This window comes from Triturus cristatus, chromosome 1_1 (genome assembly GCF_964204655.1).
Source record: "Triturus cristatus chromosome 1_1, aTriCri1.1, whole genome shotgun sequence".
NCBI classification, from domain to species: domain Eukaryota; kingdom Metazoa; phylum Chordata; class Amphibia; order Caudata; family Salamandridae; genus Triturus; species Triturus cristatus.
Window position 1 is genome coordinate 424470692 of NC_140579.1, and position 144179 is coordinate 424614870.

Here is a 144179-nt window from a genome sequence, read left to right on the forward strand (position 1 = left end):
TTGTCCAGTTTCGCACCAGGACTGGGGCTGGAGTGCCCCAGCACCGGTTTGAGCTGGACTATGCATGGGACACCTTGTGTGCCCCAGGCATGTCTCATTCCTTTCAGCCCTCCCTGCCCCAATACACTAAAGTCTGTCTGGGGAGGTGCTAGCACCTCCCCAAGCAGGAAACCTATTGTCCAAGCCTCCCTTGCCGGGATCACTCCCAGCAGCAGGAGGTCAGACTTGTGTCTGTGGCAGCAGCATCCATTTTGTGATGCTGAGGCTTTGGTTAGAGTTAAACAGCAAAGTAGAATTTTAACATGTCTCTCCCTCTAGAAGGGGGGAATAATATCCTCATCACCAGAAATGGTATGGGGGTATTATTCCAAAGTGTTAGACACCTTACACGACATGTTTTGATAAAGCCAAACCATAGTTACCATAACCGTTTAAGATTATAAGGCACTTTAAGAGTATATGGTAGGCTATACCATAGAACAGCTATAAGGACATGGTTCCGAAAGCTGCAGACAGGCTCAGCTCATGCTAGAGCACCATCTCACATGTTACCAAGCACTCTGCCTCCAGGATTGTTAAGGCCTGCCATAGGAGTGGCTGATAGGTACACATGTGTCTATTTTAAGGGTAGATATAGGTATACTATATCTAAGCAAGGGGTGATTACACGACCTTGCCCCAGCTGAGTGATCAGCCAGTTGTGTTTGATTGGAAGGCCAGACCAGGGGTGGCATAATACATGATGCAGCCCCTGGGAGGCCTAGGGTACACCTATGCCCTGGGTACCTAGGGTACACTGTACAGGGTCCTATAAGGTGATCCTTACCAATTGGGAATGTACCTAGGGTACATGGAGTCCATTTGAAAGAGAGAGCAGACAGCCTGAGACCCTGAATGGCAGGATCTCAGGCCAACTAAGTGAAAAACCAGCTAGACACTAGGCAAAAAGTTGGGGGTAACCATAGTCAGATATCCACCTTCCTACACAACCCCCCCCCCCCAAACGAAAGGAGATAAGGCTGGCCTTGACAAGGTAAGCCTCTATTGCCTAAGTGGTCATATAAGGAAGAACCAGCACTGGCATGGTTACCCCCTGTCTCATGGTCCACTAAGCAATCCCTCACCCTAAAGGTATCATAGGGTCTCCACCATAGGGAATCTCTACCTTTGGTGTGTCTTTGCAAAGTAAAAGGCTGGTGTTGAGATGGAGTACTGAAGTGAGTGTCCTCAAAGTGAGGCCTCAGCTTCCTCCAATCATCCTCCATCATGGATGCCTTTCTTTCTTTCACTGAGTTGCACTGTGCTCTCAGGGTCAGCCTCTGGCTACCTAAAGCTGGAGGCTGGGTCCCTTTTGTGGGCTTACTGGAGGGACAGGTCAGGTTTGGGGCCCTAAGGTCCCATGTTTGCCTGTGCCCAACAGAATCCCTCTGGGGGAGGTCCCTAACTACCTGTAAAGGAGATCCCTCAGGAATGTTTTTAACCATCACCTGGCTAGGGCTACTAGCCAGGCAATCCTCATTCTTTTGATGGGGGGGTTCTTGTGGACAGGGGCCCTCTTGGGGTCCACTGGCCTCCCTGACCTCTGCAGCCCTGGGCTGACTGAGGCAGGGTAGAGAGAGGCAGGCTACCTGCACCAGACTGGGTCCCACCTTGGAAGGGGCCACTGACATCAGAGGCTCTGCCAGGCCAGGCCTGGCTACCTCTGGGGCAGTTCCTTCACAAGGGGTGAGGTCAGATCCCTGAGGAGGCTGACCTTTTCCTAATGTCTGGGGAGAGGGAGACTTTTCTTCCTCCCCACTACTCTCTGTTTGTGTGGAGTGATCCATAGTTTCAGGCTTCACTACACCTATGTCAGTCTGAGTATGGGCTGAGACCATTACAGCCTTGCCAACCTTTTCAGGGAGGCACTCAGTTTGGGTTTGAGCTATGACTGTCACAGCTCTGCCAATCTCTACAGGGAAGTCTGTATTTGCCTGGGCTGTGGCTACCACTGCCCTTCCAACCTTGTCAGGGAGGAAATCTACTTGGACAGGGGTTGTGGCTGGCACAACCCCACTACCCTTTTGTGAAAGGCCTACCATTTTAGAATGGGTGTCTTGTTCAACTCCAGCCCAAGCTGAGAGTTCTAAGTCATTCCCCAGTAAGCAGTCCACAGGCAAGGTTGGAGACACTGCCACCCTTTTAGGGCCAGTGACACCTCCCCAGCTGAGACATACCTCTGCCATGGGATGACTGTTCTGTTTGCCATCAATGTTAGTTACCTGGTATGAGAAACCAGGCAAAAGCTGCTCAGAGGGAACTAGCCTATGGGCCACCATAGTGATGCTAGCTCCAGTGTCTCTGTAGGCCTCAGCTTTTCTACCATTGATGTAGGGCTCCTGTCTGTACCTACCCAAAGTGTTGGGACAGGCAGTGAAGTTGGCAAACCCCATGCCACCATCACAGACAAGAGTAGCTGCTGTAGGGGAATTGGCTAAGCCAGGATCCCCCTGTGTTCCCCAAGAAAACCCAACCAAATTTTTGGGGGCACTCCCACCACCTGGGGGATTACTGCTGATAGTAATAGGTGGTGTGACAGGAGTAGTTGGAGGAACAGTTTTGTTTTTAGCCTTTGGGCAACTGCTGTCAGTTTTCCAATGCCCAGGAGATTTACACTCATGGCAGTAAGGCTTTTTAACTGTGGTAGAGGAGGGAGCTTGGGACCCACCACCCTGTGTGGAGTTTTGGGGCCCTGAGGAAGATTTCTCTTTTGTTTTATCCCCACCCTTCTCTTGAGGCTTGGTGGTATCTTTCTTTTGGTCACCACCCTGATTTTTAGGCCTAATCCTGGTCCTGACCCATTTATCTGCCCTCTTTCCCAATTCTTGGGGAGAGGTCAAATCTGAGTCTACCTGGTGTTGATGGAGAAGCTGGTTCTGACAATTACTAAGGATCTGCTCCCTCATAATCAAGTTGTACAATCCTGTATAGTCCTGCACCTTGCTGCCAGTTAACCAACCTTCCAAAGCCTTAGTGGCACAATCCACAAAATCAGACCAGTCCTCTGTCTGTGTCTTCTGGGTGTCTCTGAACAACAACCTATATTGCTCAGTGGTTAAGCCAAACCCATCTATCAGAGCGCTCTTCAGGACTTTGTAATTGTTAGCATCCTCATCACTGACTGTGAGGAGCTTGTCTCTACCTTTGTCAGAAAAGGAGAGCCACAAGATAGCTGCCCACTGACTCTGGGGTACCTGCTGTACTTTGCAGGCCCTCTCCAAAGCAGTCATCCACTTGTGGATGTCATCCCCATTCTGATATGGGGGGACTATCTTGCTTAGGTTTCTATGGTCATAAGACCTATCCCTATCTCTAGGAATGTTGCTGCCACCAGTGGGTTCTGACCCACTTAACTTTTGCTCTCTAGCCAGAGCAAGCTTCTCTTTGGCAAGGGCAAGTTCTTCCCTCTGAATAACATGCATTTCAATTACTTGGCGTATGATTTTCTTACTCAGGGTTGAATCCTGGAATCTGAAAGAAACACGTTAGTTAGATTCCTCACCTTAGAATATCCCCAGGCTGGATCTGGAAAGATTTTTCGTCAGCAATACCCCTTGCACGTCGCTAGACGTCGTCTGCGGCTCCGCGTTCGGCGTCGTGCGCCGGAATGACATCGTCGGAGTACTTAGATGCCACCCTCGCGCGCTGAAGTCACTTCTTCTTTTTTCCGCACCAGACAGCGCCGATCCGGGAAGAGCTTACCCCTTTAGTCACTTTTTGACTAAAACTTTTTGGACTCTTTTGTCTACTCGATTCGAACTGGTGCCGGTAGGATGCCCGGATTTAAAGCCTGTGACTCCTGTCATCGACTGATGTCAGTGACGGCCCACCACCGCCGGTGCCTTTACTGCCTGGGGGCCGACCACGATGCGGAGTCATGCCTCGACTGCCAGGCCTTGACCTCGAAGGCTAGGCGGGAGCGGTCCAGTAAACTTCTCAAGCTCCGACACTCGGCTCCGCGCCGTTCACGGTCCCGGTCCAGGGGGAGGTCGAAGGACCGGTCGCGGAGCCGCAGTCACCACCACCACTCGTCGGGGTCGAAGTCTTCGGGTAAGTTGAAGCATGCTAAGAAGTCCAAGAGGCGACATCGCTCTTCGGACTCCCCTCGCCGGTCGCGTGACTCGGTCGAGGGTCCGGGTGGTACCACCCGCGTGGGTCCGTCGGAGCCGCATCCATCCCCATACCCACCGGTCTCTGAGACTGACGCAACTCCGGCGGAGATCAGTGCCTTCCTCTCGGCCATGAGGGGCCTGGCTCCGCCGTCGATGCCTGCCGGCGCGCCTTCGGGCCCCGCGGGCTCGACTGGGCGACCTAGCGAGCCGACGGCCCCGGTGCCATCGTCGACTTCGGTCCCGATGCCGCAGGTCCCCGTGGGATCCAGGCCTAGATCTTAGTCGGTGCCGGTCGACCTCACGACGCCGCCTCCGCCGACACCGGTTCCACCCCTGACGCCGTCTCCGGACGCCGCTGTTGCCCGGTTCAGCCCCGGTCTGGGGCTGGTGCGGCGCCATCCGGCGCTGCAGCCGACGCCAATGGGTGACAATATCATCTACCGCCCGGCTCCGATTATTCCCCCTGTTTATCAGGAATTGGATGAAGAGGGCGACTGGGAGGGGTCTGAGGACCCTCTGGCCATGCAGGCCAACTTATCTCAGGACTGGGCAGATGAGCTGGGGGATGCCAGTGGTCTGGACACCTCCCCGGACACTGGTTTCATCTCTCCTCCGACTGTGGCTTCGGAGGAAGGTGCTGCATTTTCAGTGGTGCTGCGTAAGGCGGCCAAAGCCCTTGGGCTGGAGCTGCCTGCTGTGGCCGTGAGGACTAACCTCCTCACTGAAGTGCTTCAACCGTCAGCATGCTCCTCGGAACCTCTGCTGCAGTTCACTGAGGCACTAGTGGACCTTCTGAAGGGCACCTGGTCCAAGCCCTCCACAGTACCTCCTGTGGATCGGAACGTGGCCCGGCGCCACCACCCTGCTCCGGGCAACCCCAGTTTTCTGTCCCAACACCCCACGCCCGAGAACCTGGTTATCCAGGCCTCTACTTCCCAATCCTCCTTCTCATCCGCTCCTCCGGATCGGGAATCCAAGAGGCTGGAACAGTTCGGTAAGAAGCTGTTCTCTTCCCTTAGTTTGGGACTGCGGTCCTTGAACACCGCTTGCCTCTAGGACCGTTATTCCCACTCTCTGTGGGATACGGTGGAGGAAGTGCTGCCCCAGTGTCCGGAGGAGGCCCGGACGCGGCTCGCCCAGGCTCTTGCCGACGGGCGGGATGCAACACGACATGCTATTCGATGTGGACTATACACTACGGACACGCTGAGTAGGACGATGTCAACCACGGTGGTGCTCCGCCGCCATGCCTGGCTGCGGTCCACGTCATTCTCTGGGGATGTCCAGAGCACCCTCATGGATATGCCCTTTGATGGCACTCGCCTTTTTGGCGAGAAGGCGGATAGTGCACTGGTGCGCCTCAAGGACTCCCGGGCTACGGCCAAGTCCTTGGGCCTCTCGGGGCCGCGACCGCAAACTTCCGCCTTTCGTAGCCAAGGAAGGGGCGCCCCCTCACGTCCGCCTAGCCACTGGCCGTAGATCCAACCTGCACGCGGTCACGGACGTGGATTCGGCCGAGGCGGTACCGGGGGTCCACGTGCCGGTCAGTCCACATCCACCCCGGCAGCATCCGCCTCAAAGCCCTCCTAGTCTGTGCTTTCAGGCCCATACCACGCCAGTGGGAGGCAGAGTTCGCCATCACCTGCTCAACAGGCGTTCCATCACGTTGGACAGGTGGGTGCTGCAAATCGTCTGAAGGGGCTACTCCCTCCCCTTCGAGACGACCCCTTCAGCCATGCCACCGCAGTACCACCGCATGTCGGGGAATCACTTGAATCTTCTATGGGACGAAGTTGCAGCCCTCTTGGCCAAGGGGGCCGTTGAGCACGTTCCTGGTCCAGAAGTAGGTCGTGGTTGATATTCCCACTACTTTCTGGTTCCCAAGAAGGGCAAAGGGGGCCTACGCCCTATCTTGGACCTCAAGAGCGTCAACGCCTTCCTCCGGAAGGAGAGGTTCAAGATGCTTACCCTAGCTCAGGTTCTGGCTGCCCTGGATCCAGGAGACTGGATGGTAGCGTTGGACTTGCAGGCCGCTTATTTTCACATTCCCGTCCTGCCGGCCCACCGGCGTTACCTGCGGTTCACGGTGGGTCAGGAGCATTTCCAGTTCATGGTGCTCCCCTTCGGCCTCACCAGTGCCCCGCGGGTGTTCACGAAAGTGATGGCGGTGGTCGCAGCTCATCTGCGCAGATCAGGGGTTCCAGTCTTCCCCTATCTCGATGACTGGCTGTTGAAGGTGGGCTAGCCCCAGCAGGTTGTCCCACCTCCAGACTACGGCCGACCTCCTGCATTTGCTGGGGTTCTCCATCAACGTGCCGAAGTCGCATCTGAGTCCCTCCCAGAAGCTCCTTTTCATCGGGGCGGTTCCGGACTCGGCGCAGTTCCGGGCTTATCCTCCGGAGCAGCGGGTCTGGGATATTCAGGCTCTGATTCCCATCTTTCAGCCTCTAGCCCGGGTTTCGGTTTGGTTGGTGCTGCGGCTTCTGGGTCTGATGGCCTCCTGCATCCTGTTAGTGCATCACGCCAGGTGGGGAATGCGGGCTCTGCAGTGGGACGTGAAGTTTCAGTGGGCCCAACATCGGGGCAACCTGTCCGCCCATGTCTTGATCTCGGAGGGCACTGCAAAACAGTTGCAGTGGTGGCTCACGAACCGCGATTGGGTCAGCGGCAGATCCCTCTCCCTACCCCACCCGGAGCACGTAGTGGTGACGGATGCGTCCCTCCTGGGATGGGGGGGCCACATGGGGGAGGCGGAGATCAGAGGACTCTGGTCTCCGGCGGAGTCTCGGCTCCATATCAACCTTTTGGCGCTGAGAGCGATCCGACTTGCACGGAAGGCATTCCTTCCCGTTGTCCGGGGAAGTGTGGTGCAGGTGTTCACGGACAACACCACCGCCATGTGATATTGCAAAAAACAGGGCGGGGTGGGGTCGTGGACCCTTTGTCAGGAGGCTCTGCGCCTCTGGACATGGCTGGCACATCAGGGCATCACCCTGGTGGTTCAACATCTGGCGGGCTCTCTGAACGCCAGAGCAGACGAACTCAGCCGCCGGTACATGATGGATCACAAATGGCGTCTCAACTCGGACGTGGCGCAAGGCCTCTTTCGGCAGTGGGGATAGCCTTGGTTAGATCTATTCGCCACCGAAGAGAACGCGCAATGTCAGCAGTTCTGCGCATTGGAGTTTCCAAGGCGGCACTCGTTCGGGGACACTTTTCGTCGCGAGTGGAGTTGCGGTCTGTTGTACGCCTTTCCGCCTATACCACTTCTGCCCAGAGTGCTGAAGAAGATCAGGCGCAACCGGGCCCAAGTCATCTTGGTGGCTCCGGATTGGGCACGAAGGTACTGGTATCCCAAGCTACTCAGTCTGTCAATCGATCCCCCGATACGACTGCCTCTTCAGGAGGACCTTCTGTCGCAGCAGCAGGGGACGGTCCTCCACCCGAACCTGTCCAGTCTCCACCTTCATGCGTGGAGATTGAGCGGCGACAGTTGATGCCATTTGACTTGCCTCCTGAAGTCTGCGATGTGATTCTGGCAGCCAGGCGTCCCTCCACTAAAACGGTATACGCCTGTAGGTGGAACAAATTTGTGGCATGGTGCACAGCAAAGGCTGTGGATCCCCTTTCCGCCCCTCTTTCTGAGGTTCTCCTCTTCCTTCTTTCTTTGGCCCAGCAGGGCTCTGCTCTGGGCACTCTTAAAGGTTATCTTTCTGCTATCTCTGCCTTCCTCCGGCTTACTGATCAGCGTTCTCTCTTCAAATCCTCTGTTGTTTCTCGATTCCTTAAGGGCATTACTCACATGTTTCCTCCTGTCCCTTTCATAATGCCTCAGTGGGATTTGAATCTTGTTTTGACATATCTGATGAGCGCTCCCTTTGAGCCACTTCATAATTGTCCTGTTCGTCTCTTGACGCTTAAGACTGCTTTCCTGGTAGCCCTCACCTCTGCTAGAAGGTTGAGTGAGCTCCAGGCTCTCTCATCTAAACCTCCTTTCCTTTCTATTCATCCGGACAAGGTTGTGCTCCGCACTCGCCCTTCTTTCCTTCCTAAGGTTGTGACTGCCTTTTGTAGGAGAGTAGGGTCTGCTTTCTATGTTCACCCCCACTTTTTGCTTTTGCTTCACTGGTTTTCGACTTAGATGTGGCTGTGGGCCAGCCAATCAGACCCACAGCCCAGCTGTTCTCTCTCTAAATTGATACTATCTACTTTAGGTGCATAACCCAATTGGTTAGGATCACCTTATTGGCCCCTGTATAGTGTACCTTAGGTACCCAGGGCATAGGTGTACCCTAGGCCTACCAGGGGCTGCAGCATGTATTATGCCACCCCTGGCCTGGCCTTCCATTATGACACAACTGGCTGATCACTCAGCTGGGGCAAGGTCGTGTAATCACTCCTTGCTTAGGTGTAGTATTCCTATACCTATCTTATATATAGACACATGTGTACCTATCAGCCACTCCTATGGCAGGCCTTAATAATCCTGGAGGCAGAGTGCTTGGTAACATGTGAGATGGTGCTCTAGCATGAGCTGAGCCTGTCTGCAGCTTTCGGAACCATGTCCTTATAGCTGTTCTATGATATAGCCTACCATATACTCTTAAAGTACCTTATAATCTTAAACGGTTATGGTAACTATGGTTTGGCTTTATCAAAACATGTCGTGTAAGGTGTCTAACACTTTGGAATAATACCCCCATACCATTTCTGGCAATGAGGATATTATTCCTCCCTTCTAGAGGGAGAAGACATTTTGAAACCTACTTACCCGGTTAAAGTTAACCAGAGCCCCAGCATCACAAAATGGATGCTGCTGCCACAGACACAAGTCTAACCTCCTGCTGCTGGGAGTCCTTCCAGCGAGGGAGGCTTGGACAATAGGTTTCCTGCCTTGGGAGGTGCGAGCACCACCCCAGACAGGATTTAGTGTATTGGGGCAGGGAGGGATGAAAGAAACTAGACACTGCCTGGGGCACACAAGGTGTCCCATGCATAGTCCTGTTCAAACCGGCGCTGGGGCACTCCAGCCCCAGCTCTGGCGCGAAACTGGACAAAGGAAAGGGGGTGTAACCACTCCCCTTCCTGGTACCACCCATAGGAGGGACCTTGCAGGTAGCCCAGCCCACTAGCCCAGTATATCAGTAGGTAGCTGAGCCCTGTTAAATTAGATTAACCTGAATCTGCAACTTGAACAGAAACTCTGGACCTTCGACATTCCACCTCAGGAAGAAGACTGAAGAAATCTCCCTTGTGGCCAAGGAGTGACCACCCTGGGCAACCAGGCACCATCCAGCGACCGCTGCTTGCTTTGCGACTGATCCTACGAGGGACGACTGCAGAGACTGACCAGCGCCGAGACTTCCAGACACCTCTGACCCAGATCCACATCTGCAGCGAAGCTGAGACCCGTGGAGGCGACGAGGGACGTGGGACCGGCGACTTGGGAAAAGTGGCTAGTAGCTGACTAGCGCGACTTCTGAGGCTTCCTCGAGGCTGTGCTTGGGGAATTGAGAAGCACCCATCCCGAGCACCATCTGCAAAGAAGACCAGCTCCCCACACTTCATGTGTATTGCGCGGGCCCTTCTGCACCTGAGTTGCTCGACGTGTTGTCCGGTTGCTGGCCCGTTGGCTAGTGACCTCTGCGACGACGAACCTTTGTTTTCATCTTGCTGGTCCGGCTCCTCCAGAGTGGCACCCGCTCCTCTGTAAAAGAGAAGCACCCCAGACCTTCCTGGTCTGCACCAGAAGTAAGTCCTCCATCCTGCATGGATTCCGCTTGCCAAGGCTTGTTGGGTCCTGACTCGACTTCGACGCCGCCGACAGCAAGAGCCTTCGTGGGACAGCTCACCTCCTGGTCCTGGTCGTCCTCGATGTCTCCTGGTACCCGTGGCTGCTGCGACAAGCTTCACCTCTACACCTGCATCTTCACGAAATCGCCTGGTTCCTTCCCGGCTCCTGGCTGGTGACCTAGACTCTGTCCCTTCTGCTTGCAGGTATCCTTCCTTCTTGATTCCATCCTTGGGATCCACCGGACACTCTTCACTGACTGCCTGTCAGCAACTTTCCTTCAGGCATCCATAGGAGTCCACGACGAAACCCGACGCAAGTTCACACCTATGCACCCGCAGCCCGTGGGCTAGGTAACTTGAGTACTCCGGTGCTCACAAGGGTATTGACTATCCTAGGGTCTAGTTTCCAAGTCTCGACTTCCTAGCTATTCCAGAAGTGTCCTAAAACTGTTAAATTCTAATAACTTCCATTTCTATCGACTTTTACGCATTACGCGTGAGTGTTTCCACTCTGCACCTGAATCCCGTGGGCCTCCCACTTCCTAACCTTTGGTAGTATAGTGTAGCCCCAGCAATTCCCTAGGCCTAGGCCTATCCTGTGTTCGTGACAGTGGTTCTTATACCACTTACTTAGTATATGGTTTGCGTGGCCCCTAGGGCCTAACTGTATTACTTACCTGTGTGACTTAATGTATGCTTAAATAAGACTGTGTTGTACTTACCTCGAATCTCATAAAGAGTGCTGAGGGGTTGACTAGAATAAATACATTCTATTTATATATATATCTGTTGTGGTGTCCTTTCATTTGGTATTCAAGGGATTACATATGGTATAACAGCTGGCTTCACATGCCATACAGAGTTTAGCCTAAGACTGCTCTTGTCCATGTTACCACTAGGATAGCTGGTCTATAAGGTTGACTTTACAACCAATCACCATAAGGGTTGTTTGGACTGATACAAGGTGTACACTAGAACTAGTGACATCATATAACAGGCCAACTTCTCACACCTTTCACATCGGGCAGTCTGTTACGCTGCCCACCTCCTTTCCGCCTCCGCATCCCTCGAAAGAGGAAGAGCGGCTACACGTCTGGACCCAAAACGTGCGCTCTCCTGCTATCTGGACCGCACAAAATAGTTCCGGGTGGACGACCAACTCTTTGTTGGCTACGTGGGCGCTAAGAAGGGGTGGGTGGTGCACAAGCGAACCATCTCTCGGTGGGTCGTTTTGTGCATCAAAGCTTGTTACTCCTTAGCTAAAAAGGAACCTCCTGTTGGGTTGAGGGCCCATTCCACTCGGGCCACGGCGGCGACGACTGCCCTGGGTCGGGGAGTCCCCTTGCAGGACATCTGTAAGGCAGCAACGTGGGCCTCGCTGCACACGTTTGCCAAGCATTATTGCCTGGACAGCTAAGTCCGGAGAGATGGCTTCTTTGGCCGTTCTGTTCTCCAGGACTTTCTGGTGTGATCTTGGTTCGCAGACCCACCACCGGGTTTGGTATTGCTGGGGTATCTATTCTAAGGTGAGGAATCTAACTAACGTGTTTCTTTCAGATGAACAAGTTACTTACCTTCGGTAACGATGTATCTGTAAGAAACATTAGTTAGTTAGATTCCTCACCGACCCACCCATCCTCCCCGTTCTGCGAACCGACATCTAGGGTTAAGGTTATCCTTTTCAGGGCCCTAGACTTTTTTGGCACCAGTGTCGGTCTCTTGCATGGCTCTGCATTCCTGGCGCGGAAAGCTATGTACAAGAACTGACGTCAGCGCGCAAGGGCGGCATCTAAGTACTCTGACGTCATTCTGGCGCACGACGCCGACGACGGACGCGGAGCCGCAGACGACGCCTAGCGACGCGCAATGGGTATTGCTGACGAAAAATCTTTCCGGATCCAGCCTGCCTCCTGGGGATATTCTAAGGTGAGGAATCTAACTAACTAATGTTTCTTACAGATACATCGTTAACGAAGGTAAGTAACTTGTTCTTCAGCCCTGGTGCATTTCTCTTAAACAGTTGAAAGAAATCGTTTTTGTTACACAAGCGATTTTTAAGGAATATTTGTATGTTTAAAAAATCGACAGAAGAATTTCTGGCAAAAACCAGGCAATGTTATCCTATGGAGAAAAATCAAGTTATCGGTAAGTACAGTTGTAATTGCTTTTCAGGGTCAGTGCTGGGCACCAAGATCCAGCACTGGGATCTCTCCTGATAATAGGTGAGTAATTTTGTTTTTGTTGATCAGGCGATCAACAAATATTTTAAAGTTTCAAAACTCGACACTTAAAAGAATTTCCAAGTGGAACCAGTCAATGTTACCTTATGGAGAAAATTTAGGTTATCGACTCTCAGGTAAGTACTCGACTGGTAGAGATAAGGTTCTGGGCATAGACTCAGGGGTCTCCCAGGGTCAGGTAGGTACAGTTGTTACACCCTCAGCGGCACAGGGGCAGCCGGGTGCAGAGAGAGTTAGGCCCAATGTTAGCCTATGGCGGGCAGGGGGCCTTTGGTTGGTGGCTGCTAGCAGGCGGGCCACGTGGCTGTGGGAGCTGGGCTCCTGGTCACTCACACAGGGGAAGTAAGATGGGATAGATGTTGCACTTCCAGGGGCACTCGGGCTGCTGGGTGCAGGGTGCTTTTGAGCTGTCGGACGCTCAATGTATTTCAATGGAGAAGCTGCAAGATGAACAAAGGCTGCAAGCTCGGCGACGGAGATTCTTCAGGTGCAACCACCACTTCGAGAGGTAAGTTGGGAAGCTGTAGGTTAGGTAGGCACCCAGGAGCTGGGCAGAGGGGGCCGCAGGGTGCCGGGTGCAGGGGTGTCTTTTCGCGTCGGGAAATCTTATCCTCTGCTGGTCGCGGTTGGAGGGGTCCCTGGTTCTGAGTCTGTAGGCGTTGTCAGGAGCGTCGAGGAGGGCCCTTGGGTTCTGGATTCTTGGTCACAGTCGCCGGGGGGGGGCGTCCTTGTGGTCTTTGTTCACTCAGGCACAGGCCGGGCTCGGCGGGTGCAGTGTGTGCTGGATTCGCGGTTCCTGGCTGGCACCAGGGGTTGTTGCTTGTTGTTGAGCAGGACCACTGCTCGTGGGAGTCCTAGTCTTGGTAGATGAGCAAGGCAGTCAGGTCCTCCGGGGTTTTCGAGGTTGCTGACCACTGGAGACACCGGGACTTAGGAGGAGCAGGTTCGAGGGTCGACAGGCCTGTAGGGCTGTGGCCAAGTCAGTTGGTGTCGTCCTCTTGTTAGCAGCTGCATGGCAGGTCTTCTTTCTTCTTGTTCTTCTTTCTTGTTTCGGATTCGGGATCTGAGGGAGGAAGGTTCAGGGTGCCCCTAAATACTAAATTTAGGGGCGTTACAGGTAGTGAGAGGTCAGGGACCAATGGGTCCCTTCCCTGGGGTGGGTACACCCCCTAGCCTGCCACTCTCCAGTGGGAGAGGGGCAGGAGCCAAGTCCTAATTGGGTAGGGCACCCCATCCTCAAGATGGCGAGAGCCCGGAGTTGTGCTTCACCTACCTCCCCCACCTGAGGGGTGGGGTTGGCAGAGGCTGGCACACCCCCTTTCCTCACTTAGGTTTTCCTGCCAGAGTGGGGGTGAGAACCAGTGGGGGCCAGTTGCTGAGTACAGCAAGTGACCTGGAGAAGCTCACAAAGGCGGCATGCTTTTGAAGCTTCCCCTGCCCATCCTGGGGGAGAAGACCTAGCACCTCGCCCAGGATGTGCATTGTTTCAGACCCACAAGAGCGGATGGCTCTCTACCCAGGGGTCCAGCAACATGTCTGCTGGGTGGCAGCCTCTCAGGCAGGACTCTGGTTGTTGGTTAGGTTCAGGGGGCATCTCTAAAATGCCCTCTGTCGTGCATCTTACATTAAATCCCACAATGGCATCAGTGTGGGTTTAATGTGCTGAGAAGTTTGATACCATACTTCTCAGTCTTCAGTGTAGCCATCATGGTGCTGTGGAGTTCGTGATGACAACCTCCCAGCACCATATCTTAATGGCAGCACTGCACTTACAATGCCCAGGAATGGACCTGGGTACTGTAGGGGTACAGGGCTCATGCACCTGTACCCACACCACTGGCATAGTGCACCCAGCTAGAGGGGTGACTGAGGTATGCCAGGGCAGTGTGTTTGTGGGCATGGCACACGGCTCTCTGTTTTGTTCTGCACCAAGACACTCAGGCAGTGTGTGTATGTGTCAGGGTACAGGGCCTCTAAGGGTGGCACAATAAGTGCTGCAGCCCTTAGGGGCCTTCTCTGGTCACAGTGCCCTGGGTACCTCTGGTACCATTTACCAGGGGCTGACATGTGGTCTGAGATGCCAATTGGGTTTAAGCGTCAATGCAGTTTTAGGTGAGGAACACAGGCCCTGGGCACCTGATTGGCAGGATCCCAGGGCACACTCAGTCAAAGTACATCAGCAATTGAGCAAAAAGTGGGGGCATACCATGCAAGAAAGATGGCACTTTCTCACACACCTCAACTGGTGGCCGTCGTCGAGAGATGTTAGTCGCAACGACGCTCTAGGTACAGTTCAACGGAGCCAAAGTCGACTTCGCGTGTCGCCCCTTCTGGAGGTTGGAGCGACTCCAGCTCAAATAAGAGTCTTACGAGGCCATGCGCCGCGTATTTGAGCAGAATGACCCCGCTGGTGAGCCTTCCGGTGCCACAGAGTCGGAAGGGGCCCCATTGGGTTTGTCGCTCTGGCCATGACGCCGGTAGGGCCCCAAGGATCTGATCCTGGATCCGGTTCGACGCCGGTCGTGCCAACATGACCTTCTCCGGCGTCAAATCCAAAGTCGGTGCCCGTCAAATCCGAAGTCAGTGCCTGCGACTTCACCGATGCCCTTAGGTGGCACAAGCCCCATCCTTGATGACACTTAGCCGGAACGGCATCGATCAACGCCGATTCCGACATTGACAGAACCCAGAGGTTCTATGTTGTCGCCTGAGCACATTGAGGATGTGCTAGGCTCAGGAGAGGAATGAGGGGGGTCTGGGAACTCTCTTGAAATCCAGGAAGTCTCTGAGGAGGATTAATTTGGGAAGAAGTTGTTTTCTTCCTCCAGCCTGGTATTGCGGTCAGTGAATACCGCATGCTTATTGGCCCGTTTCTCCCATTCCATTTGGGAGACAGTTGCACAAGTGCTGCCACAAGTCCCGGAGGAGGCCCGGGCTGTGCTCTCCCAAGATGTCAAGGATAGTAGAGACGCAGCAAAATTCCCCATATAGTGTGGCCTAGATATGACCGATTCGCTGGGCAGATCGATTTTAACGATGGTGGCCTTGAGGCTGGCTTCGTACAACTGGCTTCAGGGGCGATATTCAAGCTAATTTGATTAACATGCCCTATGATGGAACCCGCCTTTTTGGAGATGTCAGAGTGCCCTGGTCAGGTTCAAGGACTCTCGAGCTACGGCCAGAACCTTGGGCCTCTCCTTCACCCCCTTGGCCAGTCTTCCTTTTGCCCCTTTCATGGCAACGGAAGGAGTTTCCATCCGCGTCAACCATATCCCAGCCACCGTCCTGCACAGACTACCCAAGCCGTGCGAAGACGAGCTGCATTCCGATCTCGGAATGGAGGACAGAAGTTGTGAACCACACTGCCCGCAGCATCCGCTGCCTCCAAGCAATCCTAGGCTGATCCTGCAAGAGCACACTACTCCAGTTGGGAGAATTCATCATCATCTCCCCCACTGGTGATCCATAATATCGGAAAAGTGGGTCGTGCAGATAGTCATGGAGGGCTGATCCCTACCTTTTCTTTCTTTTCCTCCTCCTATTCTGCCAAACGACTGACGGAGGATCATGTAAAGTTGCTCCAAGTGGAAGTTACGGCTCTCTTGGCTAAGGGAGCTATAGGAAGGGTTCCAGTTTCAGAAGTAGGCGGTGGCTGTTATTCCCACTACTTTCTGATTCCTAAGTAGGGGTGGGCGGAATTTGCGAAATGAACTTTCGCAAATTATCGCAAAAATGCTAAAAATCTCCGCAAACACGCCGGAAATATCGCGAAGACGCGGAAGTTTTTTTCCCGCCTGTTCGCGGTATTTTTTGCGTGATCGCGGGTCGCCAACTTACCCATGCGGTTGCTCAAGGGCGCGGCCATCTTGTTTTCACTTGTCCCGCCCTCTCGCGATGCTTACTTCCTGTTCCGGGTCGCGCAATGCCTGTTCGCGCCCGTTCGCGGTCGAAATTTCCTGTTCGCGACCGCTTTTACTTGATCGCGTTGCTTTTTGCTTGCTCGGGGAGAAAATATCGCGCGAACTTGCGCACGTGGTCGCAATGGGCGCGGCCATCTTGTTTTTCACTCTATTGCATGGTTCTGGGGCCTGATTTTCAATCCTCCCAAAATCCTTTCAATCCTTTGTTTATAGCCACTTTTTTTGGATCTTTATTACTTATTATTTCTCTAACTATTTTCCTGCTTCTATATTTTTTGTTTTTGTCTATTTTTTTTTTGTTTTTTAGCTATTTTTCTCTTTCTATCGCCTGCTATTTATTTCCTTTACTCCTTTATTTATTTTACCTTTTCTTTCCCGCCCCGTCCCCAGAACCATGTCCAAGGGTAGGGCTGTTCGCCGGCGCAGCCAGAGCCGCGACCGCCTTCCTTGCGAAAGGCGGCGCCCACATGGGCTGCAGGCATGGGCCTTATTTGGGGAGGAGGAGTTGGCTGCACTAATTTTCTTTGTGCAGCGACACCTCCCCTCAACCCTGGCAGCAGGTGGCAGGCCTGGGTCCGGGTACGGCCCCCGGGAGCGTCGGCAGCGGTGGGGGAAGGTGCGCCGGGCAGTGTCGCGCATCTCTGGAGTCCGGCGCACCCAGGCACAGCTGACGCACCGGTGGTCCGACATCCTGGACCGTGAGCAGGACCTGCTGGACCTGCTAGGAGTGGAGGTCCCGGGGCTTGGTGAGTACATATTTAATTACTACAACTTTGTGTCTGTTCTTCTGCTCTGTGTTATATATTGCGAATATTTTTTTTCCTTCCAACCAGCTAGAATGTTGCTGCTTACAATACATTCCAGGTTAATAACGTTTAAAAGTCTTCTGTGATTATGATGCTCTTCTGCGCTACTACTAATCTTACTTGTTTGCAGCTTTGCATTTGCGCTTGCTTAGCGTGATTCTTTACGAGTTTATTTTAGAGAAATTAAGTTACGTAATGCTACAGTGACTCTAGTCCACTCCTTACTTTGTCCCGTCACTAATAGATAGGGGCGGATTGATGTTTAGGTACACTACTTTGTATGAGCTTCTAATTTGTTAGTGGTATGCGTGATGCCCCCTCACTCAGTTACGTGACGTGCTGCTAGTACGGCAGTCTTTAGAACCTTTTCTAGTTTGTTCAATGAGTGGTGGTAGGCTTAGCAGTTACTTAGCAGTAGCAGATCAGCATCAATCAAACCAAAATTTGGTGTATACAAAAAATTTAGTCATGTTCATGTGTCCTCCATGATTTTACCATACGCATTGTTGAGGAATACAGTGGAAATGCATACTTAATGTACAATTGGCATGCCTGGAATAGGTGGGCTAGGTTGGGTGGTACGTTGTACTTAGGCTTAGTTGTAACTTAGTTTTCTGGAATCAGAATGGAAGACTGGATTACTGTTGATAAATAGTAACTTAAGTAGTCGAACTGCGAATCCCCCGATATTACATGTTGACCAGATGAGATCGGTCAATGTAGTTATTGCAATTGTTGTTTACATAAGTGTTTTTTGACCGTTGTTAAAAAATATTGTATTTGTTTGACACCATCCATCAATGTTTGTCTCTTTCTTATATCTTTCCTGTTCATCAGCACCCAGGGGCAGACCGACAGGGACTGGGCAGTCGGCGGGACAGGAACAACACCACCAGGAGGACACCGCTGAGGGCTCCTCTGCTGGCCCCAGTAAGTCTTCTTGTTTTTAATAATATTTCTTATTCCATAACTTTTACTGCCCCATATTTTTCCTGAACTATTGTTGGTTTCCAAATGCTATTTTTTTACCACCAATTATCCTTCGATCTGTACGGTTTCAAAAATCTTATCCCTGCCTCCGCTAAGATGACTCTGAGTACTACTACTACTACATACTATCAGTCTGTCTGTACTGTAGTAGCTAGTCTTGCCCAGTTGGCCAGTGCCACTCTTTGTGAAAGGTTGTAATATAAAACTCATATTCACCAGTAGCTCGAGCCATTGAGTCCAATCCGTTGGGTCGTCGTCTTGTACTACTTTTACTCTTATTGATCTTGAGGCTTTGAAAATTCACAGCAACAACAGCCCTACCAGATTTATTACTATTTTGATATGATACCCTATAGGACATACTACTGTTGTAGGGATCTTGCACATACATTTGCACCAGAAAATAGGATGTTGGTGATGGTAGGTTGGACCTTCCTTGCACACCTCAATCAGAAATTCCGCACCCACCACAATTCCACTGCTTGACTATAGTACTGTCTTGTCATAACTATTAGGTCTCGGAACCCTCCCCCCAAGATACCCAACAAGTAGACAACCCAGAACATAACACACCCAACCTCTCAGTCGTGGAAGCAATTCACATGCACACCCCTACTTTAATTTGCTCACTCGTGTAAGTTAGTCCTCCACACCAAATACCACCAAGTCTATGTAAGTTCAAAATGTTTATTTCAATTTGAGAAGGTCTGTACACTGTTTTCTTATAAATGCAGCACCAACCGGAAAATCAATAACATTAAAACAATATACATTGTTACACTTATACAGTTGGGAATTAAATCATGATAACTGAACAGTGGTGGAAGGCAGCACCACCATCACATAGCAATTTAGTTTATATAAATTTATAAAAGAAGATGTGAGTGAAGGGACCCCTCACCTTAGAAGAACCTAGTACTGGTAGTTGTTGCATCATTCAGAAGCTCTGGTTCGTAGAAGGGAATCTTGCGTCTGTAATGCGAAAAAAGAAATGGTGTGCGTTAGTATATTGCAACTTGCAAGCATTTCTCAGCCGTGCCAAAAAGTGTAGCATCTATGGATAAGCAATATGGACTAACAGTAACAGTAGTACACCAGTACTTCCTAAAAAAGGGGCTTGTTAATGTTTGTGGACCGCTTGTACGCAGCGCGTAGACTAGACAGTAGCAGTGTGAGGCAGCTCATGTGGGCTCAAAGGTGTCTTAAGAAGCTGCAAGGTAAAGGCAACGTCACATGTGCAAAAATAAAAGCCACAAAGGTAAAATGGTAGCATGGCTAGGGCTAATTAAGCAAAGGCTACAATGATCATATATAACTATTAGTGTCTACTCTACTACTACCTGAGTTGTACTAGTGATGTATGTTAGTATTAACTCATTTTTCAACCTTGCAACTGATCAATAGGGGGGAGGTGTATATGACGCCTAATAAATGTGTAATGTTTTCTAGGCGCACTACCGACCACCAGTGCCGGGGCCAGCGAACAAGGCGACGCGGAGGGAGAGGATGCGGCAGTTGCTGCCGATACCGACGATGGAGCGGTAGGGGGAGTGGCAGCACCAGTGGCAGGCAGTGGTAAGTTAGATTCATAATCCTTAACTATTGTTGAACTTGACAGCACACTCACTGCAAGGGTGTACTGTATGTATATGTATACTGTACAGTTGTGACTTAGGGCCCCATTGGGATGGTGGGCGTATTGCCCCCGCCGGGCCGGCTGGAATTCACTGCCGACACCGCAGGGGCAAACCTCCCGCCATCCCTGTAGAAAATATTCAGACCCCCCACATGTCGACCAGGCGGAAAAGGGTTCAATATGGCGGTGGTGTCTCTCTGAACACACCGCCAGCCATATAATCTGCATTTTGGAATGCCTTTGCGTGGCGGCATTGCCGTCCGCCACGGAAAGGCATGCAGACATTGCAGAGTATGCTTGGGGGCCCCCATGGAGGGTACCTACCTATGCTATGGTACCCCCCCCCCCTTTCAAAGCAAAACGTGACAGGCTCCGTGCGGGGCCCGTCATGTTGTGCTTGGAAAAGCAGCACAACATTTTAGCATTGCTTTCAGCAAAGCCAACCAGAATGTAAAAAAAAAATAGGATGCGCCCGCCACTGTGCCGGGCGCATCATCCTAATTAATTGTCCCCACGGGACCCCCACCCTTTTTAGCATGAGCCCGCTATCCGATGTCGTAAGTAAGTATGAGTTGTTGGGGACGTTTGAAGAGTGAACTAGAAGACTAGAATTCCCTTTAATTGGCATAGGACTAGGAGCCGGAGTATTGAGTAACCAATGGCCTCATCTATCTGATTTCAACTCCGCTTTGAAAGTTTTATGGAGAAGAGCACCTGGTGCACTGTTCAACTAAAAAGTGAAAGACGGGTGGAAGGAAGAAGGACGGGCGACATTTAAAATGTTATGTACTACTGTGCTTTATTTTATAGTGCTACTCTACCATGCCACTATGTGTATAAATAATTACCTTGTCCTACTGTTTTTCTAAGAGTATATTTTACAATTGTCTTGTTTTTTTCTTTTTGATACACAGCTACTCCGAAACTCAACCGGAAGGAGTTGGCCACCAAGGCACGGCGCCGGAAGCTGGAGGCAATCCAGCGGGAATACCGGCGGCTGGTGGTCCTAGCCGAGGAGGAGGAGGAGACTGCGGCAGCAATTGTTCAAGCCTCCTCCAGTGCCCCGGGCCCCAGCCACCGCCCTCCAGCGGTACGGCACCACCGTCTGGCGGCTGCCCGCCACCACCGTGCCATCTCCGGTGCCCCCCCCACTGTGGCTGCAACTGCCGCGGCCTTAGACGCCGCGTCGCTTGTTTAGAGGACGAGATGCGCCAGATGCTTGTCCTCCTTCAGTCCCACCCCACCACTTAGTCCCTGTCATCCTGTTCTGCCCCTTTTTTAATTCTTGTTTGGGTGGGTGGGTGGGAACTTGTTTGGGTGTTACGGACTTTATGGACATTGGTTGGGGTTAGGGAGGGGGTTGGCTCAGCTTTTGTGGGTTTAGTTTATTTTTGTTAGGGTAAATTAAATATATTTTTCTATGTTACATGCAATGTTGTTAATGTTTTGTAGGTGGGGTAACTGTTTTACATCACACTGTTTCCTTGCTGGTGCATGGCCGCCCATAGCCTGTTTTTGATTTCAATAATTTGCTGACTGTATAAGACACAAACAGATAGATGCGACACACCTCACTCATTGACTGGTCCTTCTAGTACTTTCAGTCTGTCCTGTAGTCTATGCATTCTTTGGAGTGGTGTGTGAAAATGAAATCATTGACAACATGTCCATTATTAATTCTGCCTCCCCCAAACTTCTCTCTTACCGGTGCTTGATGTTTATGTCCAACTGTGGCACAGCACTGGCTGCATGGTGAAGATGGTTTCCTTTTTCATACATGCCATGATTGGGGTGGTGGTGGTGGTGGTGGTGGTAGTATAGTAGTAGTAGTAGACACTGGCAGGGCGGCAGCATTTCCAAAAAAAGAAAAGGAGACAGTCAATCGCCTTTGAGAGACTGTTAGAGGAGTAGTTGAATGAAGTACAGTACAGAACTTACCGAGCAACAATAATATGCTCAAATATTTGACAAAAAAACTGAATGGTGGTTAGGAGGATAGCCTACTAGACAGAGTTACAAACTATAGTTGTGTCGAGTCACTTGACTATGCCTACAGTCTAACAGTTAGTGCTGTATGTGTATATGAGGAATGACAACAAACAAATCCAATCAATGCCGGCAATTCATGCTGAGGTATATGTTCCTTGGTTAAATAAAATAACCTCTGAAATATCCTACTCATGGGTTGCCAAGCAGAAGAAGATCATCGCTCTGCCTTGAAATTGAAGTAGTGATGCTTTCACCACATCCGCCCCAGCAAGTGTGTGATTAAGTATTGGTGTACATTTAATTTAGTTACACCTCGACAATAAGTCACACAGCCCGGGGGAAGAGGGTTAGGGTTTGTTGAATGGATGGGAAGGGGGTTTTTGGGAAAGGTTTGACATAGAAAAACAGTATGCATACATAGACAAACAAACGACAATCATTTAAGACTACCATATCCATATGTTAAGGGAGAAAAAGGCAATGCATGCATGATGATGAGAGACCCGGATTACAGACACTTCTAGTTCTTGTTCTGTTGTTCCGGCCTTAATACTTTAACACATAGCAAATAGAAATTTTAAATATTGGTAGGGAAGAAACGTAAACACAGAGCAAACCTAATGATGATAACAACTCCAAAAACACACTGTTGTAAAGATTGTATACAAGATATTAATCAAATTATTTAAAAGAAGATAAAAGTGGATACTGTTACTGTCTTATCCCGTTCAAAAATGTGGACTGGATTTGCATCTCGGCATTCCTCTTGCTCCTCTCGTCCATCAATCTTGGGTGTGTCGCCTCGCCACTGCCCGGCTGGAAAAAAAAAGGTGATGGATTGGTAAGGTAATTAATTAATATGCATTGTAATGTTTTACAAAGTTTAGGGCAAGGCCCGGCCTGTAATTGTAGATGGAAAACCAAAGGGGATATTGAGAAAGAAAGTGAAAACAAATGCACAAGTGATGGTGTAGTGCAACAAGAACACTTTCCGAGGTGGCATGTATGCATCATCTCTACTCTAGTCTGTTTCCAGCATTGACCTTCAACAGTAACAGGAGAGAGCAGGCCCACAGTGCTTAGCATTAGCACATCCTACGTTAACACTTTAGAGTCCTTTTTTTTCTCTCAAAGAGTTGGACAAACGCAAAGCACATTATCCATTCCAAACATAGCATTTTACAGTTTAAGTTAGTAAAATCAATGCACTGCAGTCATCCCACCGCTACACTCTATTCAACTTCTACACAGACATTTGGGTCTGCTGTGGTTGTTGACGTGTTTACCTTTAGGCTTTTCCGTTTTATGCCACTCCTGAAACATCCTCCTGACTTCATCATCATCGCTGATACGTTTACTGACTGACTGAAGATCGGCCTGCAGTATAAGTATAATTTTTATGACACAACAAGAGTAGAAATATAAATATTACTGACTTGAGTCATTCTTTATTGTGTACAGAAAGATAGATTACTACTAGTACACTTTGACATCACTTTGTGCACAACAAACAAACAACGCAAACACAAAGACCAATAGCTCAGAGTCAGGTGTCCAATGCATGCCATTAATTGTCATCATTCATTACCTGTTCCTTCTCATCTTAAGTTAACGGACCATCTCTTTCGCCATCATCATGATGGACGGTGCTGTTGTGTCACAGTCATTTGCATTGCGCAGATTGAGTGAGTCCCCCTCCTGTATTGAATTAAAAGCAATGTATCACCAAGGTGCAGGAGAAGTACACATTTCTTATTTGCAAGAAGGAGAAAATTAGTGTGTTCTGTAGAAAGTTGATTAGTGGCAGTGCACAATCACATAAATTCATGCGCAACAAACACAACAAAATCTACATCATTCAGTCTGCGACTCTGCGGCCAATGCATGGCATCAATCATTACCTGTTCCATCTCATCTTGTTAACGGGCCGTCTATTTCGCCATCATCATCATGGACGGTGCTGTTGTGTCACAGTCATACGCATTGCGCAGATTGAGTGAGTCCCCTTCCTGTATTGAATTAAAAGCAATGTATCACCAAGATGCAGGAGAAGTACACATTTCTTATTTGCAAGAAGGGGAAAATTAGTGTGTTCTGTAGAAAGTTGATTAGTGGCAGTGCACAATTACATAAATTCATGCGCTACAAACACAACAAAATCTAAATCATTCAGTCTGCGACTCTGCGTCCAATGCATGGCATCAATCATTACCTGTTCCATCTTATTTTCAGTTAATGGCCAGTCTCTCTCGGCTCTGAAAGGAGGATAGCTATAGTAGTCATCTGATTCATGGTCCACTTGTTTTGGAAGGACGAGGAAAGTTTGAATTTGTTGTTACCATCATCCAATCATCATTCATGAGGGAAATGGAATTGAGCAGGAGATTCAGTATGATCGAGCGGAGGAGCTGGATTCGGAGGACTGTACTGTCAAATGGCAGACACCTGAAACTTGTATATTAAATTAGAAGAGTAGAAGACGGTGATAATGGATTTGTTGCGATTCACAAGTTTATAACCGGAACGACAGACACATAAACAAAGGGGGAAAAAAGGGAGGAAGACAGTAAGTGCGAGCCTAATTGTCAGGGAAGTATAGCTCGTCCTCAAACTCTGGGGGTTCTTCCAGTAGTAGGTAATCATCTGACACAATACTTCCGTCACCTGAGCCGCTGTCCTCATCTTCCTCTGTTGATTCATGTATTGTGTAATTCGGTGGTATGAAGTGCTGATTCATTTTGATCATTGTTAACCTCTCCACATTTTTTGGAGATATACTGGTCCTTCTCAATGTTACAATGGAACCAGCAGCACTGAAAACACGTTCGGAAGAGACAGTTGCGACAGGGCAAGCCAGATAGCTTATCGCCAGCCTGCTGAGCTGTGGCCATTCAGACCTTTTCCTATACCAATACTGCAATGGGTTTTGATCAACGTACACCTCTGTTGGGTCGTCCAGATAGGCCTGGACCATCCGCTCAATGTTCAGGGTTGCTGATGGTAAGCTTTTGTGCTGTTTTTTCTGTGCATCAGCACTGTGCTTGCAATAGCCCATCTTTACATACCAATCCTGTAATGATGATGATTGTACTCGGCCTAATGATCCAGTTTTTGTTTCTGTAGTCGATAGTGATGGTGAGTGTTGTGATTGTGAGCCAACTGCACTGCCCTCAGCCGACGAAGTTGCACTTGATTCTGCATGGCCTGCTTCAGTATCAGTACTTGTTGTGGGTTGATGTGGCGGGCTTTTAATTAGCAGCCCTTCGTTTTCAAACTTAATGGCTGCTTCAGCTATACAACTTTTGTAGCGGGCAACATCATTGTCGGAAAAAGCAAGGAATGTCTTCACTAGTCCTAATTTTGCACGTGGATCCAGAATTGTGGCACAAATGTAATGTTCTTGTGACAAAATTTTATTTTGTATCCTTACATTTTCAGTTAAGCGCCTGGATAAGCTCTCCACCAATTCATGGGCTTGCCTTCTGTCCTCTACACCTTTGTAGGATTCAGACACATTATTCAGCTCATGCTCTAGCATTTGCAACAATGGGATAGCTTGGCCCATTGTACAGTCCTCCTTGCTGACTTCACGTGTGAAGACCTCAAAAGGAGACAGCATCTCAGTCAGGCATTTAATTAGGGTCCATTGCTCCCTCTGAATGGTCATGCCTTTAACACTAGCATCACTGCTTCTGTACCAGACATATTCATGGAGGGACCTGTGCTGTTCGTACAGACGATCAAGCATGTAATACGTTGAGTTCCAACGTGTTGCCACCTCCTGGATGAGTGCCTTGACTGGCATCCTAAATTCACGTTGGATGATCCTCAGCTGCTTCCGAGCTTTAAAAGAATGGCTGAAATGAGTGCATATTCTTCGGCAGATGGCCAGTAAATTGCTGACTATGGGTTCTTTTTTCAGAAAGTCTTGCACTATAATGTTTATGCAGTGTGCCAAACACGGAACCCTGAAATAGGAACCAAGTTCCATGGCCTTAAGTACATTACTGCCATTGTCTGTGACAACAAAACCAATACCAAGCCCTCTGGGCCGCAGCCATTCCAAAACCTTGGTGCGAAACTCTTCTAAAATGTTTTCAGCCGTATGAGATTTCTCCATGGCGAACATGGCTACAGTTGCATGTTTCCGAGTACCTTCAAAAATCGCAGCTGTGTCAACAACACCTCGTGCAGATAGTTTATCTCTAACCCCCACAAAAGAGATCCAGTGTGCAGTGATGCACATGTAATCTGTGGCTTGGCAACTGCTCCACATGTCTGTTGCCAGGTGGATATTGTGCACAGCACTCTTCTCCAAAGCTTGTCCAATCAATTCCAGCACATCATGATGTAGTGCCGGAACAGCAATTCTTGCGAAATAAGACCGGCTGGGAACTTTCCATTTCGGGCAGATGGCATACACAAATTCAAGGAAACCCACCCCTTCCACAAATGAAAAAAGAAGTAGGTCCAGCGCTAACATTTTAGCCAGCTTCGCATTGTACAATCGTGCCGTTGGGTGGTTGCGTTGGAACTGCCCCTCCAACCTAAACATGCTCTCAATGGTAGGCTGGCTTACTTTCCTTAGTGGTGCTGTTTTCATTAACCCACTAAGGCTCAACGACACAGATTGTCTCATTGAGGTACTCGCCGGTCGCCTTGGTGTCTCACCCACACTCTGAGTATGGCTCTTACTGCGGTGCCACTCTGATGTTACTGAGGAGGATGTGGGCGTTACCACTGCAGTGACTGCACTACTGGAGACAGGGCTAGAAATGCCTCCCTGTTCTTCACCTGCCACCACAATAATATCGCTCCCTGATTCTGAATCCTGAGCAACTTCAATGGGTTTAGTTTTTCTACTTTCTTTTAACTTAAGTAGGTGATCCTCCCACACGATAGTGTGGTGTATTCTGAGATGACTTGCTTGTCCTCCGGTACCATCGTTTGTACCAAGCTTACCACGCCGAACACCTTGCCGACAAATTGAGCATATAGCAACGTTCTCCTCCTTGGCGCTAACAGAAAAGAAGTCCCAAACTGGGGAGGAGAACTTTCTGGCACTGCTGGATGTGCCACTTTCAACACCAGATGAACTTGAGGGGGTGCTTGAAAATATGTGACCCTGTCCACCTACACTGTGACTTTTACTACCACTTCCTACTGAGATGGTTGAGGTGGATGTAGGTCCCTGCCGGGCCTTGGAAAATATGGCAGCTGGAGGTAGTGGTGGTGTAACCTGTGTTGGTGAGATCCGTGCTACATCCCGCTCAGTAGCAGCCTTTCTGGATAGGGTGAGAATGTCGGTCTCCAATCCCTTTGGGGCGGGAGGAATGTGCGTGATGACTGGCTCGTCTTCATCAACATCATCACCCCCCACTTCTACATCTACCTCCATAACTCTAAGTTTTTCTGGGACCTTCCTTTTCAGAAGCATTGTCTTGTGGCGTATATCACTCTCAGACCGAGCTGGTGGGACCCAAGTGTCATCACGATCATCAGAAGCGGGGCTTGAAGAAGAAGATGATGGACTAAGCCTCCTTTTCCTTGCTGGTGGTCTGGAAGACAATAGATCTTCTGAAACAGTGGTTTGACTTTGCTCCACTTTGTCTGCAGGAAGCTCGATTTCCTGAAATGCCCCTACGTCAGGAGCAATAACTACTATGGTGGGCTGTTGCGGCAGTTGCTGCTGTTCTTGTTGCGGCGGCTGCTTCTGTTCTTGTTGCGGCGGCTGCTTCTGTTCTTGTTGCGGCGGCTGCTTCTGTTCTTGTTGCGGTGGCTGCTGCTGTTCTTGTTGCGGCGGCTGCACACTGATCTGCTGAGTTTGCGCCTGCGTTGAACTTGATTGTGTACTACTTTGCGGTAATGACATTTCTTCAACATCGCTGCTCGTTAGTAGACTGGCTACCTCTGCGACACTAAAGCCCTTGGGCCTAGGTTGGTGGGGTTGGACTGCTGTGCTGCTCCCAGCTTGGTTCCCGGACAACGCTTTGGTGCCAAAAAAAACATTGGCCGGCACACCACCAGTCGTGGTTAATGGCACTTCCTTTTTCTGTTCCTTCTTCTCACCGGCAACTTTCTTGGTACTGGACCTGGTACCTTTCTTTGGGGCCATCTTCTTCAGATGTCAGGCAGGATGCAGATGCACAACAAGTTCTGGTCACACATGGACGTGATGCGCAGCAGGACTTCTGTCTGGCTGGCAGTACAACAGGTAGCCGGATGATGCTGATGACACCTCCTACTCTGTCTTTTGTGCACCTAAAAGCAAATAAGACAGGAGAAGAACATCAGTGAAATGTTGCATTTGTTGTTGTGGTTCAGTTACTTAGTACTGTACTAGTGCAAACAAAAGATAGTCTAGCCATTTATGACTTTTTTTTTAACTAGAGGTATGTTATACTACTGTGTACAGCCACACACTACACTCTCAGGAAGGATAGGAAAGTTAATAATAACCACCAAAATAAAAATGTAATGAAAGTGGGATGGACCATTAAATTATTTGAGCATCTCAGCATCCATGGAGCTGCTGCTGGCAAAGGGGGAGGATGGATGGAAGCAGTAAGCCAAATAGCCAATAGGAAAACCATGCAGGCCTATCGCAAAAGCAGGACACTAATAACTCACAGTCCAAACACCAAAAAAGGCCACCACACACATGGACACTCACAAATCACAAACAAGCCGGGGGCCTCGGAAACACCAGGAGCTGACAAAAGGCCTATAAAAGCCAGGTAAAGGATGCATGCTAAAGCACACTGCTCTGCCTTTTTAATGCAACAAAATGGAAATACGAACATTCACAGGCCCCAAAAAGGTCTGCAGGGTGCATGCATTGCACACCAACACACCAGACACATACAACAAAAGCATGTCTTTAAGACAACCAACATCAGAAAGGCCACCCCATGCCCTAAATGATGTCTAAATTCAACAGACCACACAGAAAACACTTGATTAATAAAGCTGTGGCTACCTGCTCTGATCCTAGTGGATGAAAAAGCAGGCCTGTTGGCAGACAAGGCCAGCCAAGCTTGCAGGGCTAGGCTTCAAAATGGCCACCAGCCACATGGCCAGGCCCAACAACATCACAAAGGCCACCCCCAAAAAGCACACTTCCCCAACTCAATCCAATGCCATCCATGCCCTAAATGATGTCTAAATTCAACAGATCACACAGAAAACACTTGATTAATAAAGCTGTGGCTACCTGCTCTGATCCTAGTGGATGAAAAAGCAGGCCTGTTGGCAGACAAGGCCAGGCAAGCTTGCAGGCCTAGGCTTCAAAATGGCCACCAGCCACATGGCCAGGCCCAACAACATCACAAAGGCCACCCCCAAAAAACACACTTCCCCAACTCAATCCAATGCTATCCATGCCCTAAATGATGTCTAAATTCAACAGACCACACAGAAAACACTTGATTAATAAAGCTGTGGCTACCTGCTCTGATCCTAGTGGATGAAAAAGCAGGCCTGTTGGCAGACAAGGCCAGGCAAGCTTGCAGGCCTAGGCTTCAAAATGGCCACCAGCCACATGGCCAGGCCCAACAACATCACAAAGGCCACCCCAAAAAACACACTTCCCCAACTCAATCCAATGCCATCCATGCCCTAAATGATATCTAAATTCAACAGACCACACAGAAAACACTTGATTAATAAAGCTGTGGCTACCTGCTCTGATCCTAGTGGATGAAAAAGCAGGCCTGTTGGCAGACAAGGCCAGGCAAGCTTGCAGGCCTAGGCTTCCAAATGGCCACCAGCCACATGGCCAGGCCCAACAACATCACAAAGGCCACCCCAAAAAACACACTTCCCCAACTCAATCCAATGCCATCCATGCCCTAAATGATGTCTAAATTCAACAGATCACACAGAAAACACTTGATTAATAAAGCTGTGGCTACCTGCTCTGATCCTAGTGGATGAAAAAGCAGGCCTGTTGGCAGACAAGGCCAGGCAAGCTTGCAGGCCTAGGCTTCAAAATGGCCACCAGCCACATGGCCAGGCCCAACAACATCACAAAGGCCACCCCAAAAAACACACTTCCCCAACTCAATCCAATGCCATCCATGCCCTAAAACACTTGATTAATAAAGCTGTGGCTACCTGCTCTGATCCTAGTGGATGAAAAAGCAGGCCTGTTGGCAGACAAGGCCAGGCAAGCTTGCAGGCCTAGGCTTCAAAATGGCCACCAGCCACATGGCCAGGCCCAACAACATCACAAAGGCCACCCCAAAAAACACACTTCCCCAACTCAATCCAATGCCATCCATGCCCTAAATGTGCTTGAAAATGAAATACATTCAAAAAACAACAAAAGGAAACAGTTGCTTCATCGTGCACACACACACCCATGAGGCCATGCCCATGGCTAGCTCGGGCCTACTACTACTACCCACAAAATTAAAAAACTAAAAAAAGGAATGATGATAGTTAATTATCAAAAATAAATTGTAGTTACAACAACTGCAATGCCCACAATCAAACAAACACAACAACAACTTACTTGTAAAATATCCTATTCCAAAAATCCTCAAATCCAATTGCAATGATGCAGCAGACAAAAAGAGTGATCTTTCCAGCTCCAAATCCAAAGGCAGAATGAGCAGGAGATGGACAAAGCACTGGGAGGAGCCTGCTGGACAGGAACAGGAAGTTGGAGATTCTGTGTCACTTCCTCCCTCTCTCCACCTTTTAAAAAAATGACTCCTTGCACAAAAAAGGAAAGCCAAATGTCAATGTAAGGAGTTGTTTTCATCCAAAATCAGCATTTGTAGAAGGTTTCATGCTGCTAGAGCCGATATTCCTCTCCAAATTGAAAATTTTACGTTGTTGAGTTCTCGAGCTTCACATTACTTCCGCCGGCGTGTCGAAAACGACATGATCGCGTTCTCTTCTTTGTCCCTGTCGCGTTGGATATGACGTGTTCGGGGTCTCTTTCTCCTGTTCGCGTTCGATTAGACGTGCCCGCGTCCTCATCCTCTGGCTCGCGATGTAGAATGACATGTTCGAGATCTCAATCTTCTCATACTCGCACGGTGCATGATCGCGAGAAGAAAGACGTGATCGCGCGACAAATGACGTGATCGCGCGACAAATGACGTTAATGCGGCTGCGAACTGTCGCGAGACAGCGCAAAATGGTTACCAAAATCCAACATCTCGTGGAGAACGCGACCGGGTCGGGAAAACTTGTCGGCGAACGCGGGGTTTCAGGTAAGGCGATCGCGCGAACGCGAGAATGTATTTTTTTACAGCGCGAGCAAGAAACAAATTATCGCTAAGCTGCGGAATGCGTAAATTTTGACATTTTCGCGCTTTCCGCGGAACGCGAAAATGCCAAAATATCGCAATTTCCGCGAACGGAACGGAATTTTGGCCCAGGCCTATTCCTAAGAAGAACAAGGGGCTACGGCCCATTTTGGATCTTTGAACCGTCAATCTCTTCATCAAAAAGGAGAAATTCAAGATGCTCACTCTGGCTCAGGTCTTGTCTGCCCTAGACCAAGAAAACTGGATGGTAGCGTTGGACCTGCAGTATGCGTATTGTTATATCCCCATCCTGCCGGACCACAAGCGTTACCTGCGGTTCAAGGTATGCCGCAAGCACTTTCAGTTTACCATGCTCCCCTTTGGCCTTACCAGTACCCCTCGGGTGTTCACCAAGGTGATGGGGGTGGTCGCAGCTCATCTGCGCAGGTTAGGGGTGTCAGTCTTCCCCATACCTCGACAAGTGGCTGTTGAAGGCGGTTTGCCCCAGGCTGTCATCTCCCACCATTAGACTACGCAAACCTTCTGCATTCGCTGGGGTTCTCTTTAAATGTGCCAAAGTCACACCTAATTTCTTCTTAGATGCTCCTTTTCATCAGAGCTATTCTGAACACAGTGTAGTTTCAGGCTTATCCTCCCGAGCAGCGAGTCCAGGATATTTAAGTTATGATTCCGATTTTTCAGCCTTTATCCTGGATTTCGGTGGGACTGACTCTGAGGTGGTTGGCTCTGAGGTGGTTGGGCCTCATGGCCTCCTGCATCCTGTTGGTAAGACACGCCAGATGGCGTTTATGGGCTCTGCAGTGGGACTTGTAGGTTTAATGGGCACAGCATCGGGGAAATCTCACAGACGTGGTTCAGATCTCGGAAGGAACTGCGAAAGATCTGCAGATGGTGGTAAACAAACCGCGATTGGGTCAACGCCAGACACCTCTCCCTTCCCCAACCAGATCTCACAGTCGTGACAGATGCGTCACTTTGGAGAGGTGGAGATCAAGGGATACTGGTCTCCGGCGGAGACGGGGCTCCACATAAATTTGTTGGAGATCAGAGCGATTCGATTGGCATTGAAGGCATTTCTTCCCTCTGTCAAGGGGAAGCTAGTGCAGGTTTTCACGGACAACACCACTGCCATCTGGTACTACAACAAGCAGGGTGGGGTGGTTTTGTGGACCCTCTGTGAAGAGGCCCTGCGTCTCTGGATGTGGCTGGAACAGCGGAGCATAACCCTGATGGTTCTACACCTGGCACGTTCTCTAAACACCAGGGCGGACAAACTCAGCCATCGATGCCTAGCGGATCACGAGTGGCATCTCCAGTCGGAGGTGGAGCAAGGACTCTTTCAGCAGTGGGGAGAACCTTGGTTAGATTTGTTATCCTCCGAAGAGGACGTGCATGGTCAACGGTACTGCACGCTGGAATTTCCAAGGCGGCTATCGCTCGGCAACGCTTTTCATCGCGAGTGGATTTCAGGCCTGCTGTATACCTTCCTGCCCGTACCACTCCTGCCCAGGGTTCCGAAGAAGATCAGGAGCGGCGGGGCCCAAGTCATTCTTGTGGCGCCTGACTGGGCAAAGAGAGTCTGGTATCCAGAGCATCTGAGAATGAGTATCTGTGAGAAAGTGCAATCTTTCTTGCATGGTATGCCCCCACTTTTTGCTGAATTGCTGATGTACTTTGACTGAGTGTGCCCTGGGCTCCTGCCAGTCAGGTACCCAGGGCCTGTGTTCCTTCCCTAAAAAGCGCATGAAGCCTAAACCCAATTGGCACCTCTGGCCACATGTCAGCCCCTGGTAAATGGTACCCTAGGTACCCAGGGCCTTCTGGCCAGAGAAGGCCCCTGAGGGCTGCAGCACTTATTGTGCCACCCTTAGAGGCCCTGTACCCTGACACACACACACTGCCTTTGCAGGCTGAGTGTCACATCCCTGTGTGCCATGCCCACAACACACACTACCCTGGCATACCTCAGTCACCCCTCTAGCTAGGTGCCCTATCCCAGTGGTGTGGGTACAGGTGCATGAGTCCTGTGCCCCTACAGTGCCCAGGTCCATTCCTGGGCACTGTAAGTTCAGTGCTGCCATTAAGAGTATATGGTGCTGGGAGGTCGTCAAAACGAACTCCACAGCACCATGATGGCAACACTGAAGACTGAGAAGTTTGGTATCAAACTTCTCAACACATTAAACCTGCACTGATGCCAGTGTGGGATTTAATGTACAATGCACGACAGAGGGCAACTTAGAGTTGCCCCCTGAACCTAACCTACAATCCACGTCTTGTCTGAGGGGCTGCCTAGGCTGCCACACAGCAGACATGTTGCTGGACCCCTGGGTAGAGACCCATCCGCTCTCCTGGGCCTGCAACAATGCACATCCTGGGCGAGGTGCTAGGTCTCCTCCCCCAGGATGGGCAGGGGAAGCCTCAAAGGCATGCCGCCTTTGTGAGCTTCTCCAGGCCACTTGCTGAACTCAGCAACTGGCCCCCACCGGTTCTGACCCCCACTCTGGCGGGAAGACTGGCGGGAAACCCCAAGGGAGGAAAGGGGTGTGCCAGCCTCTGCCAACCCCACCCCTCAGGTGGGGGAGGTGAGGTGAAGCACATCTCCGGGCTCTCGCCATTTTGAAGTTGGGGAGCCCTGCCCAATCAGGACTAGGTTACTGCCCCCCTCCCACAGGAGAGTGGCAGGATAGGGGGTGTACCCACCCCAGGGAAGGGACCCATTGGTCCCTGCTCTTTACCCACCTGTAACACCCCTAAATTTCGTATTTAGGGGCACCCTGAACCTTCCTTCCTCAGACCCCGATTCTGAAACAAGCAAGAAGATCAAGAAACAAGAAGACCTGCCGTGCAGCTGCTAACAAGAGGAAGACACAACCTGATTTGGCCCCACCCCTACAGGCCTGTCGACCCTCGAACCTGCTCCTGCTAAACCCCGGTGTCTCCAGTGGTCAGCAACCTCAAAAACCCCGGAGGACCTGACTTCCTTGTGACTCTTAAAGACTAGGATTCCCACAAGCAGTGGTTCTGCTCAAAGCAAGTAACAAGCCCCTGGTGCCAACCAGGAACTGCGACTCCTGCACACTCTGCACATGCCAAGCCTGGCCTGTGCCGGAGTGGACAAAGACCACAAGGACGTCCCCCCGGCGACTGTGACCCCGAATTCAGCACCCAAGGACCCTCCTCGACGCTCCTGACGACGCCTGCAGCATCAACACCAGAGACCCCCCCCCCCCAACCGCGACCAGCTGAGGGTAAGATTTCCCAATGCGAAAAGACACCCCTGCACCCGGCACCCTGCGGCCCCCTGTGCCCAGCTTCTGGGTGCCTACCTAACCTACAGCTTCCCAACTTACCTCTCGAAGTGGTGGTCGCACCTGAAGAATCTTCGTCCCCGAGCCTGCAGCCTTCGTTCGTCACTGAGCTTCCCCATTGAAATCCATTGAGCACCCGACGGCTCAAAAGCACCCTGCACCCCGAGTGCCCCTGGGAGTGCAACATCTATCCTAATTTACTTCCCCACTTGCCCTGAGTAAGTGACCAGGAGCCCAGCTCCCACAACCGCATGGCCTGCTTGCCAGCAGCCACCAACCAAAGGCCCCCTGCCCGCCATAGGATAACATTGGGCCTAACTCTCTCTGCACCCGGCTGCCCCAGTGCCACTGAGGGTTTAATAACTGTACCTACCTGACCCTGGGAGACCCCTGAGTCTATGCCCAGAATCTTAACACTGCCAGTCGAGTACTTGCCCAAAAGCCGATAACTCACTTTTCTTCCATATGGTAACATTGACTGGTTTCACTTGGAAATTCTTCTAAGTGTCGAGTTTTGAAACTTTAAAATATTCACTAAATATCAGCCGATCAACGAAAACGAAATTACTCACCTGCTATCAGGAGAGATCCCAGTGCTGGATCTTGGTGCCCAGCACTGACACTGAAAAGTAATTACAACCGTACCTACCTATAACTTGATGTTCGCGGCATATGAGCTGCTGATTACACACTATGCATAGATCGCCATCTGGTGTTGGGTTCGGATGTTTGCACTTGTTTTTGTCCTGAAAGTCTTTGGAAGTCACGAGGTAGGTGACTCCTCCTTAGGATCATAGTATGCATGGGCATCAGCTCTATCCTTAGATTGTTTTTTCCGCCAGCGGGTTCGGATGTGTTTCTCGCGCTCCAGTTCGGAACCGTTACCGATTCCTGTTTCGACACGCAATCCTTCACCCTTTCGATGGTATTGTCTTGATCGCGAATGCTAATCGGCGCGCATCTCTACAAGTCTTCGATTACGGTCGTCGAAGAAGGCCTTCGGGCCAACCTGAACCTTGGCATCTGGCTCATAGAAAGGACGCCTTTCAAAAAGTGTCCTCGATGTGGGTTGAAGTTTCCCCACACCGATCTGCATGAGGTGTGTTTCCTCTGCCTCTCTCCCGAGCACGAGGCCAGAGACTGTCTGGCTTGTGCCTCCTTCCGCTCGAAGAAGACCATCCGGGATCGACGATCTCGAAGGACCATGGCTCGCTCGTCGAGTTAAATCTCCGACGACATCTTCCAAGAGGGCGTCAATGTGTCAGAGGAGCAGGTCGAAGAAGGCCTCATCAGCGCCTCCGAAGCCGATGACTCCGACGTCGAAGAAGTGACTCCAGCTCAACGGGTCGTAAGTAGAGACGTCGACCCCGACCCACTCCCTACAACAACAAAGGCTTCAGTCACACCTTCACCTTCGGGCTCAGGTGCACACTGACACACTGCTTCCCATGCCCCGCCCTCGGGCCCGGCAAAGAAGCCTACCAAGCCTTCCGGCGACTCGGGCTCGAGTCTGCCCGCCACTGGTGCCAAAACCCTTATTATCGGCACCGAAAAAGAAGCCGCACCCATCCTCGGGGCTGACCGCTCCTTCCACCCCGAAGCCCTCGGCAACGAAGACATCAACCAGTGACTCCCCGGCACTGAAAAAACACTCGGAGCCGACGAAGAAGCCACTCCCCAAAAGTTCAGACTCTCACTCTAAGGAGCCGAAAAAAGCATCGACACCGAAGAAGCACACAGAGACTGGTAAACCTCACGGCTTGAAGCCCAAAACCCTTGATGCCGACACAGTCGACACCGAACACCCAACCTTCTTCAGAGGAACTTTTTCGCCTAGACCCTCAACAAAATTTTTTTTTTTAAAAAGACCCTAAAACTGGTCAATTGACTTTGAGTTCCAGAAAAAGACCACTGGACATGCCTGCACCAGCTCCCCCACCTAAAAATAGGGATATAGCCACATCGCCTCTTAGGGTCCCTTTTCCACCTCCACCTCCATCTCCCCAACCTCGTTCTCCTACGCCATCCCCTACACCGGTAGATGATGACGACACATATGATGACACCGGGGACGGTGACACCAACATGCCACTAGATGAACCCAGTCCACCAGGTTCCCCTGACCCCTGGGATGACTATAATACGCCTGATGTCCCTAATGTCTTGCAAGAGGACATCTACCCCTCTAGGCCTTGCCCACCAGAAGATACCATGGGTTTTAATCAGCTAATACACCGGGTTGCCCAGTACCACGGGGTCGACCTACATACAGAACCGGTCGATGAGGATTTTTTAATGGACACTTTCGACATCACCCAAAGGTCCACATCCACTTTATCCATGCTCAGAGGCATGATTAAACACCCTACAGAAGTATTTAAGGACCATGTCAGGGCTAGAATCATCAATCCTAGAATTGAGAAAAAATACAAAGCTGCCCCTATAGACCCAGCTTACATTAAGGGCCCTGTTCCATTAGACTCCATGGTGGTATCAAATGCTAGAAAAGGTCTAATTCGCAGACATCAGGTGATGCAGCTCCGCCCGACAAGGAGTCTTAACTCCTGGACGCCTCTGGCAAAAGAACAGCATCCCAGGCAGCTAATATTTGGCGCATCGCAAATACTCAAGCCCTGTTAGCCAGATACAATAGGGCTCACTATGATGAGTTAGAGTCCCTACTCCAACACCTCCTGGACAAATACAAACATAAGGCCAACGACCTAATACAAGAGGGTAAAATTATCACCAACACCTCTATCCGGTGTGCTCTGGATATGGCAGATACAGCATCCAGAGCAGTAAACACAAGCGTCCTTCGCAGGCACGCGTGGCTACGCATTTCCGGGTTTAAACCTGAGGTGCAAAGCTCTATCCTCAACCAACCATTCGACCAACAACACCTCTTTGGCCCTAATGTTGAGGCATCCCTTAAGAAGATGAAAAAGGACACAGAGACAGCCAAATCAATGGGAGCCTTGCAATCGCAAGCTCCCAGACGTTCTTTTTGTCGCTCATCCTACAAGGGCAACTCCAGGGGATACTTGTCTGATACCCCATCCACCTCTTACAAGGCTCCCACCCAATCCACCTTCACCAGAGGTTATCAGAGAGGAGGATACAGAGGAAACAATAACACGGGCAGAGGCAAGACTAACAACACCCGCTCTGCCTCCACCCCTGCCCAATGACTTTCCCTTCGCTTCCCCCGGACCATTCCACTCCTATCGGGGGAAGACTACAGCAGTTCCTTCCTGTCTGGACCAACATCACCACAGACAGGTGGGTGCGACAAATAGTGCAATCAGGTTACTGTTTCGAACTTACCTCTACTCCCCAAACATTCCACCCAAACAGCGTCCAATGTCAGAAGAACATTTGTCACTCCTGATGTAGGAGAGTAGGGTCTGCTTTCTATGTTCACCTCCACTTTTTGCTTTTGCTTCACTGGTTTTCGACTTAGATGTGGCTGTGGGCCTGCCAATCAGACCCACAGCCCAGCTGTTCTCTCTCTAAATGTATTCTATGTACTTTAGGTGCATAACCCAATTGGTAAGGATCTCCTTATTGGCCCCTGTATAGTGTACCTTAGGTACCCAGGGCATAGGTGTACCCTAGGCCTACCAGGGGCTGCAGCATGTATTGTGCCACCCCTGGCCTGGCCTTACATTATGACACAACTGGCTGATCACTCAGCTGGGGCAAGGTTGTGTAATCACTCCTTGCTTAGGTGTAGTATTCCTATACCTACCTTATATATAGACACATGTGTACCTATCAGCCACTCCTATGGCAGGCCTTAACAATCCTGGAGGCAGAGTGCTTGGTAGCATGTGAGATGGTGCTCTAGCATGAGCTGAGCCTGTCTGCAGCTTTCGGAACCATGTCCTTATAGCTGTTCTATGATATAGCCTACCATATACTAAAGTACCTTATAATCTTAAACGGTTATGGTAACTATGGTTTGGCTTTATCAAAACATGCCGTGTAAGGTGTCTAACACTTTGGAATAATACCCCCATACCATTTCTGGCAATGAGGATATTATTCCTCCCTTCTAGAGGGAGAAGACACGTTGAAACCTACTTACCCGGTTAAAGTTAACCAGAGCCCCAGCATCACAAAATGGATGCTGCTGCCACAGACACAAGTCTGACCTCCTGCTGCTGGGAGTCCTTCCAGCGAGGGAGGCTTGGACAATAGGTTTCCTGCCTTGGGAGGTGCGAGCACCACCCCAGACAGGACTTAGTGTATTGGGGCAGGGAGGGATGAAAGAAACTAGACACTGCCTGGTGCACACAAGGTGTCCCATGCATAGTCCAGTTCAAACCGGCGCTGGGGCACTCCAGCCCCAGCTCTGGCACGAAACTGGACAAAGGAAAGGGGGTGTAACCACTCCCCTTCCTGGTCCCACCCATAGGAGGGACCTTGCAGGTAGCCCAGCCCACTAGCCCAGTATATCAGTAGGTAGCCTGCTAAATTAGATTAACCTGAATCCGCAACTTGAACAGAAACTCTGGACCTTCGACATTCGACCTCAGGAAGAAGACTGAAGAAATCTCCCTTGTGGCCAAGGAGTGACCACCCTGGGCAACCAGGCACCATCCAGCGACCGCTGCTTGCTTTGCGACTGATCCTACGAGGGACGACTGCAGAGACTGACCAGCGCCGAGACTTCCAGACACCTCTTACCCAGATCCACATCTGCAGCGAAGCTGAGACCTGTGGAGGCGACGAGGGACGTGGGACCGGTGACTTGGGAAAAGTGGCTAGTAACTGACTAGCGCGACTTCTGAGGCTTCCTCGAGGCTGTGCTTGGGGAATTGAGAAGCCCCCATCCCGAGAACCATCTGCAAAGAAGATCAGCTCCCCACAATTCATGTGTTCTGTGTGGGGCCCTTCTGCACCTGAGTTGCTCGACGTGTTGTCTGGTTGCTGGCCCGTTGACTAGTGACCTCTGCGACGACGAACCTTTGTTTTCATCTTGCTGGTCCGGCTCCTCCAGACCAGTGGGTTCCGCTTGCCAAGGCTTACTTTCAAATGTGGAGGCAACCACAGATAGACCTCTTCACCACCCACGAAAACGCCAAATGCCCAAGCTTCGCCGCCAGATACCCACACCCATTATCCAAAGGCAATGCGATATGGATGAACTGGTCAGGCAGATTTGCGTACGCCTTTCTGCCTCTCCCACTCATACCACTCACTGGTGGTGCGCAAACTATGGCAACACTCACTGACTCTCATTCTAGTTGCTCCAACTTGGGCCAGACAACCGTGGTACACCACATTGCTGGAACTGTCAGTAGTTCCGCACCAAAGATTACACCTCTCACCACGCCTCTTAACCCAGAACCGTGGAGAGATCAGACACCCGGACCCAGCTCAGCTCAACCTTGCGATCTGGCTCCTGAAATCTTAGAATTTGGTTACCTTAACCTTCCTCCTGACTGTATGAACGTCATTAAGGAGGCTAGACGCCCTACCACTAGGGCCTGCTACGCAGCCAAGTGGAAACGATTTGTGATATATTGTCATAACAATAGCATCAGTCCCCTAGATGTGTCTATCCAACACATACAAAGGTGCAACTTAGCCTATACGTCTATTAGGCTACACCTTGCTGCCATAGCAGCATATCTACAAAATAGACAACATTTATCACTATTCAGAGTACCTGCCATCAAAGCCTTTATGGTAGGACTCAAAAGGAAATCCCAGAGTTCCACCCTCACCTGTGTGGAATTTAAATATCGTTCTCACACGACTAATGGGACCTCCCTTTGAACCTCTACATAAATGTGAGCTACAATTCTTAACATGGAAGGTTGCTTTCCTAGTGGCCATAACTTCTCAAAGAAGAGTTAGTGAGCTACAAGCCCTAACTATTCAGGATCCATTCTTGCAAATCCATCACAACTAGGTGGTTCTCCGAACGAATCCTAAATTCCTCCCTAAAGTCATTTCCCCCTTCCACCTTAATCAGTCTGGGGAGTTGCCTGTATTCTTCTCGCAAACCTCACACAGTCGCAGAAAGAGCTCTTCATACTTAAGTTGTTAAAAGAGCATTGCTCTATTACATTGAAAGAACACAACCTTGTCGAAAACTAAACAATTTTTCGTTTCTTTCTTACCACCACACAAAGGCAATCCCATATCCAAGTCCGGGATAGCCAGGTGGATTGTTAAATGCGTACAAATTTGCTACCACAAAGCAAAACGTACTTTAACTGTTCCTCCTAGAGCCCACTCTACAAGAACAAGCATTGGCATAGCCAATAGGTCTCGCCTTTGGGACCTTTTAAGTGTTTAGCTATAGCTAGTGGCTTTGCCAATTTGTTAACCTTATGGTGTATCCCTCAACCTGTAGTGATCAAGGAATAGTCCTCTGTAGCCCGCTTTTAGAAAATAAAGGACAGTACATGTGGAGTACAGTGCCTATACCTAGACCTAATATGCCCTTTAAATGAAATTTGCAGTGTTGAGGAGACTGAGCAATAACACAAATAATAAGTTATTTAAACAGTGCGCTTTTGGCTAAGCGCTGCACATAAAACATTTTTATTATTACTCAATTTGAATTGCCTGTGGTAATGGGACAGTTTCCAGGCTCTGGCCATATAGCCCCATTATTTGTTCATGCATGCCTTCATATAAACTACACTGCTGAAGCCTTTACCCTGTCATATGTGTCTCTTCGTTATCACACACTCACCTCCATATGACACTGCTCTTTTGATGCAGAGTCATTTGACCTCACTTCCCTTCCCGCACCCTCCAAGCACTTTTAATTCCCCTTAGTACCTTGAAGCCAAGACAAACTGTGCACTCAGCTGTCAAAATTCCATTGACCAGTCATTCATGTCACTTTAAACTGGCACTGAAAACATGAATACAGCGTGACCACTGTATAGGGTTAAAGGGGGGGCGGTCTCACCTGGTTGAGTTCTTCAAGGAGCTGCAATACACACTGCCTCACTTGACGCTGAAAGTGGCATCTGTTGAAACCCAAGCAACCAGACAGGGTAAACAGAGAAGTCATAGTTGACAGAGGCCTGCATTCAGGGCCGGACTGGGAACCCGAACCGACCCTCGCAAACTGCTCTGCCGGTCCCCAGGGGTGGGGGTGAAGAAGGGGGTGCAGTCGAGCTGTTTGAAAGGGCTGGTTTCGGCCAATTTTGTTGCAGGGGTACAAAATTGCCGGCCCCCGGTAACAAAAACAGCCTCCTGGGTCCCAAATCTGGGCCCCGCCTTGGCAGCCCACCGGGGAAACGCCCGGTGCCTGCTACGGTCAGTCCCGCCCTGCCTGCATTTTCCTTCTGATTCATCTCGGATGAGAAGAGAAACTAACTTTCAAGAGGACGCGCCTAGTAACCCACACCACACCTCGAGCAGCGTCCATAGATCACTGTAGTGTATGCAACATTGTTAAAATGCCGGGCATTTGTGCTTGTTTTGGGGTTTCCGAAGGACCAGAAAATATTACTAGAATAACTGTTTTTCTTGAAAGCTATTTGTTTTAAAAATGATCTAGGAATAGTCTAGACAGCATCAATTTTCTTTTGTCTTGTTGTCACTATTTTTTCAGTTTATATTTTTACAGGGTTAAAAACGTATTTTATAGATTTTTCAGATACTTGTAACTGTCTTGTCCTGGAAATACAAGGTGGACCGTGTGTCACCAAGGCCCCTCTTCCCGCTTTACTGGGTAAACAGTATCTTCTTAAAGTCACTTCCTGGTAGCTGGTCCGAGATCAAGGCTTATGTTCAGAATAGCAGAAACGTTTGCTAAACCTGAGAACATACAAGAGTGTTGAACAAATCGAGGCATACTATGCAATCTCAAACAAGCAAACAGCTAAAAGAAATGTATTGGCAGGAGCAAACAAGACAGACTGCACAGGCACGCGAATAAAGTGTACATACAAGAACCATGTTTCAAGCCTGCAGCATACAATGGTGGTAAAGAGACTGACTCACAAAATGAGTACAGGAAAACACCTGGCACACAGGTTGGCACATAAGAGACAGACCCCCCAAGATAGGGCATGAGTACACAGCGAAATAAGAAAATACACACGCCCATACTCAGATAATACACGGGTACGAGCACTACAAGCTAGAAGCACACAATGGCACAACCACAGACAGAATAAACAAGACATGCATGCGCTTACAAAAGACAGAAGAACAGTGTTAGTAAAATATGAATTAAATAGGGATAAAGTGACAGAAATCCAATTTGTGATCATGAGATAAGCAGATTGAAACCAACATTGCTCAAATCTAGGCGGGGCTCGTAATAGAGCCTATACGAGGATCCTTTGGGGGGAGAGCTGTGGCAGCTTTTAGTTTAGGTAAATATCTGTGGTATAACTGTGTGTCCCTTTTAGGAAAGTTATGGTCCTGCGGGGCTTGAGGGAGAGACCGTAGCTGGTGAAGAACCTTGAGCCCCAATGCCGTACAGGTCTGCAGGTTGGAGGTAAGTCCTCTTGCGTCCCTAAAGTCAGGGAGAGTGGTTGCCAGTGCTGCGTGGCCGTCGGGTAGTGATGGCTTCCTGATACTCCACGTGCGGCAGCATCGATCACTGGGACAGCCCTGATGCGGCGCAGGCTCTCTCTCTATGCCGCACTATCCTGGAGGATGGTCATGAGGTGTGATACGGATGCCCAGCGGTAGGGTGTGCTGACATTTCCTCCGATATGGTTGTGTTGGGACTGAAATCCAAGCCCTTGCTGGTAGCCGCAGTTCTGCGCTGGCACACGCTCCTTTAGGGAGGAAGCACCTCTCCTAGCGCCGCGCTGAGGTTCGGAGCGGGTCTCCGTAAGGCGCCCTCTCCTTGAGGGAATCAGAAATCCGGTGTCCACAAGCTGTAAGGAGGAGCAGGGGCACGAGTCAGCTAAGCGCCTGCTCTTCAAGGGGATCAGAAAACCAGTGTCCACACGCTGTAAAGGAGAGCAGAGGCACCAGTCAGTTGAATGCCCACTCATCGACGTGCTTTTGCAGAAAATAAATCTGCCGATGTGGGGAGCAGGAGCGCGAGTCAGTTGAGCACCAGCTCCTTGAGGTGATTAAAACATGCACACGCTGAGGAAGGGATCCGCTTTGATGTCCCTGAGACTTTGCAAACAAGCATTGGCCGCGAGACGCGTTATGTGGTGGGGGAGGGGGAGAAGCGGGAGTTGTATGCGCACGCGGCCACACTGAGAACAGCAAAGCGCGAAAGTGAAAGTGATCGCAATCAAGCGCAGCGAGAGATGCGCGTAATGAGCATGACGAGGAAAGCCATATATCGCCTCTGCTCGTAAGCCCGCGCACATGCACTGCAAGCTGTAGCCGGCGGTAGCATTTTTTGAAGCCCCTACTAAAAGTCTTGCCAGACCAGCGCATGCACTGGGTCTGGCGAGACCTAAAAAATATGGGCTTCTATGGCATTTTTAGGGAACATTCCATTAGATGACATCTGCAAAGCAGCTACATGGTCTACACCACATACGTTCACAAAACACTATTGTGTAGATGTGCAATCAAAACAACAAGCCAGTGTGGGCCAAGCTGTACTCAAAACCCTATTTCAGACTACTGCAACAGATACTGGTGGCTGCTGCTAAGGAATGGGACTGCTATACAATCTATGCATAGTGTGTAATCTGCAGCTCATATGCCTCAAATGGAATATGCTACTTACCAGTATGCATCTGTTCTTGGCATGTAGAGCTGCAGATCTACACACGCCCACCCGCCTCCCCGGCTTCCTTTATCTGTTCCAGTATTATCTTACTTAGATACAGCATACAAGGGCATCTTCCTGTTTCTTACAAAGCTCCATCATTTCCCTGCTGGCGAAAAACAATCTGAGGATGGAGCCGATGCCCATGAGCACTATGATCCTAAGGAAGAATCACCTACCTTGTGACTTCCAAAGACTTCCAGGACAAAAACAAGTGCGAACATCCGGACCCAACACCAGATGGCGATCTATGCATAGTGTGTAGATCTGCAGCTCTACATGCCAAGAACAGATGCATACTGGTAAGTAGCATATTCCTTTCCTCCATAGGATAACATTGCCTGGTTTTTGCCAGGAATTCTTCTAAGTGTCAATTTTTCAAACTTACAAATATTCCTTAAAAATCGCCTGTGTAATGTAAACGATTTCTTTCAACTGTTTACAGGAAATGCACCAGGGTTGAATTCAGGATCCAACCCTGAGTAAGAAAATCATTCGTAAAGTAACTAAAATTGCATTTACTTAAAAAGTCCCATTGAGCTCAATGTTATAATTGTGTTTGAATTGTGTTGCCTATTGCAACAACTGTATCTATTGCATTTTAAAAGTCTATTGCCTATTGAAAGTATTTAACTAAAGCATCTCATTCTGAGAAAGTATATTTTGATACCTATTGTTGGTTCTAAAATAAAACAAGCATATATTTTTTATATATAAACCATTGGCCTAGAGTTCAGTTCTTGAGTGTGTGAGACCATTTGCTGACTGAGTGTGTACAACAAATGCTTTACACTGTCCTCTGATACTGCCTTACTGCTCGACCAAGCTACCACTTTAGAAAGTAAGGTTATATCTAACTTTAGCCTTTGCCAAACCTCTGGGGACTGTGGACTCTGTGCACACTGTACCTATTTGGGAACAGTATATACAGAGCCACTTTCTTACAGTATCGATCCTCCGATCAGTCTGCCCCTTCGGGAGGATCTTCTATTGTAGCAGCAGGGGATGGTTCTCCACCCGAACCTGTCAACTCTGTGCCTCCATGAATGGAGATTGAGCTGTGACAGTTGATAGATTTTGACCTTCCTCCAAAAGTCTGTAAGGTTATTCTGGCGGCCAGGTGGCCCTCCACTAAAACGGTATATGCCTGCTGTTGACAGAAATTTGTATTATACTGTAGAGAAAGGTCCATTGACCCTCTTTCTTCTTCTCTTTCTACTGTTTTTTTTATTCATTCTCACCCTTGCCCAGCAGGGCTCTGCTTTGGGTACTCTCAAAGGTTACCTTTCTGCTCTGTCTGCTTTTTTTGCGGCTGCCAACCCAGGCCTCTCTCTTTAAGTTTCCTATTGAAAATAGATTTTTAAAAGGGATGACTCACTTGTTTACACCCACGCCCTTTGTTATGCCACAGTGGGACCTTAATTTGGTCCTTACCTATCTAATGTGTGCTCTATCTAGCTGCAGATTCCTTACAGCACCACCCATGCCTCCCCGCTTTGTGGACTGATTTTGTAGGACTAGGGTTGTTTTCCCCTTTCAGGACACTAGTTATGCACACGACTACGTCAGTTGCTTCGTGGCTATGCACTTCTGGCATGGACAAAACTAAAAGTATTGACGTCCGCACGTTAAGGTGGCGCCTATATAGGCACTGCCACGTCATAACCGATGCAACGACGTCACGCGGAGCCGAATGGAGCCACCCAACGTCGCACACAAGGGGTATTTCTCAGTAAAGGTTTCCGGATCTAGCCTGATGCCTCGGAAATTCAAAGGTAAGGAATCTGCAGCTAGATAGAACCTCTACCAGATAATGCGTTACAGAAGGTAAGTAACTTGTTCATCAGGGTCAGACTGGGAACAGCAACCTTCCCTGCCAGATTGCTGCTCAACTGGCCAGGTTTAGGAGGGAGTGGGGGTGCTCGCAAGAAACCATGCTCCCGCTTTTGTTACAGGGGGCCGATATTGCAGCACCGCTGAAAACCTGCCCCCAGTCACCAAAACTGCCCCCACGGGCACAAAAATCATCCCCACCACTCTGGCCTACCGGCAAAATGTCCTGTGCCTGCTACGGCCAGTCAGACCCTGTATACTATATCAACATGAGTGTATAGTGTGCACAGTCCAGTGGATCCCCAGAGACTTTACAGTGGCTCTATTAGATAATGCTAATGCTCTCTTTTGTGATAGTGTGGGCTAGCAGTTAGGCTTATCAGAGTGCAGTGGTAAGCATTTGTTGTACACTCAGGCAATAAATTATTACACACACTCAGTGACTAAATCCGAGAACAGTGGTTGGTAAAAATATTGCTTTTAATATATTAATTTTATAGAACCAAAGATACTGTGTTGCATGTAAATACTTTTTGTAATAGCAATGCTTTTCAATGTAAAAAGTGGACACCTGGTGCATTTGTCAACAATACAATGTTATCATATGGGAGGAAACACAAGCAGCAATATGCAGGTAAGTAAACAGTGTATGATATTGAGTTTCTGGATAAAGAATCAGTACCAGGTAAGGTTCAGGTAAGTGACAAAACTGCACTACCAACGGCACTGTGGCGCCTGGGTGCAGAGGTCAAACCCGGGATCTGGTACCAAGGTTATCCATTGGAGAAAGTGGGCAATCGAAGTGGCACTACATCCAGGTAAGTAGCACGGTTTTGTAACCCAGTCTCTGGTGGTCAAGATACGCACATGGCACAGCACCAAAGTTACACCTCCAGCAGCACGGGGTGGCCTGGTGCAGAGTGCCAACACAAGGTTGTGCCCCTAATGCAAACCAGTGGTAAATCTCGAAGCCGGAAAAAGGCTACAGGCTCAGGCTAGGAGACTGATCAAAGGAAGCCGACAGCTGCACAGGTAAGTTGAGATATGCTGGAGCCTTGGGACACCATAGGTTGATCTCCCTGAGGGCCAGGGGCTCTGGGTGCAGGGGTGTCCTTTGGCATCGGAAAACAGCTTACCGGTGCAGGTTGCAGTTGGGGGGGATTGTCATGTAGAGGCTACAGGTATTGACATGGAGTCCGATAGGGGTCAGCCCACAGTGGACTCTTGCTCAGAAACGCTGGTGAACCTTGTTTGGCTATGGGCAACGTGTGCAGAGGTAGTTCGTTTTGCGGTTCCTCAGGCAGAGCACTTTGTCTTTAATGTTGGTTTTCTTCTGGACAGGTCTGCTGTCCATGGAAGATTAGGAGTCTTTTTAAAAGACACGCTGTCCTCCCAGCATTCTGGAGGTAGCTGGACTGCGGGACAAATCGATTTTCTTTATCAGGGTCTTTGAGGGCTGCAGATAGGCCGTTAGGGTTGAGGCCAAGTTAGTTGATGTCTTCAGTCTTCGCTGCCACACGGCTCTTCTTTGTCCTCTTCTTCGTAGGTCGTCGGTGTGAGAAAGTGCCCTCTTTCTTGCATGGTATGCCCCCACTTTTTGCTGAATTGTTGATGTTCTTTGACTGAGTGTGCCCTGGGCTCCTGCTAATCAGGTACCCAGGGCCTATGTTCCTTCCCTAAATCTGCATTGAAGCCTAAAACCCAATTGGAATCTCTGGCCACATGTCAGCCCCTTGTAAATGGTAACACGGGTACCCAGGGCACTGTGACCAGAGAAGACCTCTAAGGGCTGCAGCACTTATTGTGCCACCCTTAGAGGTCCTGTACCCTGACAATCACACACTGCCTTTGCAGGCTGCGTGTCTTGGTGCAGAACAAAGTGAAGAGTCGACATGGCACACATCACGATGTTGTCACAATGAATCTTTGTATAATTACAGGGGAGAGCACCATGAATTTTGATTTATTAATAGGGGAGTCCTTATGTCGTTTGGTACATCTTGATATACGCGGGGACTATGAGTACACGCATTTCATGTACAATGGATTGTGGGTATTGTAGTTGGGTTGTAGGAGCATTTTGGAGGGCGGAGCCTTCAATCAGGTGACACAGATTATTTAAATCTGGGGAGAGTAACGTGCAGTGGTATAAAGAGTTGGGCCTAACGATTTAATTTTATATATATATTATATATATATATTTATACAAACACAATTGGCCTAGAGTTCAGTTTTTGAGTGTGTGAATTCATTTGCTGACTGAGTATGTACATCAAATGCTTAACACTGTCCTCTGATACTGCCTTACTGCTCGACCACTCTACCACAATAAGAGAGTAAGGTTCTATCTAACTTTAACCTCTGCCTACCTCTGGGGTCACTTGAACTCTATACACACTATACCTAATTTTGGCTTAGTATATATAGAGCCAGTTTCTTATCTTGGTGGATCAGTGGTGCGATACACAACTTGCATTTGTTGGACTACTTGGTTACCACCTGAACACACAACAGAACTCTTAAATTGCCTTTAGAATTCAGATTTTTTCCAAACTACTAAAAGTCTTGTTAGGGCCTTGCTTAAGTCCCTTTAGAATTTTAGAAAATATAAAGTCACTATGGTCAAGGGTAGAGGGGTTCGAACTTTTTTGTTAGAATGTCTGAAAAACAGAACCCAGCTATTAGTGAAGATAACCATAATGGCATAGAGGACATGTTTGAGGAGCTTGACCTCACCCCATACCTTCACTGTCTTTTCAGGAAGTAAGGTCCCTATGCAGAATTAAAAACATAGCAATGGGCCCACATCCAACCAAACAAAGGCTCCAGGAGCTATTGGCTGAGTATGCAAAGGCCCACCATTCTGAAAATGGTGATGACCAAGCAGAAGAGGAAGGAGGTGAGGAGGATGGAGATAGGTACCCACGTCTATCACTTCCTAGGGAAGACAGGGTCCCTGTACCCGTACTTCCAAGAGTTAACCTCTGGGGACCTAGAGGCCACACAGGTGGTTCAGGTCCTAGTGAGGATATTGAGGGCAGCCTCAATGAGGAGACAGCCTTTTAGCAAGGCTGGCCAAAAGATTGGATCTAGAGTCAAGACTCCTGGCTCTAGAAAAAGAAATAAAGGAGATGGGTTTAGCACCATTAATTGTGGCAGCAATCCAAATAATAAGGACAAAGAGCCATCTTATGATCCTAAAATCCCAAAGGGATTGTCCCTAAATTTGAGGAGGGTGATGGCATCACTAAATGGTTCACAGCCTTTGAGAGGGCTTGTGACATGAGAAAGGTGAAGAAATCTCTCTGGGGGGGGCACTCCTGTGGGAACTGTTCTCCGGTAACTGCAGAGAGATGATGGGTCTTATGACGTCATGAAGAGAACTCTGATTGAGGGATTTGGACTCACAACTGAGGAGTACAGAATTAGATTCAGGGGGGGCTCACAAAACCCAAAACCAGTCCTGAATTGATTGTGTAGCCTACTCCGTACAGACACTAGATGGTTGGTTAACTGGATACAATGTGCATGACTTTACTGGACTTTACAATTTGTTTATGAAGGAACATATTTTAAGTAATTGCATGAATGAAAAGTTACATCAGCATTTGGTAAACTTAGGTCTAATTTCTCCACAAGAATTGGGAAATAAGGCAGACCACCGGGTCAAGACTAGTGACCAAGACAACCACTGGGGCTGACCAAATGAAGGAGGTTACAAAACCTCCCCAGGGGAAAGGTGGTGAGAATCCCCAAGATAAAAAGTCGGAGTCTTCTGAAGGGCCCCAAAAACCTGCACAGGGCGGTGGGTCCCAAAACACTCCCTATACTTCACAGCCCTATAGGGGAAAGAATGTTGATCCTGCAAAGGCCTGGTGTAACAACTGTAAGAAGTTGGGACACTTAACTGGAGACAAGGCTTGCCCTAGAAAGAAGGCCCCTAGTCCTACAGCTACTCCTGGTGTAGCCAGTCTCCAGATTAGATCAACAGTGTGCCCAGAGCAAATCAGGTTGCACACTGAAGCAGTTGTAGTTTCAGAGGGGAATGTTGAGATTGCCACTGTAGCTGTGTGGCCACCCAACTTAAAGAAATACTTACAATACCCTTGGATTAACTAGGATAGAGCCTCTGAGGGATACAGGTGCCTCTGCACATCAAAAGGTGGCATCGGTCAGCTCGGCGTTCGTCGTGGTCAATGGGATGACGTAGTGGTAGTTACAGAGATGCAGCCTGTAGGAGAGTAGGGTCTGCTTTCTATGTTCACCCCCACTTTTTGCTTTTGCTTCACTGGTTTTCGACTTAGATGTGGCTGTGGGCCTGCTAATCAGACCCACAGCCCAGCTGTTCTCTCTCTAAATTCACATTATGTACTTTAGGTACATAACCCAATTGGTAAGGATCACCTTTTAGGGCCCTGTACAGTGTACCTTAGGTACCCAGGGCATAGGTGTACCCTAGGCCTACCAGGGGCTGCAGCATGTATTGTGCCACCCCTGGCTGGCCTTCCACTATGACACAACTGGCTGATCACTCAGCTGGGGCAAGGTTGTTTAATCACTCCTTGCTTAGGTGTGGTATTCCTATACCTACCTTATATATAGACACATGTGTAACCTATCAGTCACTCCTATGGCAGGCCTTAACAATCCTGAAGGCAGAGTGCTTGGTAACATGTGAGATGGTGCTCTAGCATGAGCTGAGCCTGTCTGCAGCTTTCGGAACCATGTCCTTATAGCTGTTCTATGATATCGCCTACCATATACTCTTAAAGTGCCTTATAACCCTTGCGGTTATGGTAACTATGGTTTGGCTTTATCAAAACATGTAGTGTAAGGTGTCTAACACTTTGGAATACTACCCCAACACCATTTCTGGCGATAAGGATAGTATTCCTCCCTTCTAGAGGGAGAAGACATGTTGAAGACCTACTACCCGGTTAAAGTTAACCAGAGCCCCAGCATCACAAAATGGATGCTGCTGCCACAGACACAAGTCTGACCTCCTGCTGCTGGGAGTCCTTCCAACGAGGGAGGCTTGGACAATAGGTTTCCTGCCTTGGGAGGTGCTAGCACCACCCTAGACAGGACTTAGTGTATTGGGGCAGGGAGGGATGAATGAAACGAGACACTGCCCGGGGCACACAAGGTGTCCCATTCATAGTCCAGTTCAAACCGGTGCTGGGGCACTCCAGCCCCAGTCCTGGCGCGAAACTGGACAAAGGGAAGGGGGTGTAACCACCCCCCTCCCTGGTCCCACCCATAGGAGGGACCTAGCAGGTAACCCAGCCCCCCAGATTAGTATAAGAGTGGGAGCTGAGTCCCTAGGATTTTGGATTATCCTGATAACTGAAACTTGAACAGAAACTCTGGACCTTCGACATTCGACTACGGAAGAAGACTGAAGAATCTCCCTTGTGACCAAGGAGTGGCCACCCTGTGCAAACAGGCACCATCAAGCGACCTGCCGTTTGCTTTGCCTAAAGTTCTACGAGGAACCGACTGCAAAGCCCGACCAGCGCCTTGACTTCCAGACTTCTCCGACCCTGATCCACATCCACAGCAAAGCTGAGATCCGTGGAGGCGATGAGAGACGTGGGACCGGCTACCTGGGAAAATTGGCTACTTGCTTCCAGCGCAGCTTCTGAGGCATCCTCGAAGTTGTGCTCTGGGGCTTGAGAAGCCCCAACCCCGAGCACCATCTGCACCGAAGATCAGCCCTCCACACTCCACGAGTTCTGCGTGGGGCCCTTCTGCATTTTCCTGCTTGACGCGTCTGTCCGGTTGCTTACCCGTTGGCTAGTAGCCTTTGTGACGACGAACCTTTAACTTTCCACCACTGGTTTGGCTCCTCCAGACTGGCCCTTGCTTTCCTGTGAAGGAGAAGCACCTCAGGCCTTCCTGGTCTGCAACAGAAGCGAATCCTTCATTCTGCGTGGGTTGCGCTTGCCAAGGCTTGTTGTGTCCCAACTCGACATCGACGCTGCCGACAGTAAGAGCCCTCGTGGGACAGCTCGCCTCCTGGTTCTGGTCATCCTCGACGCCTCCTGGTACCCGTGGCTGCTGCGACAAGCTTCACCTCTTCACCTGCACCTTCACGACATCGCCTGGTTCCTTCCTGGTTCCTTCCCGGCTCCTGGCTGGTGACCTAGACTCTGTCCCCTCTGCTTGCAGGTATCCTCCTTCTTGCGACAAGCTTCACCTCTTCACCTGCACCTTCACGACATCGCCTGGTTCCTTCCTGGTTCCTTCCCGGCTCCTGGCTGGTGACCTAGACTCTGTCCCCTCTGCTTGCAGGTATCCTCCTTCTTGATTCCATCCTTGGGATCCACCGGACACTCTTCACTGACTGCCTGTCAGCATCTTTTCTTCAGGCATCCATAGGAGTCGACGACGAAACCCGATGCAAGTTCACACCTATGCACCCGCAGCCCGTGGGCTAGGTAACTTGAGTACTCCGGTGCTCACAAGGGTATTGACTATCCTAGTGTCTACTTTCCAAGTCTCTAACTCCTAGTTCCTTCCGAAGTGTCCTAAAACTCTTAATTTCTAAATACTACTATTTCTATCGACTTTAACGCATTAAGCGTGAGTGTTTCCACTCTGCACCAGAATCCCGTGGGCCTCCCACTGCTTAACAACTGATAGGATAGTGTAGCCCCAGCGATTCCCTAGGATAGTGTAGTGTAGCCCCAGCGATTCCCTAGGCCTAGGCCTAACCTGTGTTCGTGACAGTGGTTCTTATACCACTTACTTAGTATATGGTATGCGTTGCCCCTAGGGCCTAATTGTATTACTTCCCTGTGTGACTTATGTATGCTTAAATAAGACTGTGTTGTACTTACCTTGAATCTCATAAAGAGTGCTGAGGGTATTTTGACTAGAATAAATACATTCTATTTTTATAATATATCTGTTCTGGTGTCTTTTCATTTGATATTCAAGGGGTTGCAAATGGTATAACAGCTGGCTTCACATGCCATACAGAGTTTAGCCTAAGACTGCTCTTGTCCATGCTACCACTAGGATAGCTGGTCTATAAGGTTGACTTTACAACCAATCACCATAAGGGTTGTTTGGTCTGATACAAGGTGTACACTAGAACTAGTGACATCATATATCAGGCCAACTTCTCACATTGGTGAGCAGCGGTTAGGATCTGAGCTTACTGTTGTGATACCATTGCAATCTTGAGATATCAAATTGAAACATCCCAAGGATATTTGTAAGGTACATATAACATAGCTTATAAATACTTAAGGTCTACTGAACTTAGTTGTTGTAGGTTGAAGGGCCTAGCACACCCAGGAGAAGTGTGGCTTAATGATTAGAGCGGCAGACCCTGATGCAGAGGTCTAGCCCGGGACCAGGGTTCAATTCCCCGCCTCGGCGGGTCTTGGGCTCAAAAATTCCACGGACCTGATAATTCTCGCCTCGGTGCCTATTCCAATCATGGAGTCCCACTCTGCAACTCTGGGCAATAGCTTGCTTAATCTCCACAACGGCCCCCACAACGCTAAGGATGCCTGGCCTCCACCTTGGGGGTTCCCAGGAGTGGACGCCTCACAGGGAAAGCCAGGATGGGTTCCACAGCGGTATTCATACAAGCGCCTTGAGACCCTTGCGGGTGAGTAGTGCGCTATACAAGTATCAAATTTACATTTACTTTTACCCTGACTACAACTACTAGAGAGGTTTTAGTAGATACAACTAGTGTAGGTAGGTGCACATACCACACCCTCACTAGATCATGTCTCTCAGAGGAGATCAAGTTGATTCTCTCTCAGGAGGAGGATATCCTAGAAAGATACCCTCTAGATATGATACCCTAACTTTTCAGGAGATGAGACAATTGTGTACCTCCAGAAAGTTAAAACAGGGTTCAAACCCTACCCTCATTTATCTAGTGGAGATCTTAGAAGAGTATGATGCTCAGAGAGCCTCCCAGGATGGTGCCTTAGGTACCAATGAGGGTCTACCCTCCACAGAAGACTCCCCTCACAATACTGATCAAGAAGAGTCAGCAGGGACTTCATAAGATGAGGTAGACAGCCAGGTCCAAGTTAGGAGACTTAGCCAGGCTAACTTAAGCCTACATGGGAGTCCGACTGGGGTCCCCCTATTCAGACCCTCAAGTGGACTTAACCAGAGAAGCAGGAGAGGAAGATCCCCTTCAAGGGAATCTATCCACTCCCATGTCTCTAATAGCTCCAATGCCTCTTCTCACAGGGGAATGACTTCTCCACAGAGAAAAGAGCATCAGGCCAGAATGAGGGAAGTCAATCTGAGGATTGAAAGGGAAGAACTTTCCCTTGCCAAAGAGAGACGTGCTCTGGCCAAAGAGCAAAAGTTAAGTGGGCTAGGACCCACTGGTGGCAGCAATATCCCTAAGGATAGAGACAGGGCCTATGATAATAGAAACCTGAGCAAGATTGTCCCTCCCTACAAGTGTGGGGATGACATCCACAAATGGATAACTGCTTTGGAGAGAGCTTGCAAAGTACAGCAGGTACCCCAAAGTCAGTGGGCAGCTATCTTGTGGCTCTCCTTCTCTGAGAAAGGTAGAGACAAGCTCCTCACAGTTAGTGATGAGGATGCAGACAATTACACTGTCCTGAGGAGTGCTCTGATTGATGGGTTTGGCCTAACCACTGAACAATACAGGTTGTTGTTCAGGGATACCCAGAAGACACAGACTCAGGACTGGACTGACTTTGTAGATTGTGCCACTAAGGCTTTGGAAGGCTGGTTATTGGGTAGTAAGGTTAAGGACTATACAGGATTGTATAATTTGATCATGAGAGAACAAATCCTTAACAACTGTCAAAAACAGCTGCTGCATCAACACTTGATTGACTGTGACCTAACTTCTCCCCAGGAACTGGGAAAGAAGGCAGATAGGTGGGTCAGGACTAGAGTTAAGCAGAAAAACCAGAACCAGGGCGGTGATCAGAAAAAGGCAGACCAGAAGGGTGATGAGCAGAAATCAAAAGACCAGAAGTCTTCACCAGGCCCCCAAAAGGCTCAGGGGGAGGGTTGTCCCAAAAAGGATAAAAAGAAAGATGGCCAAAAGAAACCTTGGTGTAACTATTGTAAGTCCAATTCCCATTGGTTTAGTGAGTGCATCAAGAAGGACAAGCCCCCAACCACCATTGCCCCTAAGGCAACTGTACCCCCTAGTCCAGCTGTAAGTGGTGGTTCCCAGCAATAGGGTGTAATAGGGTTAACCCTGGGAACTGAAGTGGATTCTGGCCTAGTCAGAATACCCACTCAGGCTGTTCTGATCTGTGATGGGGACATAGCTTTGTCCTCTACTGTGGGTCCCTGGGCAAGTACAGACAGACTCCTTTGATCAACCAGAGAATGGCTCAGGCCTACAGGGACACAGGTGCTAGTGTCACAATGGTGACACCTGCCTTTGTGGACCCTGGACAGATCATGCTAGGTGAGAATTACCTAGTGACCAACGCTAGCAATGCCACTACCTCCCTTAGTGTGGCAATTGTTAACTTCTCCTTGGGAGGGGTAACTGGCCTCAAGAAAGTTGTGGTGAGTTCAGATCTTCCTGTAGAGTGTCTGTTGGGAAATGACCTTGAAACTTCAGTGTGGGCTGAAGTGGAGTATAGGACCCATGCAGAAATGCTGGGAATAGATGCACATGTCCTTGCTGTGACTAGGTCATAGGCCAAAAAGTGCAACACTGAACAGGTGCTGGATCCTGGGACAATGGACCAGACACAACCCAAGAGAAAGAGCAGTAGGGTTAAGGCTGTGCCTTCCCCACTGCCTCAGGTAGAGAGTCAGCCCTCACAGGAGGATGATTCTGAGAGCCCTGAAGGAACTGTCCTAGAAGAACTGAAACCTGACCAGGTTGAGTTTCTTGGGACAAGGGGACCTTCAAGGGCATATCTGAGGCAGGCACAATTAGACTGTCCTTCTCTTGAACCCCTCAGACAGCAGGCTGCTGCTGAGGCTGCAGGGAATGCTCAAGGTACCCATAGAGTGTATTGGGATGAAGGGCTGCTGTACTCAGAGGCTAGAGACCCCAAGCCTGGTGCGTCCACGAGGTTGGTCATACCATTGAGTTTCAGAGGCTTCCTTCTTACCTTGGCCCATGATATTCCCCTTGCAGGACACTTAGGCCAGAATAAGACCTGGGACAGACTTGTCCCTCACTTTCACTGGCCTCACATGTCAGAAGATACCAAGGAGTTTTGTTGCTCCTGTGTCACCTGCCAAGCCAGTGGCAAATCAGGTGGCACCACAAAGGCCCCCCTCATACCACTACCTGTGGTGGGGGTTCCCTTTGAGAGAGTCGGGATAGACATTGTAGGACCAATGGACCCCCAAACAGCATCTGGGCACAGATTCATACTGGTGACAGTGGACCATGCCACCAGGTATCCAGAAGCTATACCCCTAAGGACCACAACAGCTCCTGTTGTGGCAAGGGCCCTGTGAGAAGTTGGCCTGATGTATGATGTCACTAGTTCTAGTGTACACCTTATATCAGTCCAATCAACCCTTATGGTGATTGGTTGTAAAGTCAACATTATAGATCAGCTATCCTAGTGGTAGCATGGACAAGAGCAGTCTTAGGCTAAACTCTGAATGGCATGTGAAGCCAGCTGTGATACCATATATAATCCCTTGAATACCAAATGAAAGGACACCACAACAGATATATATATAAAATAAAGTGTATTTATTCTAGTCAAACCCTCAGCACTCTTTATGAGATTAGAGGTAAGTACAACACAGTCTTATTTAAGCATACATTAAGTCACGCAGGTAAGTAATACAGTTAGGCCCTAGGGGCCACGGAAACCATATACTACAGAAGTGGTATAAGGACCACTGTCACGGAAATAGGATAGGCCTAGGCCTAGGGAATCGCTGGGGCTACACTACACTAGCAACAGTTAGGAAGTGGGAGGCCCACGGGATTCAAGTGCAGAGTGGAAACACTCACGCGTAATGCGTAAAAGTCAATAGAAATAGTAGTTGTTAGAAATTAACAGTTTAAGGACACTTCTGAAGCAGCTAGAGCAGGGGTCTTCAAACTGTGGGGCGCGACCCCCAGGGGGGCCGTGGAGTGATGCAAAGGGGGTCGCGCCTTCCCAGTCACACTTCTGCTCAGGCCCAAGGGCTTCAGCCCCCCCCCCCCCACACACACTTCCCCCGTACTGTGTCTCAGCCCGGGCTGCTGCAGTGAAACTTGAGCTGCTGGGGGCTCAGGTGGGCAGTGTCTGGATTCCTATCTCCGGCACCCCCGTGTTTTTTCACAGGTCTTTAAAGACCATTTAACATGCCTTTGTAAACTGCTTACAGAGGCTTAGGTTTTTTTGCTGGTTCCAGTACCCCCTGGGTCCCCACTGTGCTTATTCCTTACATTTGGATTTTACATTCACTGCCGTAGTGTGAGAATGCATTTCATGGAAAGGAATACAAAGTTGGCTTCCTGGGGGCGCCGTGAGTGAAAGTTTATTGTGCTTTTGAAGCACCTGCTGCAGCGTTTCTTTCCCCAGCAATTACCAGGCCTCACATAAATGTCAAGATAACTTGTGTGATTAATTATCTTCCTGGAGAGAGATCAGAATGTTGTATAGTTGAGGTTTTGACTTAGGTGATGTTAGTGCAGAGGGTTAATATGCCTGCTGCAAAGAACGTGTACCAAGTAGATTACAGAGTGCGTATGATGTGAAGAGATCAGCAGGTTACTGCTTTCAAAAGAGACATCCTTTTGTTACTTGCAATTTATAACTTAAAGTCCTAATAGAGAATAGTGAGCTATTAACTTTCATCCTAGAACAGCATGCACACTACAAAGAATACATTATTAGACCATTGATTAATGTTGCAAAAAGGGTTAATTTGGCTAGAAATCAATTCTTATTATTAAAGGAAACTCCCAACTATGCTGTTTCTTTTTCGACTCTGCGTTTGTGCTTCTCCACACCAAGCACTCTTGAACTATACTGCCTACCAGTATGGATGACATGTGACTCCTATACTTTTAGTCCTTTGGCTTATGTAACATTTCCTATACACTGATTTACACACTTATGATTGATTGTCTCTGTGTAATGTGTGTGTGATGCAAAGTGCTCGGACACCCTACACTGGTATGAGTGGCACTATATAACTAATTCAATGCATCTGAGAGTGTGGGGTTATGGAGACTTTGTCACTGTTAAAGGGTGCTAGTGTGAGAATCCGAGGTGGGGGTGGTCATTGTGGGGGGCACATTGTCGCACAGGGCACCACCAGCACTAAAGCCGGCCCTGGGAAGTATGCACAGATAAGCGCTGAAAATACCGCTTTAGGTGACTGCTTTTTTTTTGTACCGACTGGGCTACCAAAATAATCTGCTGGCAACCCTAACCATAGGACTGGAAGTTTGTTGCAGGATCAGCACATTATTTATTTCCTTCACCCTCGATCCCCGATTAATGCCGCAATAGTTTAACTTAGATATTAAAGTCTACGCCCCCGTCAATAACATGCTGAGTTACTTCATGGGTCTGGGAATGCACCCTGCATTCAGACAACTCATTCCTCATTCTCGCCCTTCATTGTCACGCTCACCTTGCACTCACAGCGATCACAATGCACTCACACTGATCACCATGCACTTGCACCATTCACCCGCTCACCTTGCACTCACAGTGATCACAATGCACTCACACTGATCACCATGCACTTGCACCATTCACCTGCTCACCTTGCACTCAGTGATCACAATGCACTCACACTGATCACCATGCACTTGCACCATTCACCCGCTCACCCTGCACTCACAGCGATCACAATGCACTCACACTGATCACCATGCACTTGCACCATTCACCCGCTCACCTTGCACTCACAGTGATCACTCTGCTCTCAAAATGCACTTGTCCTGCTCACACTATACCTCAACCTGCAGTCACACGAGTACACTACTCATCCTGCACTTATGTGACACTTCACTCACCTGTCCCCCTCACTGCTCAATATGCAACTCACTCAAACAAGCCCATCAGTAATCATACATTCATTCATCCCATTCTGAACTTGCATCCGCACCCAAAATGAGAGAGGACAGCAAGGGAGTGAGAGAATTTGATTGAAGAGGTCAGGGATGAGGAGAAATGTGAATTGCCGAAGAGAAGTGTGGACACGCAAGAAGTGAGTGTGATCCAAAGGTGAGGGCTTCTGTTAGAACAAAGGGGAGATGTGAAAGAGGAATGGGGGGACTGGAGAGGTGTAAGATACAAATAGACAAAAATTTGAATGAAGAGACGAGGTGAATGAGAAGTGCTGAGGGGCACGGGAGGTGACAGGGCCAGAGAGGCCATGAGATTCATGTGAGAGACTGTTAGAGATGAGGGCAGTGAAAGGACAGAATGGCAAGAGGTGATTAAAGGTGAAGTGAGAGGTTGAATGGGGAGAGTTCAGAAGTTGTAAAAAGGGGTGAAAGAAAATGACCTGCAAAGTGAGAGAGGGATCCGGGGTTAGGAGAGGAGAGAGGGATGGAAGGGAGGGGGTGAGAGGAAAGCTGCATGGGTAAAAGGCTTAACTCTACACAAAACCGCCAGGGTTTTAAGGGACCCCTGCTTCTTCCGGTCAGGGCCAGGTGAGCTTCTAATGTGGCAGCACGTATTGCTGCAGAGTGGAAGGCCCTTTACAAAGGTTGACTTGAAATCTTTCTGATGATAATTGCTGTATTTTGGTTATAAATGGGTACTGATTGGGTGAAATCTTTCCTTAGCGTTACTGTGTGTAACAAATATCAAAATAATGAAGCAATGCTATCCCAAAATACGCGGCATCACATAACCTTATTTACATTTTCATCCCACGCAATTTAGTCAACAGGTTTAGACATTTTTGTCAAGAGGGGGTCCTTACGCCTCAAAATGTTGACAGGGGGGTCTCGGCATCCAAAAGTTTGAAGACCTCTGAGCTAGAGAGTCGAGACTCGGAAACTAGACCCTAGGATAGTCACTACCCTTGTGAGCACCGAAGTACCCAAGTTACCTAGCCCACAGGCTGCGGGTGCATAGGTGTGAACTTGCGTCGGGTTTCGTCGTGGACTTCTATGGATGCCTGAAGGAAAGTTGCTGACAGGCAGTCAGTGAAGAGTGTCCGGTGGATCCCAAGGCTGGGATCAAGAAGAGAGGAGACCTGCAAGCAGAAGGGACAGAGTCAAGGTCACTAGCCAGTGACCACGTGGAACCAGGAAGGAACCAGGCGATGTCGTGAAGATTGCAGGTGAAGGTGAAGCTTGTCGCTGCAGCCACGAGGACCAGGAAACGTCGAGGATGACCAGGACCAGGAGGCGAGCTGTCCCACGAAGGCTCTTGCTGTCGGCGGCGTCGAAGTTGAACTAGGACTCACCAAGCCTTGGCAAGCGGAACCCACGAAGAACGGAGGACTTGCTTCTGGTGCAGACCAGGAAGGTCTGGGGTGCTTCTCTTTTGCAAGGAAGCGGGAGCCAGTCTGGAGGAGCCAAACCAGCAGTGAAGATTTCTGGATGCGTCGTCACAAAGGCCACTAGCCAACGGGCAAGCAACCGGACAGACGGGGCAAGCAGGAAAATGCAGAAGGGCCCCACGCAGGACTCGTGGAGTGTGGGGGGCTGATCTTCGGTGCAGATGGTGCTTGGGGTTGGGGCTTCTCAATCCCCGGTGCACAACTTCGAGGGTGCCTCAGAAGCTGCGCTGGAAGATACTAGCCACTTTTCCCAGGTAGCCAGTCCCACGTCTCTCGTCGCCTCCACGGATCTCAGCTCGGCTGTGGATGTGGATCAGGGTCGGAGAAGTCTGGAAGTCAAGGCTCTGGTCGGGCTCTGCAGTCGGTTCCTCGTAGAACTTCAGCAAAGCAAAGGGGTAGTCTCTTGATGGTGCCTGTTTGCACAGGGTAGCCACTCCTTGGCCACAAGGGAGATTCTTCAGTCTTCTTCTTTCATCGAATGTCGAAGGTCCAGAGTTTCTGTTCAAGTTGCAGGTTCAGGATAATCTAATCTCCTGGGGCCCAGCTACCACTCTTATACTAATCTGGGGGGCTGGGTTACCTGCTAGGTCACGCCTTATGGGTGGGACCTGGGAGGGGGGTGGTTACACCCCCTTCCCTTTGTCCAGTTTTGCGCCAGGACTGGGGCTGGAGTGCCCCAGCACCGGTTTGAACTGGACTATGCATGGAGCACCTTTTGTGCCCCAGGCATGTCTCATTCCTTTCAGCCCTCCCTGCCCCAATACACTAAAGTCTGTCTGGGGAGGTGCTAGCACCTCCCCAAGCAGGAAACCTATTGTCCAAGCCTCCCTTGCCGGGATCACTCCCAGCAGCAGGAGGTCAGACTTGTGTCTGTGGCAGCAGCATCCATTTTGTGATGCTGAGGCTTTGGTTAGAGTTAACAGCAAAGTAGGATTTTAACATGTCTCTCCCTCATGAAGGGAGGAATAATATCCTCATCACCAGAAATGGCACGGGGGTATTATTCCAAAGTGTTAGACACCTTACACGACATGTTTTGATAAAGCCAAACCATAGTTACCATAACCGTTTAAGATTATAAGGCACTTTAAGAGTATATGGTAGGCTATATCATAGAACAGCTATAAGGACATGGTTCCGAAAGCTGCAGACAGGCTCAGCTCAGGCTAGAGCACCATCTCACATGTTACCAAGCACTCTGCCTCCAGGATTGTCAAGGCCTGCCATAGGAGTGACTGATAGGTACACATGTGTCTATATATAAGGGTAGATATAGGCATACTATATCTAAGCAAGGGGTGATTACACGACCTTGCCCCAGCTGAGTGATCAGCCAGTTGTGTCTGATTGGAAGGCCAGACCAGGGGTGGCATAATACATGCTGCAGCCCCTGGGAGGCCTAGGGTACACCTATGCCCTGGGTACCTAGGGTACACTGTACAGGGTCCAATAAGGTGATCCTTGCCAATTGTGTATGTACCTAGGGTACATGGAGTCCATTTTAAGGAGAGAGCAGACAGCCTGAGACCCTGAATGGCAGGATCTCAGGCCAACTAAGTCGAAAAACCAGCTAGACACTAGGCAAAACGTTGGGGGTAACCATAGTCAGATATCCACCTTCCTACAGGCCCTACTTGGAGTATTCTCCAGAGTGGGTTTTCCAAAGGAGGTTGTCTCTGACAGAGGTGCCAACTTCATGTCAGGATATTTGACTGCAATGTGGAAGGAGTGTGGTGTAAACTACAAATCCACTACACCCTATCACCCACAATGCAATGGGCTTGTGGAAAGATTCAACAAGACCCTAAAAGGGATGATAAAAGGTTTACCAGACAAGCTTAGGCGAAGATGGGACATCCTTTTACCCTGCCTTCTGTTTGCTTACAGAGAGGTCCCACAAAAGGGGGTTGGCTACAGCCCTTTTGAGCTTTTGTTTGGGCATCCTGTAAGGGGACCCCTGTGTCTAGTAAGGGAAGGATGGGAGAGACCTCTCAGAGAACCCAAACTGGACATAGTGGATTATGTACTTGGCCTCCGCTCCAGGATGGCAGAGTATATTAAGAAGGCTTCTAAAAACCTTGAGGCAAGCCAAGAACTCCAAAAAGCTTGTCATGACCAAAAGGCTGTGCTGACTGTGTACCAGCCAGGACAGAAAGTGTGGGTGTTGCAGCCAGTGGCCCCAGCAGCACTCCAGGACAAATGGTCTGGGCCCCACACTATTGTTGAACAGAAGGGAGAAGTCACCTACTTGGTGGACCTTGGGACTCCCAGAAGCCCCCACAGGGTGCTTCATGTCAACAGGTTAAATGCATATGTTGATAGGGCAGACATGGGCTTACTCATGGCTACAGATGAGGGGCAGGAGGAAGAGAGTGACCCTCTCCCAGACCTGCTGACTCAGAACCCTGATGATGGTTCAGTTGATGGTGTGGTCTTTTCTGACAGCCTCACTGACCATCAGAAACAGGACAGCAGACAAGTTCTGCAGGCCTACAGACATATGTTCTCTCTGACCCCAAGTCAGACAATCTGGTGCACCCATGAGGTGGACACTGGTGACAGTCTGCCTGTGAAGAGTAAAATCTACAGGCAACCTGACCATGTCAGGGACTGCATAAAGAATGAGGTACAAAAGATGTTGGAGCTGGGAGTCATTGAACCTTTAGAGAGCCCTTGGGCTAGTCCTGTAGTTCTTGTGCCAAAACCTCACACCCAAGATGGTAAGAGAGAGATGAGGTTTTGCGTGGATTACAGAGGTCTCAATGCTGTCACTAGGACAGATGCCCACCCAATACCTAGGGCAGATGAGCTCATTGACAGACTGGCAGCTGCTAAGTTTTTGAGCACATTTGACCTGACAGCAGGCTACTGGCAAATCAGACTAGCTGAGAATGCAAAGGCCAAAACTGCTTTCTCGACCCCAGGAGGACATTATCAATTTGTGGAAATGCCCTTTGGCTTGAAGATTGCACCTGCCACTTTCCAAAGGTTGGTGAATCAAGTTCTTACAGGTCTTGATGACTACTGTGCAGCTTATCTTGATGATAGTGCTGTCTTTAGGTCCACCTGGGAGGATCACCTGGTCCACCTGAGGAATGTTTTAGAGGCCCTGCAAAAGGCAGGCCTCACTATCAAGGCCACTAAGTGACAGATAGGGCAGAGCAAGGTTGTGTACCTGGGCCACCTAGTAGGTGGGGGTCAGGTTCAACCACTGGAGAGCAAGATCCAGACCATAAAGAACTGGACTCCTCCAATTACCCAGACTCAGGTCAGAGCTTTCTTGGGCCTGACTGGGTACTACAGAAAGTTTGTTAAGAGCTATGGGTCCATTGTGACACCACTTAATGACTTGACCTCTAAGAAGATGCCAAAGAAAGTTCAGTGGACAGTAAGCTGTCAGAAGGCATTTGATGACCTGAAGCAGGCCATGTGCACTGCACCTATTCAGAAAAGTCCAGACTACTCCAAAGAGATCATTGTCCAGACAGATGCTTCTGAGTTGGGTGTGGGAGCTGTTCTTTCACAACTAAATATAGATGGTCAAGACCAGCCCATTGCTTTTATTAGTAGAAGGCTGACCCCTAGAGAGAAACGTTGGTCAGCTATTGAGAGGGAGGCCTTTGCTGTGGTTTGGGCCCTGAAGAAGCTGAGGCCATACCTGTTTGGCACTCACTTCAAGATGCAGACAGACCATAAGCCCCTCTTGTGGCTAAATTAGATGAAGGCTGAAAATCCCAAACTTCTTAGGTGGTCCATTTCCCTACAGGGGATGGACTTCACAGTGGAACATAGACCTGGGACTGGTCATGCCAATGCAGATGGACTCTCCAGATATTTCCACTTAGAACATGAAGACTCAACTGGTCAAGGTTAGTTTAATGTCCCTAAGTTTGGGGGGGGGGTTGTGTAGGAGAGTAGGGTCTGCTATCTATGTTCACCCCCACTTTTTGCTTTTGCTTCACTGGTTTTCGACTTAGATGTGGCTGTGGGCCTGCTAATCAGACCCACGGCCCAGCTGTTCTCTCTCTAAATTCACATTATGTACTTTAGGTACATAACCCAATTGGTAAGGATCACCTTTTAGGGCCCTGTACAGTGTACCTTAGGTACCCAGGGCATGGTTGTACCCTAGGCCTACCAGGGGCTGCAGCATGTATTATGCCACCCCTGGCTGGCCTTTCATTATGACACAACTGGCTGATCACTCAGCTGGGGCAAGGTCGTGTAATCACCCCTTGCTTAGGTGTGGTATTCCTATACCTACCTTATATATAGACACATGGGTAACCTATCAGTCACTCCTATGGCAGGCCTTAACAATCCTGAAGGCAGAGTGCTTGGTAACATGTGAGATGGTGCTCTAGCATGAGCTGAGCCTGTCTGCAGCTTTCGGAACCATGTCCTTATAGCTGTTCTATGATATCGCCTACCATATACTCTTAAAGTGCCTTATAATCCTCACGGTTATGGTAACTCTGGTTTGGCTTTATCAAAACATGTCGTGTAAGGTGTTAAACACTTTGGAATACTACCCCCACATGATGAGGATAGTATTCCTCCCTTCTAGAGGGAGAAGACATGTTGAAGACCTACTACACGGTTAAAGTTAACCAGAGCCCCAGCATCACAAAATGGATGCTGCTGCCACAGACACAAGTCTGACCTCCTGCTGCTGGGAGTCCTTCCAGCGAGGGAGGCTTGGACAGTAGGTTTCCTGCCTTGGGAGGTGCTAGCACCACCCTAGACAGGCCTTAGTGTATTGGGGCAGGGAGGGATGAATGAAACGAGACACTGCCTGGGGCACACAAGCTGTCACATGCATAGTCCAGTTCAAACCGGTGCTGTGGCCTTCCGGCCCCAGTCCTGGCACGAAACTGGACAAATAGGAGGGACCTAGCAGGTAACCCAGCCCCCCAGATTAGTATAAGAGTGGGAGCTGAGTCCCTAGGACTTTCGATTATCCTGATAACTGAAACTTGAACAGAGACTCTGGACCTTCGACATTTGACTACGGAAGAAGACTGAAGAATCTCCCTTGTGGCCAAGGAGTGGCCTCCCTGTGCAAACAGGCATCATCAAGCGACCTGCCGTTTGCTTTGCCTAAAGTTCTACGAGGAACCCACTGCAGAGCCCAACCAGCGCCTTGACTTCCAGACTTCTCCGACCCTGATCCACATCCACAGCAAAGCTGAGATCCGTGGAGGCGACAAGAGACGTGGGACCGGCTACCTGGGAAAATTGGCTACTTGCTTCCAGCGCAGCTTCTGAGGCATCCTCGAAGTTGTGCTCTGGGGATTGAGAAGCCCCAACCCCGAGCACCATCTGCACCGAAGATCAGCCCTCCACACTCCACAAGTTCTGCGTGAGGCCCTTCTGCATTTTCCTGCTCGACACGTCTGTCCGGTTGCATGCCCGTTGGCTAGTAGCCTTTGTGACGACGAACCTTTAACTTTCCACCGCTGGTTTCGCTCCTCCAGACTGGCCCTTGCTTTCCTGTGAAGGAGAAGCACCTCAGGCCTTCCTGGTCTGCAACAGAAGCGAATCCTTCATTCTGCGTGGGTTGCGATTGCCAAGGCTTGTTGTGTCCCAACTCAACATCGACGCCGCCGACAGCAAGAGCCCTCGTGGGACAGCTCGCCTCCTGGTTCTGGTTGTCCTCGACGCCTCCTGGTACCCGTGGCTGCTGCGACAAGCTTCACCTCTTCATCTGCACCTTCACGACATCGCCTGGTTCCTTCCCGGCTCCTGGCTGGTGACCTAGACTCTCTCCCCTTTGCTTGCAGGTATCTTCCTTCTTGATTCCATCCTTGGGATCCACCGGACACTCTTCACTGACTGCCTGTCAGCATCTTTTCTTCAGGCATCTATAGGAGTCGACGACGAAACCCGACGCAAGTTCACACCTATGCACCCGCAGCCCGTGGGCTAGGTAACTTGAGTACTCCGGTGCTCACAAGGGTATTGACTATCCTAGTGTCTAGTTTCCAAGTCTCTAACTCCTAGTTCCTTTCCGAAGTGTCCTAAAACTCTTAATTTCTAAATACTACTATTTCTATCGACTTTAACGTATTACGCGTGAGTGTTTCCATTCTGCACCTGAATCCCGTGGGCCTCCTACTGCCTAACAACTGATAGGATAGTGTAGCCCCAGCGATTGCCTAGGCCTAGGCCTAACCTGTGTTCGTGACAGTGGTTCTTATACCACTTACTTAGTATATGGTTTGCGTGGCCCCTAGGGCCTAACTGTATTACTTCCCTGTGTGACTTATGTATGCTTAAATAAGACTGTGTTGTACTTACCTCCAATCTCATAAAGAGTGCTGAGGGTATTTTGACTAGAATAAATACATTCTATTTTTATAATATATCTGTTGTGGTGTCCTTTCATTTGATATTCAAGGGGTTGCAAATGGTATAACAGCTGGCTTCACATGCCATACAGAGTTTAGCCTAAGACTGCTCTTGTCCATTCTATCACTAGGATAGCTGGTCTATAAGGTTGACTTTACAACCAATCACCATAAGGGTTGTTTGGACTGATACAAGGTGTACACTAGAACTAGTGACATCATATATCAGGCCAACTACTCACACAGCCCTCATGCGCTGACTTCAGTTCTTTCTTTTTCCGCGCCAGCCAACTCAGATTCGGGGAGACTGACTTTTTGCAGACTTTTGTCGACACCTTTTTCGAGTCTTCGACTCCTGATGCACTTCACGGATGCCCGGCTTCAAGGCTTGCTGTTCCTGTTGCTGACTGATGTCGGTGACGGATCTGCACCGCATGTGCCTGTTTTGCTTGGAGCGCGACCATGACCCCAAACCGTGCTCCGACTGCCGGACCATGAATCTGAAGTCTTTGCAGGAGCGGTCCTGAAAGCTTCTCGAGGCCCGGCAGTCAGCTTCACGCCGTTCGAGGTGGCGGGGGAGGTCGAGGGACCGTTCGCAGGGTCATCGTCATTCCTCTTCCAAGTCTTCGCACTCGGGGTCAGGTAAGTCGAAGAACAAGAAGAAGTCGAAGCATCGTCGCTCTTCGACTTCTCCCCATCTCTCAGCCGATGCGACGAGGGATGCGGGTGGTGCCCCTCCCACGGCTCTGCGTGCGGAGCCCGAAGGGTCAACTCCGGGTTTCCCTCCCTTCCGGGACCCGTAGCGACCCCTGCCCAGCTTGGCCAATTTTACAAAGCGATGCATGCCATCTTTTGGCAGCCCAACTCCGCTGGTGCTCCTTCAGGCCCAGCGGACTCGTCTGGGGGCCCTGGACATTTGACGCCAGTGGCTTCGGTCCCGGCACCGCAGGGTCCACTTGGATCCGGATCGGCACTGGTTGACCTCATTACACCTCCCCCGGCGTTGAATCCACCGGCACCACGTCTGCAGCCAACACCGGTTGTGTCCCTAGCCGCCCCCAGCCGGACCAGGGTTGACGGGTACTTTTGTGCCACTGTTCTACCCTGGCTCTTTGAGACCAGATTGGTAGCAAGAGGAGGGTGAGGAGGACTGCGAGGGGTCTGGAGACCCTCTAACTGACCAGTTGGGCTATGAACTGGACTGGAGAGAGGAACTGGGGGAAGCCAGTGGTCTGGATACTTCACCAGACCTTGGCAAGTTGTCTCTTCCTACCGTGGCTACGGAGGAGGGAGCGACCCCGCCGTGGTGTTGCATAGGGGGGCCCGAGGCTCTCGAGCTTCATACGGTGGCAGTCAGGACTAACCTCCTGACAGAGGTGCTTCAACCGGCAGCGAGCTCCTCGGATCCCCTGCTACCGTTTAATGAAGCCCTCTGCGACATCCTTTTGGGCCCCTGGCCATGGCCAATACAGGGGCTCCTCTGGATAGGATGATTGCCCGACTCCAGGCGACCCCACTTTCCTCTCCCGACACCCCACCCCTGAGAGCTTGGTGGTCCAAGCCTCCACCTCCAAAGGTGTACTCCCTAACGCACCACCTGATAGGGAATCCAAAAAGCTGGACCATCTTTGGAAGAAGATGTTTTCTTCCTCCAGTTTGGGACTGCGTTTGGTAAACACACATATCTGAAAGAAACACGTTAGTTAGATTCCTCACCTTCGAATATCCCCAGGCGTCAGGCTGGATCCGGAAAGATTTTTCGTCAGCAATACCACTTGCGCGTCGCTAGGCGTCGTCTGCGGCTCCGTGTCCGTCGTCAGCGTCGTGCGCCGGAATGACTTCGTCGGAGTACTTAGACGCCGCCCTCGCGCGCCCTACGTCAGTTCTTCTTTTTTCCGCGCCAGACAGCGCCGATCCGGGAAGAGCTTACCCCTTAGTCACTTTTTGACTAAACTTTTTTTACTCTTTTTGGTCTTGTCGACTCGACTCTGGTGCCGGTAGGATGCCTGGTTTTAAGGCCTGTGACTTCTGTCATTGACTGATGTCGGTGACAGACCACCATCGCCGGTGCCTTTACTGCCTGGGGCCCGACCACGATGCGGAGTCGTGCCTCGACTGTCAGGCCTTGACCTCGAAGGCTAGGCGGGAGCGGTCCCGTAAGCTTCTCGAGCTTCGGCACTCGGCTGCGCGCCGTACATGGTCCCGGTCCAGGAGGAGGTCCAAGGACCGGTCGCAGAGCCGCAGTCACCATCATCGCTCGTCGGCCTCGAAGTCTTCGGGTAAGTCGAAGCGCTCGAAGAAGTCCAAGAGGCGACACTGCTTTTTGGACTCCCCTCGCCGGTCGCGCGACTCGGTCGAGGGTCAGGGTGATCCCACCCCCGCGGCTCCGTCGGAGCTGCAGGAGCCGTGTCCGTCTCCATACCCGCCGGTCCCTGAGACTGACATGACTCCGGCGGAGATCAGCGCCTTCCTCTCGGACATGAGGGGCCTGGCTCTGCCGTCGACGCCTGCCAGTGCGCCTTCGGGCCCCGCGGGCTCGACTGGGCGACCTCGCGAGCCGGTGGATCCGGCCCCGGCACCGTCGACGTCTTTGGTCCCGACGCTGCAGGTCCCCGAGGGATCCAGGCCTGGATCTCTGCCGGCATCGGTCGACCTCACGACGCCTCCTCCGCCGACACTGGCTCCACCCCCAGCGCCGTCCACGGATGACGCCGTTCCCCGGTTTAGTCCGGGCCCGGCGCCGGTGCGGCACCGCTCGACGCCGCATCTGACGCCGATGCATGAGCATTTCATCTACCGCCCGGCTCCGGTTATTCCTCCTGTTTATCAGGAATCGGATGACGGGGGCGACTGGGAGGGGTCTGGGGACCCTATGGCCAGACAGGCCGACCTTTCACAGGACAGGGCAGAGGAACTGGGGGATGCCAGTGGTCTGGACACCTCCCCGGACACTGGTTTCATCTCTCCTCCGACTGTGGCCTCGGAGGAAGGTGCAGCTTTTTCAGTGGTGCTGCGCAAGGCGGCCGATGCCCTTGGGCTGGAGTTGCCTGCTGTGGCCGTGAGGACTAACATCCTCACAGAAGTGCTTCAACCGTCAGCAAGCTCCACAGAGCCTCTGCTGCAGTTCAATGAGGCACTCATAGACGTTCTGCAAGGCACCTGGTCCAAGCCCTCCACAGTACCGCCTGTGGATCGGAACGTGGCCCGGCGCCACCGCCTTGCTCCGGGCGACCCCAGTTTTCTGTCCCAACACCCCACTCCCGAGAGTCTGGTTATCCAGGCCTCGACTTCCCAATCCTCCTTCCCGTCCGCTCCTCCGGATCGGGAATACAAGAGGCTGGAACAGTTCAGAAAGAAGCTGTTCTCTTCCCTGAGTTTGGGTCTGCGGTCCTTGAATACCGCTTGCCTCTTGGACCGTTCTTCCCACTCTCTGTGGGATACGGTGGAGGACGTGCTGCCCCTGTGTCCGGAGGAGGCCCGGTCACGGCTCACCCAGGCGCTTGCTGATGGGCGAGATGCAGCACGGCATGCCATACGGTGTGGACTAGACACCACGGACTCGCGGGGGCGGGCAATTTCGACCACGGTGGTACTCCGTCGCCACGCCTGGCTACGGTCCACATCTTGCTCGGGGTGTTGCAGGGATTCAGCTTTTGCACAGAACTATGCGCAGGAGACCAGGACCTCAGAGAATTGTGGTGTACCAGAAAACTCCCCTCAGAACCCAGAACCCCTTATCCGACTAGCTTAGTATCTCATTCGTTAACCTAGATCTAGCTAGGTGGTCCCAATGTATAGACAAACCCGAACAAGCGACTTAGATATTTCTCAGGAGTGGTGGGAATCCGAAATACCTGTTCGTACTTATTTATTAGTCCACAACATAATAATACAGACACGGTAAAGTTTAAAGTTTAAAGAGTTTATTTTATAAACCTCGCGTCCTAAGATGCAGTACTTTGGCTAACACTAGCAGACTAAAAATACAGATCAGAATCATTAGCATTATTATAATACCATATAGAATGAAAGGAGCAATCATACTATTAATGACACTCCTTTCACTATAATCTAATACATTATTATTATTAGACTATTAGAAGGTCTCTTAGGCTAACAGGGGGGACCCCATACCGTATAGATCAGCTTAGTAGAATCACATCAAAGGATCAGCTCTCACAGCATGCATCAGCTCTTCTTGTTAGAATGAATGTAAAACCAAACTGTTCTGCAATATTAAAGACGCTCGTCCTTCAAATATTGGCAGCTGTATGCATGATATGTCTAACAAGTGGTACGATCAATCTAAATACAACACTCTGTACCTTCTAGTGACCCAGACGCGTTCTTTGCATGATGTACAGACCAAGGGCACATTTCACGGTTAAGAATGTGAAACAACGGGCGGCCTTCCCGACTCTCGCCAAACCCTGAACGTTGAGGACTCAGGCGCGGGTGACGAAGTGCCCTGAGGCATGGTGCTGTGATGTGACCGAACTATTGGACGCTTGGCGACCTGGGACCTTGCAGTGGCCGCCGGCCCCTGGGGCCTTGAACCTACAATGAACTGATGACCCCGGATCCCCCTTTTTCCTTTTCTCTCATCTGACAGTCTGCTGCTTGAGGGGACAAACTTACGGTATGGGGAGTGGCGGCTGTGTGCTGAGCGGCTTTCCCCCGTACGCACGTACCAAGTTTATGGGAACTAAGCACTCTGCTGTGTTGGGGTGGCGGGTAGTTGTAAATCCGCTGGGCAGGGAGGCAGGGAGGGGGGTGGGGGGATGGGGAGTTCGTTTAAATGTTGATTTTTGTTTTGTTTTAGGTTCACCAACCACTCAGGGGTACATACGGCAGATTGGGCAGGTACAGGTGCACAGGGGTGGCACAGGGCAGGACGCGACTAACACACCCTCCCCTGGAGACGACGTCACATAGCTTGCCTCGAGCGGCCTCTGACTCCAGACGCCCCTGCTCAGCAGCGTTCTCCTTCCTTTGCGGTCCTCTCCTGGAACGTTAACGGCCTGGGAGACAAGATTAAGAGGGGGCTAGTGCTTCAATATCTCAAGCGCAAGGGGCCCGGGGTGGCGCTCTTGCAAGAAACACACCTAGTGGGTACGTCCACCAAAGCCCTGGATAGGTGGGGGTTTAAGATGGCAACACATTCAGAGTTTACGACAGGGTCCCGGGGGGTGGGCATACTGGTGAACAAGCGTGTCCCCCTGATTCTTCTTGATTCCCGTAGGGACGAATATGGCCGCTTCGCGGCACTCACTTGTCAATGGGAGGGGAGGGTTTATAATCTGGTTTCTGTCTACATCCCCCCGACACTACACCAAGCCTCCCTCAGGGCACTGGGCGAATTCCTTTTGGCGCTCCCTCCTGGGGAGCTCATCATGGGCGGAGACTTCAATGCAGCCATGGACCCGGCACTGGACAGGTCTGCACACAGGACTCTTGGGGCCGACGCCTCCACGCTCGCAGACTTTGCTACCGCGCTTGGCTTAGTAGACACATGGAGGGCATACTGGCCTGATGAGAGACAATACACCTTCCTCTCCGGGGTACACCACACCCTCTCCCGTATCGACTACATCTTCACCTCACCGGCCGGGTACAAAGGGGTGACGGAGGTGTCGCACCTACCCAGGGGCATCTCGGATCACTCGCCGGTGGTCATCACGTTTGCGTCCGGTGACCCAGGAAGGCGCACATTGTTCCCGATCCGCCCCGGATATCTTAAAATCCCTAAAATTGCTAAGACCCTCAAAAAGGCGACCAAGAACTATTTTACCGAGAATGCTGAGTCGGTCGAGAGCGCAGCAACCCTCTGGGAGGCCTTTAAAACCGTCCTCCGTGGCCAGGCCATCTCCATCATTACGGACCATACTAAGACCCAGCGGCTCGCTGTACTGGAGCTGGAGCGGGCGATAGTGGAGGCGGAAGCATCCCATACACTGCGGGGGGACGGAGATTCGGCGCACACCCTTCATATGGCGCAGCATGAATATAGGTCCCATCTTTGGGAGGGGGCCCGAGCTCGACAAGTAGCCACCCAGCACACCATCTATGAACTCGGTGATAAGGCTGGCAAACTCCTGGCCTGGCTGGAGAAGGGGGACCGTGCGTCGCGGTGGGTGGCGCGGATTCGCCTGGGCGAAGGAGACTTTACCTCGGAGCCCCAGCGCATAGCCGGGGCCTTCGCGGCCCATTATCAACACATCTATACCCCGGAGGCCTCGGCCACCGTGGCGGACAATGAGCTCTTCCTCAGGGACATCGCAATGCCTCGGCTGGCCGCTCCGGGGGCTGAGGCCCTGGAGGCTGATCTGACGGCGGAGGAGATCACGCTGGCGATTTTGGCCCTCCGCAGTGGTAAGGCAATGGGGCCCAACGGAATCCCAATCGAATACTACAAGCAAAATTCCGCTCTTGTGGTCCCTCACCTATTAGCCATGTATGAGGACGGTCTATCGACGGGGATGCTCCCCCGTGATCAGAGGATGGCTACAATAGTGGTGATCCCTAAACCCAACAAGCCGTCCCACGAGTGCTCCTCTTATCGCCCGATCTCGCTGCTCAATGCCGAGGCGAAGATCCTGGCCAAGGTGATAGCAACCCGGCTGCAGCCCTACCTTTCGACCCTAATACACCCGGACCAGTCCGGATTTATGCCCCACCGGAACACCGCTTTGAATCTGCGGCGTCTCCATGGCATCATTGCCGGCCGCTCCTCGATCGAGGAAGATGCGGCCATACTGTCGTTGGATGCGCGGATGGCGTTTGACAGAGTGGAGTGGCCTTTCCTCTTTGCCGTCCTCCGCCATATGGGGCTCGGCCCCAGGATTTGCGCGTGGATCCAGCTGCTTTACACTAAGCCACTTGCACAGGTGGTGGTCAATGGCCGCGTCTCTGACGCCTTTCCGCTGGGTCGAGGGACTAGGCAGGGTTGCCCCCTCTCCCCGCTCCTATTTGCTATGGCTCTCGAGCCATTGGCGGCGTGGGTGCGACAGGATCCGATGATCCGTGGCCTTAGGTGGACGTTGGAATGGGAGGATCGCATATCTCTCTATGCGGACGATGTGCTCCTCTATCTCGCCTCGCCGGCGCGCTCTATCGCCTGTCTCCTCAACATATGTGAATCATATGGTAGTAGGTCTGGATACGATATAAACTGGGAGAAATCCATCTTATATATGCTCCGAGGCTCCCCACCGCGGCTTCCGTCAGGCTGTAACATTCTACTAGCTAACGACGGGTTCAAATATCTTGGCATATACGTCACGGCCGACCGGGACAAATTTGTCGCGGAAAATCTAATGAGGCCCCTCCAACGGCTTCGCACCGACGTTAAACACTGGCGCACATTGCCGCTGACATTGCTTGGGCGGGCTTCGCTCTTTAAGATGCTCGCCCTCCCGAGATTCCTCTATGCGCTGCAAAATACCCCCTTCCCCATTGCACCCTCCTACTTCACGGCGATCAACGCTGAGATCACTCGTCTCCTCTGGGAGGACAAGTCGCCTCGCATTGCCCTCCATAAGCTTACCAGTGGCTGGTATGATGGAGGTATAGCCCTCCCCGACATGAAGACCTATTACTGGGCGTCGCACCTCATGGTTATTAACCAGTGGCTCCATGTGCCGGGGGATGACCCCGCATACCGTATGGACCGTCAACTACTTGGCCCCGGAGGGGTTATGGGAGCCCTTTACAACCCAAAAAGGGGTCGCGTTCCGGCGGGGCCCGCAGCCCATACACTCCGGATATGGCACGCGGCGCAACGGGCGATGGGATGGGCTGGAAAGATTACCCAGGCAACGCCGCTTTGGGACACCAGGCAGCTCGGGGTACTTCGCACTACCAAGGGGTTCCACCAGTGGGATCTTATTGGTATCTCCAGGGTGGGAGACCTCTGGCGCAAGGGAGAGGTGATCACTTTTGCCCAACTGCAAGCGGACTACGACCTGGCGGACACCGAGCACTTCCGATATTTACAAGTTCAACACGCTCTTCAGGCGGCGATACCACGTGGGACTCGGCTCCCTGAGTCATCGCCCTTAGAGGACCGGCTCCTCATGGAGCATCTGCTCCAGAGGGCGATGTCCCTAACGTACCGGAAGATACTAAATAACCGCCCCGACCCTTTTTCCGCCCTCAAGGGGAAGTGGGAGGCAGAACTTGGAGAATTTGATGAGACGGACTGGAATTCCGCGCTCTCATCCCCCAGGGAGGTGGGCATATCTTCCAAGCTCAGACTGGTCCAACTCAAAATTTTGCACCGCACATACTACACCCGCACCCTCCTATTCAGACTCCACCGGGTGGAGTCCCCGCTGTGTCTCAGGAACTGTGGCCACGAGGGGACCTTCTTGCATACCCTCTGGGAGTGCCCTGTCGTGGCGACGTATTGGAAAGGGGTGTTGCGTATTCTCTCCCAGGTAACAAAAATTCCCACGCTGCCGGAACCTCGGCTGTGCCTCCTTAATGTCTGGGAACAGACGGACCACAAGAAGGTGACCCAGCTTTGGGTGACTTTGGGACTCATGCTCGCAAAGCGTAACATAGCCCAGAAATGGGGATCGGGGCTGGGGCCTACCCTGACGCAGTGGATCCGAGATATGGACCTTGTAATGGTGACCGAAAAAACTGTGTATGTCCATAGAGGGTGCCCCAAGAAGTGGTCCCAGGTCTGGGGTGGATGGAATGTATACCGGGGAAATATCTGTGAGCCCCCACCGGATGCAGCGGACTCGGATCTCAGTGACCAGGATTAATGGCTCCACTGCTGGAGATGGGCGGGGAAGGGAGCGATGGTGTGTTGTCATTGGGCTGTTTATTTCTCTCTGTGACACCGGTACTGTCATTGCTCCGGTACCTTGTAACCCCTGTATGCCATGCCTTGCACTATACGAGTGGTGTTTGTTTTTCTGTTTTGTTGATAAACCCAATAAAAATATTTCAAAAAAAAAGAATGTGAAACAACAGTTTGTTATCCTGTAAGGCAAAGTCGAGTCAGCATTTCTAAAATGAATAACACATAACAACAGTGTCGTGTGCAGCGCAGCAGAAACGACAAGCTTGCTTGTTAACTATGATTTCGGTTATGCTAACTTAGTGTTGTAAATAGGGCGTGGCTTAATCCATCTCACACCCCCCCATGATCGGAGCACTAACCAATAGGGATACACTTATCAAGAACGCAGAGTTCAAGTGATTTAGAACGGACTCAAGGGCATATAAGGTAAGTGTAAAGTCCGAGAATAAAAAAAATGTTCGTTTAGAAAATGAAAAATGATGTGGTAAAAAAGTAAGCAAAACTTTCGTAGAAATTTAACAATTCTGGATGCAAGCTGCATTGACAATGTCAATCAGTCAATCCATGAAGGTATATGCACCGTAAGTTGTGACTGCTTCCAAGAGGAAATCATTGGTGCGTTCCGCAAAAGCATCTGCCATCCAGTTGAGCAAGGGAAAGGAACATACATGTTCATCAATTATCGGAGCATCCAGCACCATGATAGGACAACTGTCAGTCTCCTCAATATAACTCCTTTCAAGGAAATCAATAGCTGCCTCTCCGATATCCCAGTTTCCAAGGACTCCGTGTGCCGCACCCAAAGCCATAAACCCGACACCAGAACAGTCGACTTCATGAGCCACTAAGGGACACATTAGTTCATCAAAATCCGGGTCAGGTGACGCCAAGTTTGACAGGCACAAGTCCAGAGCCCATTGGAAGGGACAATCTAGGCAATGAAAAACAGGTTGCACACACGTAAAAAAGGGAAACCGGAAAGACAATCCATACTTGACGCTTAATACCGCCAGTGGTAAGGTGCCGTAGAAATCAAGCATCCGGCTACGAAGATGGAGCAAGCGCAGCATTCTGTCTTGCAACTCCCGGTGTGCAGCCATATCGAAGTGCACAAATCAACAAGAGGATCCCAGCCACCAAAGCGAGGAGCAAGGGGAACCCTCCGAAGACACTTGAAAAAATAGAATGTAAAAATGCGGGGATCACACCAAAAACAGTCTGAAAAGATGTCACGAGGCCGGAGCCCACAATTTTAAAAAAATGAACAAGGCCAGTCGTAGACGAAGCATTAAAGATAGTTTGAATCAAGGTTCCAAAATGGAGGGGGAGGTCGGTATTTAAAAGAGCTTGTACCTCAGTGCGTGTGTTTGCAACATTAAGAAGAAATGTTTCACGGGATGAAGTCAACGCAACCTCTTTTTTAGACAAAAGAGCCCTTATTCTGCTCATCCTATTGAACTCTGCGTTCAAGGTTGGAATCGCTGGCCAGATGGTTATGTCGAGTCGGCCTTGCGGGGGCGGGAAAATGAGGTTATTACAGCAAACTACTTTTTGTGAAACAGTCACTATGTAAGGAATACCCACTAGCATCCCACAGCAAGCTTCACTATTTAAAAGCAAATAACTACCGTTGGCAAGCAGCTTAAAAGAAGACGTTATAACTGGCATTGGAATCCCCTTTAGGACACAAGCTAAATTAGGAGCGTGTAGATTGCAAGCGCCATGTAATTGTATATGTCTGCAAACAACAGAGTGATCAGGAGCGGAATTGCATTCTTCACCTTTTAAGTAAACTTCCTTGCCATCCCTCACGCATCTGTAAGTGAACGGAAGTGACCAAACTTCATGCAGAAACGCATCACCAAGTTGTTCATATCTGCCGATAGCATAGTGTTTCATGCACGAACTAAACTTGAACAAACTGAACGGTAAAGTTACTAATCCGTGAACTAACCACACGGCGGAATTTAACTCAGCTACAGAAAAAGGTAAAGGTTCTAATTTTTCAATGTGCAGCAATGCATAAGTAGCATCTTTCATGGACATGAACTGCTGTTTTTCAGTCAAATTAAACGGAAGGAACAATGATGAAATATTCATGTAATCCCAAGGGACTTTCCCTGCCTTTAACGTTTGCAATGTCCATGCAAACTGCATAATTGAACGCAACTGATTTTGACCATGATACAACACAGATACATCATCTTGCACAATGTCTACGACAGAAGAAACAATATTATCTAATGTATAAATTCTAGAAGACAACGTATTAATACTATTATCTATCACAGCCAATACTTTTTCCATATTGGCTTGGTCAATAGCACGTAGTCTAGAAGCAGCCTCAATTTGCGACAACTTCCAAATTTCATTGTAAATGGCATAAGCCCATCGTTTAGATCTACCATTTACAGGACCCTTAATGAAATCATTCAAATCTATTTTTTCATTTAAACGTGACAAATGAAGTTTAACTGAAGTTAACGTGGAATGTTGCAGCCATGACTGACATAACTTACCTACAGAGTAGGTAGTCACCGTGTGTGAAGATGTGAAACGAGGGTCAACCCTAAGTTGTGTATACCCCGGAGTCAAATCCAGAAATCGACGTTGACAGGAATCTGAGCCTGTTTGCCATACCAACCAACCCTCAGGATTCAATGTTGAAATATTGAAGGTGCCATTGGAAACAAGCGACTGCAACCTAGTAAGGGACAGATCTGAGTGATTTTCCCAACCAGGATAAGCACCCAGATCAGGGATCGAGGGTGAAATTAATTTTTTAGATATAGCCAATCCAAAACAGGTGGTCTGAAAAATAGACGAATTTAAAAATAACATATGGTTAGGGATAAGACAGGCACGATGCAAAGCTTCTGTTCCTTGTACCTGCCACGGTTTAGTTCCCCAAACCGATTTAAGATCGATAGTAGCTTTCCATACGTCATAACCTCCAATAGCCAATTCCTCCATAAAGGATTTGGAATATGATAATTTTGTGTGTGTCAGTCTGACCTTAGAAGTGGGTTCTCCCGCTACCTTAAAATAAAAAGACTCAGGGTTTGACACACTAAAATCCGAAAAGTATGTGAATTTTTTCAATAACGTGGCAGAGCTGCCGGGCATAGGGACAGGACAATGTTCCCATTGTGTGAAATTAACAACATTTCTAAAAGTATTTGCTCTGTGTAGGAAATGTGTGCCATAATGTTGAAATCAAAACTGCTCATCATAGTTCGCAGTATTTAAATATAGATCTTCAGCATCAAATGCAGCATAATATTTTAAATCAGAAAACAGTGCTTCTATTGCTTTTACATCCCAATCATCTGAGCGGATGTTTTGTTTAACTACATCACCCATAGAAACACGAAAAACAGTAGGCACATTAATAACTTCGGTGGGACCATGAATTTGAAAGTTCACCGCATCCCAAGCAATCCCATCACGTACAGGCCAGGCGGTGATGTTCACAAACGTCTGGTCTCTTTTCATGATGTGTGATGAGGAATGGGGGGCCAAAGTTCCATCAATTAATTGAATTGTAGAACGTTCATTCAGGTAGTGTCCATTGATAAGTCTAAAAAACACTACCACAAAGCCAATTGTCATGAATAAAAAAATACAAATCAGCACCATCCAGATGTAAGTCCAAGGTGCAACCAAAAAATGTCTCTTGAACCAGGCAAAAAATATAGAGATTTTGGAAGGGACAGTGGAAGTCAATGATTCAGTTTCAAAGGAAGACTGGGACTGGGCAAGTGTTGTTGTATTTAAAAGGGGGAAAGCGACTTCTGTAGGATAAGCATACTCAGGATCAGCGGGCAAACCACCAGCAGTAGGTGGCGGATCATTAACTGTGATCATCTCAACGGAAACCTCAGGCACGATGATAGAGGGTGGCACCACAACAGAGTTTCTCAACATCGAAGGGCAGGAAACCGAAGGTGTCATACTATGGAGAATTGGCCACCCTGTGTAGCTTGACATTTTCAATTGAAATGTACCTTTTTTCTTTGCGACCAGGAAGTGGTGGTAAAACAACTGTACGTGTACCCAATACACCAAGCACCGGGACTGGTGCACGATAAGAGGGGCCAAACTCCTTCTTGTTCTCCACCTTCTCACGGACCAGATCACCAACTCGAGGCAGCCAGCCGACCACCGGAATCAGGAGCGCTTCTTCAGATGTAGAGGGCACGTGTTCCTTTGCTAGAGTGTCTCTTGCTTCTTGTAGATTCTGTAATACAGCACAGTGGTCATCGAGGTCAAAAGGCGCGGCAGCTGCCGCCATGTCTAGACCATCAAGGTCCGGAACAAACATTCTCACTCCAAAGAGCATCATGTCGGGGTCCGCCCACCCAGAGACCTTCTAGGGAGATTATTAAGTGCACGTTGGACGTCATACAAGTGGGCAAGCCAGTTCCGGCCTGTACCTAACACCTTGGCTGTCAATGATTGCTTTAGGTCACGGTTCATCCGCTCCACAACACTATTGCCCTCAGGCCGGTATGGAGACGAAAATTTGACTTGGACCCCCAAACTTCTCATTGCCTCTTTGTAAGCCTTAGAGGCGTACGCCGGGCCCTGATCAGAGTGAAGGGTACCACACGCAAAACTCCCTATAAAGACACGCAATGCTTTGATGACAGTCCTGGCATCAGCACTCCTTTGTGGCCACACCCACAGAAAACGTGTGCACGAATCCACTGCAACCAAGATGTACTTGTACGCAGTATCAGAGGTAAAAGGACCGCAGTGATCTAAATAAACACACGCTAGTGGTTGATTAGATATATGCAGCTGCGTTGGCGGCGGCCGCGCAACAGAAGAAGGTTTGATCTGCTGGCAAATGTCACAATTAAGTACATGAGCCCGCGCTTGTTTATACAAACCGTACCACCAGTAACGTTGCTGCAAAAGAGAGACAGTTGCTGACACTCCAGCATGCGCAGACGCAACACCTTCATGGGCAGCTGTTATCAGATTTGGTCTGCAGTCCGCGTTGGGAATTAATCTATCACCAACGTCGTTAATTCTCACTAATGGGACGTTATCAGGACTTAAGTGATAATGGTATCGAGAAGGGAAACCTCTAGGGAAGTTTGTCCCTGTCTCAGAAGCAGCAATAGCTGCTAAGATGTCTGCATCTATCTTAGATTTTGATCTTGTAACTGCTGCTACTAAATATGTCGCCACTGCTGTTTTGGCTGCCTCGTCAGCCAAACTGTTACCGACAGCATGGACACCAACTCGTTGGTGACCAAGAGTGTGAATTACATCCACAAGTGGCAAACTCCCTTTGAGTTCTGACACTCGAGCCCAAATTGTTTTATGCTTTACTGAGCAACCTTTGGAATCACGAAAACCATTCATAATCCAAAAAAGTATATTGTCGTTGTAAGATTGAACACAATAGTAAGAGTCACTCACTATAAGAGTAGTGACTCTGTGATCAGCAAACTCAAGTGCAAGCACTAGAGCACGAAGCTCTGCCAGTTGCGCGGTACAATCACCCAATGACTGCGTATGCACTGCATCAGATTTGAACTCTCCATTCACGAAAGTACCGACTACAATTGCGCACGTCGCTGAATAAGCGTGCCTTGATCCAGTTGCCGGTTGCGCCGACCCGTCAGTGTATATGACACAATGGTATTCCTCGATGGGGCGCAATGACTGCGGAGCAGGATGAACGAATTCATACTCCAAACTCTCCTGAGTCTGCAATGCCGCGTCAAAGATGTATTCGACGTCAGGCGAAGCCAAGGACGTTGCCCATTGTATCCACCTTGGATGCAAAGCCTTAGAATTTGGTACACTAGCCTTAGTGACTGCTTCTAGAGCAGGAAACGGTGTTACCACCAGCATGCGCTTTCCTTGTGATAGCGCTCGTTCTTTCAGGATCGCCATCTGAACTGCTGTCAAGACTTTTTCAACAGTGGAAAATCGCAGCTCAGCCGAAGTGTACAGATGAGATTTGTAAGCAATGGGGACTGTGTCACCCTCATTGAACGTTAAGTACGTGAAACCTTCCGCGCCTGGAACAATTCTAATGACCAGGTTGGTGTGGTTGTCACGAGTTTTTAGATATTTAGCTGTAAGAAGATCAGTTTGCAAAGTATATAATGCCAACGTGTGCTCTGGCAGCCAGCAAGATCTGGTATAAGTTGGTTGTATCAAGGCATAAAGTGTCTTGATACGCTGGGCATAATCAGGAATGTAGGATCGACCGAAATTCAGAAAACCCAGCAAGGATTGTAATTTTTTCAATGTCGTAGGGATACGAAGGTTTGCGCATTTCTCAAGGAACTGCGATGCCAAGCCTCGACCTTCATTATTGAGTTCGTACCCCAAAAACAACACTGTAAATTCAGCAATGTGCGACTTCTTAAAGTTAAAATTGTAACCGAAGTCTGCAAACATAGTCACTATGTTATCCACACGAGCAAGGTGTGGAAGCAACTCGTCGTCCGTCAGATAGATGTCGTCGACATACGAGTATGCTTCTGGGTCTACCATCTCCAAGAGAGAGACCACGCGAGCGGCAAAAACTCCAGGGCTGTTCTTATACCCCATCGGGATCCTCTTGAACAATTTTTGTTTTCCACCCGAGGTGAATGCTGTCCACTCATAACTAAGAGGGGCCAGATTATGGCAATAAAAGCCATTGGATAAGTCAAGCGTAGTTTTGAAACGTTTTCTCACAAGACTATCCACGAGAGCCGAACTATGAGTATTTTGTACCGCACACGTCCGGCAATGTGAGTTTAAATGCCGGCAATCCAAAACTAGGCGGTACGATCCGTCAGGCTTCGTTACAGTGAATAAAGGATTATTCATGGGTGACACACATGTCTCAATTACTCCTTGATATTCCAATTAATTGTTCAAGGATTGACGCAACGTGAGGTCTAGCCTCGCGACGCATGGGATATTGGGGTTGAGGCTGGGGATCGGATCGCAGTGGAATCTCGTGATTGGGAGAACATTTATCCCAACCAACCTGATTACGATATAACGCAGGCGCAAGCACCTGTGCCCACTCCCTGGCCAACCTAGTAGACTCCTCCGTGGGCACTGCGTGCCCAAAGGAAGGAAGTATAACTTCCTCGCCCCTAGGGGCGTCCAAAATGAAAGCCGGAGGCCAATCTTTCTCCGCCAAAAGAATATCATATGTGGTGGTAAGATTATCCCAAAAAAACCCTTTAATTTTGCGTTGTATGTCACCCTCAATATTAAGGACTATTTCAAATAATCTTTCTGGGGGGGCTACGCGAGTATCAGCAGTTTCAACTGTCACATATATGTCAGTTGCTGTCGCCTCCAGAAATGGACGCAATGCTTCCCGCACTACTGTAACCTCCGCCGCGCTGTCTAGCAGCGTTAGTGCCCATGTCAGGTTCCGAAGCTGTGTCCTGACCATCTGAGGCATATCTCGCTGAGATAGCAGCAACTTTCTTTTTCTGAAACGGTGGACGTGGTCTGGCAGCGTCTTCTTGCTTGCCTTTACCGTCAGTCTGGCGGGGCTGTTCTCGACCTTAAGTGCCCCGTCCTCTTCCTCGATCTCCACCACCAGAGTGCGAAGTCGATGTTTCCTGTGAAGAACGAGGAGAGCGTTGTTCAGAAACCTGAAACCTATCAGGTGACTTAATACGAGTACGATCGCGCAAATCATAAGTGCGTTCACTATACGACTGAACTGGTGAGGCAGGACAAGAAACCTGTTTCTGTTGCTGCTTCTCTTGTTTTTTGGCTCGCCAACTTTGTTTAGGAAAGTTGGGCTTTTTGTCTTTTGTAGACGAACTCACCTTAGTTTGTTGCACTACATCTGGAATTTTGATGGTGGGTTTTACACCTAAAGCACTACGTCCAACCATCCTGTAGGCTTTCGCAATAATTTTTGCGAACTGCCGAGGCTTGTCTTCATCAGCCAGAAGCTCCAGCATAATGCCAACTTGGAACTGCATGGCATCTCCTTTGAGGTTCCCATTACCATGGAACAAACCACATCGAAACTGTCGACAAGCCTCATTCCCAACTCAATAGCTGCCTTCGCACCATGACTTTCTTGAACTTTCTTGATGACGGAGGGTAGTACAGCCATAGACGGAGTGCCGTAGCACTTCGAATATGTCACAGCAAAGACCTTGCCCCAATTGTCACAATCAACAAGCTCAGGGACCAGGTCTTTCGGCAAAGTAATGGTGAGTATCCTGTGTTTATCCACAGGTGTAGTGTTTGGAAACACGGCTTCTAATTGATCAAATTTTTCTGCAAGCCAATAAGGAAATTCATCCTTACTGAGGGGGCGCTTGCCGATAACCGCGTTAACCATAACAGGGCTTATCACCACCGCGTGATGGTGATCCGCCCCGTGTCCAGCAACCGCAGGTGCTCCCACCTGAACTGTGCGTGACACATACTGCACTAAAGCCCTATGGACCGTAATCAGGGCTGTGTGTAGTGTTCGTAAATCACCCACGCCTATCGTCATGTAGCGTGGGTGTGGAGTATATCCGGCCAGTACCGGCCATGTAGCCCCTGCAATTGACAACGGGCCCATTCTCGCCGATACGACCTCATGGGGGAGGGCGCCATTAAACCAAATTGTATGCTGCCAGGCAGAAATAGGAATTTCCAGAGTCCGATATGGGGCATAAGCCGCAGGTACAGCCGAGGCTGTATATTCGTGGAACAAATTATCGTCTGTATCCAACTCCGCAAAGGTCACCCATGAGTAAAACAACTCATATGGGTAGGTGGTATCAGCACTGACCACAAAGACTACGGACATCCCGTCATCAGGTACCCCATACGCCCTCAGATGAGTGCGCAGAGGAACCCTACTATGAGCGGGAATATTAACCGCCATAAGGACTCCTTAAAGAATAACAACGATTTACACAGTAGCACTTGGGCTCAAAAATTATAACCTTTTTAATTTTCAAGCTTGATAGAACCTTTAGTCTAAACCTAGGTAGGTTAAACCGTCACTCAAGTTTTCCGGAAACGAGAGTGAGGGTAGTTGTGGACTAAAATCAGCACTACTAAAGCGTCTCAGACGTTAAGACCAAACGTTAGGTGCGCCATGTTGCAGGGATTCTGCTTTTGCACAGAACTATGCGCAGGAGACCAGGACCTCAGAGAATTGTGGTGTACCAGAAAACTCCCCTCAGAACCCAGAACCCCTTTTCCGACTAGCTTAGTATCTCATTCGTTAACCTAGATCTAGCTAGGTGGTCCCAATGTATAGACAAACCAGAACAAGCGACTTAGATATTTCTCAGGAGTGGTGGGAATCCGAATACCTGTTCGTACATATTTATTAGTCCACAACATAATAATACAGACACGGTAAAGTTTAAAGAGTTTATTTTATAAACCTCGCGTCCTAAGATGCAGTACTTTGGCTAACACTAGCAGACTAACAATACAGATCAGAATCATTAGCATTATTATAATACCATATAGAATGAAAGGAGCAATCATACTATTAATGACAGTGGTAAACGGCCACACTCCTTTCACTATAATCTAATACATTATTATTATTAGACTATTAGAAGGTCTCTTAGGCTAACAGGGGGGACCCCATACCGTATAGATCAGCTTAGTAGAATCACATCAAAGGATCAGCTCTCACAGCATGCATCAGCTCTTCTTGTTCGAATGAATGTAAAACCAAACTGTTCTGCAATATTAAAGACGCTCGTCCTTCAAATATTGGCAGCTGTATGCATGATATGTCTAACAAGTGGTACGATCAATCTAAATACAACACTCTGTACCTTCTAGTGACCCAGACGCGTTCTTTGCATGATGTACAGACCAAGGGCACATTTCACGGTTAAGAATGTGAAACAACAGTTTGTTATCCTGTAAGGCAAAGTCGAGTCAGCATTTCTAAAATGAATAACACATAACAACAGTGTCGTGTGCAGCGCAGCAGAAACGACAAGCTTGCTTGTTAACTATGATTTCGGTTATGCTAACTTAGTGTTGTAAATAGGGCGTGGCTTAATCCATCTCACAGGGGATGTCCAGGTTACCCTCATGGATATGCCCTTTGATGGCACTCGCCTTTTTGGCGAGAAGGCGGATAGTGCGCTGGCTCGTTTCAAGGACTCCCGGGCTACGGCCAAGTCCTTGGGTCTCTCGGCCCCGCGGCTGCAAACTTCCGCCTTTCGTCACTTTCGTGGCCAAGGAAGGGGCGCCTCCTCACGTCCGCCTAGCCACCGGCCGCAGACCCAACCTGCACGCGGACGTGGATTCCGCCGAGGCGGTACTGGAGGACAACGTGCCGGTCAGTCCACATCCCCCCCGGCAGCATCTGCCTCAAAGCCCTCCTAGTCTGAGCTTTCAGGCCCATTCCACGCCAGTGGGCGGCAGAGTTCGCCATCACCTGCACCACTTGCGTTCCATCACGTCGGACAGGTGGGTGCTGCAAATCGTCCAAAGGGGCTACTCCCTCCCCTTCGAAATGACCCCTCCAGCCATGCCACCACAGTACCACCGCATGTCACTTGAATCTTCTATGGGAGGAAGTTACAGCCCTCTTGGCCAAAGAGGCCGTCGAGCGCGTTCCTGGTCCAGAAGTAGGTCGTGGTTGCTATTCCCACTACTTTCTGGTTCCCAAGAAGGTCAAAGGGGGCCTACGCCCTATCTTGGACCTCAGGAGCGTCAACGCCTTCCTCCGGAAGGAGCGGTTCAAGATGCTCACCTTAGCTCAGGTTCTGGCTGCCCCAGACCCTGGAGACTGGATGTTAGCGTTGGACTTGCAGGACGCTTATTTTCACATCCCCGTCCTGCCGGCTCACTGGCGTTACCTGCGGTTCACGGTGGGTCAGCAGCATTTTCAGTTCACCGTGCTCCCCTTCGGCCTCACCAGTGTCCCTCGGGTGTTCACGAAAGTTATGGCGGTGGTCGCAGCTCATCTGCGTAGATCTGGGGTTCCAGTCTTCCCCTATCTCGACGACTGGCTGTTGAAGGCGGGCTCGCCCCAGGCAGTCGTCTCCCACCTCCAGACTACGGCCGACCTCCTGCATTTGCTGGGGTTCTCCATCAATGTGCCGAAGTCACACCTGAGACCCTCCCAGAAGCTCCTCTTCATCGGAGCGGTTCAAGATTCGGCGCAGTTCCGGGCCTATCCTCCGGCGCAGCGGGTCCGGGATATTCAGGCTCTGATTCCCATCTTTCGGACTCTATCCTGGGTTCCGGTCAGGTTGGTGCTGCGGCTTCTGGGGCTGATGGCCTCCTGCATCCTGTTGGTGCATTACGCCAGGTGGCGAATGCTGGCTCTGCAGTGGGACCTGAAGTTTCAGTGGGCCCAGCATCGTGGCAACCTGTCCGACCATGTCTTGATCTCGGAGGGCACTGCGAAGCAGTTGCAGTGGTGGCTCACGAACCGCGATTGGGTCAGCGGCAGATCCCTCTCCCTACCCCAACCGGAGCACGTAGTAGTGACGGATGCGTCCCTTCTGGGATGGGGGGGCCACATGGGGGAGGCGGAGATCAGAGGACTCTGGTCTCTGGCGGAGACTCAGCTCCATATTAACCTTTTGGAGCTAAGAGCGATCCGACTTGCACTGAAGGCATTCCTTCCCGTTGTCCGGGGAAGTGTGGTGCAGGTGTTCACGGACAACACCACCGCCATGTGGTATTGCAACAAACAGGGCAGGGTGGAGTCGTGGACCCTTTGTCAGGAGGCTTGCGTCTCTGGACATGGCTGGAACACCTGGGCATCACCCTGGTGGTTCAACATCTGGCGGTCTCTCTGAACGCCAGAGCAGACGAACTCAGCCGCCGGTGCATGATGGATCACGAATGGCGTCTAAACTCGGACGTGGCGCAAGGCCTCTTTCGGCAGTGGGGAGAGCCTTGGTTAGATCTATTCGCCACCAAAGAGAACGCGCAATGTCCGCAGTTTTGCGCGTTGGAGTTTCCAATGCGGCACTTGCTCGGGGATGCCTTTCGTCACGAGTTCAGTTGCGGTCTGTTTTACATCCTTCCACCTATACCATTTCTGCCCAGAGTCCTGAAGAAGATCAGGCGCCACCGGGCCCAAGTCATCTTAGTGGCTCCGGATTGATCACGAAGGTACTGGTATCCCGAGCTATGTCAATCGATTCTCTGACACGACTGCCTCTTCGGAAGGACCTTCTGTCGCAGCAGCAGGGGACGGTTCTCCACCCGAACCTGTCCAGTCTCCACCTTCATGCGTGGAGATTGAGCAGCGACAGTTGATGCCATTTGACTTGCCTCCTGAAGTCTGTGACGTTATTCTGGCAGCCAGGTGTCCCTCCACTAAAATGGTATACGCCTGCAGGTGGAACAAATTTGTGGCATGGTGCACAGCAAAGGCTGTGGATCCCCTTTCCGTCCCTCTTTCTGAGGTTCTCCTCTTTCTAGCCCAGCAGGGCTCTGCTCTGGGCACCTTGAAAGGATATCTATCAGCTATCTCTGCTTTCTTACGACTTCCTGATCAGCCTTCTCTTTTCAAATCCCCTGTTGTTTCTCGTTTCCTTAAGGGCATTACTCACATGTTTCCTCCTGTCCACTTCGTAATGCCTCAGTGGGATTTGAATTTAGTCTTGACCTTTCTGATGTGCGCTCCCTTTGAGCCTCTTCACAATTGTCCCATTTGTCTTCTGACTCTTAAGACTGCTTTCCTGGTAGCTATCACCTCGGCTAGACGGGTGAGTGAGCTCCAGGCGTTATCGTCTAAGCCTCCTTTTCTTTCTGTTCATCCGGGCAAGGTTGTCCTCCGGACTCGTCCTTCCTTTCTTCCAAAAGTGGTAACTCCCTTTCACATCGGGCAATCTGTCACCTTGCCCACCTTCTTTCCGCCTCCGCAAGAGGAAGAGAGGCTCCACCGTCTGGACCCAAAACGGGCGCTGTCCTTTTATTTGGACCGCACCAAACAGTTCCGGGTGGACGACCAGCTTTTTGTTGGATACGTGGGTGCTAAGAAGGGAAGGGCAGTACACAAGTGGACCATCTCATGGTGGGTCGTATTGTGTATACAGGCTTGTTACTCCTTCGCTAAAAAGGACCCTCCTGTAGGGCTGAGAGCCCATTCCACCCGGGCCACAGTGGCTACTACTGCCCTGGGACGGGGAGTCCTTTGCAGGACATCTATCAGGCAGCAACGTGGGCCTCGCTGCACACATTTGCCAAGCATTATTGCCTGGACAGCCAAGTCTGGAGAGATGGCTTCTTTGGCCGTTCTGTTCTCCAGGACTTTCTTCTGTGATCTTGGTTCGCAGACCCACCACCGGGGTTGGTATTGCTGGGGTATCTATTCTAAGGTGAGGAATCTAACTAACGTGTTTCTTTCAGTTGAAAAAGTTACTTACCTTCGGTAACGATGTATCTGTAAGAAACATTAGTTAGTTAGATTCCTCACTGACCCACCCATTCTCCCCGTTCTGCGAACCGACATCTAGGGTTAAGGCTATCCTTTCTAGGGCCCTAGATTTTTTGGCATCAGTGTCGGTCTCTTGTATGGCTCTGCGTTCCTGGTGCGGAAAGCTATGTACAAGAACTGACATCAGCACGCGAGGGCGGAGTCTAAGTACTCCGACGTCATTCCGGCGCACGACGCCGACGACAGACGCGGAGCTGCAGACGACTCCTAGCGACGCGCAAGGGGTATTGCTGACGAAAAATCTTTCCGGATCCAGCCTGACGCCTGGGGATATTCTAAGGTGAGGAATCTAACTAACTAATGTTTCTTACAGATACATCGTTACCGAAGGTAAGTAACTTGTTCGTCTGTTCCGCCGCTACACCCACTCAGTGAGGGATACAATGGCGCAAGTGCTGCCCTAGTGCCCGGAGGAGGCCCGGGCTGTACTCTCCCGTGCAGTTGCCGAAGGTAGAGACGCAGCGATGTTTACCATCTGCTGTGGGCTGGATACTGCCGACTCACTAGGCAGGAGGATTTCCACGTCGGTAGCCCTTCGACACTACGCCTGGTTGAGGTCAGCTGGTTTTTCAGGGGATGTCCAATCCACTCCTATGTACCTGCCCTTTGATGGCCGTCGCCTATTCAGCGACAAGGCAGACAACGAACTGGAGCACTTTAAGGACTCTTGGGCTACGGCCAGGTCCTTGGGCCCCTCAACCTCCCCCCTGCGCAGTCTGCCTTTCGCCCCTTTTGTGGCGACGGAAGGGGTGCCCCGCCACATCCTGCCCAGAGCTACCGGCCAGCGCAAGCTGTTCAGCCCCTGCGCGGCTGGGGACGTGGGAACCACCGCCGTGGTTCTGGGGCCAGTGGGGGAGCCAGTCCACCACAGCCCCCTCTGCAGCAGCCTCCAAGCCCTCCTAGTCTGACCTTTCAGGGCCACTAAACACCAGTGGGCGACAGGATTCACCATCACCTCCTCCACTGGTGCACTATCACGTCGGACAGGTGGGCTTTGTAAATAGTCCGAAGGGGCTACTCCCTCCCTTTCGAGACTACCCCTCCAACCATGTCACCTCAGTACCATTGCATGTCAGAGGATCATCTGGCCCTTCTCAAACAGGAGGTTTTGGCACTCTTCACCATGGGAGCCATCGAGCGCGTTCCTGTCCCAGAAGTAGGTCATGGTTGCTATTCCCACTATTTTCTGGTGCCCAAGAAGAACAAAGGCCTGCGTCCTATCTTGGATCCCAGGAACATCAACCGGTTCCTCTGGAAGAAGTTCAAAATGTTGACTCATGCTCAGGTCCGGTCTGTCCTCGACCCTGGATACTGGATGGTAGTGTTGGACTTGCAGGACGCTTATTTTCACATCCCCGTCCTGCCGGACCACCGGCGTTACCTGCGTTTCATGGTAGGCCACAAGCATTTTCGGTTTACCTTTCTCCCATTTGGCCTTACCAGTGCCCCTCAGGTGTTCACGAAAGTGATGGTGGTGGTCGCAGCTCATCTGCGCAGATCAGGGCTTCCAGTCTTCCCCTATCTCGACGAATTGCTATTAAAGGCGGGCTCGCCCCAGGCTGTTGTCTCCCACCTCCAGACTACAGCCGACATCCTGCATTTGCTGGGGTTCTCCATCAACGTGCCGAAGTCCCACCTGACTCCCTCTCAGAAGCTCCTCTTCCTCGGAGCGATCTGATAGAGACATCTAGAACAGATTCCTCAACTTAGAATATCTCCATGCGTCAGACTGGATCCAGAACAACTTTTGCAGCAACACCTCTGCGCGCCGGTGGGACGGCGCTTGTGAGAAGTTGACCTGATATATGATGTCACTAATTCTAGTGTACACCTTGTATCAGTCCAAACAACCCTTATGGTGATTGGTTGTAAAGCCAACCTTATAGACCAGCTATCCTAGTGGTAGCATGGACAAGAGCAGTCTTAGGCTAAACTCTGAATGGCATGTGAAGCCAGCTGTTATACCATATGTAATCCCTTGAATACCAAATGAAAGGAGACCACAACAGATATATATAAAAATAGAATGTATTTATTCTAGGCAAACCCTCAGCACTCTTTATGAGATTCGAGGTAAGTACAGCACAGTCTTATTTAAGCATACATTAAGTCACACAGGTAAGTAATACAGTTAGGCCCTAGGGGCCACGCAAACCATATACTAAGTAAGTGGTATAAGAACCACTGTCACGAACACAGGATAGGCCTAGGCCTAGGGAATCGCTGGGGCTACACTACCAAAGGTTAGGAAGTGGGAGGCCCACGGGATTCAGGTGCAGAGTGGAAACACTCACGCGTAATGCGTAAAAGTCGATAGAATTACTAGCAGTTAGAAATTAACAGTTTTAGGACACTTCTGGTATAGCTAGAAAGTGGAGACTCGGAAACTAGACCCTAGGATAGTCAAAACCCTTGTGAGCACCGAAGTACCCAAGTTACCTAGCCCACGGGCTGCGGGTGCATAGGTGTGAACTTGCGTCGGGTTTCGTCGTTGACTTCTATGTATGCCTGAAGGAAAGTTGCTGACAGGCAGTCAGTGAAGAGTGTCCGGTGGATCCCAAGGTGGGGATCAAGAAGGAAGGAACCTGCAAGCAGAAGGGACAGAGTCTAGGTCACCAGCCAGGAGCCGGGAAGGAACCAGGAAGGAACCAGGCGATGTCGTGAAGATGCAGGTGAAGAGGTGAAGCTTGTCGCAGCAGCCACGGGTACCAGGAGACGTCGAGGACGACCAGGACCAGGAGGTGAGCTGTCCCACGAAGGCTCTTGCTGTCGGCGGCGTCGAAGTCGAGTCAGGACCCAACAAGCCTTGGCAAGCGGAACCCACGCAGGATGGAGGACTTGCTTCTGGTGCAGACGAGGAAGGTCTGGGGTGCTTCTCTTTCACAGAGGAGCGGGTGCCAGTCTAGAGGAGCCGGACCAGCAAGATGAAAGTAAAGGTTCGTCGTCGCAGAGGCTGCTAGCCAACGGGCCAGCAACCGGACAACACGTAGAGCAACACAGGTGCAGAAGGGCCCCACGCAGAACACGTGAAGTGTGGGGAGCTGGTCTTCTTTGCAGATGGTGCTCGGGAGTGGGGCTTCTCAATTCCCCAAGCACAGCCTCAAGGGAGCCTCGGAAGTCGCGCTAGTCAGTTACTAGCTGTGAGAAGTTGGCCTGATGTGTGATGTCACTAGTTCTAGTGTACACCTTATATCAGTCCAAACAACCCTTATGGTGATTGGTTGTAAAGTCAACCTTATAGACCAGCTATCCTAGTGGTAGCATGGACAAGAGCAGTCTTAGGCTAAACTCTGAATGGCATGTGAAGCCAGCTGTAAAACCATATATAATCCCTTGAATACCAAATGAAAGGACACCACAACAGATATATATATAAAATAAAGTGTATTTATTCTAGTCAAACCCTCAGCACTCTTTATGAGATTAGAGGTAAGTACAACACAGTCTTATTTAAGCATACATTAAGTCACACAGGTAAGTAATACAGTTAGGCCCTAGGGGCCACGCAAACCATATACTAAAGAAGTGGTATAAGGACCACTGTCACGGAAATAGGATAGGCCTAGGCCTAGGGAATCGCTGGGGCTACACTACACTAGCAACAGTTAGGAAGTGGGAGGCCCACGGGATTCAGGTGCAGAGTGGAAACACTCACGCGTAATGCGTAAAAGTCGATAGAATTACTAGCAAGTAGAAATTAACAGTTTAAGGACACTTCTGAAGCAGCTAGAGAGTCGGGACTCGGAAACTAGACCCTAGGATAGTCACTACCCTTGTGAGCACCGAAGTACCCAAGTTACCTAGCCCACGGGTTGCGGGTGCATAGGTGCGAACTTGCGTCGGGTTTCGTCGTGGACTTCTATGGATGCCTGAAGGAAAGTTGCTGACAGGCAGTCAGTGAAGAGTGTCCGGTGGATCCCAAGGCTGGGATCAAGAAGAGAGGATACCTGCAAGCAGAAGGGACAGAGTCAAGGTCACTAGCCAGTGACCACGTGGAACCAGGAAGGAACCAGGCGATGTCGTGAAGATTGCAGGTGAAAGGTGAAGCTCGTCGCTGCAGCCACGGGTACCAGGAGACGTCGAGGACAACCAGGACCAGGAGGCGAGCTGTCCCACGAAGGCTCTTGCTGTCGGCGGCGTCGAAGTCAAACTAGGACTCACCAAGCCTTGGCAAGCGGAACCCATGAAGAACGGAGGACTTGCTTCTGGTGCAGACCAGGAAGGTCTGGGGTGCTTCTCCTTTACAAGGAAGTGGGAGCCAGTCTGGAGGAGCCAAACCAGCAGTGAGGATTTCAAGGTGTGTCGTCACAAAGGCCGCTAGCCAACGGGCAAGCAACTGGACAGACGCGGCAAGCAGGAAAATGCAGAAGGGCCCCACGCAGGACTCGTTGAGTGTGGGGGGCTGATCTTCGGTACAAATGGTGCTTGGGGTTGGGGCTTCTCAATCCCCGGTGCACAACTTCGAGGGTGCCTCAGAAGCTGCGCTGGAAGATACTCGCCACTTTTCCCAGGTAGCCGGTCCCACGTCTCTCGTCGCCTCCACGGATCTCAGCTCGGCTGTGAATGTGGATCAGGGTCGGAGAAGTCTGGAAGTCAAGGCTCTGGTCGGGCTCTGCAGTCGGTCCCTCGTAGAACTTCAGCAAAGCAAAGGGTAGTCTCTTGATGGTGCCTGTTTGCACAGGGTAGCCACTCCTTGGCCACAAGGGAGATTCTTCAGTCTTCTTCTTTCGTCGAATGTCGAAGGTCCAGAGTTTCTGTTCAAGTTGCAGGTTCAGGATAATCTAATCTCCTGGGGCCCAGCTACCACTCTTATACTAATCTGGGGAGCTGGGTTACCTGCTAGGTCACGCCTTATGGGTGGGACCTGGGAGGGGGGTGGTTACACCCCCTTCCCTTTGTCCAGTTTCGCGCCAGGACTGGGGCTGGAGTGCCCCAGCACCGGTTTGAACTGGACTATGCATGGGACACCTTGTGTGCCCCAGGCATGTCTCATTCCTTTCAGCCTTCCCTGCCCCAATACACTAAAGTCTGTCTGGGGAGGTGCTAGCACCTCCCCAAGCAGGAAACCTATTGTCCAAGCCTCCCTTGCCGGGATCACTCCCAGCAGCAGGAGGTCAGACTCGTGTCTGTGGCAGCAGCATCCATTTTGTGATGCTGGGGCTCTGGTTAACTTTAACCGGGTAAGTAGGATACAACATGTCTTCTCCCTCTAGAAGGGAGGGATAATATCCTCATCCCCAGAAATGGGATGGGGGTATTATTCCAAAGTGTTAGACACCTTACACGACATGTTTTGATAAAGCCAAACCATAGTTACCATAACCGTTTAAGATTATAAGGCACTTTAAGAGTATATGGTAGGCTATATCATAGAACAGCTATAAGGACATGGTTCCGAAAGCTGCAGACAGGCTCAGCTCATGCTAGAGCACCATCTCACATGTTACCAAGCACTCTGCCTCTAGGATTGTTAAGGCCTGCCATAGGAGTGGCTGATAGGTACACATGTGTCTATATGTAAGTTAGGTATAGGAATACTACACCTAAGCAAGGAGTGATTACACGACCTTGCCCCAGCTGAGTGATCAGCCAGTTGTGTCATAATGGAAGGCCAGGCCAGGGGTGGCATAATACATGCTGCAGCCCCTGGTAGGCCTAGGGTACACCTATGCCCTGGGTACCTAAGGTACACTGTACAGGGGCCAATAAGGTGATCCTATCCAAATGGGTTATGCACCTAAAGTACATATTATCAATTTAGAGAGAGAACAGCAGGGCTGTGGGTCTGATTAGCAGGCCCACAGCCACATCTAAGTCAAAAACCAGTAAAGCAAAAGCAAAAAGTGGGGGTGAACATAGAAAGCAGACCCTACTCTCCTACACAACCCCCCCCCAAAACTTAGGGACATTAAACTAACCTTGACCAGTTGAGTCTTCATGTTCTAAGTGGAAATATCTGGAGATTCCATCTGCATTGGCATGGTCAGTCCCAGGTCTATGTTCCACTGTGAAGTCCATCCCCTGTAGGGAAATGGACCACCTAAGAAGTTTGGGATTTTCACCCTTCATCTGATTTAGCCACAAGAGGGGCTTATGGTCTGTCTGAATCTTGAAGTGAGTGCCAAACAAGTATTGCCTCAGCTTCTTCGGGGCCCAAACCACAGCAAAGGCCTCCCTCTCAATAGCTGACCAACGTTTCGCTCTAGGGGTCAGCCTTCTATTTATAAAAGCAATGGGCTGGTCTTGACCATCTATATTAAGTTGTGAAAGAACAGCTCCCACACCTAACTCAGAAGCATCTGTCTGGACAATGAACTCTTTGGAGTAGTCTGGACTTTTCAGAATAGGTGCACTGCACATGGCCTGCTTCAGGTCATCAAATGCTTTTTGACAGCTTACTGTCCACTGAACTTTCTTTGGCATTTTCTTGGAGGTCAAGTCATTAAGTTGTGTCACAATGGACCCATAGTTCCTAACAAACTTTCTGTAGTACCCAGTCAGGCCCAAGAAAGCTCTGACCTGAGTCTGGGTAGTTGGAGGAGTCCAGTCCTTTATGGTCTGGATCTTGCTCTCCAGTGGTTGAACCTGACCCCCACCAACTAGGTGGCCCAGGTATACAACCTTGCTCTGCCCTATCTGGCACTTAGTGGCCTTGATAGTGAGGCCTGCCTTTTGCAGGGCCTCTAAAACATTCCTCAGGTGGTCCAGGTGATCCTCCCAGGTGGAGCTAAAGACAGCTATATCATCAAGATAAGCTGCACAATAATCATCCAACCCAGTAAGGACTTGATTCACCAACCTTTGGAAAGTGGCAGGTGCATTCTTCAAACCAAAGGGCATTTCCACAAATTGATAATGTCCTCCTGGGGTCGAGAAAGCAGTTTTGGCCTTTGCATTCTCAGCTAGTCTGATTTGCCAGTAGCCTGCTGTCAGGTCAAATGTGCCCAAAAACTTAGCAGCTGCCAGTCTGTCAATGAGCTCAGCTGCCCTAGGTATTGGGTGGGCATCTGTCCTAGTGACAGCATTGAGACCTCTGTAATCCACGCAAAACCTCATCTCTCTCTTACCATCTTGGGTGTGAGGTTTTGGCACAAGGACTACAGGACTAGCCCAAGGGCTCTCTGAAAGTTCAATGACTCCCAGCTCCAACATCTTTTGTACCTCAACTTTTATGCAGTCCCTGACATGGTCAGGTTGTCTGTAGATTTTACTCTTCACAGGCAGACTGTCACCAGTGTCCACCTCATGGGTGCACCAGTTTGTCTGACTTGGGGTCAGAGAGAACATATGTCTGTAGGATTGCAGAACCTGCCTGCAGTCCTGTTGCTGATGGACAGTGAGGCTGTCAGAAAAGACCACACCATCAACTGAGCCATCATCAGGGTTCTGAGTCAACAGGTCTGGGAGAGGGTCACTCTCTTCCTCCTGCCCCTCATCTGTAGCCATGAGTAAGCCCATGTCTGCCCTGTCAACATATGCCTTCAATCTGTTGACATGAAGCACCCTGTGGGGGCTTCTGGGAGTCCCAAGGTCCACCAAGTAGGTGACTTCTCCCTTTTTCTCAATAATAGTGTGGGGTCCAGACCATTTGTCTTGGAGTGCTGCTGGGGCCACTGGCTCCAACACCCACACTTTCTGCCCTGGCTGGTAAAAAGTCAGCACAGCCTTTTGGTCATGCCAAGCTTTTTGGAGTTCTTGGCTTGCCTCAAGGTTTTTAGAAGCCTTCTTCATATACTCTGCCATCCTGGAGCGGAGACCAAGTACATAATCCACTATATCAAGTTTGGGTTGTCTGAGAGGTCTCTCCCATCCTTCCCTTACTAAACATAGGGGTCCTCTTACAGGATGCCCAAACAAAAGCTCAAAAGGGCTGTAGCCAACCCCCTTTTGTGGGACCTCTCTGTAAGCAAACAGAAGGCAGGGTAAAAGGATGTCCCATTTTCGCCTAAGCTTGTCTGGTAAACCTTTTATCATTCCCTTTAGGGTCTTGTTGAATCTCTCAACAAGCCCATTGCACTGTGGGTGATAGGGTGTGGTGAACTTGTAGTTCACACCACACTCCTTCCACATTGCAGTCAAGTATCCTGACATGAAGTTGGCACCTCTGTCAGAAATGACCTCCTTTGGAAAGCCCACTCTGGAGAATACTCCAAGCAGGGCCCTTGCCACAACAGGAGCTGTTGTGGTCCTCAGGGGAATAGCTTCTGGATACCTGGTGGCATGGTCCACTATCACCAGTATGAATCTGTGCCCAGATGCTGTTTGTGGGTCCATTGGTCCTACAATATCTATGCCCACTCTTTCAAAGGGAACCCCCACCACAGGTAGTGGTATGAGGGGGGCCTTTGTGGTGCCACCTGATTTGCCACTGGCTTGGCAGGTGACACAGGAGCGACAAAACTCCTTGGTATCTTCTGACATATGGTGCCAGTGAAAGTGAGGGACAAGCCTGTCCCAAGTCTTGTTCTGGCCTAAGTGTCCTGCAAGGGGAATATCATGGGCCAAGGTAAGAAGGAAGCCTCTGAACTTCAGTGGTATGACCAACCTCCTCGATGCACCAGGCTTGGGGTCTCTAGCCTCTGAATACAGTAGCCCTTCATCCCAATACACCCTATGGGTACCTTGAGCATTCCCTGCAGCCTCAGCAGCAGCCTGCTGTCTGAGGGGTTCAAGAGAGGGGCAGTCTAATTGAGCCTGCCTCAGATCTGCCCTTGAAGGTCCCCCTGTCCCAAGAAACTCAACCTGATCAGGTTCAAGTTCTTCTAGGACAGTTCCTTCAGGGCTCTCAGAATCATCCTCCTGGGAGGGCTGATCCACCACCTGAGGCAGGGGGGAAGGCACAGCCTTAACCCTACTGCTCTTTCTCTTGGGTTGTGACTGGTCCATAGTTTCAGGATCCAGCACTTGTTCAGTGGTGCACTTTTTGGCCTGTGACCTGGTCACAGCAAGGACATGTGCATCTATCCCCAGCATTTCTGCATGGGTCCTATACTCCACTTCAGACCAAACTGAAGTTTCAAGATCATTGCCCAGTAAACACTCTACAGGAAGGTCTGAACTAACAACAACTTTCTTGAGGCCAGTTACCCCTCCCCAGGAGAAGTTAACAATAGCCACACTATGGGAGGTAGTGGCATTGCTAGCGTTGGTCACTAGGTAATTCTCACCTAGTATGATCTGTCCAGGGTCCACAAAGGCAGGTGTCACCATTGTGACACTAGCCCCAGTGTCCCTGTAGGCCTGAGCCATTCTTTGGTTGATAAAAGGAGTCTGTCTGTACTTGCCCAGGTTACTGGGGCCTACAGTAGAGGACAAAGCTAAGTCCCCATCACAGATCAGAACAGCCTGAGTAGGTATTCTGACTAGGGTAGAATCCTCCTCGGTTCCCAGCGTTAACCCTACTACACCCTTTTGCTGGGAACCACCACTTACAGCTGGACTAGGGGGTACAGTTGCCTTAGGGGCAATGGTGGCTGGGGGCTTATCCTTTTTGGTGCACTCACTAAACCAATGTGAGTTGGACTTACAATAGTTGCACCATGGTTTCTTTTGGCCATCTTTCTTTTTATCCTTTTTAGGACCACCCTCCCCCTGAGCCTTTTGGGGGCCTGGTGAAGACTTCTGGTCTTTTTGTTTCTGATCATTACCCTTCTGGTCTGCCTTTTTCTGATCACCGCCCTGGTTCTGGTTTTTCTGCTTAACTCTAGTCCTGACCCATCTATCTGCCTTCTTTCCCAATTCTTGGGGAGAAGTCAGATCAGAATCAATCAGGTGTTGATGCAGTAGCTGGTTTTGACAGTTGTTAAGGATTTGTTCTCTCATGATCAAATTATACAATCCTGTATAGTCCTTAACCTTACTTCCCACTAACCAGCCTTCCAGAGCCTTAGTGGCACAATCTACAAAGTCAGTCCAGTCCTGAGTCTGTGTCTTCTGGGTATCCCTGAACAACAACCTGTATTGTTCAGTGGTTAGGCCAAACCCATCAATTAGAGCACTCTTCAGGACAGTGTAATTGTCTGCATCCTCATCACTAACTGTGAGGAGCTTGTCTCTACACTTCTCAGAGAAGGAGAGCCACAAGATAGCTGCCCACTGACTTTGGGGTACCTGCTGTACTTTGCAAGCTCTCTCCAAAGCAGTTATCCATTTGTGGATGTCATCCCCACACTTGTAGGGAGGGACAATCTTGCTCAGGTTTCTATTATCATAGTGCCTGTCTCTATCCTTAGGGATATTGCTGCCACCAGTGGGTTCTGACCCACTTAACTTTTGCTCTCTAGCCAGAGCAAGCTTCTCCTTGGCAAGGGCAAGTTCTTCCCTCTGAATCCTCAGATTAGCTTCCCTCATTCTGGCTTCATGCTCCTTTCTCTCAGGGGAAGTCATTCCCCTGTGAGAAGAAGCATTAGAGATGCTAGAGACATGGGAGTGGATGGATTTCCTTGAAGGGGATCTGTCTCTCCTGCTTCTCTGGTTAAGCCCACTTGGGGGTCTGTATGGGGGGACCCGATGCAAACTCCCATGTAAGCTTAGGTTAGCCTGGCTAAGTCTTCCTACTTGGCCCTGGCTGTCTACCTCTTCATCTGAAGTCCCATCTGACTCATCTGTGGTGGGTAGACCCTCCTTTGTACCTAGGGTACTGGCCTGTGAGGCCCTAAAAGTATCATACTCCTCTAGGAGTTGTACTAGCTGAAGGAGGGTAGGGTTTGCACCCTGTTTTAACTTTCTGGAGGTACACAATTGTCTCATCTCCTGAAAAGTTAGGGTATCATTTCTAGAGGAGGTCTTCTTCAGACCTGCCCCTCCTGAGAGAGCATCTACTTGATCTCCTCCCAGAGACATGATCTAGTGAGGGTGTGGTGTGTGCACCTACCTACACTAGTTGTTTCTACTAAACCTCTCTGGTAGTTGTAGTCAGGGTGTGTTACTCCCTTCAACCTACAATCACTAAGTCCAGTAGGATTTAAGTATTATAATCTATGTTATATGTACCTAAAGAATATCTGTGTGATCTTTCAATTTAGTATCTCAAGATTACAATGGTATTACAACAGCAAGCTCAGATCCCAACTGCTGCTCACCAATGTGAGAAGTTGGCCTGATGTATGATGTCACTACTTCTAGTGTACACCTTATATCAGTCCAAACAACCCTTATGGTGATTGGTTGTAAAGTCAACCTTATAGACCAGCTATCCTAGTGGTAGCATGGACAAGAGCAGTCTTAGGCTAAACTCTGAATGGCATGTGAAGCCAGCTGTGATACCATATATAATCCCTTAAATACCAAATGAAAGGACACCACAACAGATATATATATATATATATATATATATAAAATAAAGTGTATTTATTCTAGTCAAACCCTCAGCACTCTTTGTGAGATTAGAGGTAAGTACAACACAGTCTTATTTACGCGTACATTAAGTCACACAGGTAAGTGATACAGTTAGGCCCTAGGGGCCACGCAAACCATATACTAAAGAAGTGGTATAAGGACCACTGTCACGGAAATAGGATAGGCCTAGGGAATCGCTGGGGCTACACTACACTAGCAACAGTTAGGAAGTGGGAGGCCCACGGGATTCAGGTGCAGAGTGGAAACACTCACGCGTAATGCGTAAAAGTCGATAGAATTACTAGCAAGTAGAAATTAACAGTTTAAGGACACTTCTGAAGCAGCTAGAGAGTCGAGACTCGGAAACTAGACCCTAGGATAGTCACTACCCTTGTGAGCACCGAAGTACCCAAGATACCTAGCCCACGGGCTGCGGGTGCATAGGTGTGAACTTGCGTCGGGTTTCGTCGTGGACTTCTATGGATGCCTGAAGGAAAGTTGCTGACAGGCAGTCAGTGAAGAGTGTCCGGTGGATCCCAAGGCTGGGATCAAGAAGAGAGGATACCTGCAAGCAGAAGGGACAGAGTCAAGGTCACTAGCCAGTGACCATGTGGAACCAGGAAGGAACCAGGCGATGTCGTGAAGATTGCAGGTGAAAGGTGAAGCTTGTCGCTGCAGCCACGGGTACCAGGAGACGTCGAGGACGACCAGGACCAGGAGGCGAGCTGTCCCACGAAGGCTCTTGCTGTCGGCGGCGTCGAAGTCGAACTAGGACTCACCAAGCCTTGGCAAGCGGAACCCACGAAGAACGGAGGACTTGCTTCTGGTGCAGACCAGGAAGGTCTGGGGTGCTTCTCATTTACAAGGAGCGTTACAACAAACAAATGATGGACGGAATGCTGACAATGCAGACATTCTCCCCCAGTCAAGAGATCTGGGTTAAATCCATCGTTCTTTTGCCCACTACGCCACCCCAGTTTAGACATGGCCATATGCAAATCAGTCTTGACCCTGTGCCTCATGGGAACAGTCCAGCCCGAACTGCCAAGCCATGTCTTCCCTGGACCAGAATCAAGCATCCTAGGACCGGTTTCTGGCTATCAGCCGTCATCAGCCAGGATAGCTTGACTCCAGTGGCGTAGTGAGCACGGGTCCCACGTCTGGGAATACCCATCCCACTTAGGGCGAAAAGCGTTACAACAAACAAATGATGGACGGAATGCTGACAATGCAGACATTCTCCCCCAGTCAAGAGATCTGGGTTAAATCCATCGTTCTTTTGCCCACTACGCCACCCCAGTTTAGACATGGCCATATGCAAATCAGTCTTGACCCTGTGCCTCATGGGAACAGTCCAGCCCGAACTGCCAAGCCATGTCTGTCCATCAATTGTTGTTTTTGCATTTGTCACCCCGAGTGGGAAGGGTATGCTCAGACGTGAGTCCCTTGCTCTCCATGCCACTGGAATCAGGCTATCCTGGCTGACGAGGGCTGAAAGCCCGAAACCGGTCCTAGGATGCTTGTTTCCAGTCCAGGGAGGACCTGGCTTGGCAGTTCGGGCTGGACTGTTCCCATGGGGCACAGGGTCAAGACTGATTTGCATATGGCTGGGTTCAAACTGGAATGGCATGGTGAGCAAAAAAACGATGGATTTAGGCCCAGATCTCTGTACTGGGGTGAATGTATGACATTGTTCTGCATTCTGTCCATCAATTGTTGTTTTTGCATTTGTCACCCCGAGTGGGAAGGGTATGCTCAGACGTGAGTCCCTTGCTCTCCATGCCACTGGAATCAGGCTATCCTGGCTGACAAGGGCTGAAAGCCCGAAACCGGTCCTAGGATGCTTGTTTCCAGTCCAGGGAGGACCTGGCTTGGCAGTTCGGGCTGGACTGTTCCCATGGGGCACAGGGTCAAGACTGATTTGCATATGGCTGGGTTCAAACTGGAATGGCATGGTGAGCAAAAAAACGATGGATTTAGGCCCAGATCTCTGTACTGGGGTGAATGTATGACATTGTTCTGCATTCTGTCCATCAATTGTTGTTTTTGCATTTGTCACCCCGAGTGGGAAGGGTATGCTCAGACGTGAGTCCCTTGCTCTCCATGCCACTGGAATCAGGCTATCCTGGCTGACGAGGGCTGAAAGCCCGAAACCGGTCCTAGGATGCTTGTTTCCAGTCCAGGGAGGACCTGGCTTGGCAGTTCGGGCTGGACTGTTCCCATGGGGCACAGGGTCAAGACTGATTTGCATATGGCTGGGTTCAAACTGGAATGGCATGGTGAGCAAAAAAACGATGGATTTAGGCCCAGATCTCTGTACTGGGGTGAATGTATGACATTGTTCTGCATTCTGTCCATCAATTGTTGTTTTTGCATTTGTCACCCCGAGTGGGAAGGGTATGCTCAGACGTGAGTCCCTTGCTCTCCATGCCACTGGAATCAGGCTATCCTGGCTGACGAGGGCTGAAAGCCCGAAACCGGTCCTAGGATGCTTGTTTCCAGTCCAGGGAGGACCTGGCTTGGCAGTTCGGGCTGGACTGTTCCCATGGGGCACAGGGTCAAGACTGATTTGCATATGGCTGGGTTCAAACTGGAATGGCATGGTGAGCAAAAAAACGATGGATTTAGGCCCAGATCTCTGTACTGGGGTGAATGTATGACATTGTTCTGCATTCTGTCCATCAATTGTTGTTTTTGCATTTGTCACCCCGAGTGGGAAGGGTATGCTCAGACGTGAGTCCCTTGCTCTCCATGCCACTGGAATCAGGCTATCCTGGCTGACGAGGGCTGAAAGCCCGAAACCGGTCCTAGGATGCTTGTTTCCAGTCCAGGGAGGACCTGGCTTGGCAGTTCGGGCTGGACTGTTCCCATGGGGCACAGGGTCAAGACTGATTTGCATATGGCTGGGTTCAAACTGGAATGGCATGGTGAGCAAAAAAACGATGGATTTAGGCCCAGATCTCTGTACTGGGGTGAATGTATGACATTGTTCTGCATTCTGTCCATCAATTGTTGTTTTTGCATCTCATTTACAAGGAAGCGGGAGCCAGTCTGGAGGAGCCAAACCAGCAGTGAAGATTTCAAGGTGTGTCGTCACAAAGGCCGCTAGCCAACGGGCAAGCAACCGGACAGACGCGGCAAGCAGGAAAATGCAGAAGGGCCCCACGCAGGACTCGTGGAGTGTGGGGGGCTGATCTTCGGTGCAGATGGTGCTTGGGGTTGGGGCTTCTCATTCCCCGGTGCACAACTTCGAGGGTGCCTCAGAAGCTGCGCTGGAAGATACTCGCCACTTTTCCCAGGTAGCCGGTCCCACGTCTCTCGTCGCCTCCATGGTTCTCAGCTCGGCTGTGGATGTGGATCAGGGTCGGAGAAGTCTGGATGTCAAGGCTCTGGTCGGGCTCTGCAGTCGGTCCCTCGTAGAACTTCAGCAAAGCAAAGGGTAGTCTCTTGATGGTGCCTGTTTGCACAGGGTAGTCACTCCTTGGCCACAAGGGAGATTCTTCAGTCTTCTTCTTTCGTCGAATGTCGAAGGTCCAGAGTTTCTGTTCAAGTTGCAGGTTCAGGATAATCTAATCTCCTGGGGCCCAGCTACCACTCTTATACTAATCTGGGGGGCTGGGTTACCTGCTAGGTCACGCCTTATGGGTGGGACCTGGGAGGGGGGTGGTTACACCCCCTTCCCTTTGTCCAGTTTCGCGCCAGAACTGGGGCTGGAGTGCCCCAGCACCGGTTTGAACTGGACTATGCATGGGACACCTTGTGTGCCCCAGGCATGTCTCATTCCTTTCAGCCCTCCCTGCCCCAATACACTAAAGTCTGTCTGGGGAGGTGCTAGCACCTTTCCAAGCAGGAAACCTATTGTCCAAGCCTCCCTTGCCGGGATCACTCCCGGCAGCAGGAGGTCAGACTCGTGTCTGTGGCAGCAGCATCCATTTTGTGATGCTGGGGCTCTGGTTAACTTTAACCGGGTAAGTAGGTTACAACATGCCTTCTCCCTCTAGAAGGGAGGGATAATATCCTCATCCCCAGAAATGGGATGGGGGTATTATTCCAAAGTGTTAGACACCTTACACAACATGTTTTGATAAAGCCAAACCATAGTTACCATAACCGTTTAAGATTATAAGGCACTTTAAGAGTATATGGTAGGCTATATCATAGAACAGCTATAAGGACATGGTTCCGAAAGCTGCAGACAGGCTCAGCTCATGCTAGAGCACCATCTCACATGTTACCAAGCACTCTGCCTCCAGGATTGTTAAGGCCTGCCATAGGAGTGGCTGATAGGTACACATGTGTCTATATGTAAGTTAGGTATAGGAATACTACACCTAAGCAAGGAGTGATTACACAACCTTGCCCCAGCTGAGTGATCAGCCAGTTGTGTCATAATGGAAGGCCAGACCAGGGGTTGCATAATACATGCTGCAGCCCCTGGTAGGCCTAGGGTACACCTATGCCCTGGGTACCTAAGGTACACTGAACAGGGGCCAATAAGGTGATCCTATCCAAATGGGTTATGCACCTAAAGTACATAGTATCAATTTAGAGAGAGAACAGCAGGGCTGTGGGTCTGATTAGCACGCCCACAGCCACATCTAAGTCGAAAACCAGTAAAGCAAAAGCAAAAAGTGGGGGTGAACATAGAAAGCAGACCCTACTCTCCTACACTAGCCACTTTTCCCAAGTCGCCGGTCCCACGTCCCTCGTCGCCTCCACGGGTCTCAGCTTCGCTGGAGATGTGGATCTGGTTCAGAGGTGTCTGGAAGTCTCGGCGCTGGTCAGTCTCTGCAGTCGTCCCTCGTAGGATTCAGTCGCAAAGCAAGCAGCGGTCGCTGGATGGTGCCTGGTTGCCCAGGGTGGTCACTCCTTGGCCACAAGGGAGATTTCTTCAGTCTTCTTCCTGAGGTCGAATGTCGAAGGTCCAGAGTTTCTGTTCAAGTTGCAGATTCAGGTTAATCTAATTTAGCAGGGCTCAGCTAGCTACTGATACACTGGGCTAGTGGGCTGGGATACCTGCAAGGTCCCTCCTATGGGTGGGACCAGGAAGGGGAGTGGCTACACCCCCTTTCCTTTGGCCAGTTTCACGCCAGAGCTGGGGCTGGAGTGCCCCAGCGCCGGTTTGAACTGAACTATGCATGGGACACCTTGTGTGCCCCAGGCAGTGTCTAGTTTCTTTCATCCCTCCCTGCCCCAATACACTAACTCCTGTCTGGGGTGGTTCTCGCACCTCCCAAGGCAGGAAACCTATTGTCCAAGCCTCCCTCGCTGGAAGGACTCCCAGCAGCAGGAGGTCAGACTTGTGTCTGTGGCAGCAGCATCCATTTTGTGATGCTGGGGCACTGGTTAACTTTAACCGGGTAAGTAGGTTTCAACATGTCTTCTCCCTCTAGAAGGGAGGAATAATATCCTCATTGCCAGAAATGGTATGGGGGGTATTATTCCAAAGTGTTAGACACCTTACACGACATGTTTCGATAAAGCCAAACCATAGTTACCATAACCGTTTAAGATTATAAGGTACTTTAAGAGTATATGGTAGGCTATATCATAGAACAGCTATAAGGACATGGTTCCGAAAGCTGCAGACAGGCTCAGCTCATGCTAGAGCACCATCTCACATGTTACCAAGCACTCTGCCTCCAGGATTGTTAAGGCCTGCCATAGGAGTGGCTGATAGGTACACATGTGTGTATATATAAGGTAGGTATAGGAATACTACACCTAAGCAAGGAGTGATTACACGACCTTGCCCCAGCTGAGTGATCAGCCAGTTGTGTCATAATGGAAGGCCAGGCCAGGGGTGGCATAATACATGCTGCAGCCCCTGGTAGGCCTAGGGTACACCTATGCCCTGGGTACCTAAGGTACACTGTACAGGGGCCAATAAGGTGATCCTATCCAATTGGGTTATGCACCTAAAGCACATAGTATCAGTTTAGAGAGAGAACAGCTGGGCTGTGGGTCTGATTAGCAGGCCCACAGCCACATCTAAGTCGAAAACCAGTGAAGCAAAAGCAAAAAGTGGGGTTGAACATAGAAAGCAGACCCTACTCTCCTACAGCGCTACACGACCCCGCCCTGACGTCGTCCACGTACGTGATGTCAGCGAGGTCATATTAGTCCCTCTCGGCGCGCTGACGTCAGTTTTCCTTCTTTTCCGCGTGCAACGCAGATCCGGAATGAGCGGTTCCTCTGGCCTGTTTTCAGGCCCCCTTGTCGACGCTTCGCGTCAGGAACAGTGTACGATGCCTTCGGGCTTTAAAACTTGTAATTCCTGTTCGCGACAGATGTCCGCGACGGACCCGCATCTTATTTGTATGTGGTGTCTGGGAGAGCACCACGACTCCACGGACTGCGAAGCCTGCCAACACCTGAAGCCGAAGTCTCGGCGGGAGCGCCGTATGAAGCTTTTCTCTGCACGGCTGTCCCGGTCGGAGTCGTCTCACCTCCCGGCCTCTTCATCAACGGCAGGTCCCTCTACTGTCCGGTTCCGCCGTTCGCCACTTGGTAAGTGGAGGCGCTTGTCGCCGAGGTCTTCGACCTCCCCTTCTTCTGTTGTCAGGGGCACTGGTTCCCGGAACATTCCAGACATGCGCTCCCGACAGTCGCTGCCCCCTCTATCCGCCCTTTCCGGGTGTGGGGGCGACTCGTGCCCAAATGGAGGCATATGCCGCGGCTCTGCAGGCCTCCGTTGGGTCCACTCCCGTCCCTGGGGCGGCCTCTGCTTCTTGTGGGATCTCCGACGGACTCGCCGGCGGGTACGCCCCTGGCGCCAATTGAGCCTTTGCCCCCAAGGAACGACGGAGATGTGGTGCCGTTAGGGCACTGCCCGGTTGGGTCCCCGTCTACGGTCCTGCTGGGCTCCCTGTTGCGCCGCAGGTGGTTGCCGGTGCTCTTAGCCCTGCCTTGAGCACACCCCGGGCTCCCAGGCAGGCAGCCGCCTGTCCGAGCCAGGGTTGGTGCCGTACCGGCGTCGGAGGCTCGCCTCTCCGGCTCCGCTTCTTTCTCCGGAGTCGGAGTCTGTCATGGATGAGGTGGAGTCGGCGCGGGGGCGGCGCCGAAAGCTTCCCTCGCCAGCTCCGGCACCTTCTCCTTCTTCGGAAGTGGAGCTTGTCATAGATTCCGCGGCAGACGGCACCGAGTCAACGTCGGATGAAGCCGAGTCGGCGACTGACGAGGCACAGTCTGCGCCGACGCGCGTCGTTTCGGCGCCGAACTATGGACTCTTCTCTAGAGGCCTCTGGTGAGAGTTCGGCGCCACCCTCTCGCCCGGCGTCACTGGAGGTATTGTTGCCAGTGCCCCCCTTGGAATTTGTGGAGCCTCCTCAGGAGCTCCCAGATACGGCAGGCTCTTCACCTCCCCAGGAACCACGTCAGGATCCTCATTCTTCAATGGGACTGCCTTCCGTGGGGCATTGGTCGCACCCTCAGTATCTTGCGAGGGTCAGCTTACAACCCTCCACCACTGATGAGTTGTTGTCCCCTCCGTGGAGGGCTACCGAGGCAGGTGCAGCTTTTTTGAGAGTGGTCTCATTGGCCACCCACATTTTAAACATGCAACGGGACTCTCTGCTGAACCACACGCTTTGGACGCTACGCTGCTTGCTGGGGGCTGGACGCTGGTTGATTCACTCACGGGACTGCGAGGACCACGGAGCATTGCGCTCCTCCAACTCTGCTCACCTGGTTCCTCTTCCCGCCTGGTTCCTCCTTCAACCGCCACGCCTCGCAGCCCCCGCTGCGCGGGCGCCGCTCGTTGACCCCTGGTGTATAAAACCTTGGCTGGGGCACTTCTACGGTGGGACTCTCTGCTGAACCACACGCTTTGGACGCTACGCTGCTTGCTGGGGGCTGGACGCTGGTTGATTCACTCACGGGACTGCGAGGACCACGGAGCATTGCGCTCCTCCAACTCTGCTCACCTGGTTCCTCTTCCCGCCTGGTTCCTCCTTCAACCGCCACGCCTCGCGGCCCCCGCTGCGCGGGGGCCGCTCGTTGACCCCTGGTGTATAAAACCTTGGCTGGGGCACTTCTACGGTGGGACTCTCTGCTGAACCACACGCTTTGGATGCTACGCTGCTTGCTGGGGGCTGGACGCTGGTTGATTCACTCACGGGACTGCGAGGACCACGGAGCATTGCGCTCCTCCAACTCTGCTCACCTGGTTCCTCTTCCCGTTCACGCCCCTGACTCCTCCCCCGGGCTTATCTCAGCCTTCGCCCTAGCGCGCTAGCGGTACGCGCGCGGGACGAGGCCCGGGGCGAAGACCGGGCAAAGAGCGGGCCGTTTGTGGCCGTTCGCGGACGGAAGTGGACGGGACGGGCCATTACTCTGTACCTAGGCTGTGTATAATCTTAGCCTACCTGTCCCAGACCCAAGTCCTACTTTCAAATTGCTGTATACAACGATGTCGTCACTGAGGTCAGGTAGGAAACTAGCACAGAGCAGGACCGGGGGTTGTGTTTCGGGGACATTAGATAACTTTATCACCAGAGCTGCCCGGATTCTTGAACGAGAAATAGATTTAACAGAAAAAAGACTGTCTCTTGAGCTGTCCTCCAAAAGATCCTCTTTGGGCAGCCTTATGACAGTCTCCTCTCCCACTCCCAGGCCCCCACAACCTATTTCTGTTCTTACAGAGCGCGTTGGGCTTGGCCTGGATATCGGCTTAGTAACAGGCCCACTGGTTAACACTCCACTTTCTATATCTGGTTCTCCTCCCCTCGGTTTGCCCTCTACTACTTCAGACAATCCTTTACAGCCTCCTCCTGACTTGCCTGGTCCCGCTATCTCGTCACTGGGTGTCTTGTCACCGTCAAACCAGCGGACGAATCCGTGTAGGGAAGCGCATCCTAAGGGCATTACAGCTAATAGTATCAAAATGTCCTCTATTTCTGCTCCCAGTCCCGATCCCATCCTCCCAGCGCCACAGGTTAACTTTGCCACTGACGAGAGTTCCGCGCCCATTTCTCGCCCTGTGCCCCCAACCACTACATTCCCTTTTTCTGCCGCCCATATTGAGGTCTTAGAGCAGCTGTTCAAGGCTTTCTTTACTCCACTATATGAGAAGGTTAATCGTCTTTCCCATGTGGTTGAAAAACTAGAGGTTACGATGCACGCCAATTTGGCAATAACAGAGAAGCTTTCAGATCCCTCAGTGCCTACTGGGTCCACTACTCCTCCTGATGTAACCACTGCGGTTGAGGTCGTTTCTAATGACATCACCCCCATGTCTGGAGCCCTCCCTGAACCCTCTGTTCCCACTGTCCCTCTTACAACCACTCTTCACCAGCCACCTTGTATCATTTCTCATCACATTCCAGATAGCAATGCAAATAACAATAGTAATCAACCTATTATTAATCGTTCCCCTGTCCAGGTCTCCTCTCCATCCTCTGAACTCCCTCGTATTAACCTTCCGCCTGAGTCCCGTCCTTATACTGCTATTCTGGTGGGTGTTCCCAGTCTCATGCAGGGTAAGGCCGAGACTCTCAGTGAGTTAAAAAACAAGGTTACTCACTGGTTAAATTGTAACAGGCCTCTGCCCGTTTCTACTTGCGCAGAAATATTGCTTGTTCGTAGGGTATGTTGGCTGGGTAGTGGGGTTAAGGGAGTGGAGGGGGACTGTGTGCTTGTAAATTTCCGTGATCCCCGGGTGGTGCGTTACCTATGTTCCCACCCTAACATCCTGGGTGCCTCGGGAATTTTTGTTACAGATCTATCTTACTTTTATCCCCCTGCACTTCTCCAACAGTTCAACTCCGGGTCACTTGGTTGGGAGATGGTCTCTAGGGGTCCCCGAAGAGTACAGGGCCTGGATTTCCATCTACCACTATTCAACCCATACGTCCCGCTGAGCGACTTGAACGGGGTTGATTGACCTCTTTGCAACCATGGCCCCGTGCCATATAGGACCAGTGGCCGGGGCATGCATGGTAGACTTAGCTTGGTCAAGGGGATCTCATCACCCGGTCTCTCATGTGATCGCTTACACACACACCCCCATAAGTCCGCTGCACCACCCGCAGTTCCGGAGAGCTTAGATTTATCCCTGCCATGTGCCCCCATTATCACCAGTAGCACATGCTCTGATTTGGTATCTGATATTGGTGGGTTGTTCCTAGTACCTCCATCCCCCGCATTAACCGCTTCCTGTAACCCTGGAATTAAGTTTATGGGTTTGGATGGTGACGAACTCCCTCCCGTGTTTTCAACTCCACTATGTCCCTTGATTCCCTTGGAGTCTTCCAGTTGCCTAACTTTACCTTGCCCCCCAGTTCCCTTGGCCTCCCCTGGCTCCCCCGCTCTTACCCTGGCTTCCTGGAACATTGCGGGTCTCCGTAGTAAATTAACCAACGAGGATTGGTACGCCTGGGTCTCTACCCACGATATCCTGGCTTTCCAGGAGACATGGGCTGTCGACCCTGTGTGTTATCCTGGATACGTTAACTTTTTCAAGGGGGCAATAAGTAACCCCCAGGGGTCGTCCCTCTGGTGGTCTCTGTTTTTGGGTTAGGCAAACCTTGAAGTATAGCCTAACCGAAGTGTCTATAGAAAATCCTGACCTTCTGATTATCTCCTTGCAGAGTAACGATGAACCCTCAATATTATTAATTAATATTTACAACCGGGGTCTTCCAGGAGGGCGTGGAACCAACACATTCCTTCAACTGGACGAGTTCCTTGAGTCAGTTGATCCCAGTTCCAACGTATTCATTATAGGTGACTTCAACTGTTGTTTCGAGCCACTATACCCAGAATGTGATTCTTTGACCTCGGAAATCGATGTTATTTGGAACATACCTTTTCTCGCCCTCACTCCTATTAAACGCTGGAGTGAATCTGCTGTTCAATGGACGAGTTTATGCCTTGAACGTGGTTTTAGAGCAGCCAATGGACGAACCCCATCGGACCCGTCTGGCAAAGCGACCTTTTCCGATGGCCGAGGTCGTAGTAGTCGAATTGATTATGCTCTTATAAAAGTGGAGTACTGGCATACTCTGGGAGATATGATGATATGTGAGCGAATTGAGAGCGACCACAATCCTTTGGTTCTGACACTCCTGCTCAGTCCTCAGTTTAGAAACACTCAAACTGAGATACTGACTGCAAACGCCCTCTTAACCAATAATTATCGCAGAGTGCGATGGGACAGGGTTGCCCTTGACAGTGCCTTACTTTCTGAGATTGGTGACAAAGTCCTTACAGCAACAGTAGCCTTACAGTCACTTAGGCTCGAAAATGGCGACTTTGCCAATGCCACTAATATACATACCAATCTGTTTTTGGACCTAAAATCCATCTTTTCAAAACCCTGCAAGGCCATGCACCCCAAGATTCCCAAGCAAAGTTCTTGGTATAACAAAAACTGCCGAGACTCATATAATGCTTTGAAAGCTGCCATCGCTTCTAAGGATCAGGCCACCATAAGATCTATGAGAAAACTCTACACCAGGGCCAAAGCCCAGGCGAAGCGTGACTGGGATAATCACCACTGGAGTGCCCTACTGGCAGCCAGCAAATCAAGGAACCTAACATTATTCTGGCACACCTTGAAGTGGGGTAATACTTCTAACTCTCAGGCTCCCACCAATAACGTTTCTCCGGACAACTGGGTATCCCATTATGAATCCCAGTTTTCCGACGTTGACATGGCCGTTACATCTCCAGATTCATTTTGCCAGGACCCGTTTATATCCTCAAACTTTGAGTTTGATGTTGATGAAGTCAAGATGGCAATATTAAGGGTTCCTAACGGTAAGGCCCCAGGTATCGACTGTGTCCCCGCGGACCTCTTTAAATCCGACCCTGGAATTTGGGCCCCTTACATCGCCCTCTTGGCCAATGCACTAGTTAAAGGGGCCCCTATCCCTGACTCATGGAAGGGCGCCGAAATCCTGCCCATCTTTAAAAAAGGCGACCGCTCGTGCCCGGGCAATTATCGCCCCATTAGTCTTATTGACTCCGTTCAAAAGATTATAGCAAGGATGATTTTGGTAAGGGTTCAGCTTTGGGCTGAGCAGTTTGATATCATTTCACCCCTTCAGGCAGGCTTCCGCTCATGCATTAGTACCATTGACCAGGCTTTTAAATTCCAACTAATTGTCTGGAAAACGGTTTATCTTTGCAGTGGTACAATCTATGCAGCTTTCGTAGATCTTCGGTCTGCTTTTGATTTGGTCAATAGGACCAAACTTTGGGGTGAATTAGCGGAGCTTGGGCTATCTCCTGACCTCTTAAACATCATAATTAGGTTACATGACAATAACTTTGCCCAAGTCCGCTGGGGTAACCAAGGGCAGGTCACTGATAAGTTTAATGTCAACAGAGGCGTCAGACAAGGGTGTGTACTTGCACCTACTTTGTTCCTACTATTCATCAATAGAGTTGTTCAATACTTCTCCGATAAATCCACAGATGCCCCCACACTAGGAGGGTCAAAGGTTCCGTTGCTTATGTTCGCGGACGACACCCTACTCCTCTCACAAACCCTCTCAGGGTTGCAGTCGGCTTTGAATTTATTTTCTTCCTTTTGTTCCGACCACGACCTGTCAGTTAACGTTTCAAAAACCAAATATATGGTTTTTAATAAAGGGAAATCTGTGAGGGGCCAGGTGACCATGGATAGTGGTGTTCTGGAACGTACAAATGTTATGACCTACCTAGGTGTTTTGTTTGAAAATAAGTTGAACTGGGGACCTCAAATTGATGCTCTTTCTCTCAAATTTGCTCAATTATCGGGCAGTCTGATCAAGGAGCAAAAACGATCCCAAGCAAAAATGATAGGTCCGCCTATCAAAATTTTTGAAGCCAGAATAAATTCTGCAATTTTATATGGCGCCGAACTATGGGGTCATGTAGATCTTTCCTCCCTGGTTATAGCCCAAAACAAATTTTTCAGAAAGTTAACGGGACTCCCCAGCTCAACGCCAGTGAAACCACTTCTTTTGGACCTTGGTTGTTGTTCATTTGATGACATCGCCAGGTTCAAACCTCTGGCTTACTGGAGGAGGTTATGGACAGTCCCCGAATTGGCTCCCTTTGCCAAAGCTTTTATGGATGTTCGTTGTATTTTGGGGGCGGGTGACCTCCCTTGGTGTAAACATGTCAGTCTTCTATTGTCCTCTATGGGCTTAGATACCCTCTGGAATGACCCAGCTAATAGTTCTTTTCCCCCGAAACTAAGTTTTAAGACCCTCTATTGGTCCATGATTTCTCAAAAACACATGTTATCTACTTCCCCTGAGTCCCTGACCGGCAACTTTTATGGATTTAAACAAACCCCGGTTTCTGAAGAGTATTGGGATATCATTACCAGGCCTAGCGACAGGAAACTATACCATCAATTCAGGGTAGGCTCCCTACCCACCAACTCATTTACTAAAAAATGGAAGGGTGGCTCTCGAGATACCTGTAGGTGGTGCTCGGATTGTGTCGAATCCGTTGGCCACATATTCTTTGCCTGCCCGGCCTATGTAGCACCCCGGGCTAAATGGCTAAAACCACTCTGCCAGAATATGGGCACCCGGCAAGGCTTTGTAGCACTCAACATTTTGAGAATCGATACTAGTGAGTGCGTTGTAATTGCTGTGGCTAAATTCCTTGCCTGGGTCTGGATTATTCGTAATAAGTCCCAATAGTAGCCTGGTATGATGCTGTGATTTTCCTCCCTTCTTACAGTGTCACATGGTTTACGTTCTTTTTTATTTGTTTTTAATGATTTTGTATTTTAAATTTTATGTCTGCAAAATGTCTTTCATGATGAAATTTTATCGAAATAAAGATTATTTGAATTGAATTGAAACATGCAACCCCCTTCTGCCCCCTTGTCTGTGGACTCCTTGCTTGAGGTCCTTCACGGGGGGTCTGGGAATATGGAGCCGCTTCTGCCCTTTGTGGCTTCCCTTTATGATACCCTTTTGGGTACCTGGGTCCGGCCTGCTTCAGGTGACTCGGTGGCTAATTCAGTTTTGCACCGCCACCGTCCAGCTCCGCATGATCCTGTTTGTCTTTTTGTGCATCCTGATGTGCAGGGGTTTGTGTTGCAGACTGCCTTTCCTTCACTGCCCCTTCTAATGCTTCCTCCCTCTCAGGAGTCTAGATGGCTTGAGTCATGGGGTAGGAACATCTTTGCTTCCACTAGTGCGGCCCTACGGTCCTTAAATACAGTGTGTGTTTTGGCTCAAGCTACCTCTGCCCTGTGGGACTCTGCAGAGTCTTTGCTTTCTGCCACCTCTGAAGGTGCTCACGTTGATCTCCTTCACCTTCTCTGGGATGGCCGCGACCTTGCCGAATTCACAATCCGTTCAGCCTTGGATACTGTGAATTCTTTGGGCCGAGCTATGGCGGGCTCTGTTGCCTTAAGGCGTGATGATTGGTTGCGAGATAGTGTCTTCCTTGAAAATATCAGGGAGCGACTGGTTGACTTACCCTTTGATGGGGTTTTGCTGTTTGATGCTCACGCCGAGTCGGCGGTTCACCGGCTCCTTGCGGTCTTTCGTCCTCCCACTTAGGTCTTCTTAGGCCTATCATCCGTGGTGGTACTTTTTCATTTCGCATCCCTTAGATGCGCTCCGTGTTTAACATGGGCTGTGAGCCTTATGTCTTCTTTTCTGTGGTCAAGAGTGATTACCCTTTTATTGGCATCCCTTGGGTGCCTTGTGTAGGAGAGTAGGGTCTATGTTCACCCCCACCTTTTGCTTTTGCTTCACTGGTTTTCGACTTAGATGTGGCTGTGGGCCTGCCAATCAGACCCACAGCCCAGCTGTTCTCTCTCTAAATTTATACTATGTACTTTAGGTGCATAACCCAATTGGTTAGGATCACCTTATTGGCCCCTGTACAGTGTACCTTAGGTAACCAGGGCATAGGTGTACCCTAGGCCTACCAGGGGCTGCAGAATGTATTGTGCCACCCCTGGCCTGGCCTTCCATTATGACACAACTGGCTGATCACTCAGCTGGGGGCAAGGTTGTGTAATCACTCCTTGCTTAGGTGTAGTATTCCTATACCTACCTTATATATAGACACATGTGTACCTATCAGCCACTCCTATGGCAGGCCTTAATAATCCTGGAGGCAGAGTGCTTGGTAACATGTGAGATGGTGCTCTAGCATGAGCTGAGCCTGTCTGCAGCTTTCGGAGCCATGTCCTTATAGCTGTTCTATGATATAGCCTACCATATACTCTTAAAGTACCTTATAATCTTAAACGGTTATGGTAACTATGGTTTGGCTTTATCAAAACATGTCGTGTAAGGTGTCTAACACTTTGGAATAATACCCCCATACCATTTCTGGCAATGAGGATATTATTCCTCCCTTCTAGAGGGAGAAGACATGTTGAAACCTAATTACCCGGTTAAATTTAACCAGAGCCCCAGCATCACAAAATGGATGCTGCTGCCACAGACACAAGTCTGACCTCCTGCTGCTGGGAGTCCTTCCAGCGAGGGAGGCTTGGACAATAGGTTTCCTGCCTTGGGAGGTGCGAGCACCACCCCAGATAGGATTTAGTGTATTGGGGCAGGGAGGGTTGAAAGAAACTAGACACTGCCTGGGGCACACAAGGTGTCCCATGCATAGTCCAGTTCAAACCGGCGCTGGGGCACTCCAGCCCCAGCTCTGGCGCGAAACTGGACAAAGGAAAGGGGGTGTAACCACTCCCCTTCCTGGTCCCACCCATAGGAGGGACCTTGCAGGTAGCCCAGCCCACTAGCCCAGTATATCAGTAGGTAGCTGAGCCCTGCAGAAATTAGATTAACCTGAATCTGCAACTTGTACAGAAACTCTGGACCTTCGACATTCAACCTCAGGAAGAAGACTGAAGAAATCTCCCTTGTGGCCAAGGAGTGACCACCCTGGGCAACCAGGCACCATCCAGCGACCGATGCTTGCTTTGCGACTGATCCTACGAGGGACGACTGCAGAGACTGACCAGCGCCGAGACTTCCAGACACCTCTGACCCAGATCCACATCTACAGCGAAGCTTAGACCCGTGGAGGCGACGAGGGACGTGGGACCGGCGACTTGGGAAAAGTGGCTAGTACCTGACTAGCGCGACTTCCGAGGCTCCCTCGAGGCTGTGCTTGGGGAGTTGAGAAGCCCCCATCCCTAGCACCATCTGCAAAGAAGATCAGCTCCCCACACTTCACGTGTTCTGCGTGGGGCCCTTCTGCACCTGAGTTGCTCGACGTATTGTCCGGTTGCTGGCCCGTTGGCTAGTGACCTCTGCGACGACTAACCTTTGTTTTCATCTTGCTGGTCCGGCTCCTCCAGACTGGCACCCGCTCCTCTGTGAAAGAGAAGCACCCCAGACCTTCCTGGTCTGCACCAGAATCAAGTCCTCCATCCTGCGTGGGTTCCGCTTGCCAAGGCTTGTTGGGTCCTAACTCGACATCGACGCAGCCGACAGCAAGAGCCTTCGTGGGACAGCTCACCTCCTGGTCCTGGTCGTCCTCGACGCCTCCTGGTACCCGTGGCTGCTGCGACAAGTTTCACCTCTTCACCTGCATCTTCACGACATCGCCTGGTTCCTCCCTGGTTCCTTCCCGGCTCCTGGCTAGTGACCTAGACTCTGTCCCTTCTGCTTGCAGGTATCCTTCCTTCTTGATTCCGTCCTTGGGATCCACCGGACACTCTTCACTGACTGCCTGTCAGCAACTTTCCTTGAGGCATCCATAGGAGTCAACGACGAAACCCGATGCAAGTTCACACCTATGCACCCGCAGCCCATGGGCTAGGTAACTTGAGTACTTCGGTGCTCACAAGAGTATTGACTATCCAAGGGTCTAGTTTCCGAGTCTCGACTTCCTAGCTATACCAGAAGTGTCCTAAAACTGTTAATTTCTAATAACTTCCATTTCTATCGACTTTTACGCATTACGCGTGAGTGTTTCCACTCTGCACCTGAATCCCGTGGGCCTCCCACTTCCTAACCTTTGGTAGTATCGTGTAGCCCCAGCGATTGCCTAGGCCTATCCTGTGTTCGTGACAGTGGTTCTTATCCCCCTTACTTAGTATATGGTTTGCGTGGCCCCTAGGGCCTAACTGTATTACTTACCTGTGTGACTTAATGTATGATTAAATAAGACTATGTTGTACTTACCACGAATCTCATAAAGAGTGCTGAGGGTTTGACTAGAATAAATACATTCTATTTTTATATATATCTGTTGTGGTGTCCTTTCATTTGGTATTCAAGGGATTACATATGGTATAACAGCTGGCTTCACATGCCATACAGAGTTTAGCCTAAGACTGCTCTTGTCCATGCTACCACTAGGATAGCTGGTCTGTAAGGTTGACTTTACAACCAATCACCATAAGGGTTGTTTGGACTGATACAAGGTGTACACTAGAATTAGTGACATCATATATGAGGCCAACTTCTCACATTGGTGGCAGCGGTGGGATCTGAGCTTGCTGTTGTAATACCATTGTAATCTTGAGATACTAAATTGAAAGATCACATAAGATATTGTTAGGTACATATAACAGATTATAAATACTTAAGTCCTACTGGACTTAGTTGTTGTAGGTTGAAGGGCCTAGCACACCCTGACTACAACTACTAGAGAGGTTTAGTAGATACAACTAGTGTAGGTAGGTGCGCATACCACACCCTCACTAGATCATGTCTCTGAGAGGAGATCAAGTTGATTGTCTCCCAGGAGGGATGGATCCTAGAAAGATCCCCTCTAGATATGATACCCTAACTTTTCAGGAGATGAGACAATTGTGTACCTCCAGAAAGTTAAAACAGGGTTCAACCCCTACCCTCATTCAGCTAGTAGAGATCATAGAGGAGTATGATGGTTGTAGGGCCTCCCAGGCTAGTACCCTAGGTACAGGTGAGGGTCTACCCACTACAGATGAGTCAGATAGGACTTCAGAAGATGAGGCAGACAGCCAGGTCAAAGTTGGGAGACTTAGCCAGGCTAACTTAAGCCTACATGGAAGTCTGACTGGGGTCCCCCCATTCAGACCCTCAAGTGGGCTTAACCAGAGAAGCAGGAGAGACAGATCCCCTTCAAGGGAATCCATCCACTCCCATGTCTCTAACAGCTCCCATGTCTCTTCTCACAGGGGAATGACTTCCCCACAGAGAAAAGAGCATGAGGCCAGAATGAGGGAAGCTAATCTGAGGATTGAGAGGGAAGAACTTGCCCTTGCCAAGGAGAAGCTTGCTCTGGCCAGAGAGCAGAAGTTAAGTGGGTTAGAGCCCACTGGTGGCAGCAATATCCCTAAGGATAGAGACAGGACCTATGATAATAGAAACCTGAGCAAGATTGTCCCTCCCTACAAGTGTGGGGATGACATCCACAAATGGATAACTGCTTTGGAGAGGGCTTGCAAAGGACAGCAGGTACCCCAAAGTCAGTGGGCAGCTATCTTGTGGCTCTCCTTCTCTGAGAAAGGTAGAGACAAGCTCCTCACAGTTAGTGATGAGGATGCTGACAATTACACTGTCCTGAAGAGTGCTCTGATTGATGGGTTTGGCCTAACCACTGAACAATACAGGTTGTTGTTCAGGGATACCCAGAAGACACAGACTCAGGACTGGACTGACTTTGTAGATTGTGCCACTAAGGCTCTGGAAGGCTGATTATTGGGTAGTAAGGTTTAGGACTATACAGGATTGTATAATTTGATCATGAGAGAACAAATCCTTAATAACTGTCAAAACCAGCTGTTGCATCAACACTTGATTGACTCTGACCTACCTTCTCCCCAGGAATTGGGAAAGAAGGGAGATAGGTGGGTCAGGACTAGAGTTAAGCAGAAAAACCAGAATCAGGGCGGTGATCAGAAAAAGGCAGACCAGAAGGGTAATGATCAGAAACAAAAAGACCAGAAGTCTTCACCAGACCCCCAAAAGGCTCAGGGGGAGGGTGGTTCCAAAAAGGATAAGAAGAAAGATGGCCAAAAGAAACCCTGGTGCAACTATTGTAAGTCAAACTCACATTGGTTTAGTGAGTGCACCAAAAAGGATAAGCCCCCAGCCACCATTGCCCCTAAGGCAACTGTACCCCCTAGTCCAGCTGTAAGTGGTGGTTCCCAGCAAAAGGGTGTAGTAGGGTTAACCCTGGGAACTGAGGAGGATTCTGGCCTAGTCAGGATACCTACTCAGGCTGTTCTGATCTGTGATGGGGACATAGCTTTGTCCTCTACTGTAGGTCCCAGTAACCTGGGCAAGTACAGACAGACTCCTTTTATCAACCATAGAATGGCTCAGGCCTACAGGGACACTGGGGCTAGTGTCACAATGGTGACACCTGCCTTTGTGGACCCTGGACAGATCATGCTAGGTGAGAATTACCTAGTGACCAACGCTAGCAATGCCACTACTTCCCATAGTGTGGCAATTGTTAACTTCTCCTGGGGAGGTGTAACTGGCCTCAAGAAAGTTGTGGTAAGTTCAGACCTTCCTGTAGAGTGTTTGTTGGGAAATTACCTTGAAACTTCAGTTTGGTCTGAAGTGGAGTATAGGACCCATGCAGAAATGCTTGGGATAGATGCACATGTCCTTGCTGTGACCAGGTCACAGGCCAAAAAGTGTAACACTGAACAAGTGCTGGATCCTGGGGCAATGGACCAGACACAACCCAAGAGAAAGAGCAGTAGGGTCAAGGCTGTGCCTTCCCCCCTGCCTCAGGTGGTGGATCAGCCCTCACAGGAGGATGATTCTGAGAGCCCTGAAGGAACTGTCCTTGAAGAACTTGAACCTGATCAGGTTGAGTTACTTGGGACAGGGGGACCTTCAAGGGCAGATCTGAGGCAGGCACAATTAGACTGTCCTTCTCTTGAACCCCTCAGACAGCAGGCTGCTGCTGAGGCTGCAGGGAATGCTCAAGGTACCCATAGAGTGTATTGGGATGAAGGGCTACTGTACTCAGAGGCTAGAGACCCCAAGCCTGGTGCGCCCAGGAGGTTGGTCATACCATTGAGTTTCAGAGGCTTCCTTCTTACCTTGGCCCATGATATTCCCCTTGCAGGACACTTAGGCCAGAACAAGACTTGGGACAGACTTGTCCCTCACTTTCACTGGCCTCATATGTCAGAAGATACCAAGGAGTTTTGTCGCTCCTGTGTCACCTGTCAAGCCAGTGGCAAATCAGGTGGCACCACAAAGGCCCCCCTCATACCACTACCTGTGGTGGGGGTTCCCTTTGAGAGAGTGGGGATAGACATTGTAGGACCAATGGACCCCCAAACAGCATCTGGGCACAGATTCATACTGGTGATAGTGGACCATGCCACCAGGTATCCAGAAGCTATACCCCTAAGGACCACAACAGCTCCTGTTGTGGCAAGGGCCCTACTTGGAGTATTCTCCAGAGTGGGCTTTCCAAAGGAGGTTATTTCTGACAGAGGTGCCAACTTCATGTCAGGATATTTGACTGCAATGTGGAAGGAGTGTGGTGTTAACTACAAGTTCACCACACCCTATCACCCACAGTGCAATGGGCTTGTGGAGAGATTCAACAAGACCCTAAAAAGGATGATAAAAGGTTTACCAGACAAGCTTAGGCGAAGATGGGACATCCTTTTACCCTGCCTTCTGTTTGCTTACAGAGAGGTCCCACAAAAGGGGGTTGGTTACAGCCCTTTTGAGCTTTTGTTTGGGCATCCTGTAAGGGGACCCCTGTGTTTAGTAAGGGAAGGATGGGAGAGACCTCTCAGACAACCCAAACTGGACATAGTGGATTATGTACCTGGCCTCCGCTCCAGGATGGCAGAGTATATGAAGAAGGCTTCTAAAAACCTTGAGGCAAGCCAAGAACTTCAAAAAGCTTGGCATGACCAAAAGGCTGTGCTGACTGTTTACCAGCCAGGGCAGAAAGTGTGGATGTTGGAGCCAGTGGCCCCAGCAGCACTCCAAGACAAATGGTCTGGACCCCACACTATTGTTGAGAAAAAGGGAGAAGTCACCTACTTTGTGGACCTTGGGACTCCCAGAAGCCCCCACAGGGTGCTTCATGTCAACAGATTGAAGGCATATGTTGACAGGGCAGACATGGGCTTACTCATGGCTACAGATGAGGGGCAGGAGGAAGAGAGTGACCCTCTCCCAGACCTGTTGACTCAGAACCCTGATGATGGCTCAGTTGATGGTGTGGTCTTTTCTGACAGCCTCACTGATCATCAGCAACAGGACTGCAGACAAGTTCTGCAATCCTACAGACATATGTTCTCTCTGACCCCAAGTCAGACAAACTGGTGCACCCATGAGGTGGACACTGGTGACAGTCTGCCTGTGAAGAGTAAAATCTACAGGCAACCTGACCATGTCAGGGACTGCATAAAAGTTGAGGTACAAAAGATGTTGGAGCTGGGAGTCATTGAACCTTCAGAGAGCCCTTGGGCTAGTCCTGTAGTTCTAGTGCCAAAACCTCACACCCAAGATGGTAAGAGAGAGATGAGGTTTTGCGTGGACTACAGAGGTCTCAATGCTGTCACTAGGACAGATGCCCACCCAATACCTAGGGCAGATGAGCTCATTGACAGATTGGCAGCTGCCACGTTTTTGAGCACATTTGACCTGACAGCAGGCTACTGGCAAATCAGACTAGCTGAGAATGCAAAGGCCAAAACTGCTTTCTCGACCCCAGGAGGACATTATCAATTTGTGGTAATGCCCTTTGGTTTGAAGAATGAACCTGCCACTTTCCAAAGGTTGGTGAATCAAGTCCTTACAGGCCTGGATGACTACTGTGCAGCTTATCTTGATGATATTGCTGTCTTTAGCTCCACCTGGGAGGATCACCTGGTCCACCTGAGGAATGTTTTAGAGGCCCTGCAAAAGGCAGGCCTCACTATCAAGGCCACTAAGTGCCAGATAGGGCAGAGCAAGGTTGTATACCTGGGCCACCTAGTTGGTGGGGGTCAGGTTCAACCACTGGAGAGCAAGATCCAGACCATAAAGGACTGGACTCCTCCAACTACCCAGACTCAGGTCAGAGCTTTCTTGGGCCTGACTGGGTACTACAGAAAGTTTGTTAAGAACTATGGGTCCATTGTGACACCACTTAATGACTTGACCTCTAAGAAGATGCCAAAGAAAGTTCAGTGGACAGTAAGCTGTCAAATAGCATTTGATGACCTGAAGCAGGCCATGTGCAGTGCACCTATTCTGAAAAGTCCAGACTACTCCAAAGACTTCATAGTCCAGACAGATGCTTCTGAGTTGGGTGTGGGAGCTGTTCTTTCACAACTGAATGTAGATGGTCAAGACCAGCCCATTGCTTTTATTAGTAGAAGGCTGACCCCTAGAGAGAAACGTTGGTCAGCTATTGAGAGGGAGGCCTTTGCTGTGGTTTGGGCCCTGAAGAAGCTGAGGCCATACCTGTTTGGCACTCATTTCAAGATTCAGACAGACCATAAGCCCCTCTTGTGGCTAAATCAGATGAAGGGTGAAAATCCCAAACTTGTTAGGTGGTCCATTTCCCTACAGGGGATGGACTTCACAGTGGAACATAGACCTGGGACTGACCATGCTAATGCAGATGGACTCTCCAGATATTTCCACTAAGAACATGAAGACTCAACTGGTCAAGGTTAGTTTAATGTCCCTAAGTTTGGGGGTGGGGGGGTTGTGTAGGAGAGTAGGGTCTGCTTTCTATGTTCACCCCCACTTTTTGCTTTTGCTTCACTGGTTTTCGACTTAGATGTGGCTGTGGGCCTGCCAATCAGACCCACAGCCCAGCTGTTCTCTCTCTAAATTTATACTATGTACTTTAGGTGCATAACCCAATTGGTTAGGATCACCTTATTGGCCCCTGTACAGTGTACCTTAGGTACCCAGGGCATAGGTGTACCCTAGGCCTACCAGGGGCTGCAGCATGTATTGTGCCACCCCTGGCCTGGCCTTCCATTATGACACAACTGGCTGATCACTCAGCTGGGGCAAGGTTGTGTAATCACTCCTTGCTTAGGTGTAGTATTCCTATACCTACCTTATATATAGACACATGTGTACCTATCAGCCACTCCTATGGCAGGCCTTAACAATCCTGGAGGCAGAGTGCTTGGTAACATGTGAGATGGTGCTCTAGCATGAGCTGAGCCTGTCTGCAGCTTTCGGAACCATGCCCTTATAGCTCTTCTATGATATAGCCTACCATATACTCTTAAAGTACCTTATAATCTTAAACGGTTATGGTAACAATGTTTTGGCTTTATCAAAACATGTCGTGTAAGGTGTCTAACACTTTGGAATAATACCCCCATACTATTTCTGGCAATGAGGATATTATTCCTTCCTTCTAGAGGGAGAAGACATGTTGAAACCTACTTACCCGCTTAAAGTTAACCAGAGCCCCAGCATCACAAAATGGATGCTGCTGCCACAGACACAAGTCTGACCTCCTGCTGCTGGGAGTCCTTCCAGTGAGGGAGACTTGGACAATAGGTTTCCTGCCTTGGGAGGTGCGAGCACCACCCCAGACAGGATTTAGTGTATTGGGGCAGGGAGGGTTGAAAGAAACTAGACACTGCCTGGGGCACACAAGGTGTCCCATGCATAGTCCAGTTCAAACCGGCGCTGGGGCACTCCAGCCCCAGCTCTGGCGCGACACTGGACAAAGGAAAGGGGGTGTAACCACTCCCCTTCCTGGTCCCACCCATAGGAGGGACCTTGCAGGTAGCCCAGCCCACTAGCCCAGTATATCAGTAGGTAGCTGAGCCCTGCAGAAATTAGATTAACCTGAATCTGCAACTTGTACAGAAACTCTGGACCTTCGACATTCGACCTCAGGAAGAAGACTGAAGAAATCTCTCTTGTGGCCAAGGAGTGACCACCCTGGGCAACCAGGCACCATCCAGCGACCGATGCTTGCTTTGCGACTGATCCTACGAGGGACGACTGCAGAGACTGACCAGCGCCGAGACTTCCAGACACCTCTGACCCAGATCCACATCTACAGCGAAGCTTAGACCCGTGGAGGCGACGAGGGACGTGGGACCGGCGACTTGGGAAAAGTGGCTAGTACCTGACTAGCGCGACTTCCGAGACTCCCTCGAGGCTGTGCTTGGGGAATTGAGAAGCCCCCATCCCGAGCACCATCTGCAAAGAAGATCAGCTCCCCACACTTCACGTGTTCTGCGTGGGGCCCTTCTGCACCTGAGTTGCTCGATGTGTTGTCCGGTTGCTGGCCCGTTGGCTAGTGACCTCTGCGACAACGAACCTTTGTTTTCATCTTGCTGGTCCGGCTCCTTCAGACTGGCACCCGCTCCTCTGTGAAAGAGAAGCACCCCAGACCTTCCTGGTCTGCACCAGAAGCAAGTCCTCCATCCTGCGTGGGTTCCGCTTGCCAAGGCTTGTTGGGTCCTAACTCGACATTGCCGCCGCCGACAGCAAGAGCCTTCGTGGGACAGCTCACCTCCTGGTCCTGGTCGTCCTCGACGCCTCCTGGTACCCGTGGCTGCTGCGACAAGCTTCACCTCTTCACCTGCATCTTCACGACATCGCCTGGTTCCTCCCTGGTTCCTTCCCGGCTCCTGGCTGGTGACCTAGACTCTGTCCCTTCTGCTTGCAGGTATCCTTCCTTCTTGATTCCATCCTTGGGATCCACCGGACACTCTTCACTGACTGCCTGTCAGCAACTTTCCTTCAGGCATCCATAGGAGTCAATGACGAAACCCGACACAAGTTCACACCTATGCACCCGCAGCCCGTGGGCTAGGTAACTTGAGTACTTCGGTGGTCACAAGGGTATTGACTATCCAAGGGTCTAGTTTCCGAGTCTCGACTTCCTAGCTATACCAGAAGTGTCCTAAAACTGTTAATTTCTAATAACTTCCATTTCTATCGACTTTTACGCATAACGCGTGAGTGTTTCCACTCTGCACCTGAATCCCGTGGGCCTCCCACTTCCTAACCTTTGGTAGTATAGTGTAGCCCCAGCGATTCCCTAGGCCTATCCTATGTTCGTGACAGTGGTTCTTATACCACGTACTTAGTATATGGTTTGCGTGGCCCCTAGGGCCTAACTGTATTACTTACCTGTGTGACTTAATGTATGCTTAAATAAGACTATGTTGTACTTACCTCGAATCTCATAAAGAGTGCTGAGGGTTTGACTAGAATAAATACATTCTATTTTTATATATATCTGTTGTGGTGTCCTTTCATTTGGTATTCAAGGGATTACATATGGTATAACAGCTGGCTTCACATGCCATACAGAGTTTAGCCTAAGACTGCTCTTGTCCATGCTACCACTAGGATAGCTGGTCTATAAGGTTGACTTTACAAACCAATCACCATAAGGGTTGTTTGGACTGATACAAGGTGTACACTAGAATTAGTGGCATCATATATCAGGCCAACTTCTCACACCTTTTGCTTTGAGCTGCCTGTTGGCCTGCTATGCCTGTGTTCCACGGGTTGCTGTGTCTGGTCCTCCGACTGTGGTATTGAGCCGGCGGCTCAGCTCGGTAATGTCATACGGTTCGGAACTTAGGTTCACGGGTTCAGCTCGTTACTGCACTCTTTAGCTTGGCTTCTTGCCCTAAGAGGTGCTCCCCGTTGTTTGGGGTATGCTTACTCCATGTGGGGTACTTGTATGCTATTATATAGCTTTGCTTATTTCACCTGGACCTGGAGAGCCTGTGTCTCCATGCGTCGTATGGTGGTCCGATTGTCCGGTGTTCTTTGTTTTTTCCTGGGGCCATCTGCTTACGCCATGGTCATCCACCTCTTTGGGAGGTTTCATGGTCTCCTCTTCTACAATGGCTCCTGCCTGCCCTTACTGTGCTAGGTATGATCCGGTGTAGGCATGTACTTGCTCCTGGCTAGCTCTGTCTCTACATGATTATATGTTTATACTTTTTGTATACATGCCGGTTGCCTTGGTATTCCTCTTCATATGTCGCCACCTCTTTCGAGGCTGCACGGCCCGGACCAATATCTCCATGTGTGGGGGAGCTTTTCTATGTTGTTGCAAGTTGCCCATAGGTTCCTCCTTGCTTCTGTTACTGGGGTAATTTCCCAAATTTGACATATACTCCCTTTTTTGGTGTTAGACGCTGTACGTGTCTTTTCTGGAGTGTTCGTCTCGGATTCAGAGACTCTTCACACCATTTGTAAATTTGGTGTTTTTTTGGCCACTTCCTTCGGATATGCCATTTTCCACGTTTTCACGTACTATTGTTACAGCTGCGTCTGCAGGACAGCTCTATTGTTGGTTGTTTCTCACTTTGGCTTTATATTGCCCGGTCGGGCACTCTTATGCTTCTTGTGTAAGCCACAAGGTCTCTCTGGCTGTTTGCCTACTGCATATTTCTTCCTGCTTCGGCGGGTTTAGAATTGATGCTAATTGCCTCTACTTACCCTTTTTGGGGATTGTGTGTGCACTTGGCATGTTTCCTGTCCCGCTGGCTATTCCCAACGCATGGCTCAGGTTCTAGCTCTTGCCTTAGGCTCGTGACACCGGCTCCTTCGACTTCCTTCTTAGGTTAGTCTGTTAGGCTGGTTGCATCTCTTCAAGTTAATTTCAAGCTTGGGTCAGTGTACTCATCGTGTGCCATTAAGCGGAGAGTGGTCCTTCTTCCTCTATCTCTCTCTCTCTTTCTTTGCTCTGGTACAGGGCTCCTGCCGTTCTACCTGTCCTTTTTATACGGGTATGGTGTGGCGCCATTCTGGCGTTTTTGGGTTATCTTCTGTCCTGTTATTTCTGCTCTTTCGAGCTGCTGGGTTGCGGTCTCGCTGTTCCGCCACAGATTCCCCCTCCCCCCCCCCCTATCCATCACTCTGTTGCCAGATTGGATGCTTGGCGCTTTCTGTTCTCTCGCAGACCCACCCCCTTTTTTGGGGTATAGCTGTGGTATCTATTCTAAGTTAAGGAATCTGCGGCTAGATGTCTCTATCAGATTTACGAGTTACTTACCTTTGGTAACGATGTATCTGGTAGAGACATTGTCTAGCCACAGATTCCTTAACGCCCACGCAGCCTCCCTGTTCTGCCAGAACCTTGCCAAGTGGGGTTCTCCGCTGGCCCCCCTTTTACAGTTGGCATTGGTTTTTCTCTCATGGCTGCTCACATTGTTGCGTCCCTTTGAGATTTGCCATAATACAGCTGACTCCCTCTCAGGGGTTTCTGTTACCATAATACAGTTGACTCCCTCTCAAGGGTTTCTTATCTGTAAAATGATGCCTTTTCGATTGACCTTCACCAGGACATTCCTCCTAATGGCTCAGGGTACTGGTCACCTCTACAGTAGTCTTCTTTGGGGATCTGTTCACCTCTGTTTCAGACCTCCATTACTATAGGAGCAGTGCCAGACTTTTCATACCTGCGGTGGACTGTTGTTCTCTCTGTGCTCTGTTCTTGCTGGACGGCACAGTTCTACATGGTACTGGCAGTCTATTTTTGTCTGATGTTCTGCATGGTAATAACAGTCTAATTCTGTCTGTTGAGACATTCTTCCCTTGTTGCATTTGGGAAGGGTCTTCGCTTAGCTTGCGAGGTTCTTTCTCACAGCTTTTTCACCTATATGTAGGCAGTGTCTAATTCTGTCTTTTACGATGGTGTCTTGCACCATCCTCCTTATTTATTCACGGATTTTCATCCATCGCACACTGTTCCCATACTTTCACAGTTTTTTTATTGGTGGCTCCGCGTTGTGTCACGGAAAAGTTTCTCCAAAGAAAACTGACGTCAGCGCGCCGGTAGGGACTTATATGACCTCACTGACGTCACGTACGTGGACGACGTCAGGGTGGGGTAGTGTGGGGCTGCCCCTCCCGGCACGCAGAGGTGCTGCTGCAAAAGATTTTCCGTATCCAGTCTGACACCTGGGGATATTCTAATTTAAGGAATCTGCGTCTAGACAACGTCTCTACCAGATACATTGTTACCGAAGGTAAGTAACTCGTACGTTTTGGACACAATGCAGTTTCGGGTCTATCCTCCCGAACAGCGAGTCTGGGATATTCGGGCTATGATTCCGATCTTTCAGCCTCTATCCCGGGTTTCAGTCAGGCTGACCCTCAGGCTACTGGGCCTGATGGCCTCCTGCTGGTGGACCATGCCAGATGGCATATGCGGGCTCTGCAGTGGGATCTGAAGTTCCAGTGGGCACAAGGCCTGATAATTGCTACGCTAAACACACGCTCTCTGCACAAGCATCATCTAGAGGTATTTACACTTCTGGGTGAGGGCGAGATAGACATCCTTGCACTTTCAAAAACATGGCTGGGCACCTCATCAACACCGGACATCTTAGCAGCCCTACCCCCTAACTTTGATGCACTGTGGCACAACCGCCCTAAGGATAGCAGAGGGGGTGGGGTGGCCATCTTGTTTAAAAGGAGTTTTAAGGAGACATAGATTATAGCAGAAAACTGTGATTGTGCAGAACTATTAGGGATAAAAATATCACTTAAATCCTCATGCATCCTGTTGCTGCTAGTATATCGTCCACCTCAGAGCTCACCTGAATTTAATGATACTTTTTTTGAATTGCTGACAGACCTGGCCTCTAGATATAAGTCCCTTATAGTGGCAGGCGATTTCAATTACCACTGGGATAAGGTCCCCAGGGGGCCCACCGAGACACTAATCTCTCTGCTCTCCACTTAAAACAACTTGTAATGGGCCCCACCCATGTGAAGGGCCACACTCTTGACCTCGTTTGGTCTTCCCTGTCCCTTATGGAAATTCTTGAAGTCAGCCCTTGCATCTGGTCAGACCATTCTCTGATCAAGTGCTGGGTTCCGGGAGATCCCTTGTCAGCTGCCTCTATACAAATGCGGAGGAAAGTTCGCTCCTGGAAGAAGATTGAGGCCGACTCTTTAATTTCGACTCTGCTCTCTTCCTCCCCCCCCCCAAGACGATGCAGGCGAACCTGGACTCGTACACTACGACCCTGATGACCTGGATCTGGTCTGCTCTAGATAAGCTCGCTCCTGAGCGACTGGAGCTGACCCGGAAAAAAGGAATGGGAGCTCCATGGTTTGATGCCTCACTTAAGGAAAAGAAGCAAGCCCTCCGCAAGGCGGAGCGTAGGTGGAGACTCAATTACTGTCCAGCAGAGTCACTAACTTTTAAGTCACTTCTTGCCAGTTATAAGATGGATATCCTGGCGAGGAAATCCGCCTTCTATGAGAACAGAATTAGGGAGGCCACAAACAAACAAAGGGAGACCTTTGTGATTTTAAGGGAACTCACGCAGCTAAGCGACAAAAGTCTCGCCTTGTGATACCTTTCAAGGCTTCTTTCTTCAGAAGGTACAGGATATCCTGACGGATATTGCCATGCTTTCAGCTGGTTTGTCTCTGCCATCCTGCCCAGACAGTCAGCTGCAAGCTGGGACCTTGAATAGCTTCCCATATATTGATGGAAAGCGACTGGCGGAGCTTGTCGGCCATGAATGAATGAATTCGAATTTCTAAAGCGCGGGTAGCTGCCCTGAGGCGTCCAAGCGCTAAGCATATCTCTGAAGTTTGAGTAAGGAGGAGGGCAGATTCAGTACCATGGTTATGTGGTGAACAGGAGCGTTTTCAGCTGTTTGCGAAAAGAGAGAATGTCGGGGTTTGATCTGAGATGCTGGGGTAGGGCGTTCCACTTTTTAGCCACATTGAAGGAGAAAGAGCGGCCTCCGGATCTTGATTTCTTTGTTTGCGGTACAATGGCTAGATTTGCAGAAGTGGAGCGCAACTGTCTGGTGGGTATATAGGGTGTGATGAGAGGGAGGTTGATGGTCGGGCCTTGCGACCAGAAAGTCTGGTGTGCGATGCAGAGTGATTTGAAGTCTACTCTTTCCTTTACAGGGAGCCAGTGCAGTTTCCTCAGTCCGGACTTTACTGAGGATCTGCGAGGAATTTGTAAGAGTGTTCTGGCTGCGCAGTTCTGTATTAATTGTAGTTTGCGCAAGGTGAAGTCGGGAGCTCCGAGATATAATGCGTTTCCATAGTCCAGCCGCGATTGGATCAGGCCCAGGACTACGGTTTTTCTTGCTTCAAAGGGGAGTAGAGGCAAAATCTTCCTAATGACTCTCAGGATACCAAAACAGGTGGCAGAAAGTTTTGTAGCCTGTTGGTCAAAGGACAGGGACCTGTCGAGCCAGACACCAAGGCTCTTAATGGCGTCTTTGGGTGTTGGGGCCGGACCTAGGCTGGTGGGCCAGAGATTGTCTATGGTCGATGGTAGAATGTGACCCAGGAGCATGAGCTCTGTCTTGTCTCCATTAAGTTTGAGACAAGACTTGGTCATCCAGCATTTGACCGTATCCAGGCAGCCTGCAAGATCTACATTTGCCGACGTACCGCCCGCCTGTGCCAGGGAGACCACCAGCTGGGTATCGTCCGCGTAGGTAATGATCTTGATACCGAACGGACGGACGATCTCAGCCAGTGGCCTCATGTAGACGTTAAATAACGTCGGGCTCAATGAAGATCCCTGTGGGACCCCACATCCCAGAGGCTTGCTGGAGGAAGTGACATTGCCCTCAAACACCTGGAAGGATCTTTCACTCAGGTAGGACTTGAGCCACTCCAGAGCTCTGTCAGATATTCCGGTGTCCAGGAGACGCCGCAGAAGGATACCGTGGTTAACGGTATCAAATGCGGCGCTCAGATCGAGGAGGATGATTGCCACCGATCCTCCCCGATCTAAGATTCCCCTGGACTCCTCTGTGACTGCCAGCAGTGCCGTCTCGGTCCCATGCTTGGGGCGGAAGCCAGTCTGGGATGGGTCGAGAAGTTGGTGTTGTTCGAGAAAAGTTGTTATTATGCTATTTATATGTTTCTCCAGGATCTTGGCTGCCCAAGGCAGCAAGGAGATCGGGCGGTAATTGTTGAGGTTCTTGGTGTCAAGATTTGGTTTTTTAATCAGGGCCCTCACCATAGCCTGCTTCCATGCTGCTGGTACTATGCTGGTGGTAATCGAGGTGTTGAGTACTTCAAGCAGTGTGGGGAGGATGGTTTGAAACGCCGAGACTAGAACATATGGGGGTGCTGGGTCTCTAGGGGAACCCGACTTCACCTGGCGCATGAGGAAAGTGAGGTGATCTGCCTGCAACTGGGGGAATTCCGCCAACACCGGGGGGTGATTGGGTGGGTAATCTGCCTGCGACTGGGGGGATTCCGCCAACACCGGAGGGTGATTGGGTGAGTGGATTTGAGGGGGACAAGGGGCTGCTTTAATCAGAGCAGTCTGGTCTGTAGAAGGGAAGGATGAGTATATAAGGTTAATTTTCTGAGAGAAGAAATTAGCCAGGTCTTCACAGCGGAGCTCTGGGTTCTCCGTTATAGACGGGGGTGTGGGGAGGGTGATGAGGCTTTTTACTATTTTGTATATCTCTTTTGAGCTGGAGCTAGCCTCTGCAATCTGGTTGGAGTAGTATGAAGATTGCGCACTTTTTATGTCTTTTTTGTATGACCTGATGGCGTCTCTGTAGATAGTTTTATCTATTTCCGCGTAACCTAGTCGCCATTTACGTTCCAGTCTCTTGCAAAAACGCTTTTTCTCCCTTAGTTCGGTGGAGTACCAGGGAGCTGAAGTTCTGGATCTTTTAAAAACTGTTTTCTTCAGGGGGAGCGTGGCGTTTAGGGAACTCAGAATCCATTCATTGAATGTTTCATTGGCCTGTGAGGGAGTCTGACCGATTGAAGGAATGGATTTTTGTAATTCTTGGGTCCACTGGGCCAGCGGTATTTTAGACCAAATTCGAGTTTCTTGGACAGTGGGTGTAGGGGGTATAAGTTTCTCTGTTGTCCAGAGCAACGGGACTAAGGCATGGTCTGTCCAGGGAAGTGCTATGGGGGGACGAGCCTTCAAATGTGTGCAGTTGCTGAAAACTGGATCCAGCAAGTGGCCTTTCGTATGCGTAGGAGATGAGACCAGCTGGAGCAGCTGCAAAGCAGAGAGGTCCCTACTTAGTTTGTTGGCGATGGAATTATTGGGGTCGTCAAAGTGTATATTGAGATCACCCAATAACGTGTAGTTGGAGGGCGATAGGGCCAGATCGGCGACTAGTGGTGGCAAAGTTTCATAAAACTGTTTGGGAGTGCCTGGTGGACGGTATATAAGAGTCCCGGAAAAGCTCAAATTGGGAGAGAAATCCAAAGTAAAGGACATACTTTCACATTCCGGAAAGGGGTTGGGAGTGCAGCGACAGGTAAAACAATCTTTAAAAATGATGGCTAGTCCGCCCCCTCTGTCAAGTTCCCGGTCCAGTCTTACAATTTGATATTCCTGCCCCAGGATTTGGACCAACTCGGGGTCAGAGTGAGGGGTTAGCCAAGTCTCCGTTAGAAAGAGAGCGTCATGTTAAATCGGGCTCCAGCACAGATCCCTGTCCCCCGAAAATCTTCAAATTGGCCTTGCCAGGTATTCAGTCCCAGTTGCTGCACCTATTGAATGCCTCATTAGATGCGGGCTACCTTCCAGAACTGCTGAAGGAAGCCAGAGTTTCCCCACTCCTCAAGAAAGCGGGTGATGATGCTAAGGCACTGAAAAATTATAGGCCTATCTCCCAGTTGCCATTCCTGAGCAAGATCTTAGAAAAACACGTCCTGAACACCTTAGCCAGCTATCTGGAAGAACACCATCTACTCCATGCCAGGCAGGCTGGCTTCCGGCTACAGCACAGTACAGAACTGGTTATGGCTACGGTCATCGATGAGCTGAGAGTCAGAGCAGACAAGAAGCAGCCATGCGCTCTGATTCTTCTAGACCTGTCGGCAGCTTTTGATACGGTCAGCCATTCCATCTTGCTGGACCGTATCGCTAAGCTGGGGATAATAGGACAGGCGCTCAAGTGGTTAGAATCCTTCCTGTCCGGACGCACTCAGAGGGTCCAGATGGAGGATCAGCTGTCTGGGATTAGGGACATGACATGGGGTGTGCCTCAGGGGTCCGCACTATCCCCCTTACTTTTCAACATCTACTTACAACCACTGATGGAGGAGCTTACGCGTAGAAATTGTGAAATCTTCAACTACGCTGATGATACTCAGCTGCTGGTGCAGCTGAAAGAAACAAGGGAAGCCCAGGAATCAGTGAGGAATTTGCTCAGATTCACGGTCAATTGGATGACCAGCAACCTTTTGAAGGTGAATGCTGAGAAAACGGAGGTACTGGTGCTCACCAACCAGGCCAATCCCTGGGATGATCTGTATTGGCCCCCAAAACTAGGTAAAACTCCCATTCCTGGTACCGTAGTAAAGAGCCTTGGCCTAAAGATTGATGCGGATCTTACCATGGCCCCTCAAGTTTCGGCTGTGGTGGGCTCCTGCACGGCCGTGATGCGGCAATTATGCAAGCTGACCACTATTCTTTCAGCCTCCACCTTACAAACCATCGTCTCAGCGACTGTCATTTCGAGGCTTGATTATGGCAACGCCTTGTATCTCGGCTTGCCACAGAAGCTGCTAAGGAAGCTGCAGGTTGTGCAGAACGACGCAGCCAGTTGATTTTCTCCCTCCCGAGAAACTCACATGCAACCCCACTCCTCTGGAAGCTGCACTGGCTGCCTGTGAAGTTCAGGGTTCAGTTCAAATGTCTCTGTGTAGCCCACAAGGCTCTCTTTGGCAAAGCCCCAGAGTACATTAAGCAGCGCCTGAGGAAGTATGTTCCCGGCAGAACTTTACGCTCTGGCTATGCCTCCAATCTGTTTCAACCCAGATTTAATCTAAAAACTAAAGGAGGCTGTGCCCTCTCAGTGATTATTCCACAACTCTGGAATGAGCTTCCGGCCAGTCTGAAGGAAGATTCACAGCTACTCTCCTTCAGGAAAAAACTCAAGACACACTTATTTAGAAAGGCAACACTCCCAGCCTAATTGGAGGTGGCAGAGGGTATTGAGTTGACAGTATGTTGTGGTTTTTCTGTTGAGCGCTTAGAGACCGGTGGTGATAAGCGCTATATAAAAACTTTATAACATAACATAACATAACATCAGGGGAACCTGTCTGATTGTGTCCTGATCTCGGAGGACACTGCACACCAATTGCAGTGGTGGCTACCGGACTAGGATTGGGTCGTCGGCAGATCCCTCACCCTTCCCCAACCAGAGTTCACAGTGGTGACCGATGCATCACTTCTGGGATGGGGCGGCCACATGGGGGAGGCTGAGATCAGAGGCCTCTGGTCTCCGGCGGAGTGCGGGCTCCACATCAACCTTCTGGAGTTTCGGGCAATTCGTATTGCACTCAAAGCATTCTTTCCCTCTGTCTGGGGAAGAGTAGTGCAGGTGTTTACGGACAACACCACCGCCATGTGGTACTGCAACAAACAAGGCGGGGTGGGGTCGTCAACCTTGTGTCAGGAGGCCCTCCGCCTCTGGACATGGCTGGTACATCAGGGCATATCCCTGGTGGTTCAACACCTGGCAGGTTCCCTCAACGCCAGAGCGGACAAACTCAGCCGCAGGTGCATGATGGATCACGAATGGCGTCTTCACTCGGAGAAGGTGCAAGGTCTCTTTCAACAGTGGGGAGAGCCTTGGTTAGATCTATTCGCCACCGAAGAGAACACACAATGTCAGCAATTCTGCAGCACTCGCTAGGCGTCGCTTTTCGTCATAAGTGTAGTTGCAGTCTTCTATATGCCTTTCTGCCTATACCACTTCTGCCCAGAGTGCTAAAGAAGATCAAGCGCGACCGGGCCCAAGTCATTTTTGTGCCTCTGGATTGGGCACGAAGAGTCTGGTATCCCAAGCGGCTACACATGGCCATCGATCCTCCGATCAGACTGCCTCTCCGTAAAGATCTTCTGTCGCAGCAGCAGGGGACGCTTCTCCACCCGAACCTGTCCAGGCTCCACCTCCTTGCTTGGAGATTGAGCGGCGACAGTTGACGTCGTTTGACCTGCCTCCCGAAGTCTGTGATGTTATCTTGGCAGCCAGGCGTCCCTCCACTAAGACGGTATACGCCTGCAGATGGAACAAATTTTTGTCATGGTGCTCAGCAATGGCTGTGGATCCCCTTTCCGCCCCTCTTTATGAGGTTCTCTTGTTCCTCCTTTCTTTGGCCCAGCAGGGCTCTTCTCGGGGCACTCTAAAGGGCTACCTCTCACCCATTTCAGCCTTCCTTAGGCTTTCTGATCAGCCTTCTCTTTTCAAGTCCCCTGTTAGAAATCGCTTCCTTAGGGGCATTACTCAGCTTTTTCCTCCTCTTCCCTTCATAATGCCCCACTAGGACTTGAACTTGGTTCTTACATATCTAATGTGCACTCCCTTTGAGCCACTACATAAATGTCCTCTCATGCTTCTGACATTGAAAATTGCTTTTCTGGTGGCCCTCACCTCTGCTCGCAGGGGGAGTGAACTTCTAGAACCTTCTTCTAAGCCTCCTTTTCTGACTGTTAATCCGGACAAGGTTGTCCTTCAAAGTCGATCGTCCTTTCTTCCCAAAGTGGTTACTCCTTTCCATATTGGACAAACATCACTTTGCCTACCTTCTTTCCACCTCCGCATCCTTCCAAAGAAGAAGAGAGGCTCCACCGTCTGGAACCAAAACGTGCACTTTCCTTTTACTTGGACCGCACAACACAATTCCGGGTGAATGACCAGCTCTTTGTTGGCTACGTGGGCGCCAAAAATGTTCGGGCTGTGCACAAATGGACCTTTTCCAGATGGGTCGTTTTGTGCATCAAAGCTTGTTATTCCTAGGCAAAGAAGGAGCCTCCAGTGGGGTTGCGTGCCCATTCCACTAGGGCGACGGCAGCCACTACTGCCTTAGGACGTGGAGTCTCCCTTCATGACATCTGCCAGGCAGCCACGTGGGCTTCATTGCACACGTCCACCAAGCATTATTGCCAGGACAACCAAGTCCGGAGAGGCGACTTCTTTGGCCGTTCAGTTCTCCGGGACCTTCTGATGTGAACTTAGTTTGCAGACCCACCTCCTGGGTTGGTACTGCTGGGGTATCTATGCTAAGGTAAGGAATCCATAACTAATAGTCTCTTTCAGATGAACAAGTTGCTTACCTTCGGTAACGATATATCTGTAAGAGACATATATTAGTTATGGATTCCTTACCGCCCCGCCCATCCTCCCCGTTCTGCGAACCGACGTCTAGAGTAAGGGACTCTCTTTCAGGGCCCTAGTTTGGTGCACCAGTGGTCAGTGTCTTGCAAGGCTCTTCACTTCTGGCATGGGTTGTCATGTAAAGAACTGACAGCGCGCAGGGGTGGCATCTAAGTAGATACCGCAATGTAATTCCGGAGTCGACCGACGCCACCTATCGACGCGCAGGGGTACTGCTAAGGAAAAAATTCTCCTGATCCAGTCTGACGCCTGGGGGTAATTCTAAGGTAAGTAATCCATAACTAATATGTGTCTCTTACAGATATATTGTTACCTTAGGTAAGCAACTTGGTCTATAAAATGATAAACTGGGGAACTTGTGACAAATATACAGCTAAGCAACTCCCCATTTCCTACTGTGTTAGAAAGCATCAGAATACTATATGCTTCACTTTAAACGGAACTACCTCTAGGCACTTTGGGGCAACCAGGGTTATTAATTCCAAGCTTGTATAAAGGTGTGGAAGTGAAGGGACTTACTAACAAATTAAATTGAACTGTTTAAGCAAAGGCACTGAGAAAATGTAACATGAACGTGGAAAACACCTTTCAGTTCTAGACTCGCACTCACCCTTCCATGCGCTTTCTATGAGGTATATTCCGAAAACTGTGACATGTTCAAATATTAGCATTGATTTATATAATAGTTTCACATTTCCAGAGGTTTTTGTACGATGCACTCTCCTTGCTCACTTCACTGCCGGTGACCTCAGTCAGGATGGCGCCAAAGCAAGGTTCACAACTTTCTGCCCAATCGGAAGCTCAGATAGGAAAGCACTCCTTTTCCCTTTATCTTGGCTTCTGATGGGGCATAAGGGCACATGATAGACAGGCCCCACATCACCAATATCTGACTTGCTGCACTACCAGACACTAGTGCAGCATGTCAGATATGCATTGCACTGTGTGAGGATGGGATTTAAGAACCCACATCTGACACATGCGCATAACAACCCAGTGGAGCCCTCATCTGGTGCACGGTGATATTGCAGGTTTCACATGAAAAAAATGATCTCTAAGATCATTTGTTTTCATGTAAAAGCTGTACTAGATACGAAATGAGATACAGCGTCAGGCAGTGATGGTTAGGGTGTGGCCGCCCATGTGCCTTCTATGGAGAAGCCGCCACTGCCCGAAATACTCATATCTGATAGAGATATCTAGCCGCAGATTCCTTACCTTTGAATTTCCAGTCGTCAGGCTGGATTCAGGAAGATTTTCCATAGAAGTACCCATGCGCGCGGTAGGTGGCGTCGGTAGACTCTGCGTGACGTTGTAGGCTATGTGTTTGTCATCGTGAAATCTGTATTGTCAATATACCCGCCCCTCTGGCACGCTGATGTCAGTTGTTTTCTTTTTGCGCCAGCCAGCTCAAATCCGTTGAAGAGTGCTACCCCCTGTCATAATTTGACAGACTGTTTTCGACTTTTTGTCGACTTCGTTGGTGTGTAAGGCGTCATGTCAAGCAAGAAGACTTTGGGGTTCAAGCCATACCGTGCCTGTCACCATGCCATGTCTGTCACGGACCCCATTTAGTTTTTCTTTGGTGCCTGGAGTGTGACCACGACTCCAAGTCCAAGAGAAGGGGGCATTTTCCTAGCCCTATTGGCTAGAGTCCTCCAAAACAATATGGAGGATTCTCAAAGGAGGGGGTAACTTCAGATCAGGGCACCTTAGAGGTGGTCCTGGCTGAGAGGGGACACACCTCTCTTGCTTGCTAATTTTCCCGCCGACCTTGCTGCCAAAAATTAGGCTTGGTCGGGGGGCGGGCATCTCCACTAGCTGGAGAGGCACTGGTCAGCATAACAAAGGACGGCAAGCCTTTGAGGGTCACCGCCTTTCTATGCTGTTCCTGCTTGGGGGTAGGTGTGAAGCACCTCCACCTAGGGCAGGCTTTGCTTCTGACCTTGGCCTCTCTAGTGAAGAGGAGGACAGTGTCACAGAGGGAGAGACATCAGACGTAGAAGTTGTGATCATCGGCTTTGAAGGTCAGGTGACCAAGAAATCAAAGAAACTAGAAGCAGGAGAGTCATTGACCTCGAAAAAACAGCCTAAGTCACGTAAATCGGACTCCAGGGCGTCGAAGGGAGCCTCGGCATTGAAGAGCTCACCGACCACAGGCATGCCACGACAAAAAGAGCCCCTTGGATACCTCGAAGGAGACTCCGCAGGAGGACTTGACAAATCCAAGACATGGAAAGACTGTCAAGGAAAGGATACTTCGGCCTATAAAAGAGACAGGCCGTGAGCAGAACCACGAAGCTCGACGACTGCTACATCGTCGAAGGACTCTTCGACTTTGAAAGACACCAAGCCTCAACAGCGAAGAAAAAGCAGCAGAGATTGACCGAAAGAGAAGGCATCTTGAGGCCCAAATGGTCACCCTCATCCAGAAAAAGAGGGATTTCAATAAAAGACTAAAGCATTTCCGCATATCCTAGATGACTTTCCAAAACAGCACAGGGTGAAAGAGGTCGAGTAATTTGAACCTCCTCTTACTCCAGAGCCAGAAGAAGGGGTGGACACAGGGCCGGCTTTAGGGCGGTGCGACCGGTGCCACCGCACCGGGTGCTGACTCTTCAAGGGGGTGCCGTCCTTGGAAGTATTTTATAGCTTTAAAAGCACCTGCTGCTGCATTGCTAACCTCCGGCAATTCTCATACAGCAATAAAAATGTCAAGATAACTACGGTGATTCATGTTCTTCCTGGAGAGAGAAGGAGTTTTGTCTAGTGGAAGTTTTAACTCATTTTATGGTAGCACAAAGGGTTTATATACCTGCTGCCAAGAATGTGTATCATGCAGATCAGAAAGTGCATATATTTTAAAGCAGTCAGTGCTTTTGACAGAGAGATCCTTTTGTTACTGGCAGTGTAGATGTTAAAATCCTAACATGGAACAGTGAGCTAATAACTATCAAAGAGCTGCATGCAAACTGCAAGATGTAGATTAGGACATTATAATTTTCCCTCTGTCTTTCATTATTCTAATCTTTCAAAAAGGGTTAATTTTGGTAAGAATAAAAAATCTCTATTATTAAATGTAACCACAAACCATGAGGTTATGTTTTCAATTATGAGTCTGTGCTTCTCCAGTTCAAGCATTCTAACTAAAATGTCTACCAGTATGGATGACATGTGACTCCTACACCTTGTAGTCTTTTAGCTTATGTAACATTTCCTATACACTGATTTACACACCTATGATTGATTGTCTCTGTGTAGTGTGTGTGTGATGTAAAGTGCTCTGACACCCTACACTGGTATAGGAGGTGCCATACAACTAATTAAATACATGTGCGAGAGAGTGATTATGGAGACTTGAGGGGGCACTGTGAAAGGGTGGTAGTGAGGGAGTCTGTGGGGGCGCCAACAAACATTGTCGCACAGGGCACCACCTGTGCTAAAGCCGGCCCTGGATGGACAGTTATCCTCCAAGCCATTGCCCACTCCCAAAAATATAGGCATGTATAAACAGGTTATTAAACATGCAGCAGAAATGTATGGGATACAACTTGAGGAAGAAAAACCTCAATCATGTTTTCTTCTGAAACCTTTAATGCAGACGCAAGCCAGGAACCAGTTTTTACCCATGCTCCCTAGTGTCCTCTAACAGAGAAGAGAAGCCTTTTAAGAACCTGCCACTTGTCAAGCTGTGACTCAGGCCAGGAAAAAAAGTAAAAACATTCATCAAAAGATCCAGCTTATATAAAAGGTACAATTCCTGCAGATTCCATCATTGTGTCAACTGCAGGAAAAAGGGCCATTAACTGTATTTCCGCCACAGAAAAAGAAAGTAAAAGGATGGAGCACACAGGGAGGAAAGTACAGTGTAACGCAGCCAACGAATGGTGCATCGCAAATTCTAATGCCCGGCTAAGTCATCATGCACATCAGCTCTGGGAAGATATTTGGGAGCTGATGAAGCACCTCCCAAAAATACCAAAAAAGGGCATCAGACTTAGTGTATAATGGCAAAAAACATCACCAACATATGTTTGAAGTCCACTTTGGATGCAGCAGATACATCTAGCCATCAAATGATGATAGGAGTAACATTCAGAAGGCACTCATTGTTAAGAATCTCAGGATTCAAGTCAGAGGTACAGGCCAGCTTCCTCAACACACCATTCAACGGGGAACAATTGTATGACAGACAAAACTGTGAAATCGATGAGTGTAGTGCAGTTTTGTGGAAGAGTGTGCAGGAGAACAGCACCATCACACAGTCCCACCGGGAGAGGGAGTTTCCAGATTGGATCTTCACAGCAAAGTTTTCAGAGAACCAGCTGAACAGCTTCAGCCCAACAAGGTTGGCAATATCAACAACAAAGCCAACTGCCTTTTCATGGAAGATGGAAAAGAAGGGGTCCTCCCCACAAGGAAGGATCTACTCCCACACACTCTGCAAATAAAACAAACCTCTCATAGACAACATCATAGAAAGGCACCAACAAAGAACAATTCCTACACGCAAACACCTGTAGGAGACAGAATAAAACATGTCCCTCAGGAGTGTAAGAAAATAACAGCAGACAAATAGATACTAAACTTCATCCAATAGGGATATTGCATAGACTTTCTAAAATTCCCTTCAGCAAAAGGGCCAAAGAAAAGATTCACTCCAAGGAAGAAACCACACTTCTCACAGAGGTGGAAGAATTGCTGAGTGAAAAAAGCAATAGAGGGTTCTAAAATAAGAGGTCAACAAAGGAAACCACTCAACTTGTTTCCTAATTCAAAAAAAAAGTTGGCTCTATGCAATAAAATCAGGCTCATAAACAAGTTTGTAAAGACTCAAAAATTCAAGATGACAACATTGCAAGAGGTAATCCCTCAATTTCAAATAGGAGAATACATGGAAACTATAGACTTATTGGATGCCTACTTGAACAGCCCAATAAATGTGCAACACAAAAGGTTCCTACGCTTTGTGGTAAAGAAGATTCACTACCAGTTCTCAGATGGCTGAATAATGCACAGCATGTGAATACAAAAGATTCTTCAAGCTGCAAAGCTACACCTACAGGTAAGAAACTATTAGTTTTCTTCCACCAGCCTGTCATTGTAGTCCGTGAACTCCGCGTGCCTTTTGGGCCAGTATTCCCATGTTCTGTGAGATATGTTTGCGCATGTGCTGCCAACTGTCCTGAAGGAGGGCCAGGCCGTACTATCCCAGGCTGTTGCTGATGGTAGAGATGCAGCAAAGTTCACGATAACAATTTGGACTAGTCGCGACCGATTTGCTAGGCAGAGCTGTTTTATCGACAGTGGCTGTGCGATTCAGTGCTGGAGCTCTTTAAGGACAGCAGGGCTACGGCCAGGTATGGCTCCTCGCCACCCCCAATCCGCCTTTCGCTCCTTTTGCAGCTACGAAATGAGATTCCAGCTGCGTACATTTCCAACCAGCCACCACGCTATACATGCTTCCCATCCTCTGTGTGGCGGAGGACATGGTACCCACAGGCCCAGTAGTTTGGGTAGCCAGCTGTCGGGTCAGTCCACCACCCCATATCCCCTTGGCTGCCGCAGTCTCCAGACCTTTCTAATCTGCCTTCTTAACATCACGGGCACCCAGTGGGCAGCAGGATTCACCATCGCCTGTTCCACTGACGGTCTATAACATCAGACAGGTGGGTTTTGCAGATCGTCAGAAGGGGCTGTTCCCTCCCCTTTGTGACTACCCCCCATGCCACCAACTTGCAACAGGCTGACGGAGGATCACTTACCTCTTCTCTGCCAGAAAGTGACTGCTCTCCTGGCCAAGGGAGCCATAGAGAGGTTGTCCATGCCGGAAGTAGGTCTTGGTTGTTATTCCAGCTACTTTCTGATGCCCTTAAAGGATGGAGGCCTTTGTCCTATCCTAGACCTGCCCCCTCTCAACATCTTCCTCCGGAAGGAGAAGTTCAAAATGCTCACACTAGTTCAGGTCTTATCTGCCCTCGAGCCGGGAGACTGGATGGTAGCGTTGGACTTGCTGGACGCATGCTTTCATATCCCCGTCCTGCGTGCCTGCCCACAGGCATTACCTGCGGTTCATGGTGGGCCACAAGCTCTTTCAGTTAGTCATGCTCCCCTTTGGCCCTACTAGCATCCCTTGGGTGTTCACCAAGGTGATGGCGGTGGTTGCAGCTCATCTGCAGGGATCTGGTGCTCCAGTCTTCCTCCGATCTCGAGGAATGGCTGTTGAAGGTGGGCTTGCCCCAGGCTATCGTCTACCACCTCCAGACTACGGCGAACCTCCTTTACTCACTGGGGTTCACTATCAACATGCCAAAGTCGCACCTGACTCCCTCTCAGTCGCTCCATTTCATCGGAGCCGCTCTGGACACTGTGCAGTTTTGCACTTTTCCTCCCGAACGGCGAGTTCAGGATATTCAGGCTATGTTGTTGATGTTTATGTCTCTATCCTGGATTTCGGTAAGACTGACTGAGGCTACTGGACCTCAGGGTCTCCTGCATCCAGCTGGTGACACATGCCCGCTGGCATATGTGGGCTCTGCATTCGGACTTGAAGTTCCAGTTGGCGCAGCATCAGAGAAATCTCTCCGACATGGTCCAGATCTCTGAGGGAACCGCAAAAGACCTGCAATGGTGGCTTATGAACCGCGATTGGGTCAGCTGGAGACCCCTCTGCCTTCACCAAGCACATCTGACAGTAATGACAGATGCGTCACTCCTGGGATGCAGCAGACATCTGGTAGAGGAGGAGATCGGAGGACTCCGAGCAATCCAATCGGGATTGAAAGCCTTTCTACCCTCCATCAAGGAAAGGCTAGTGTCCCTTTGTCAAGAAGCCCTGTGTCTCTGGACATGGCTGGAACATCAAGGCATTTCCCTGGTGATTCAGCCTCTGGCGAGCTCTCTGAATGCCAGAGCGTACGAACTCGGCCAAAGTGGCCTAGCGGTTTACGAATGGCGTTTCCATCCAAAGGTGGCGCAATGTCTCTTTCAGCAGTGGAGAGAGCCTTGGTAAGATCTGTTCGCTACCACAGAGAATGTGCAATGTCAGCAGTTCTGCATGCTGGAGTTTCCAAGGTGGCTCTCGTTCGGAGACGCTTTTTGTATTGAAAGGAGCTCAGGCCTCCTATACGCCTTTCCACCCCTACCACTCCTTCACAGAGTTCTCTAGAAAATCAGGAACGACCGGGCCCAAGTCATCCCAGTGGCTCTGGGCTGGGCACTGAGTTTGGGTCCCAGTCTGTTGAGCATGGTCATTGATCCTCCTATCAGGCTGCCCCTTCAGGCGGATCTTCTGTCGCAGCAGAAGGAGAGGGTCCTCCACCCGAATTTGTTAACTCATCTCTGCCTTGTGTGGACATTGAGCAGTGGCAGCTGACAGCTTTCGCCCTTCCTCCCGAATCTGTAACGTTATCTTGGCAGCTAGGCATCCCTCCTACTAGACATTATACACCTGCCTTTGGGGCAAATTGTGCCATGCTGTACAGAAAGACACATCGATAACCTTTCTGTTCACCTTTCTCTAGTTCTCCTTTTCATCCTTTCTCTTGCCCAGCAGGTTTGTGCTCTTGGTAATCTAGAGGGCACTCTCTCTGCTGTCTCTATCTCTGCTTTTTTGCGGTTGCCTGACCAGCCACCCCTCTTCAAATCCCCTATTGTAAATAAGTTCTTGAAAGGTTTACAACATTTGTTTCCTCCTTCCCCTTTCATAATGCCCCAGTGGGACCTCAATCTTGTCACAATTCTCCACTCACACTCCTTACCATCAAAACCGCCTTTCTCGTGGCAATAACATAAGCCCAAAGGGTTAGTGAGCTTCAGGCTTTATCACCCAAGCCTCCCACCCCCAATGTTCAGCCAGACAAACTGATGCTTCATACAAGAGCTTCCTTTCCTCCGAAAGGGGCCACTCCCTTTCACGTATGCCACTCATCACTCTGCCTACTTTTTACGCTCCGCCACATCCCTCTAGGGAAGAGGAGGCACTTTAACGTACGGACCCAAAAAGAGCAATTTCCTTTCTACCTTGACCGCACATGTGAGATCCAGGTCGACAACCAACTCTTCGTGAGGTATGTCGAAGCACTGAAAAGGC